General features: G+C 56.4%; 2 protein-coding genes across 2 annotated transcripts; both read right to left on the bottom strand.

The window, feature by feature from the left end:
* Positions 1–1,584: 1,584 nt before the first annotated feature.
* POU2F3 (POU class 2 homeobox 3) lies at positions 1,585–73,448 on the bottom strand. Its single transcript, XM_036258258.1, has 14 exons — positions 73,443–73,448; positions 72,283–72,622; positions 66,322–66,390; positions 39,004–39,074; positions 17,269–17,373; positions 15,838–15,940; positions 13,624–13,706; positions 11,175–11,357; positions 10,628–10,769; positions 9,021–9,157; positions 7,624–7,785; positions 4,324–4,390; positions 2,674–2,809; positions 1,585–1,825 (listed from the first exon to the last, which is right to left on the bottom strand). Exons 1-14 carry the CDS (start codon positions 73,446–73,448, stop codon positions 1,786–1,788), a joined length of 1,644 nt encoding a protein of 547 aa, XP_036114151.1. The 3' UTR covers positions 1,585–1,785.
* Positions 73,449–80,744: 7,296 nt separating this feature from the next.
* On the bottom strand, positions 80,745–101,148 carry OAF (out at first homolog). The gene is made up of 4 exons (XM_036259918.1): positions 100,827–101,148; positions 82,939–83,073; positions 82,388–82,568; positions 80,745–81,416 (listed from the first exon to the last, which is right to left on the bottom strand). The coding sequence occupies exons 1-4, from the start codon at positions 101,067–101,069 to the stop codon at positions 81,154–81,156; spliced, it is 822 nt and encodes a 273-aa protein (XP_036115811.1). The 5' UTR covers positions 101,070–101,148; the 3' UTR covers positions 80,745–81,153.
* Positions 101,149–121,097: the final 19,949 nt, after the last annotated feature.

Raw genomic sequence — 121,097 nt, 5'->3', positions numbered from 1 at the left:
CATGATCCGTTAATCTTGATATAAGCCCCATGCAAACGTCAAGAACAGTGAACTCTAAATCGTGTATGTATAGCTTTTCCACTTGGATATTATTATTTGCAACAAATGTCTAATCCCAATTTCAACTCCCCCCTCCAGCCATTATACTGCTGAAAGGTTCCCTTTCGCACAGGTCAATGTTTACCTCTGGAAAGATACCTGTTTAAACTTTTATTAACCCAAGTGAAGCCACGAGGACAGCTCCCAGCCCCTCATCAAAGCCACAGCACATTCCAAAGCCAAATGTAGATGATCAGTAAATTATCATTCGCCTTCAATATCTACCGCTTTCCACTGTGAATTACGAGCAACTGGCCTTCAGGGTATCTGAGACGTGAGCCGTTGGTCTCGGCTAAGTCTTCCAATGACTGGACCTTAAATGTTTACCATCCTCCCACTTACAAAGTGAGGACACCGCTCTCGAGCCTTCTCTGCCTTCAAGGCCGTTCTGTCGAAAAGGGTAAGAACTCCGAACTCATGAACATGCATCATCTTTAGCATTTGTTTGGGGAGTAATAGGCTTAATGTATTAATTTGAAACATCTTCCCATCCCAGTCATCACCCCACAACAAAAGACGCAGGACAATCATCTAACCCTCTTTTTTATCGGTAGTGGAATAGTTTATATATCATCGCTATACAAATTTACTTAGGAGCAGTGAGATTTCTTTGAATCTCAACATCCCCTTGGATATGCAGGGTTTTTTTTTTTTTTTTTTTAAGTTACTATGTCTAGAATGGCTTCACGTTACATCTCTGCACGCTGGCCCGCACAGGAGACTGGAAATAGTGTTTTCATGACACAAACGAGACTTCCAGCTGTGTGGGAACTGTCGCAGCAGCCAGCACAGTAGTTCACACGTTGGTATTTTTTCTTTTCTTTTTCTTTCTTTTTTTTTTGTAAAAGAAGATAAAATATTACAGAGACATGTTCAAAAATTCACACCGAAGTTAAACATTTTGCTGGGAAATCCCACATAAAGGAGAGAAGAACGTGACGCAAGAACAGGGCAGGGCTATAGGTACAGGTGTTTTGACAGCAGAACCGCTGCGTCTGCCTGTGGCCTTCCTTCTGCGGCCAGGAGAAGGGAGACAGGACGAGATGAGGGGGAGGAGGGACGAGCGCCCTGAATTGGTGGCAGACGTACAGACAGAAGAGCCTCTGTAGGCGCGGAGGGACTCGGCCTCCTGCACAGGGGAGCGGACCTGGAGGACAAAATCATGAGTGGATTTGGTTCTAGAAAAGGGGGCTGAAGAGAGAGTCGGGTGAAAGAAGATTTGGCTACACACTTTGCTGGACGGAGGGCACAGCAAGGCCTGGCGGAGGCACCAGATTCGAATCTCTTCACAGGTTTTAGAAGCAGTTCAGAGTGAAGCCAATGTCCCTGTTGGTGCTTTGCCAGGCGAATGGCTGTCCCCAGAACCAGGTGAGAGTCACGGCAAGAAGTCCTTCCTCCGAAACACCCCTGCCATGGGCACGCTGTCTGAAATATTTACAACCGGAGGCCGGAAGGACATAGGCAAGAAGGTCAACTTCTAGGGTTGGTATATGTTTTCTGGAAACTAGGAGTCAACACACGGTTCGATCACAGTTTGAATTTCCGAGGCTCTTGCCCCTGAAGGAGGCAAGAGTCTGGGTTAGCGACAGTGGGGTTCTCTTCTGAAAGCAATCTGTCCACAGAGAAGGCACGACTCCCTTCCTTCCGGGGTACGGGGCCAGGTGGCACAGGAGAAATTGTTTGGTCTCAGTGGAGGTAGGTGGGATGATTCCATCGGTACCAAGATCTGAAAGGGAGAAAGAAACAAGTCACGTTCAGAACTGCTAATGGGATAAAGGTACTGATAGGTGGGTTTAGGGTGTCTTTTTCGGGGATGAGAATATTCCGGAGTGAGATAATAGTGATAGTTGCGTGGCCTTGTGAATATACTAAAACCCACTGCATCATATACTTTACAATTATAAATGTTATGGTGTATGAATATCTCAAAACAGTTTTTTAAATGTACAGAATGTGGTTTTCTCTCTTTTTTTGGTGGGGTAGTTGAGGAACTCCAACTTTTGGGGCTGTGAACCCAGGGGCCAAAGAGAGCCGCTGCCTTGGGGAACCACCTGAGTCTGGACAGATGCATCCATCCCTCCGTGGCTTCAGGCCGCACACGGTACCTTCATGTCAGGAAGGTGAATCAGGAAGGCGCTCTCGAGTCGTCCGCCGGGAAACGCTTTTCAGAGTAGATTGTTTGACTCTCCCAGGGTGCCCTCCCTTCCTCTCTCACTGTGCCAGCCGCGCCCCAGCACAGTTCACGTCGGAACACCCCCCGTGGGCTGCTGGCGGGCACTGGAGAACCCCTACGCCCAGCGAAGGGCTTGGCCCTCTCTGACTGCTTGGAAATTTCCACCTTCCCAGTGAGGAAGAAACGCTGGCTCTGTTGACAGGAGCTCCTTGCCAGGAACGCTCACTGGCCAAACTCCCCCTTCAAACCCCCCCAGGGATCACGTCCCCTTGCTCTCCGCTGCCTCCTCCCTGCCTCCTGTCCCCTTCCCAGCCCCAGACAGAGTCCTTTCTCAGAGCTCTGACCCAGATTTTCCATGGCCCCTGCACCCTGCTGGGACGCCGCTGCTCCCCCCACCTTACCCTGAAGAGTTAAAACTGGAGGAGGCGTTCACGGCTGCTTTGGAGTTATTCTGAGAGGCTGTGGGGCTGCTGGCGCGGAGTCCTGAGCTGGGAGAGGAAGGCCTGCTGCTGTTCCCAGGGGAACAGGACGATGTCACTGAGGACAGGGGGAGGCAGAGGTAAGGGGCATGGACCTTCCAAACATGTGTCCCTCAAGGGACGCACCCTCGCCCTCCCCCTGCTCCCTGGCACTAGCACCCAGACCCAGACGGTTCTCATCATCCACGCTCTCCTCCAAGCAGGCCCAGAAGAGTTGCACGGCTGGTTCGGCAAGTCCTAGACTTGTCAGACGCGAGAAGGGCGGCTGCCAAAATCGTCCCACTGTGGGACACACCCTGCTGGGCATGCACAGCCCCAGACCAGGAGGCAGGCCGGGAACAAGAGCAGGAGGCCTCGGAGGGAAGAGACGCACACAGGGCAGGAAGAGGGCCCGAGAGCACCGGGAAGTCTGCCGGCCTCTCGTGCTCGTCTCCAGACAGCGGTGCGAGCTCTCCCAGGAGGGGCACCAGGATGAGGACACCCCGTCTGGGTCCCAGGCTCAGCAGCTCTGCGGCCTGTGATGACCAGCCTCGCGTCCCTGAAACCCGCGTTTGTCCTCTGTGAAGCAGCCTGAGCTCTTGTATTTGAGTTTCCCAAACAGCCCTTGGATGAGGCGACATGTTTCACCACTGAAACCAAGATCTTCTGACCAGAGGAAGGAGCACAGAGGACACGAGGGCCGTCCGGGCGCGTCCAGGCATGCGGTCGTCCTGTTTAGCTTCTTAGCTTTCTATTTACTTAGTTAGTTAATTACTTAATCCTCACCCAAGGATTTTTTTCCCACTGATTTTCAGAGAAAGAGGGAGGAAGGGAGAGAGAGAGAGAGAGAAACATCGATCCGAGAGACACGTTGACTGGTTGCCTCCCACAGGACCCCGACCAGGGCTGGGGATCGAGCCTGCAACCCAGGCACATGCCCTTGACCGGAGTCGAACCCAAGACCCTCCGGTCTGTGGGCTGACGCTCTAACCACTGAACCACGCTGGCCAGTGCCCATTTAGCTTTTTGAAATGCTGTCAGTACTTTTCGAAAAGTAGGGCTCTGCAGGGAATTGGTTTGGAAACCCTGCCTCCCATCAGCTCCTTTAAGAGTCTGCCCTGGCCGGTTTGGCTCAGCGGTTAGAGCGTCGGCCTGCGGTCCAGAGAGACCCGGGTTCGGTTCCCGCTAAGGGCACGTATCTCGGTTGCAGTTTGTCCCCGGCCCTGGTCGGTCGTGTGGGAGGCAGCCACTCGATGTGTCCCTTTCACGTCGATGTTTCTCTCTCTCTCTCTATTCCTCTCTCTCCCTCCCACTCTACCTGAACAAAAAAATGGAAAAATGTCCTCGGGTGAGGATAAAAAAAAAAGAGTCTGTAACAGGGTGGCATTTGAAACAAAACAAAAACAAACGCTTGTTCAAAGTGCTTGCTCAGCATTTCCCACACTTACCGTAGACCCCTTTTCCTCTAGCACAGACTTTACATCCCTTGAAACACATTTGGGGAATGCTGGCCGGTACCTTGTGTTACATAAGCAACAGCCCGTCAGTTAAAGGAACTCTGGCTTCATTCAGAAACCTTGCTTCTGGGCTCACCTGTTCCAGACATCGTGCTGTGGACAGGAGGGATGGCGAGGGGGCCCAGAGACCCGGGGGGAGACACCTGCAAGGCAACAGACGCTTGTAAGTGCCCATGTCCGCCCCTTTCCTACCATGGATGCTCCTCCCAGGGTGCTGGGTCCCAACCCTGCAGAGACCTGGTCTTTGCTTCCTTGGTGATTTCCTGGTCCAAACCTACATTCTGTCCCCTTTCATCGGAAGGCCTCTGGACCACACATCACATCGCACTGCAGCTCCACCCTGCTCCCTGCGGCTGACGCCAGGCCCTGCGCACCCTGCTGTGTCCCTGGCAGGGAGGCTCCTTCAGCAGGGCCGAGTCAGAGCTGCCTCCAGGGCTCTGACCGTGAAGGGAGCCTGCCTGAGACCCTGCTATGGCAAACACGATTCTTCAGTCCCCACTTCTTCTTGGTGAAAGACTCCTGCTCCCGCTCAGGGCTGCAGAGCACCAGCCCTCACAGCACCGTCCTAGGCTCCAGACGCACGACGCTCCGGAGACAACTGGAGGAGCTGAACTTCAGTCTCTGGAGCTGTTAATGTTGCCCTGGAGATCGCACAGCACCTCAGCTTTGGGGCTGGAAGGGACCTCGGATGACCTGGTTTCATTTCCCACACGGTTTGGGAATCTCCCTCTCAGGGTTACTATGCTACGGCCGGAAACAGGATGAACTGGAGAGAATACACCTTGGAACCCACAGATCTGAGATGAGACCACGAACAACCCATGTGACTAGCCCCATGGAGCGTTTGTTTCCTCGTCTGTGAAATTGTAGTAATATTTTCCTTATTGTTCCTTCTAACATTTGATGAGACGATGTTCGTCAAGGTGCCAACTGAACACCTGCAAAGACTACTTCGCTGTTCGTTCCCTTCCTGTGCACCATGGTGTCTAGAAGCTGTTCACCTTTTCACTGAACTGAAGTCTTCAGGGTTTCTCTCCCTTCGTTCTTCTCGTGCCGACAGGGGAGCACTGATGAATGTGAAGAGACATTGAAAGAGAGTTCCGCTTGGAGCTGTGACTTGATATTATTTTGCTCCCTTGTTTGTGACACCCCCTCCCAGCTGGAGGAAGCACCAGCTCACCTCCTGCTGAACCCGCAAGGGCTCTGCTGCTCACGTCCTATTTATTTAATGTCTCCCCTCCCAGCTGGGCTGTGGACTTCCCGAGGGCAGGACGATGCTGGTCACTGTGACACCCTCGGCGCCTCCTGCACTGCCTGGACCTTGGCAGGTCTCAGCGGCATGTGCTGCCTGAGTGACGAGGACAGTGAGGCCTCGCACCGACTTCATTGCAATTTCTTGCCTTTTCTGCTTCTCCTTTACTTTCTTCCCTTCATTCCCTTCCTTTGCTGGTCCCTCAAGTACTGGCGTTCTACAGGGTTGAGACTGGGATGTTCCCTTTTGTTTTCTGGGTACAGACTCCACTGGTGACCTCCCCTTCACCCGGGATTCAACCACCACGTGTATGCTTATGACTCCCTGATCCGTATCTCTATCCTCACCTTCTCTCCTGACCTCCAGAACCACAATTCCGAGGGCCCACGGACACTACCTCCTGGTGTCCCGCAGGCCCCGCTGAGCGTCATCGTAATGGAAAGAACTGAAATGATCGCTTTCTCTTAACTAGCTCTTCCTGTGTCTGTGTGCTCCAGCGACGGCATCGCCGGCTACCGGTCAGCCAGGCTGAGTGCTGGGAACCATCCCCGAGTGTCTCTTCCCGTCACTGCCCTTCAGGTCCTCACCCAGTTCCCAGTGTATTAGCAACACTCAATAGCTCTACCTCCTAATAATCTCCTGAATCTCCCTGTCTTCCTCACTCTTACCACTTGGGGTTGCTTCCGCCCTCGTTTCTCTACTAGAGACAACCCAGCCTCTCAGACCACCTTCATGCCGAAGTTACAACGGTCATTCTAAAAGGAAAATAGGATCATGCCAGTCTTCAGTGACTTCTCCAAGCCCCCGGGTTTCCGGCACCGCCTCCTCGTGCCCTTCTGCCTTTGAGACGTCGCCCCAATATGAACGATCTTGTCGGGGAAGTCTTCCCTAATCTCCTTCCAAGGCTGTGTCAGCTCTGACTACCAAGCTCTAGAGAAAACACCATGTTGTTTATCATTTGTTCACTTGTCTGTTTCCCCGGAGGGGCAAAGGGGTCCTCTGGGGGAGGGGACAGATATTATTTATTTGTGTACATATTGGTGTTTCCGCACACACACCAATATCTAGTAGATCGTCAATAAATGTTTGGTGTTGAAACAGCTATGTCCCGCCCTGGACAAGGCTGAATTTGATGCATCCTGGAGGGCTAAGGACTCGAGGGCATCATCGTTGTCCCCAGCTCCCTTAACCTTCAGCCATCACCATCCCAAGGACAGAGAAGAACCTGCCCCCCTACCCTGTAGGCACCATCTCTCTCCCGGATAAAGATGTCAACTCTCCACACGTCCAGGTCTGCCTGAACTTCAAGTCATCCCTGACCTCTCCTCTGACCACCAGAGTTACAGACACAACTGCCGGCTGACGCTCCTCTTGGCCGTCCAGGAGTCATGTCCAGCTTACCAGGGCCAACTCAAACCCTTCGTTCCCCCAACCTGCTCCTTCCGAGTCTTCGTCATCTCAGAAAAGTGGCAGCATCTCCCAACCAGCTGCCCAGGCCAAACCCTCGAAGTCATCGACACCCTGCTTCTCCTCGCGTGGCTACCGCTGCAGCCCCGGCCTCCGCCCTCTTCGCAAGATCGCGGGGACCCTCCTCGCGGTCTCCTGCCTCCCCGGTCATTCTCTGCACGGCGCCCAGGCCACTCGCTCAGGCTTCTGTGCCTGGAGCTCCCAGGGGCGTATTTGGTTCCAACTAGAAGGCAGGGTCCTTTCAGTGGCCTCCTCTGGGACCTGGGTGTTCTGCTGCCTGTGACTTCTCCCACTCCGCCCCCTGCTCTGGCCCCCTCCTCGCTCTGCTCGGGCTACACCGCACTCTTGCTGTTCCTGGAGCGTGCCGGGGTCCCTCTGCCTGGAGCACTCCATCCCTGAGAAAGTTCCCCGTCCGCATGTTGATTCTGCTCAAATGTCACATTACCAGAGACGTTCTTTCTGACCTCTCTATCCCAAAACCTCCCTCACTTTCCATCTCCTTACCTTTGTCATTCTTCTTTATATTAGATATTGAATATACAGCATCTATTTGCTGTTCTATTTACTTCATGCACGCATGAACCCTCACCCCCCCAAAATAAGGCTTTTTGCCCACCGGGCATCGTCTCCCCCAATGCTCGTGTCCTGGCCGCTCACCAGACGGGACGAATAGATGGGCGATTTGATGGGCGTGGCCACAGGACAGTTGATTCGCTTTTCCTTCTGGCGTCGGTTGCAGAACCAAACCCTCACCACCTCCTTCTCCATGGACAGCTGCTCTGCGATCATGGAGATCTCCTCGGAGCTGGGTTTGGGGTTCTGCAGAGACCAAAGGCATAGAGGATGGTCAGAAGAAAGGAACAGAATCAAGAAAGGGGTGGGGAGGGGCAGAGCCAAGGAAGAAGGATGGAAAATAGATGGACCAAACGCGTCAGAATCAGCCCTAGGGTGGAATACTGGCTTATCACTTACTGTGTGTCCTTAAAATTTTCTCTTAACCTCTCTGAGCCTCAGGCGTATCCATGACATGAGAACAACAATGCCCACCATAAAGGACAGTTGTAAGGCTTAACTGAGAAAATGGGTGTACAACGCTGAACACAGGGTCTGACACCGGCTTTCTTGTCTGACTCCTTCCTTCAGGAGAAGTTCTGAAAGGAAGAGTCCGGTGGTGCGTCTCGAGGGGACAAGAACCCCCAGAACCCACATTCTCCTGTGTTCTGTCCTCGTCATCTTCCTGTCCTGCCTCAGAGTAGGAAGTGATGAAGCTCAGAATGTGGAGCCATCAGGACGGTAGAGACACAGATCACCCTCTGGTTCTGACCCTCCACACCCACCAGCCTGAGATCCCAGCCTCCTATCCTCCCTCCTGCAGCTCCTGTGGTCTTGTTGTTCTGAGAAACCCGGGCAGAAGGGACAGTCAGCTCCTCTCATCCTGCCAGCAGCGTCCAGCCATCAGACCCTTGAGCCAGAAGCCCTGCAGAATCTGCTGGGGCCTGGGGCTGCCCGGCTGGCGCAGGCCACAGGCCCTGCCTTCAGGGACCGGTGCGGCGGAGACGCGGGCTCTGGAGGTGGGTACCTGAGGGACCCTGATCAGGAGCTCCTCTCTCCTCTCCCCACCTCCCAGAGGGGCTCAGACTTGATATGATTAGCTCCACGCACACGTTCAAGAATATGCTTTGGCTACAAGTTAACAAATGTAAGTATATAATATGGCACAGATATTTAAATGTATGTGGAAAAAAGTAGAAGGAAGTACATTTAGATGGCATTTGAGGACGATTTTTTCCCTTTCTACATCCCTGTCTTTTCCTGGTGGGTTACAATAAGCATTTATTACATTTATGATTTGAAACATGCAGAACAATGCGTAGGAAGTGAAGAATGTATAGATAACGCTTGGTCATGCTCCCTTTACTTCAACGGGTGTGGAGCTGCAGCCTCTCCAGGGACCTGGACCCAGGCCTCTGGATCTCCCGTGAGGGGGTGGTGCCAGGGGCCATGCGCGCTGCTCAGCCCCCGTGCGGCGGCCATGCCCCTCCCGGACCACTCACATCCTGGAATCTCTTCTCCAGGGTCAGGCGAATGTTGGTCTCAATGCTGGTGCGCTTCTTCCTCTTCCGGCCGAACACCTCACTGAGGGTGGGGTAGGAGCTGGGGGTGCTCACCGAGGGGTCGGAGGGGGAGGATTCTGTAGGGAGGCAAAGGGTGGAGGAAGCTCACGGAGGGCAGTGGACAGCCAGGCCTGTCCCAATGGACTTGAGGTCCAGCTACTCTTCTGAGTGGGCTCTGCAGAGGCGGCCCAGGACTCGGCCCTGCCCCGCCAGGGAAACTGGGTGGACCGCACATGCTGCTTCCCCCCCTGGCTCCGGACACGGCCAGCTCCTGGACCCACAGCAGCGCCTCCTGCGGCCCGGGCATCGTCAGGGGCACCCAGATGGCCTCGTGGGTGTAGGCGAGAGTGGGCAGCAGGACGCTACCAGGGCACTCCCGAGTCCGACTCCTGCACAGTGAACTGGGGCTCCTACCGCCTGGCACTGGGGGTAGCATGCAGGTGTGGGAGCCCTTTCTGTCCAGTACGAGTGTGGGAGGGGAGGCTCTTAGGTTACTAGGCAGCAGCACCCTCAGGAAGGGTTCAGGTGTCAGATGGAGTCACACTAGAATGACCTATAAGGTCCTTTCCCAAAGATCCTAAGACCCTTGGATCATCTTTCACGTCAATGGTTCGGTAGACGTGGCAGGGTAGTCTGGGGGGGGGGCTTCCTTGCCCCTCATTTCCATGTGGAGGGCAACATCCCCGGCTGCCCACCCACCATGCCCACAGAAACCACAAATCCACACGTATCTGCTGAGCAGACCCAGCCCCGGTACTGGCTCTGGTTCCTTCTCAGCGGGACCCGTGGTTCCCAGTGAGGGTGACTTTGTATCACCATGAGTCCCCCAGGGGACATTTGGCAATATCTGGGGACATTTTGGGGTGGTTGCTCCTGGAATCTAGAGGGTGGAGACCAAGGATGTTGCTGCGTGGGAGCCCCCTCGATACGGTCTGGTCCAAGTATCGATAGTGCTGCGGCTGAGAAACTGTCCCTGATAACACACTCCTGTCCGTGTCCCAAACCTGTGTCCTTTGCTTTGCACCCTGACCCTCTGGCTGCCTCCCTGGCCCACACCTGGCTGAACTGCCCTGAAACTCCACTCCCGCTGTGACGCTCTCAACCAGCCTCGCTGACCGTCACCTCTGCCTCTGAAAACCTGTGTGAGATTAGACCTTCCATTGCGTTACTGCTTCGTCCTCCCAGCGAGACCCCAGAGCACCCCTTCCTGTCCCCCTGGCCTAAACCTAGTCCAGACGGCATCTGGGTGAGTGTGTCTGCGCCACAGACCCAGACTTTGACTCTGGCCAGCTGCCCCAAGGTCCCGGTTACGGAGGGGAACAGGCACATGTCTCCATGGCCACAGAACTCAAGCCATGTCCTCCAAAGAGCTTCCTGAGTAGTAAGCTGACATTTTCATCTCCACGTGCCTGTTTTATTTCTCAGCAGGGTCCAGACTGGGGAGGAGAAGAGGGGGCATCCTATAGGGACTGTCTAAGGCCCCGGCAGAGTTGGGAGCCCCTGCCCTGCGGGGTTTCCAGGCCTGGCCCCCTGCGCCCCAGGCCCACCTGCGTCGCTCAGCCACTTCTCCAGCAGAGGTTTGAGCTTGCACATGTTCTTGAAGCTCAGGTTGAGGGCCTCGAACCGCGAGATGGTGGTCTGGCTGAAGTCGTTGCCGTACAGCTTCCCCATCGCCAGCCCCACGTCCCCCTGCGGGTGGGGGTGCAAAGGGGGTGGCTTGAGAGACAGTCTGCTCCTCTTGGTCTCCATCCCTCGCCATCTCAGCCAGTCATGCACCCAGTGGGCCTGTCAGCGCCCACCAATCGCCTCGGCTCCTTTCTAGGGTGTCCCTCCAAGGCGGAGGGTTGTCTTATTTCTCTGCGTGGACGCGGAGTGGGCCACGCCCCCGTGCGGACCCCCCGTCTGGCTCTCGAGTCTCCCTTCCTCCAGCTGCGCCCTCACTTTCCCACCAACGGAAGCTGCGTGTTCTCAGGGAACCAGGGGCGTGAGGGGTTCGCTCCAAACACGCGGAGCCTCCGCCGGCTCTTCAAACCTGCGCTCGGGAAGCCCCGTGCCCACGCACCCCCCTTCCTCCACCTCCCCCGCGAAACAAACCTGAGTGAAGCCCAGCTTGATGCGCCTCTGCTTGAAGGTCTTGGCGAACTTCTCCAGCTCCTCCAGGTCGCTGGGCTCGTCGGCCCCTCCCGTGCCGGGCTGGTACTTGGGCACCGGGAGGTGCTGGGACACCTCCAGGTGGGGCTCCACGGAGGACCCGGGCAGCCCCGCACGCCCCACTGCCTAGGAGGGAGCACAAGCCAAGCCGAGGCGGTCAACATCCAAAGGGCCTTTTCTGCGGTTGTTACTAAAAGGCTTAGAGGATGCCATAGCCCTGGCTACACCGGGTTCCTGTTTTTTCAGCAGCGCGGTGGAAACGGGGGTTTCTATAAGGGGTAGCACCCCGCGTAGCCCGGAGGAGCCTGCGGGGTTTCGGCCCCGGCGCACTGACCGAGCAGCTACCTTCTCCCTTTCGCGCTCAGCCACAAGCAGCGGGCTGTTCACAGAGCCTCCGGGAGGAGATCTCAGGACAAGCAAAAGGGTGCCTGCTTTGTCTGTTTTCCCCCCACAAAGTTACAGAGGTGACCGCCAGACATTGGCTGAAGACAGCAGAGAGCACCTGAGACTCATCCCTTGGGTATAATGCTTGAAATTCCCAACTCTTGCGATGGCCGTTTCACATTCTAAACCATCATGTTCTTTCATGAAAGTGTTGCTTCTTGCTTTCTCTTTTTTCTTTTCTAAATCAAAGGCATTCCAGTGTTCTCTAAATGCACCGTGACCTCGTGTGTGGTCGTCAGGAGAAATAATGTTTTCAGTTTATTTTCACGGGAAAATAGGCCCTTCACCCTAGAATCCATGTGGTAGCCATTTGGGGTCCGGAGTGAACTGAACTCTGAAGACATCCCTCCTCCCACAAGGAAGGGATGAAACCCCGGCCTAGGGAGCTGGGCAGGTGCCTGGGGCAGGGGCCGTGGCCCGTGTCCACCCTCTGCCCCCAGTTTGCTCTTCTCTGGGACTGGGGTCACCTTTAGGCCTTTGCTCGTCCAAGATATTCAGGTTTACCAGCAAGAGCGGCATGTTATGGAGAGAAAGGTGGAAGGACCTGAGCGAAGTCAAGGGCTCTGCTCCCTAGTGAAGCGTCTTTCCCCACAGAAAGACGGAAACTCTTGCAGGTGTGATCCTGTTTTGCAGGGAGAGGGTGCGGAGACCGGACCCTCAGGACAAAGCCTCCATCTTCTTCAAACTTCCTTTTAACACATTCGTTTGTCTCTCGACAAGCACAAAGTTTTTTCTAGACCTTTGCTCTCCTCCCTTCACATCCAATCAGATGCCAAATTGCTCCCCCCCCCCCCATTCTTATGGCCATAACCCTAACCCCGGCCACTGTCCAGGATGAGCTTAGCGGCGCCCTCTCCTGGCTCTCGTAAGAAGTGGGAGTCTGCTGAGGGGAGCCATCAAGAGGAAGTCCAAGCCCTGGCCAGTTTGGCTCAGCGGTTGGAGCATCGGCCTGCGGTCCAGAGAGACCCGGGTTCGGTTCCCGCTGTGGGCATGTACTTTGGTTGCAGCCACTCGATGTGTCCCTTTCACGTCGATGTTTCTCTCTCTCTGTGTCTTCCTCTCTCTCCCTCCCACTCTACCTGAACAAAAAATGGAAAAATGTCCTCGGGTGAGGATAAAAAAAAAAAAAAGAGGAAGTCCAAGAGCTCGTGACTCCAGTGCCATGTCTGCAGCCACTAGATGGCGCTGTCCTTCCAGAGGCCCTGGGTGGACGAGCCTGGAGGCCAGTGCCTGGTGCCCCCTGGAGCACCTCAGCGCAGAGGGGACCCGAGGCTCTCTGCACCCTCTGCACATCCGTTTCCGCAGAACCGTCTCTCACACCCCACCAGCTCTGCGGCTCATTCACTGCACAGGTGGTGGTGGTGGGGGGGCAACAAAAACACAGCCCTGCAGCTCTGGCCAAACCATACGCGCTGCGGCCAGCCCGAGGAAGAGGCGCTTTCCCCCTAACTGGCCGAGGGGAGCTGTGTAGAGTCGGCGCCCCCAACGCTTCTCTGCAGACCTCCTTCTCCTGCCCTGCACACGCCCCCTGCAGGATGCCACCTGGAATAGGTCTTAAGTGGGGCTCAGGGGTGAGACAGTGGCTTGGTGGTGTTGGGACGCCAGGCCTGTGGGACTCTGGTCTCTCGCTTGTGGCCTGTGAGCACCCAGGCTGGGCTGGCATCACCTCGACATCCCTGGGGAGTTAGCTGACCTCCGGTTTGGAGAGGGCAGAGCGGAACGCCTGCCTGTGGAGCAGACCTCTCGCTCTCATCCTGACACCTGGTGACAGTGAGTCAGTCATCTCCACTGACTGGCTTGAATCGGCCGTGTAGCAACAGGGCTCATCCCCGCCATCCCCTCTGCTCAGAGGGTGGCAGCGCCGTTGAGGGGTTGGGGGAAACCAGGGAGCCCAACCCCACCGAGAGGTGAGGCATTCCCAGAGACGACAGGGAAAGGCGGTGTTTACCTGGGACGCCAGGCCAGGCCCCGTCTGTGGGAGGAGGAGAGAACTCTGTTGCTGTGGAAAAGGGAGAAGATTTGGCTGCAGACCTGGGTGAGAGGGGAGGACAAAGGAACAAAGGAATATGATCCAGGCCATTTGAGAAACATGCATCTTGGGGGCCATGACTGCTCTCCTTGCCCCTGCTGACTAGTCATGTCCCTCAGCCCACCTCAGCCCTGCGGAGAGGCACCCACGGGTGCTGCCAGGCATTGCCGCACGCAGGTAGAGGCAAATTAGACACAGGGATAAACAGGTGTAAACAGCAGTCCCCAAACCAGTCCTCCTGCTTGCGGCGCACCTGGGTGGTGCAGGGTTAGGAGAGCTGAGACAGTCTGCGCTGAGATCTGATAACCAGGCTGGAGAAATCCAAGGGGAAGGGGCTTTGTGACTAGTGAGAATTCAGGCTGAAGCTGAGACTTCCCTTCTGCCTGCAGAAGTTGCTGGGAGGCCCAGGGCAAGTGGGCGGGGCCCCCCAGCTCCAGAGGGCAGTGGGCCCTTGGTCAGAGGCTCTGGGCGGAACACGTTACACCCAGGAGGACAGCCAGAGAGAAGGGAGACCAGAGCCCCTGGGACCTGCCTGGTTGTATGGACGATGCTTGTTCATTGCACTGCCCTTCCTGGGCCCGGGAAGGAACCTGCCTGGTTGGTGGTCATGACAATGGGACGGGTCACCCCAATCCCTCAGCACACAGGGCAACCCTGGGCTCTGTCGTCCCTAAGCTGTTTTAGGTTGCTGAGGTAAGCATCATCTGATGTCGACCTTTATGCTCCTCAGTCCACAGAAAGTCAGGACTTCATTTTTTATTATTAAAACAAGTGGCCAAAGCCCTCGACTGGAAGTCCAGAGGCCTGGTACTAAGTGTAATCTCACACTCAGGTGGTACCCCGAAGGGCACAAACCCTTCACACGAGCGTCACGTCAAATACCTCTCAGCAACCTCGTGGAGGAGGAAATAATTTCTCAGCGAGGATAAGGTAAGTTCCCCAAGGACACACAGTAATTTTGACTGATGAGTTTTTGACTCCAGAGCCTGTTTGCTTGTTGCCCTGGCCGTGTGTGGCCTTGCTGGGTAGGCCCGGGCGGTTTCACACCACCCTCTCCAAAGAGAAGCTGAATGAACAGCCCTCTCCCCTCCCTGTTCCAGGAGCGCAGTATAGATGATTTGGCCAAAACAAATGCTTAAATGGTCACATATGTTCCCGTTCACTGTTACGGTGTTGCTCACGGATGCCGTGGACACTAAGCAGAGGGGCCGGAATCTGGGAAGGCGCTAAGGACGCAAAGTGTGGTTCCCTTTCGTTTGGATTCCAGAGCTTCTGGTCCCTCCATCCCTGCGGACGTTGTTGGTGAGACAGGAGAGGGAGCTAGCGCAGTGGACGGCCAGGGGCATTTTATTTTTAGAGAGAGAGGAAGGGAGAGGGAGAGAGAGATGGATACATAGATGAGAGAACATCGATTGGCCGCCTCCTGCTCGCCCCCCACAGGGGGTTTGGCCCACAACCTGGGTATGTGCCCTGACCGGGAATCAAACCGGCGGCCTCTTGCTGCAGGGTCGACGCTCAACCACTGAGCCACACCGGCTGGGCCAAGAGCATGGGTTTTAGACAGACAGTCCTGGAGCTCTCTAGCAGGTCACCAGAGCTGTGCCACCTTCACCTGCTGCACAGGTGACTTATAGACCAGGGAAGCCGCTCACAGAGCTCCTGGCACCGTAGGCTCGAGGAATGGTGCCTACCGTACAAGTGTCGGGTCCCTTCGCCCTTGGCCGGGTTCTCTGGAAGCGGACTTCCGAGCCAAAGAAAACCCGAAAGCCAGTGGGAGGCACTGCCGCTCTGCCCAGTCCAGTCCCGGCCAGGCTTGCGAAGGGACCCCGGGGACCTGGACCCGTCTGCTCTGCATTCCCAGGGAGCCGCTCCTTCCTCTGCCCGCCCCGGGCCGCCCCGGCCTGCACCCTCCACCTCAACGTCCATGGCATTGACCAAGGTGGGGAAGGGAAGCAGAGAAGGAGGCTCAGCCTGGAGGGGCCACGACAGGGTCCCTTCCCCAGGCCTGATGTGGACAAGCCGGTCTCACTATCAGAGGGCGAAGCCACACCCCGGGCCCCGAATGCGGGCTCCCCCCCCAGGAAGCAGCGCAGCAGCACCTTGCTGTACTTGGTCTCGTGGAAAACCCCTTACCTTGCTGCCCAGGCTGGGTCTGCGACAGCAGGAACTGGGACACAGACTGCAGGTGGCCAGGAACCAGCACGAGCTGCTGCAGGGGGTGCAGGGAAGTCATATCCTGTGGGAGACACGCAGCACAGACTTGTACGCTGGGGGCGCCAGCTCCCTGTGCCGCTGCCCGTCTGCCCCAGGGTCTGCAGCCTCTGAGCGTGCGAGGGTGTGCCCTTGCCCTGCCCCGGTGCAGCCCAGCGTCTGGTCCACAGTAGCTGCCCGTCAACACTGTCCCATCGCCCGGCCAGGTTGCACATGCCCCCCGGGCACAGACTGAGGGCGCCCATCTCTCCGAAGTCTACCCTAGAAATGACAGGCAATCCCAATGATCCGATTTTTTAAAAAAATTCATGGGACCCTGTGGTGGCCCCTTCAGGCTGAGTCTCCTTCTCTGCTCCCCCTTTCCGCATTTTATTGTGCTAAAAGCCACGTTTTGGCCATTTTCTGGGCCCGAATCTTTCCTGGAGGAATGCGGCAAGTTATTCATTCTTAATAGGACCAATTTGATTAGATAGAAAGTCCATGTTCCCTGGGTTCCTCCCACCAGCTCAGAAAATGGAAATACCAGTCCTCATACTTGGGGGTCTGGGATCCTCTGAGCCTCCGACAGCCAGGGGGCGGCGCCCTCACGGACTGAGAGGCCTGGGTGAGCTCTTGCTGAATAAGAGGGGAAGAGGGGCTCACATACTAGCTCAGATGTGATCAGAAAAGGGGCGCCTGCCTCCTCCCGGGCGCTGCAGACCCAGAAGGAGCTCAGCTGTGAGTGCCCTCAGACACTGCCGGCCACTCTTGGGGAGCCCTGTCTTCCCGGCGCCAGCAATCCGTGCTGGTTCCCCTCCGTGTAAGACCTGTGGGCTGCTCTGGTGAGAGCCCGGCCCGCAGGCCAGAGTCCCGGGTTCGATTCCGGTCGCTGGCACGGACCTCGGTTGTGGTTTGGTCCCGGCCCTGGTCAGGGTCCTGGGGGAGGCAGCCAGTCAATGTGTCTCTCACATCGACGTTTCTCTCCCTCCCTCCCTCCCTCCCTCCCTCCCTCCCTCCCTCCCTCCCTCCCTCCCACTGTATCTGAAGATAAATGGAAAAATATCCTCGGATGAGGATTGAAAGGAACCGTGTGGGGAGAGCGGGCGTCAGGGACATGGACACTCGCTGCGCAGGAGCTGCTGTCCCCGGGGTCTCCCGAGTGGGGCTGGCAGACGGCCCCGCAGCCGCGAGGTCTGCTGTTCGGACCAAAGTGTCTCCTTTTTCTCCCAGAGAGGCAGAGACCTCACTTCTCACAGACTCGCGGGGCTCGCTTGAACAGGACGGTGCGGCGACCTCACTCCCGCCCCAGCCAGGGGCTCGACACAGATTCCCGCCCCTGAGGATGTGGGGGCTCCTCCAGGAGCGGGCGCGTACCCCAGACATTTGGCTTCCAGACATCACGGCGGGTCCCTGGCTCAGGTGGCAGGGCCTGTGGGAGAGGGTCTGCTGCAGGGAGTCGCTGAGGTCCTCCGTTTTGATCTGCAAGTGGAGGCGGGAGGGGAGGGTCAGTCTGAGCCTCCTCCGGCCCACGCAGGGGACACAGAGAAGCCCGAGAGGAACGCGTGACAAACCCGGCCGTGGAGAGCCTCCTGGCCACATGCTGACTGACCTACGGCGTGTGCCCTCAGGTCAGGGCTGCTGGTGGGGGCAGAGGGGGCCCTCGGGGTGCCAGGCTAGGCGGGCACACAGCCCACACTTCTCCGCATCGAAATGTAGGGATGTGAACGTTTTGTTTGGAATCTGAGATGACGTTCTTTTTTTTTTATGTTAGAATTTGTTTTGTGAAGTGATGGTGATCCTAAATGATATTTAAAACCTTCCCACCTCACAGTGCAACATTGGCAACCCTTTCTCCATCTCCCTCACGATTCTGGTTTTCATTTTCTGGGTCCACAGAATCCCAGTCTGGGGACCACTGATCTGAAAGACCGGCTCCCCCATCCTCCCTGTCCTCTGCGGCTGGCTCTCCTGGTGACCGTCCGGCCTGTCTCCCTGGAGGCGGGGACTCGTCTCCCTCAGGCACTGTGGCAGGGGCAGCCTGAGGGGGTCTGTGGCGTTTCCGAACTTTCGCAGCCTCTACCACTCTTCAGTGACAGCACCCCCCCCTGAGGACCGGGTCCGAGAACAGGGCACCTGAGCCCACCTCTCTCCACCCGAGACTCACCACCTCCTGCAGTGTTCAGGAGGCCCGTGGGGGGCAGGCCGCTGAGTGACCTTGAAGGTGACCCCACTATATGGCACAGAGAATGGGGTCCGAACCCTAAGAAGGGCGCTGGGGGACCCTCTGATGGACACTCCTGGCCACGGAGACCCTGGCTTCCACCATTCTCTGGGTTACACGGGGACCCTCACTGCTGCCCTGGACTCTCTGTGTCCTGACTACATCAGTTCAACCCGAGTTGGAGGTTCAGACTGACAGCCACACGTAGACAAACGGTGCTTTGGCTCAGCAGGGACCCCCACCCCCGCCCCCGGCTGGAGCGTTGAGGAGGTTCCACGGAGGGACACTGAAGGGGAGTGTGGTCCCCTGCAGACGGGAGGACCCAGTCACGTGAATTGATAAAACATAATCAGAACCCCTCTCCACAATCTCCGGGGGTACAGGGAGGACGGAGTGAAACCTCTCCAGTCCTCACTCCGACTCCAACGTACTAGGTGACCTTGGTCAGTGGCTCAGCCCCGTGGGATTCGGTTCCCCATCTGCCACGTGGTCTCCCCTTTTCAGTCCTAAAGAGACTCGCAAACTGCAGCCCCACAGTGAGGCGCCCGGGCTGGGCCCGACGGCTGCAGTTCTGGACGTAGTCTGAGCGGCAGCAACACGTCCGGCCGCAGAGACAGTGGCGGGGGGACGCTCCTGGCAACAGCTGCCACGGAGCCTTGTGCTCTCCTCCCCCTGAGCAGACCATGTGGGAGCCTCGGAGACAGAGGAGAAGGAAGAGGGACAGGAAGTTGCATGATGGGCGAGGCTCTCTGGGAGCCCAAAGCTTGGTGATGCAGAGTGACCCCCACAGCCCAGCCCCTGCCCCCAGCACCCCTCAGCTCTGCCCACTCACATGTGGCATCACAGCCTAAGCTCTGGTCCCTACTCCTTCCCCCACGACCGGAGCTCTCCCAGTCTGGATCATAGGGAAACATTTTAAAAAGCTAGAAATAAATGATAAACTACTTTAAAATCCACCACCGCCACCCTTAAGGTTTGTTCCGAGAGGAGACTGTACTTGAGCAAAGTCCTGGTGGCCAGCCCCCCGCCCCCTCCCCGTCCATCCCCACCCAGAGGGGCCGCAGGTGAGGCGGTGGGGGAGGGACCAGGGCGAGCAGGGAATGCTGGGCCGAAACCTGCCGTGCAACCCCCGCGGGCGGCCTGGCCACCCTCCAGCTCGGAGCCGAGTGGCGGGGTTCCTTCTCAGACTCATCGCGCTCCCGGAGAGATAAGGAGGTGCAGCTATGACAAAGCTCGAAAACACGCGCTTTGCCTCCAACCTGAGCGCTATCTGTTAGAACCGGCGCCAGGTCTTCCTACCACACTGATCTCGGGAACCAGAGCCAGCGCAGGAGAAAAGCCACCCTTTCATCTGCTCCCTGGAGCTGCTGTCCTTCGAGCTATTTCGGGGACGCTGCCCCCTCCCAGTCCCAAAAAATGAGGTGCCCGATCCCAGAAAGTCTCTTTGGGGTCAGTCTGTGATGCGCTGACCCCCACGTGTGTCATTCTTCGGAGTTTTTTTCTCTGCCAACCTCGGACGCTTTCATTTTTCGAAATTCACTGCCCCAGTGGTGGGAGCTGCTGGCAGCGGTGACAGAGGAGACAATGAGGGGGCTTCTTCTAGGACACGTTCTGAAATCTCCGCTCCGGGCGGTGGGGCTCAGGAGGAGCCGAGCGGGAACAGAGGGGGGCGGACACAGCACCTCTCTCTGCCTCTGTCATGTGTCTCCTCAGTTCTCTGAGGTTCCAGGGGCTCAGGAACTAAGAAAATCAGAAATGAAGTCACCCCCACCCCATCAAAAAATCCCTGCCACAGCTGTCGAATGGAAAAGCTTGGAGCCTTTCCAGGCAACTGGGTGTTGGCTGAGGCTCTGGGAGATGAGATAGACTCCTGTTGGATCCCATTGCCTCTCGTGTGAGAACCAGAGGCAAATTGGATGAGAACCCAGTTACCCCCATACTTGTGAAAGCCCAACCAAACCCACAACCTGCCTAGAACTGGGAAGATCCTCTCCAGGGTCCCTTGGGCGGCCCTTCTCACGCAAGGGGAGCATTTCTCCAGACCCAGCCGGGGATGCGCGAACCCCTGGGAACGTGGGCACCCAGGGAGCTCAGCCCCGATCATCCCGCTTGTCTATTAGATGAGGTTCGCTAGCGGGGATCCTCTCCGCCCACCCCACTGTGCGAAAGGAGTTTGGGCAGTGACCAGGGAGGGAAAAGGTGTCATGAGTGATTATCTGCTTTAATCCAAGTGAACTCCCTGACATCACCTACTTTAGAAAGCAGCTCGCTGGAAGGAAGGAGCCCCTTCTGCGGAGCTGGAGTTCTCAGAACTGGACTTCATCTCCCGGCCAGGAGATGTGGGGACGAGGTTTCTGTTCCCAGATCAGGGAGGCCGGGGAGCTTCACAGATCGGTCTGAAGTTACCTAACCAAACACTGGCAGCACTTTGACAAGGGAATGGTCCTCGGACCCTCCCCTGGTCGTTTTCTGCAAAGCAGTACTGCACGTGTCGGAGAGAGACCAGACCACAGGTGTCAGGAGAGATGGTGTCTGGCCCGGACATACACTGAGCCCTCCTTAATAAGTACCTGTTTTGGGGTCACGCAATGGGGTCTGAGGAGACCGGGGCGCTCATCCTTACTACCACCGTGACATTTTCACAGGGCCCTCTCGGGGGAAAACAGACCAACACTAATGAACACATCGTGGTGGTGAACATGATCAAAGCTGCTGTCTCAGTTGCATAACTCATTTGTGGAAAATGTTTCATAAACATTTCACAAGAAGGAGAATTTCAAAGCATGAACATCTCTCAACCTGCCTTCAATTACAGGTAAGATCTTTTTTTTTTTTTTTTTTTCTTTCTCCCCCCTTCTACATTTCTGCCTAGGAGTGAGGACGCGTTTCTGTTTTGTAACTGATTTATAAAGGGTTGGCAAATGCGTGGCTCATGAAAATGTCCTAAAAATATATTCCAAGTTGTGGAGTGGGGAGCCAGGTAACTCGTCCCAGGTGAATAAGGCTGAACGTCTCCCAAGAGCTGTCGAAGGGATTTGTCTTCGGGGGACTCTCCCCTCTCCATGGCCCTTGGCTATTCCCCATGACCAAGATTTCTGCCTCTGGCAGCACCCGGGGAGTCAGCCGCACCCAGGCCCTGGTCTCCAGTTGGACACCCCTGTGCTCATACCACCGGGATCTCCCTGACAGCACTGAGCTTCTGGACGAAGGCCGGACCTCAGACAGGAGACATGGGCCCTCCAACAAGAGACGGCTCCTTCGGGGGGCTGGGGCCACTTGGAAAGGCTAGCTCCCGAAAAGCAATTTTCCCAAGAGGCACCCTCGTTTTTCCTGCTTGAACCCACTCTGGGAACGCAGAACCTTATCAGTCATGTGACTCAGTGCGCTGGCTTCAGTTCTGAGGACAGAGCACTGCTGGTGCGAGCACACGTGTGAAAAACCCCCGCGTTTTAAGCCCATAAAAGTTCCCTTCTGTCTCTGGCTTGTGAACCCAGTGAATTCCAGTTTACAGGTTCCGGGAAAGGGGCTGGACCCTCCCTGAGAAGGCGCGCTCGCGAAGGTCATGGTGCCAGGGCGCCAACCACTGTGGCGGCCGCGCGGCCTCACAGCCCTCCTGCAGTGGACTGAAGGGAATTCTCCTGTGTGACCTTGACGCCTTGCCTCAGTCTCCTGGTAGCCGGCCTGGGGGACAGGGGCACAGAGCTACTCCTGCGAGGGTGGTGTCCGCGTGGAGCCGCGGATTTGCCCACACAGACGCTGTTCTGCCCCCGTAAGCGAAACGGCAGGAAGCAGGGGATGCATCCAACTCTGACATTGTTCCTGAGCCCTCAGCTGTTCTTGGGACGAGACTGATGTGCCCCCGGGTTCTCCCCCTGCCCCTGGGCTGCCCATCACGGGAGGGCTTTGGTGTCCTTTTCAGAGCAGGAGATGATTCAAAAAAAAAAAAAAAGATGCCCAGAAAACAAGCACAGAGCCATGATCAACCAGGAGACCTGACTTTGGAGTCCATCCCTACTTCTAACCAGCTGCAGGATCTGCTATTAAATGACTTGGCTCGTTTCTGTGCCTTGGCTGCTGCCCCGCATCAGGAAGGGCATGGACTAGACAGAATCGACCCGACACACTCACAACGTAGTAAAGAGTGGGAGCCGACTCGCGAGCGCAGGAGTCTGTTTGCTGCATTTACTAGGCCCACTTCACAGATGAAAAGACCGAGGCTTGGAAATGTGCTTAAAGTCACCCTGCGGATAACTAATGAGACTGAGATTTCCACGCAGGGCTCTCTGCACACAAACCTAACTCTCACTGAGCGTGTGCGGTGGAATCACGGAATCACTGACACTTCGAGGTAGCTGAGCGAGGACAGTGCCAGGTGCGTGCGGACGGCCACAGGGGCTGAGTCCCGTCCTTCCCCATCAGACGGGGAAGGAAATGTAGGTGCCACCTGGTCCGAAAGGTTAATTTTACAGCTGTGACTCCTGAAGACCAGAAGGAAAACAGCCCCTCAGGACCATGCAGGTTGTGCGGCTGCCAACCCAGGGCCAGTTCCGTTGGGTCCCCTAACTGCCCCCAGTGTGCAGTCCGTCCCGTCGCACTGTGGCCCAGCCTGCTTCCTGCCTCTGTCCCTGGAGGTGTCGCCTGCTCGGCTCCTGTGATATCAGGGCAACCCCAACCCCATGGCTCTGAAGAGATTTAATCTCAGTCCACACGAAAGTCCCCAGTCAGCGTCCCCCTCACTGAGCTCGGTGAGGGTTGGAGAGACAGCACGTACGTCGAGCTGCTGTGACGTAACGCCCTTGGCCTGGGAGCCGGCATGGGGTGTCCTTGGCTTTCACACACACCCACTGAGGACGAAGGTGGGGAGGGGAGGGAAGACCGGTCATGCCATGCAACCCCTCTCAGGGTGTATTTTATTAATGAAAATTCCCAAAGGGGATGAATGAGGGGAAAGGCAGACACTGCTCACCGTACACACACACGCACACACCCCGACTCGTGACTGTCAAACACCACAGATTGTTCCACGAGCTCGAGAGAAAGTTGTGTGTTTTTAGCACTTTGGAGATTAAAAAGCACTTTCGAATGCATTTATCCTTCATGATAATACAATAAGGGAAATAATCTTATCAACCTGGTTTACAGCTGGGAAGTAAGACGAGGAGACTGACTAACAGGCCCTCCATCACTCAGCCAGGAGCAGAGCCTGACTTCCTGCTCGGCCCTTGGTCTCCCCCCCCCTGTGCTACTCTGTGAGAGCTGCCCCCAAATTTCCCACCCAGACCTGTGCTGTGTCCCGTGTTTTCACGTGTGCACACTTGGTGACAAGTGCAGCCCGGGATCTGCACAGCTATTGGATGTCAAGCCTGAAACACGTCGGAGGGGAGTCTCTCTGACCCCCGGGCGACTGCTTGTGACCTGGAAGCCCGTCCCTAGGAGTCTCAGCTCTGGCTACACGTACACGCAGATGGTCTCTCTGGTGATTTTCGTCTGGTAGACTGAAGCCCTTCCTCCCGTGACCTGTGGCAACCCCTCGGACGGCACCTCTTAGGGGCCTCTGCCCCCGGGCTGGCGGCATGGGCAGACAGTCTCCCACATGGCCTGCCTGACCCACAGACTTCCTCCCCCATAAGCTCCCCTTCCCAGTTTAGTTTGGTACAAACATTCAGTATGCACTTGCCATATACCAAGAAAAAGTGGGGACAAAAAGATGAACAAGAACCTCCCGCCACCTAAGGGACAACACTCTCAGCGATCAGGAGGTGGGCAGGCGGTGCTGGGACTCGCTCTCAGGGGAAGACTCTCGTCCTCCAAAGGAACAAGGAGGACATGAGAAAAGTGCTACAAGAGAAAATCCCTCTGAGCAGCCCAGGAGAAGCAAAGGAGGGTGTACCCGGAAGTGGGGGCAGCTTGTCCCAAGTCAGGAGGGACAGGAAGGACAAGTGGTCGGCACGGGCCAGAGTCAGGCCACGGCTGAGCCTGTGTGTCATGAGGAGTTCAGACTGGACTTGGGATCAAAGTGTAACCAGAGTCAAGGGGGGACACAGGGAGATGTTTTCTGCTTAGTTCAGTGATGCTAACAGCTGTGGGCAGCATGGATTTGGAGAGAGGACCACTGACCGGTCCAAACACTGGTATTGCAATAGTCTAGGTAAGAGCTGGTGGGGAACGCCCCGAGACCGGAATAACCCCCAGGAGCTGAGCACCGAGGGAGAGGTTTTAGGATAGAAAATGTATTTTCTTGCCTGGCCGGTGTGGCTCAGTGGTTGAGCGTCGACCCTGCCCCAAGAGGTTGCTGATTCGATTCCCAGTCAGGGCCCAGGCCCAGGTTGTGGGCCTGATCCCCAGTGGGGATCAGCCAATCAATGTTCTCTCCCATCAATGTTTCTATCTCTCTCTCCCTCTCCTTCCTCTCTCTCTAAAAATCAATAAAGAAAAAAAGAAAAAAGAAAAGAAAATGTATTTCCACTCCTAAAGGCTATCCTTTATAACAAAAGACTGTTTATTTCAGGAATTCTCTGCTGAATGCCTACAGGACATCTGAAAGACCACAGCCAACCAACTGCTAACGACAGATGGAGTGGATGGCATTGGAGGTTCTAGAAGGTATTCATTCTCTAAATCACATATTTCTGCAACGTTCAATTGTGAAAAGCAAATCATTCATTTTAAATTAGAAAAAAATGAGGTTAATAAACAGTGAGCCCTGAAAATTATACGTATATAGAACTTTACGGTGTGAAAGATGGTGCGGAGTTTTTCTTTGCCTGGTGAGAGAGAGGTCTTGAGACTCAGGGGAATATTTCTAAGTAAACAAGCACCATACGTAGGTATGTATGGTCTGTGCGTATGTGCATGTGTGTGCATGCATGGTCCGTGCATGTGTGGTCTGTGTGTGCATGTATGGTCGGTGTGCGTGTGCATGCATGGCATGTGTGTGCGTGCATACACGTGCATACATGTATGTGTACACGTGTGGTCTGTGCACACATGCATGTATAGTTTGTGTGTGCATGTATGGTCTGTGCGTGTGTGCATGTGCATGTATGTGCATACATGGCCTGTGCATGTGTGCATGGGTGTGTTTTTAAAGCAATGACGGGAATCTGACTCTTCTCTTGGCATCTTGAGTTACTGTCTTTGGGCAGGTAACCCCGGGGGATGTGGCCTGCGGACCTCACTTATATATTTTCATGATGTTCTGCGGTTTGCAGAACACTTTCAAACACACCGTTTTGGTTCTTTTTCAGAATGTAAGTGAAACCGAAACTGAAAAGGCAGATGATGTTATGACTGCTTCACTGTGGAGGAAAACAAGCAGGTGGGAGATGTAGCCAAGGCACACGACTAGCAGGTGAACTGTGATCCAAACTCAAGTCATCTCACTTAAAATTCAACACATCTTGCAAATCCCTGGGATTTTCTGAGGAAGCCTTCCCAAATAAGTGGATTTTCAAAGTCCCTAAAATCTCTCCCTTATAGACCCAAACCCCCTGTTTGAGTTTCGAATATATGTTTCTTGGTTTTATTTTGAAAGGAGAGCTTGCTAAAAGGTGTTATATATGACTCTACTGTCCCTTTAAGAGTGCCTGAAAGGTAATTCAATGACTCAAGTCATAACTATGGACTCCTTTTGTTTATTTTTGGTTAATCCTTACTCGAGGATATATTTTTCCCCATTGATTTTTAAAGAGAGTAGAGGGGAAGAAAGGAGGGGGAGATGAGAGAGACAGAGAGAGAGAGACAGAGAGAGAAACATCGATGTGACACAGACACATGGGTTGCCTTCCCCACACGCTCCAACCACCAGGGATTGAACCAGCAACCCAGGTACGTGCCCTTGACCGAAAAGCAAACCCAGGACCCTTCCTTGTGTGACACTCTAACCATGAGCCCACCGGCCAGGGCTGCAGACTCCTTTTGAAAGCAACTGTGCCCTTGGGGATACAGAAGTGCTTGGCCTCCGTTGGCCACGCACACTGGGAAAATCAGACAAGTCAGCTCCGTACGGCTTTTATACGGCTGTTTCTCAGATGAAACACGAAGGCTCCAGAAAGGGCTTGGGGCCTCCTTTTGCTTCCTTGGGTCCTCAGCTGGGCTCTAACCAGGCTGTTGGCTCTCAGCATGACCAGGACACGGTCAGCTCCATGCCTCTCGGTACCAGTGGGCCTGCCCTCGGGCTGAACCTCCACGGAGCACATATCTGCTCGGGGCTCCAGACAAAATGCTTGGTGGAACCCACACAGCTGACAGTGTGACAGTGTAAGTACGTTTCCTACAGCTGGGGGCAGCTAACACCTTTGTTACCCAAAGCCCGAGTGGACTTGAGCCAAAGCATCCCTACAAGTATATGTCTCCTCATAAAAGGTAACTAACTTCTGACTCTCTCCCAGGTCACAGTGGTTCAGGCTAAATGTCTACAAAGCCTGTACCTCTGAAGGTTTTCCTTTCTGTCACCAAACAATACGAGGCACTAATTCTGCACATTTATCACCTGAGGATCTATGAGAGTCGTTATGCCTGCCAAGCACAGAGCACAGCGCCTGTCATTTAGAAAGTGCTTATTAACTGTACGGAGAAAAATACGTAAATACTTTCAACAATCCTAGACATAGACAAGTGGGTCTCAGAGAAGTCAAGCGGTTTTTCAAAGGACACACAGCTAGGAAGTCGCCAAGCGTGGCTGTGAAGTCGGGTCCGACTAGATCCAGAACCAACTCTCGTGTAGCACACTGACCTAAAAGGTAGACAAACGAGGCTCATCTCCTTTTATACAGATTTCCCAGAGATGGAGACCAGGTGAAGGCTGCCACTATTGTACCATGTTTGTGTGTGTTGTCCCCGGAGGTCCAGATGGGTCGGATGAGCTGAGATGAACAGAGGGTCCCTGTTGCCCACGAAGGACAGTCCCAGTGGTCGGGTGAGGAGGCAGCATGCTTACGTATACACCGTGTGTGAGGACAGAGCTAGCTAGCATCTTGCACAAAGACATCAAGGTTTTTTTTAAAGCTTGAAAATATAAAGGGAATGGAAGAAAGTAGTAAGATAGAATGTAAGAGTAAGTGTGAAACTTCTTTGCTTAGAATGTGAAAATTAACTGTTCAAATGAAGGCAACAGTCTGTATTTAAAAAGACTTCAGAGGTGTCAACTGACTCTGAGAGCATGTAAGTTGACAGTTGATACAATTATCACTAAACGTAGGGTAGACGTTCTAGTGGAAACAGAGTAGCAAGGGAGGTCCCTGAAGACAGGCCTACTGCTCTCTTACCTGTCCCTGCCATGGCTGGTACCAGGGCACAACAAACGGTGCCCAACAATGAAAATGGATTGAGTGAGTAACTGGATGAACAGACGGCTGCACTGTGCCCTGGCCCAGCTGGGCGCCACCTGGGTACTGAATGTTGCACTTGTGAATACTGGAGGGTGATTGGCGGACTGAAACGTGTGTATATAAAAAGACATTAAGGCACAAAAAGGTTTAAGGAGTTCATCATAGGATTGTTAAAAAATATTTGAACCCGGCCTGTGTGGCTCAGTGGTTGAGCATTGACCCTGCACCAAGAGGTCGCTGGTTCGATTCCCAGTCAGGGCACATGCCCAGGTTGTGGGTCCGATCCCCAGTGGGGGGCGTGCAGGAGGTGGCCAATCCATGTTCTCTCTCATCGATGTTTCTATCTCTCTCTCCCTCACCCTTCCTCTCTCTCTAAAATCAATAAAGAAAAAAAAACTAAAATAAAAATATTTGAGGCAACAGAATGTCCATCAATAAATGGAAAAGTAAAATTACATTGAAACAGAATATTATGCGGTCATTAACAAAAATACTATAACTCTACATGTTCTGACATGAAACTATACATTTCATTTGTAAAATTAAAAAGAAAGTTGCGCCCTGGCCGGTTTGGCTCAGCAGTTAGAGAGTCAGCCTGCGGTCCAGAGAGACCCGGGTTCGGTTCCCGCTAAGGGCACGTACCTCGGTTGCAGTTTGTCCCCGGCCCTGGTTGGTCGTGCGGGTGGCAGCCACTCGATGTGTCCCTTCACGTTGATGTTTCTCTCTCTCTCTCTCTTCCTTTCTCTCCCTCCCACTCCATCTGAACAAAAAAATGGAAAAATGTCCTCGGGCGAGGATAAAAAAATGAAAATAAAAATAAAAAATAAATAAATAAAAAGAAAGTTGCTCATAGTACAATTTATACATATACACAGGTATGTACATATATGCATTTAAAAAATTATTTTTCCTTTGCTGATTTGAGAGAGAGAGAAAGTGAGAAAGAGAGAGATAGAAACATCGATGAGAGAGAACATCGATTGGCCACCTCCTGCAGGCCCCCACTCCGCCCAGAGCAGGCTGCGCTCTGCACAGTGGGTCTGCAGAGACTCGGCCAGGGCCCCTGACAGGGCGTCAGTGGAAGAACAGGTGCCAGGATTGGGTTAGAATCACTGGCTCGTGGGGTTTGAGGTTCCTGACAAATAAATCTCTTTTTTATGGGATGTTCAGATGGGTTTTTATTTTGTCAAATAAAGATATTAAAGTAACTAATATCTCCTCAGACTATCATTTAATTATGTACAACTAACATTTTAACACCAAAACATTGCAAAGTCGCAGGTTGACAAAACTGAACCTAAACATTTATAAAAATTTGCTCAATTTTTAAAAATTTATATTTTAATATGTCTTTGTTGGTTTTATTATTCTTACTATATTTATTTTTTTAGAGAGAGAGGAAGGGAGGGGGAGAGACAGACAGAAACGGATGGGCCGCCTCCTGCACTCTCCCTGCTGGGATGGAGCTTGCGACCGGGCCTGTGCCCTGCCCGGGAATCGAACCAGCCACCTCTCCGTGCACCAGCCGGGGTGCTGTATTTTCTTTTAAAATGTCACTGCAGCCAGTGAAAACGTGGCCACACGCTATTATGTTATGAATAAATCAGTGTGCTCATGCACAGGACAGAAGGAAGAAGCAGCCCCTGTCAGATTGAAGGTTGGTGGAGCTCTTCCGGTGCAGAGGACAGATGATCCAAAGGACCCTTTAGCCTCAGGAGTCTGGTGTCTCTGACCAGCCCCAGGGTTAGAGCGCAACCCCAATTTGTCTCCATAGTTTATGAAAAATAAAATCACGGTGCTGTCAGGGGTCACTGGATATCCCAACCACTGTGTCCAGTTAAGCAGGTGCAGGGAGCCACCCGGGCGCCATGTCTCTCCCGGGGCTGTCTCCAGCCTCCATGAGCAGCCCCCCGCTGAACCCCAACCTCCGCGTGTTAGGACACTGTCCACGCAGACACTGCAGCACAGAGGAGGCCCGAGCACCTGTGAGCACCGAGCAAACAGCTGACGCCTCTGCCGGCAGCTCAGGGCCCAGCCAGAAGCGAGGTTGGGAAATATTTACCTGGGCTGACTGGAGGCAGCCCACTGCGCTCTATTTGCATAAACCCAACAGGCTCACCTTCCTGGGAGAAGGGACAGTGTGGGTCGCTGGCTGCGAGAAATCCGACAGGGAGCAGATGGCCCCGCAGAGCAGAGAGGTGGGCACCCAGGAGGGGGGCTGGGCAGCGGGGACGGTTCCTTCCAGCTCCCATCGACCCGCATGTTCAGGAAACACGTACTGACCACCTACTCTGTGCAGGGCACTGCCGCACTGTACGATACAATCAGGTCTTCCGCAGTGTTTCAGTCTGCGGGGGAGGCGGACACACAGCAGAAGCCTGTCAAGGAGAAGAAGGTGGAGGGGGTGGTCCCAGAGGGCCACCTGCAGAACCAGACACTGGAGCTTAGTTTGGAAGATGACGGAGAGCCTGACCGGAAGACGGGCAGAAAGGGAGGGTGGGGCTGGTGCCAGGGCTCCTGGGAACAGGGTCAAGGTGCCTGTCCCTTCCTGTGCGTCTCCTGCCTTCGGACAGCTCCATCGTTCCCCAGAGGAGTCTTGTTGCTTCTTACAAGCAACCGGGTGGTACTTGGGGGTCCTTAGGCCTTGGCGACGTGGGTCTCCTCAGACAGTCCTGTTCCCCGAAACGCCTACCGAGCATGAGTGGGCAGCCCACCCGAAGAGTGCTGGGGCCATGCCCGGTTCCCAGTTCCCAGGAAAGGCCCCATGTCCGGTCCCGCCGCCTTGCTTCACGGCAGAAAGGGCCTGTCCCTCAGGCCCCTGGGCAAGGCCAGGCTCTGGCAAGTGCCCATCAGCCAGGCGCTGCCCCGGTGCTGCTGGGCTGAGGGCAGGGGCACCAGCCCCGCTGAGAGGAAGTGGTTCTGGCTCACAGGAGGGAAGAGAGAACTGGACTCCTGGCCACTGGGCAGCTGCACTGCCCCCCACCCCCGAGACTGTTACCCCTTCTGGCCTGGTGGCTGGACTTTCCTCTTCTCTCCCAGAGCGACGGGGACCTCAGTCCTGCACCGGAATCAGCACTCACCCCAGTGACCAGGCATTTAAACTGCCCAGGCTTAGCCCACCACTACACAAGTGGCCACCTCCAGGCCCTCAGAGGACCCCGCCCGCAGTGCTGGGTACAGGTTAACATGTCCTTGTTGCACTGCACACTGTCTTCGAGAAGATGTTACCGGGGGAGAGGCAGAGTAATACATAACCCACTTTAAGCAAACCCTGGAGATGATGTTTGGCTCTGACTGATCATGGAAGGGTGTTCTCTGTCCTCTGGAGAGAGTCAGTCTAATACTCCTGCAACTAGCAGGCTCCCCGGTAAAGAAAAATAAAATTCAGCTTGCAAAGCTCTGACTTCTCACAATATTTCCAAAACCACTCTCCGAGTGCAGTGAGGCCTGCCCATATTTACCTGGCACGGACCACACCTGGCGTATTTTCCCAACCGCTGCTCTAGTAATGAGCCGAACCGGGTGCAAGGGCACAGGTACCGACGCCCAGAGAAAGGACGGGCGGCTGGAGACTCGGAGCCAAGAGCCACCCGAGAAAGGCCTGCAGGACCTCCCAGGGCAGAGCTGGAAGAGGCGACTGGAGCCAGGCCAGGGGGCCCGGGCAGCGGGAAGACACATTGTTGCAACAGCAACTCACAGACACTTCACAGTCAAGAGCTCACCCCTCCCTTCCTAAGGACACTGGGAGGCTGAGGTTTCTTTCTCCCCATTTCACAGACGCAGAAACGGAGGCCTGAGGAGGGTGAGTGAGGAGGTTACACGGCCCGGTGGGTGGAGCCCGAGCTGGACGTCCGCCCCTGCATCTGCAACCCTAACACCAGGGACACCCCACTGACACCTTGGAGAAAATATTAGAAAACACCAGCCCAGAGAGAAAAGCAACACAGGACGTGAGCCAAGGATCCGGAGGTGCGGGAGCCATGGGGCCGTGAGCGGCTGCACAGGGCAGAGGGCATCTTGGTCAGGACGCAGCAGGGAGGCCGCGCGGGCTCCGGGGTGTGAGCTGGACTTGGACACAACACACCAGCGCGGGCTCCAGGGTCTACCCTCAAGTGGTCACTGAATAAAGATGTTCTGGGATTAGTCCCACCTCTGACACGTGGTTAAAGTCACTTCGCCATCCTGAGCTCGGTCCCTTCGTTTGTCAAGTGGGAATAACAGCTCCCGCGTCACGGTCACTGCGGGCGGAGGAGCCTGCTGGCCCCTCGCAGCCTCTGCAGGTGTCAGAGGACAGAGAGACAGACAGACAGGGAACGAGAAGTGACCCCCAGGGAGCAAAACGAGTCCCTGGAAGCAGCTTCCACGCACTGAGCGTGGCCCGCACAGTCCCCCTTGGGCTGACTCTCCTCGAGGTGGGAGAGGTGACTTCCAGCAGCAGCAGTGATCTGGGAGCAGAAGCTCCTGGTTACCAAGCTGCCCCGCCCTGCCCTGCAGGCGTCCACACAGGAAAACACTCCTCTGCACCCTGCACCCTTCTCACGCACAGGCCAGGGAGGTGCTGCTCATGGGGCCCGGGGAACCCTCTGGGTGGGAGCCCTGCGGCACCCCACCCTTCGCCTGGCAACCTGCCCAAGCCTGCAGATACCATCTCTGCCACCCGCCGGCAAGCCCAGCCAGGAGCGGTCTGCGGAGTGGGTGTGGGCGACGGCTCTGCAGCGCGGACGGCCGTGAAGTGTCAGAGGAGCAGCGCGGGCCCTCGCTCGGCGGGACGGCGCCCTCCTCCCAGAAGCAGCTGGGACAGCGCAGCCAGGCAGGCCCGGCGCACACCCGCGCTCCACTCGGGGCGAGTTACCTAACCTCTCTGAGCTGGTTTCCCAGCTCTCATGGCAGTGATCATGCTTACCTCACCGGGCTGACACAGGGTTAAGTAATGTCAGGTAAGACGCGACTTTACGTAAAGTGTCTGGCACCTGCCGTCGTCCTTGACTGAATCCTGGCTCCGAGCAAGCCCCTTGCCTCTCCCAGCCTCAGTGTGAGTGTGTCTCACACGGCGAGAGAGACCTCAGCTGCGATTAAGGTTAAGGACACCCGGGGTACAGAGCGGAGTCTTTCTCCTCAGACCCTGGTCAGGACGCGGTGCCGGCCGCAGGGCACAGAGGGGGCTCGGAGACGGGCGCCCGTGCACAGCCTGCAGGAGGGAGGCAGCCTCGCCGACACTTTCTCTGCGTCCCCGTGTGGCCCACAGTCCAGAGCTAGAAGTTGACACGTGTGTCTCTGCTCAACGAAAAAAATATAAACCAAAAAATAAAGCAAAGGAACTACGGCTCTGGGTCACTGTCAGGTTCGAATGACAGACAGCTTGGGGCAGCTTCAGCCCCCAGCGCCAGTTGAAGGAAGGTGTTTACTCTCCTCTGATCGTCTGGGGCCAAACACAGGTCCGGCTCAGGGCCCCTGCTCCAGACTTGGGCGCGAGGGTGGACGAGCTGGTTTTGCCTCAGTCTGGCCAGAGCCTGCACTGACCTGAAGAGCTTCTGATGTCTCCAAAGAAAAGCCCCTTCTGGGTTCTGCAGAATCGGGGAGCGGATTCCGACACTCTCCCTCCTACTGTCCCCCACACGGCTCTCCAGCCCACACCTGAGCCCACTCCTGTCTCCTGTCCTCTCTGCTGGCTCACGGTGGCCCGCCGGCCAGGCAAAGGCTGACGCCTGCAGGAACAGGGCGTCTGTGGAGTCTGGGGGTGTCTGATAAACCAGGGTTTACTAGAGAAGGGTCTCTGCGGAGCCCACAGCTGTGCCGGCTCCCACCTCCTCCCCTCTGCCCTTCCCGAGGCTCAGCGCACCAGGACTGCTGCCCGGGCCACAGACAGAAAGCAGTTGATGTCAGCGCCTCAGGCCAAAGGACAAAGAATGGCTGGCAGAGGGGACACCTCGTCGCCTCTCCCAAAGCAAAGATGCTTATCAACCGCTTTCCACCCAAGCTTCTGGGGATGGGAGGGGCTCTGCTGGACAGATCAAGGATCTCAGAGAAATTTACTTTCTAGTAGCATCTGTGACCCACGTAAACCAGTGCGGACCCGGCTCGGCAGACACACGGGGAGAGAAGAGGAAGGAAGAATTATGGGTTCTCATTCATCAGAAAATAATAAGAGCTAGTGTTTATCGCTTGATTACTGTATATCAGAGACGATTCCAAATTACACATCTTAACTATAATTAATCCTTACAACGGGCCGAGGAAGAAGACACAGGCAGAATCCAATAAGTACAATGATTGTTGTATTATCTAACTACAGTGGGGAAATCGCTTTCGAGAAGGGGGGCACTTCGTCTCCCCACTTACCTCCTGTCTGAGAACATCGTTCCGTCTACCCCGCCGCCCGCCCAGCTCGTGCCCTGTGGGGGCACCGCCGGTCCACACACCCGTCCTGACATTTTAGGAGCTTTTCAGACCTGTGTCCTTCTTTGGACGGCAATTAAGTTCTTTGAGGGCAGAGGCTATCTGTGTTATTTCTGGGGTGCCAGTGCCAGGGGAACCCCACTCCTCATTGTCTTGCATTTCTATGTGGAGCAGCTTGTTCTCTGCTCTCTGGACACCAGTGACCTATTTCCCTGGAGGGTCTGGGTCAGTTGTCCTGACTGCACTGACAGCCCAGAACACTTTCCTGAAATCGGGGGGAGGGGGGCGTTTCTAGCTGTCTTAACACTTTGGAAGCGACTTTGCACTGGGCAGTGGGCAGGCATCGTGGACACCCTGCAATGCAGCGGACGTACAAATGAGGGACACTGGCTCCCATCCCCCCATTCCACGGGACTTCCGCATGCATCGCCGGACGTGTGTGCTGGGAATCCCGCAAGCCCAGAACCCAATGCATTTCCATGCTGTGCACAGAGTCTATTTTGTACCCTTTCAACATGCACCCACTTTTTTTCAGGAGTGGCCTTTTCTGTGTGAATGGAGGAAATATTGCATTTTATTTTGTTGGAGGTTTGCAAAGCGTTGTTTAACAGTTTGGGGAATTGCGGCTTTGAACTGGCAATGTAGCATCCCAGCCAGACAAACATGTATGACCCATGTATGTCTGTGTCATACGTGTAGGCGTCCGCATCCCACTGTCTGGTTAAAACTCCAGGAGGATGTGCCTAAGGACTTATTTGCTGAAATAGATGCTATTTCATTTTAAGTTATTTTTCATTCTCTTTTTAGGCAAGCTGGAGCATCTCACTGATGTTTATTTGCTTTCTCTAAATTGCGTTCTAGGGTATTAAAGAGGTTTTGCAGAATTCTTGTTACAAGGGACACTGGGTCAGATAAGGCTGAGAACCACAGGTTTAGAAGGGTCTGGTGCATGTGGCGTGGCCCCTTCTGGGACCTGTCTGTCGGCTAGGAGGGCACAGTGAGGTCTGCTCTCCCCCTGCTCCCCCGTGCCTGCGGACGTATCTCATTCTGGAGTGAGGTCTCAGAAGCCCACGGAGAACTTACATCAGAGCCAGGTCCCCACTGTCCGTCACATCTGGTTTTCAGCTGTGTACTACTCGTATCCACACTCTGAAACCCGGCCCTGCTGCTCAGGGTTGAGGGAAATGTGGTTCACTGGCCCCTCACCCTCTTCTCTCTCTTAGCCTGCCTGTCCCCCCCGTAATCCTGCCTCTACTTGGAAGTATGGGAGCAGAAGCTGCACTGTGCAGCCCCCGAGGACCCACAGTCTCAGTCCCTGACTCGTCCTTCAGGGTCTCTCGCAGGGATGTCGAGAGCCTCTGTCCGGCCTATTAAGCCCCCCGCCCACCTGCCTGGCGTTCTCAGGCTCATGGGCATCATCACCGTCCAGGGCCCTTCCTGCCCCACCGCGGCTGGTGTACGCTCCTCCCGCTGGACGGGTGCTCCTGTGGGTAGGGACCAACCAGATAACTAGATGTGGAACTAGAGGCAAATGCACTTACTTCGTGTCCTCCTTTTCCCTGGTCCTCTCCCGTCAGGGGCTCTCGGGGCTTCTGGAGGGAGGAGGGAGCTGAGCCCAGCACACGGCTCACCCTCCCTTGCAGCCTGGGAGTCTGGCCCGCCTCCCTGGAGAAGCTTCTTCATTTGAATCCTCAGAGATCTTTCCCTGGGCTGAATTCTGTTTATTTTAGAGATGCCCCATTGAGCCAATTAAACACTACAGATCAATACCTACCAGGAGCACCCAGAGGACCACAATAATTCACTTTAGAGAAAAGAACAGGGAAGGAAAATCCCGTCTGATTCACAGCTAAATGCTCCACGGGGTGACTGCTCTGGGCTCGCTGGGCTCCGGTCCGGCGAGAGTCACGCAGGGGAGGTACTGGGGTTTGGGTGCAGGTGAGCTGGGAATGCGGCCACGCCTGGGACAGAAAACCACAGGACACCGATTCTCCCCTTTGGGGCAGGAAGCGTAGGAATAAGGGCACCTGCCCACCTGCTTCAGACTCTCCTGCCGCAGAGAACTTTCTGGCTCTACTAGCAGGGGCTTCGAACAACATAGGTGGGGACATTGTTCCGATCATGGTCCTGGGTGATGGGGGTTCAGAGGGCACCCGGACAGTGCGATGTGAGGCTCCCCAGGTGTGCACCTGTCACTGCAAACTCTCCAAGCCCCTGTAAGCCAAGCCTACCTCCAGTGTCCTTCCGAAGCTAACTGTGGGCCCAAAAAACAAGAAATGGAAGCGGAGAAATTCTGTGACTAGACCTGTGCCCTGGGCTCCTGAACCCAGCCATCGTCTGTCTCCCTTTCAGAGGGGCCCCTCTCCTCTTCTAAGCTGAACCCCCATGGGGCCCCCCTCCATCCATTTCTCCCTTTTCCGCATCTCTGTCTCTCTCCTCAGGTCTGCACCACCGACGTCTCCCTTGTCTCCACGCTGTCTCTGCTTCAGGCCAACAGCGCCCCCACTTCCCGAAAGGGACGTCTCGCGCTCGCCTCCATCTTTTCCTTCACCCCGTTTACCCTCGACGGCCGCCATCAGGCGCCTGCTCTCATGACAGACAGATGGACACCGGGCTAAGGCAACCACTGCTCCCTTCGTGGCCCAACCAGAGCCCGATTCCAGGCCCTGGGCTCCATTATCTTTGCGTGTTCTGATGCCGTTGGCTGTCCCCAGCCTCGTGAAAATCTCTGCTTTGTGAGAGGGGCTGTCCTCCCATCCCTCTGACAGGTCTGATCAGTCCCATCGGGGGTACCCACCCCTCAGCCTGCCCCTTACATGTTCCTTCTCCCCGAGATCTGCGCTTGGTCCTCACTCCGCTCTGCACACCTTTTCTCGGTGACATCGCTTCCTCCCATTGTTCCAGTTACCACGGTTCCTTGGTTGCTCCCAACCCCGCATCCTGGCTTGTCTCCTGGGCTGGAGCCCCAATTTCTCACCATGCCTTAGGCATCTATGGCCCGTCCATGTCCTTCCTCCTCCTCGGTCACTGCACAGACTTTCCCTGCCTCTTGCTCTCCGGCTGCAGAAACGGCCACGCTCAGCACCTCCAGCTGGGGCTTTGGGTCAGGCTGGACCCTCCCCTCACCCTCGCTGCCCTTGACCTTGTACCAGAAACGCCCCCAAACCCGAGTCCCTCCGAGCCTGCCGACACAGTGACCACCGCAGCACATGTCTGTCCAGTGTACAGGGTGGGGCCAAAGGGGGTCTGTAGTTACTCATATGGAAAATAATACAAGAATAAATAACAACACGAGAACAAACTCTGTTTTACACGGCAAGACTGTACACCTACGTTTGCCCCATCCGGTATATAAATGTTCTACACACTTGTGTAAGAGGTGCACACACACTCGCACACACTCACACACACACTCACACACACTCATTTGACCCTCACAACAGTCCTGTGGGACAGGTATCATCATTCTCCCCATTTTTCTGAGGAGGAGAGTGAGGGACACAGAAGCTGAAGACTTGCCCAGGGACACAGTCAGGTGGTGCCCAGGAGGCTGCACCGTGTCCGCGTGACTATAACCTCTCTCCTCCGTGTCGCCCCTTCTCCCCACAAGGACACTCACCAGCCCTCTCTTTGTCCCCCCTTCCCCCCTCCTCACCCCACCTCCTACTCATGGGCTTCCATGAAATGGAACTAGTCACATTTCAAAACGCTCCCTACTGACCACAAGATACAAGTGTTTGCTGGACATTGAAAGTTCTTTGTCATCTGGTCCCACCCCGGCTCCAGCCTCCTCGTCCACCCTCCCACCCCAGGCCGACCTCAGTTCCCGCACCTTGACCCTTGGCAGCACTGAGCCTTCACGGGTACTGTTTCCTGTGCCCGGAATGTCTTTGCGGTCCCTCTCTGCCAGGCAAACCCCCACTTTCCTGCTGTCGCCCACTTGCGATGATGTCTTCAGTGATGTCCTGAAGACCGCTGCGCACCCAGAGCTCAGCACTGTTAACCCTCCAGCTGGGCCCGCTGCAGAGCATCACGGTTGGCCCGACAGACGCCCCTCCGCCCGGAGCTCAGGAGCAGCTGAATCGTCAAAGAACAGACAGGTGCCCCAGATGCAGCCTGCTCGCTTCTTCCCTCTTTGTCCGTAAACAGTAAACGTTTCTTTCCACTGATCGTACAAGAGCACACATGCGGAAAAGATGCCGTATGACGTACTCCCCCTCACTCTCTATACCTTGGGGTAGGGAAACAGGCCCTCTCTTCCTCATTTCTTTTCAAATATTAAAAAAAAGAGAGAGAGAGAGTGGAAGTCAAACTAACCAGCAGAATATGGCACGAGAACAATAATGGGACCGTAACGCACAGACTGCTGGGGCCTGAGAAGTAATTTCACGCCGACGTCGTCACTTTAGTTTTGACGAAACGGCACAGAGAGATCAAGGCAGCGGCCAGCAAGGCCCTGACACCAGGGCCCTGACTGTCCATCCCGGGATCTGCCTTATTCCGTTGCCTCGACGTTGTCTTATGTTTCCCAGAGGTGGAGGGGGCCGGCTTGAGGACCCCTCGAGGACTCCCACACGCGCTCAGGCTGCTTTCTCGGGACAGGGAGGTGACAGTTCAGCACGAAACTGCCTGCTGAGCCGGCTCCTGCTCCTGCGACTTCAGGGCCACAGCTCACCCACCACTTGGCGGCAACTCCTAATCGTACCAACCAGCGCGGGCCTCCAACGGGGCTTCAGCGAGGGCGGGGCCCGCCCTGTGCCCTCCTGTTCTGCTGACACCCCCCTGTGCTCCAGTGGCTGTCCCCGCAGCACCTCTCTTCCCTCCCCTCCCTCCACCGCATTTCCTCCCAGTTAATCACTCTGAGGTCATGCTCAGCCTCTGCTCTCAGGCCTCTCCCTGACGGTGTGCGCCCAGGAAGGGGGCGGCCGAGCGACGGCAGGGGCATGCAGCAAGGCATCATGGGAAACGGGCCCTGGTGTCAAGGATGTGGGTTCTATTCCCGACTCGACCCACTGACCATCCGTGTGACCTTCAGACATTCCTAAATCTCTCAGACCCTTCGCCGAAAAAGGTGGGCTGGCTGGGGAGCGTGTCCTCACCTGTACACGGGGCAGGAGCACTTGGTTTAGAGTGAGAAGCAATGAGATAAAGGACCCCAAGCACCTGCACAGAGCCTGCGGTCAGCAGGGTGCTGGTGTTGTTCATGTGGGGGCCAGAGAAATCCCGGTGCCGACCTGGAGGCCCACAGGGGAGCCCGTGTGAGCGGGAGCCTGTGGGTGTCAGGATCTGATGGCATCTGGGGGTGCAGAGAGGGGGGCGAGGAGGAACCCTAGGGAGGGCGTGGACGTGTGTGGTTACCAACAGAGAAGAGTCTCAGTGTGTCAATAACCGTGGCTGAGTCTCTCTTCCTCCAAAATTCCCCCTCTCTATAAAGAAGATCTGTCGTGTCTGTTCTTGTCAGTAACAAGAAATCCAAAAACCCTTCCCAGGGGAGGGAGGCCTGATCCTGGCAGAAGCCAGGAAACTTTCCTCAACTGGTGGGGAAACCACACCCCAAACGATGTTCAAAGGGTCAGGGACCTCTCTGTGGGTTGCTCCACGCCAGAGGGGCTGCCCCCCAGCCTTGTCCGAAGCATAAGTGTTTCTCAAGCTTTAGGAAGATCACACTGGCAGCCAAACCCACTGGGCCTGTGAAGCCATCTCTGGGCTGGGCTGCTGGGGTCATATCTCGGTGTGGGATGGGCTCCGCCCTGTGCGTCTCGCCCCAGGACCTGGGGCTGGCATCCTCGGTCCCCGGTGCTGGAAGTCGAGGGCACAGGCCCCATGCCAACCTCCTTGGGGCTCTCAGCATCACAGAATTCTCGGGAACTGCCCCATCCTTTTGCCCTTGAGGCAAGCCTGGCCGACGACCCCTTAGATAAGAATCTGCCTTGTGTTTAAAGAGCATGAGAGAGAAGCTGCCTCAGTTCCCCTCCCTCAGTAGCTGTTCCAGGGACCACAGCCAACTCGGAGGGCTCCTGCGTGGACCCCGTCTCTTCCTCCGGTGTCGAATGACCAGGGGGAGCAGGTGGCCTCGGCTTGTCCGCCAACTTCTCCGGTAAACAAAACCGTGGAAGTCGCCGGTGTAGGTCTGGGCTCAGGACGTGTTTGTTCCTCTCAGATTGTGGAGGACGCACCAGACGTAGCCTTTCAGAAACTGTCGGTGGTGGCAGCAAATCACCCCACAGATCGAGGAGAAAGCATTCGCCTGAGTTTCGCCTCCAGTCCACCCCAGACTTCCGCCTGAGCCGGACTCAGATTTTCGGGTGGGAAGGACTCCGTGGTTATCCAACACATGCCACTTCGGATCCTCTGCCCTCCCTCGGGGCTATCTCCCGCCCCAGCCTACTTTTTTCTGCCTGACACACTCCTACTCACCCTGCAGAGCCAGACACAAACATCTCCTCCTCCAGGAAGCCTGCCCTGAGCTCCCAGGAAGAATGAACTGTTCCCATCTCTGTCTGACACCGTGCTTCTCACACGCCTCTAGCCCGCCTGAGTGAGACTGATCACAAATACTCATTCACGCGTCTCTCTCTCCCCTCCTCCTCCCTCTCTCCTCCCCCACGCTTGATACCAGACGGAGCGCTCCTCCAGGGCAGAGACCACGTCTTAATTTCCTTCGCATTCTCACCCCTGACAGAGCACATGCTTCCCCCCAAAGAATAAATTAATTCTTCAACTGAGAAAATTCAGCCCCAAACTGTCACGTGACTTGACCAAGGTCATACAGCTGGTTAGTGGCAGAGAGGACACGCACCCAGGCTTCTGATGGTGTGTCCAGCTCTCCTCTCTGACTCATGCTCGGACCCTCCAGCATTGCTCCCTGCTCGTCTCCCGATCAGACTGCCTCTCGGACACAGCTCACGCCTCGGCGTCTGACTCGCTCCGTCCCAGCCCTCACCCCACGCTCCCCATCGGCCTCTAACCCTACGGAAAAATATTCTCTTTCCGCTGCACCCTTCTTTATACACATCCGCACACATCCGTCCTGCCACCCACCCAGCTCCGTGTCTCCTCGCCGAGGTCCTCCCTGGTTAACTCCAACCCACCCACCGCGACTTCCTTCACGGGCCCACGTTGTCCCTCTGAGCCTGGTCACTGGCCCCTTTCTGAGCTCTTCTTGTTCCGGCTCCTCGTTTTTGGCCCACTATCTACTTCCTGTCAGTCAGGGGTTCCATGAGAAAGGAACCGGGTTCTCCACACGCTGCACCTTCGTAAATTCCTCTACACACAGGCAGACCTGCAAACAGACCCGAGGCACCTCGGGTTGGGCTTCGACAGGAAAACAGCTGTCGCCTCAGGTTCCGGACCACACCTGGCAGGCGCTCAGTCTAAACAGTCATTGCATTTGTCAGGACTCTGCTGAGGGAGCTCGACAGGGACACCCAGATATTGAACTGCGGGCTGGAGGCAAGACGCCCTTCCAAGGCCCCTTCTGGTCCTCAGATGTATAAGTCTGTGAATCAACACCCTCAAATTTTACTTAATCGTGTTTTTCCTCCCACATTTCACATAGTACAAATGACCCCCCAGATTGATTGAATAAAGGTTTTGTTCTGAAAGGCCTTACCTGCCTGTTGAAATCTAGGCTGTTTCGATCATTTCCTGGAAGAGATAAAACAAATATTAGTTGCTAGGACTGGAAGAGGCTGAGGTGAGCGGGAAAATAGGATGTGGAGCGAAGCTTGTCCTTATTTTATAAAAGAACACCCGCGTTTTTCCTATGACCGGCATCCTCCTGCTTATCTTGTTTCCTGAAAAGGTCTTGGAAAATTTCCTCCAGAAAGGTAGAAAACCAGAGAAGAGCAGACTGGCTTGTCCGAGGTCACAGAGCGTCAGCTCGGATTAGAACCTGCCGCACCAGAGTGCGGGTTCGGTGGCCGTCCATCAGACAGAAGCTATTACAGGTGCTCGTGGGTAAGCAGAGTTCCCAGCCACGCATCCGTAAGGCAAGTCCTCCAAGGGTAACGACATCCAAGTCGGGGCAGGGAGCTGGGTGACAGTCCTGTTTCTCCCTACCCTCCAACTTCCATTTCTTGTCTTGTCCTTTGCCATCCTTTTGCAATAAAAGTTTGGTTGAAACATTAAATGTGTGCTTAGTAAAGAAAAGTTTGGGTACAGAAAAAGTACAAAGTAGCAGGAAAATCACTCTGCTGAGGTAACTGTAATGAATATTTTTGTATATTTAAGGTTGTTTTTATGCTTATCTTTCTCATTGATAAACACTAGTTTGTATAAATGATTACCATAATTTTTCTAGTGAGCATCACAAATATTTCTCCTATACTATTAAGGAGCATTAACAATATTTCCCTATGCTTGCAAACATCATTTTTAATGGCTACCTAATATTCCATTCTATGGATATACCATAATTTGCTTAAACATATAACTATTGTTTGGAGAATTGTTTTCAATCTTTGCCATGATAAAGTTTTCTATTCATATAACTTTCTAGGGCAGGAATGGCCAAACAACCTTCCTTTGGGCCCCAAGAATTGTGGGCTTTATAAAGCCGAGGAAAATGACTATGTATTCCTGGATAAGAAAAAGCTAAAGGATTTCGCCACCACCAAATAAGTATTACAAAAATGTTAAAAGAATTTCTTTGAGAAGAAAAATAAAATAAAATTATGTGACTAATATAATGGCAATAAGTAGAGACCTACCAAAACTTACTTTAAATGTAAGTGGAGTAAATGCTCCAATCAAAATACATCAGTGGCTAAACAGATCAGAAAACAAGACCCATATTTAAGCTGCCTACAAGAGACCCACTTCAGATAAAAATATACACACAGATGAAAAATTATTTTTTATAAAAATGGAGAGAAAAGATGGGGTAGCAATACCTGTATCAGACAAAATAGACTTTAAAACAAAGGCTATAACACTAGGCAAAAAAAAAAAAAAAGACATTTTATAATGATAATGGTATCAACCCAACAAGAAGACATAACCCTTGTAAACATTTATGCACCCAAAGTAGGAGCAACTAAATAGGGAAAACAGATATTGATGGACACAGAGAGTCCCCAGTAATACAGTAATGGCAGAGGACTATAACACCCCATTAATGTCCACAGGTGGGTCATCCAGATAGAAAACCAACAAGAAAAGAGCAGCCTTAAATGACACATTAGACCAGGTGGATTTAATTGATATTATTGGAACATTTCATGCTAAAGCGGCAGAATATATATTCTTTTCAAGTGCACATGGACATAAAACATGTCTCAACAAACTTGAGAAGACTGAAATCAGATCAAGCATCTTCTCCAATCACAATGATATGAAACTAAAAAATAAATAACAAAAGAAAACTGAAAAACACACAGACACATTGAGGCCAAATAGCATGCTACTAAACAATGAATATGTTAACAACAAGATCAAGGAAGAAACCAAAAGATACATTGAAACAAATGAAAATAAAAACAAAATAACTATAATTTTATAGAACACAGCCAAAGCAGTTCTAAGAGGGAAATTCACAGCATTACAGGCCTACTTCAAGAAACAAGAAACATCAAACAATCTAACGTTAAACCTAAAGGAATTAGAAAAATAAAAACAAAGCCAAAGTGAGTAGAACAAAAGAAAGAATAAAGAATGGAGTGGAAATAAAGAAAACAGGGTCTAAAAAACAATACAGAAGATCAATAAAACCAAGATCTGGTTCTTTTAACAGATAAATGAGATTAATAATTATTTAATCAGACTCATCAAGGGAAAAAGAAAAACCAAATAAACAAAATTAGAAATGAAAGAGGAGTAGTGACAACTAATACCACAGAAATACAAAAAAGTATAGGAGAATTCTACAAACAATTCTATTCCAACCAATTGGACAATCAAGAAGAAATAGATGAATTTCTAGAAACATACAATCTTCCAACACTGAATAAAACCAAAAATCTGAACAGAACAATAACTAGAATATAACTAGAATACATAAAATTGAATCAGTAATTAAAAAACAAAACAAAACAAAACAAAACTCTCAACAAATAAAAGGCCTAGACCTGATGGCTTCACAGGTGAATTTTACCAAATAATTATAAGAAGAAAAATACCTATTTTTTCCAAACTATTAAAAAAAAACTGAAGAGGGGGAAGGCTCCCAAGCTCATTTTATGAACCCAGCATTACCCTAATTCTAAAGCCAGACAAAGGTACTATAAAAGAAAAGAAAATTATAGGCCAGTATCTCTGATGAACAGAGATTCAAAAATCCTAAAAATACATTTTAGCAAACCAAATTCAGAAATACATTAAAAAGATTATACACCATGATCAAGTAGGATTATTCCTGGGATGCAAGTTTGGATTAATATCTGCAAATCAATTAGCATAATACACCACATACATAACATGAAGGATATAACCATATGATCATATCAATTGTTGCAGTAATAGCATTTGACAAAATCCATCATCCACTTATGATAAAAACTCTCAGCCAAGTAGGAATAGAGGGATCATACCTCAACATAACAAAGGTCATATGTGACCAACCCACAGCCAACATCATACTCAATGATGAAAAGCCAAAAGCATTTTCCTTAAGATTAGGAAAAAGATAGGATTGTCCACTTTCACCACTTTTACTCAACATAGTAGAGGAAGTCTTAGACCCAACAATCAGACAGAAAAAAAACAAATAAAGGGCATTTAAATTGGAAAGAAAAAGGAAAACTCATTATTTGTAGATGACATGCTACTATATAGAGAGAACCCTAAAGATGCTATCAAAAAACTACAAGAACTGAAAAATAAATTCAGTAAATAAGCAGGATAAAAAATTAATATTCATATATTGGTTACATTTGTATACACCAATATTGAATTATCAGAAAAAGAAGTTAGCCCTGGCTGGTTTGGCTCAATGGTTAGGGTGTCGGCCCACAGACTAGAAAGGTTCCCGCTCAGGGCACGTGCCTCGGTTGCTGTCTGTCCCTGGCCCCAGTTGGGGTTGTGTGGGTGGCAGCCACTCGATGTGTCTCTCTCACATCGATGTTTCTCTTTCTCTCTTCCTCCCTCTTTCCCTCCACTTTATCTGAAAATAAATGCAAAAAAATGTCCTCGGGTGAGGATAAAAAAGAAAAAGAAATTACCAAAAAAATCCCCGTTTTTCTCCTTGGCAGCTGAATGATCGGCCTCTGGCATGAACAATACTGAACTAACTGTTCAGACCAAGAGTTCACGACCGACAGACTATTGCCGTGGAAGCAAATGGTTATCAACATCCTTCACCCCGGGAACACAGCAGTGCCTACGACAGAAACGGATGAAAAACCAGCCAAAACGCACAAGACAACACCAAGTGTCATCTTTGGATCTGGATTCAGAAACCACTTCGGTGGTGGCAATACAACTGGCTTTGTCATGATTTATGATCCTTAGGTTATGCAAAGAAAAATGAACCCAAACACAGATGTGCAAGTCACGGCCTGTCTGCAAAGTCGGCTTGGAGAGAACAGTCACAGGAACAGAGTGGCAACAGCCGAGGGGTGGCAAAGTCCAGCGCCGGTGCTGCGGAAAGTCAGCTGGAGATGGGTCGGCAGGAGGAGCAACTCTTCAGTGACTTTATCTGTAGTGACCATGCAGATGTTTCATGAGAAGATCAATAAACTAAAAATTTGTAAGTGAAAAAGAAAAGAAAACAACCCCATTTACAATTGCATCAAAAGACCTGTACTTGGAAAACTGTATGACACTGAAGAAAAAAGTTGAAGAAGATACAAGTAATAGAAGCATATACGGTACTCATGGATAGGAAAAATTAATATTGTTAAAATGTCTATACTACCCAAAGCAATCTACAGATTCAATGCAGTCCTTCTCAAAATATCAATGGCATTCTCCACAGAACTAGAACAAATAATCCTAATATTTACATAGAACCAAAAAAGACCCTGAAGAGCCAAAGAAATCTTGAGGAAAAAAAAAAAAAAGAACAAAGTTGGAAGTATCACACTACCTGATATCAAACTATAGACTTCAAGGCTATAGTAGTCAAAACAGGATGGTACTGTATGAGAACAGACACATAGACCAATCGAACAGAACACAGAGCCCATAAGAAAACCCACAGCAATATGGTCAATTAATTTAGGACAAAGGAGGCAAGAATATGCAATGAGGTAAAGACAGTTTCTTCAATAAATGGTGTTTGGAAAACTGGATAGACACATGCAAAAGAATAAAACTGGATCATTTTCTATACCATACACAAGAATAAACTCAGAGCAAATTACCGACTTAAATGTAAGACCCAAACCGTATAACTCCTAGTAAAAGGCATAGGCAGTAAGCTCTCTGATGTTGCTCTTAGTAATATATTTTTTTGGTATGTAGCCCTGGGCAAGGGAAACAAAAGAACACCTAAACAAATGAGACTCCATGAAACTAAACAGATTTTACACAGCAAAGGAAACCATCAGCGCAACAAAAAGACAACCTACTGAACGAGAGAAGGTCTTTGCCAATGATACATCTGATAAGGAGTTAATATCCAAAACACATAAGAAACTCACACAACTTAGCACCCGAAAGACAAACAATTCCATTAAAAAATGAGCAGACAACCTGCACAGACACTTCTCCAAAGAGGACACACAGGTGGCCAATAGACATATAACCAAATGCTCAACATCACTAACCTACAGAGAAATGCAATTAAAACCACTGTGAGATATCACCTCACACCTGTCAGAAGGGCTATCCTTAATAAATCCACAAACAAGTGTGGTGAGAATATGGAGAAAAGGGACCCCTTGGGCACTGTTGGTGGGAATGCAGACTGGTGCAGCCACTAGTAAAAAAAAACACACAAACAAAACAGTGTGCCAGATGGGAGGGGGGTTGGGGAATGGGTGAAAAAGGTGAAGGGATTAAGAAGTCCACATTGGTTGTTAGACTGACAAACCTCAGAGGAAAGGGTCAGGGGGTGAGGGGGAGATAAACGAAAGAACTGTGCATATGTGCATAACCAGTGGACACTGACAATAGAGTGGGGAGACAGTGGGAGCAGGGAGGAGAGGGTCAGTGGGGGAAAAATGGGGGACATCTGTAATATTTTCAACAATAAAGATAAATTAAAAATAAAAATAATAAAACAGTATGGAGTTTCCTCACAAAATTAAAAATAGAGCCACTGTCTGACCCCCAGATTCCACTTCTGGGTATTTATCTAAAGAAATCCAAAACACTACTTCGAAAAGACATATGCACCCCGATGTTCATCACAGCATTGTTTACAACAGCCAAGATATGGAAGCAGCCTAAGTGTCCACTGATAGATGTCTGGATAAAGAAGATGTGGTCCATATATGAATGGAATATTACTCGGCCATGAAAAAGAACACAATCTTGCCATTTCTGTAGACATGATGGACCTAGATAATATCATACTAAGTGAAATAAGTCAGACAGAAAAAGACAAATACCATGTCATTTCACTTATACGTGGAATCTAAAAAACAAAATGAACAAACAAGACAGAAACACACATAGATACAGAGAACAAATTGATGGTTGCCAAAGGCAAGGGGGTGGGGAACTGGGTGAAAAGGGGGAAGAGATTAATAAGTGCAAGTGGCAGTTATAAAACAGTCACAGGGATGTAAAGTATAACATAGTCAATAATATCATAGTAACCATGCATGGTGCCACATGAATATGAGACTTACCAGGCAATCACTTTGTAAGTTATATAAATGTCTAATCACGATGTTTGTGCACCTGAACCTAATATAGTACTGTATGTGAACTATAACTGAAAATGTTGAAAAGAAAAAAGAAAAGAAAATGACATTCGCTACCGTACACCCAGAGACTAGCACTCTGCTTGGTACATAGCCGGAGCTCAAAATATATTGATTTAATGAAGGAATACATGAACCAATTCAGAACTGGCAATCAGAAAATTCTTCTGCTTTTCATTGGATCATCAACAGCTTGGGAATAAGGTCCAAGTTTCTTATCGTAAGATATAATTAATTTGCCAGATGACCTGGTTTCTGCCTACCTCTGCCACTCACCATCCCTTCCATCCAGGTACCCTTCACTGTGGCCAATAGAAAGCTCACTCCTGTCCGACACCCTGCAGCTCCCACGTGACCACGCCTCCAGGTTCCGGGCTCCACCAGCCACGTGGTACTTACGGGTAACTCCCTACTTGTCTATGTCCCCCTTTGCTCCCTAGTCTGCGAGTTCCTTGAACACGGGGATGATATAGTTCCTAACACAGGGCAGAGGCTCAAGAGATGCCTGCAGGTGGAAACATCTCACCTGTGTGACTGTCTTCTCTGACGTTATATCGTGGTGTCTCCCACTACAGGTCGCATATTCATTACTCGATTAAATTGTCTTGTGTTACACACGCACACACGCACACGAAATGCCTGTAGCTAAATAAATGTCTCTAGAGAGTCCTCTGCAGTTTTAGCGTCAGCCCCTTTGCCTCTGCTCTGTTCCCAACAGTGGCAAAGTGTGGTCTCTCCTGGATGATTGTCAGCCGTCTCCAAGGGCAACGGGGCCAGCGAGAGGAGAGGATGAAGGCCTGTGGGTGCCAAGAAAGGGGAATATGGCAACACACAGTGACCCCCAAACAGCAGCCTGATTTTGAGGTCCACCAAGATGACACGTAAAATCTGCGTGGGGAGCTCCGTATGGGAAGGGCCCACAGACTGAAAAAGTTGTTCTTAAAGTAAAATCGCTTTTACGTTTAAATAAATCTGTTCGTGACATTTTAGAGGTGGTCTAATCGGAGTACGTTTAAAATGGGACAAAGGAACAAATGCGTTCACTCTACAGGTGACTGTGAAGCATCCTCTGGGGCCAGACACTGCTCTTGTCCCGGGAATATCAAGCAGGACAGACGGACATTCCTCCCCTCCTGGGGCTGCTCTCCTAGTTGAAGGGTCATAAAAGGAATAAGAAAAATACACACGTATATAATTCCATTTAGAGGTAATTTGTGGGAGGGAGAACAATCCTGCAGCCAGGGAAAGAACGTGTCAGAGACGACTCGTGAGCAGGGTGGTCTGGGAGGCTCTGAAGGGAGGTGACATGTTCATGGGATGAAGTGAGGACACAACCTGGGAGGGTCTGGGGAAGATCATTCCAGAAGCGGGATTGCACCTGAAACAAGAACACACCTGTGTTCCAGGGAATAGTGACGGAACCAGTGTGGCGGGAGAAGCAGAGTGGGGTGGGCAGGGACGAGAGGCCGGGGTATGGCAGCCGGGTCGGGTCGTGGCGGAGGTGTCAGCCTTCCTGCCAAGGACGACGGGAGGGATGGGGGGCTCTCAGCAGAGCGGAACTCAACCTGCCGACCTGCCGCAGTGGCCAAGCCCGCAGGGGTTCACCGCAGGGCAGGGGTAATAACAAAGTGAGGCTATTTCAGGGCTCAGGCGAGAGAGGGCGGACTGGACGGAAGGTGACGGAGAAGGGCTAGGTTTACGGTACGTTTTGAACTGATCACTGACAGGACCCGCTGGTGGGTGGGAGGCGGGGGCCAGGAAAGGAGAGGGGTCCTGCATGACTCCTGGAGGCTGGGTTTTCTCGACGAGTGAGTGTCGGTGCCATTCCCTGAGACGGGGGTGACGGGCGGAGTAGCTGGTCGTGGGAAATAAAGCTACGTGTTCCTACGAGTTAAGCTTGACATGCCCAGGGGAGGCGGGAAAATGAGTTTGGACTCAGGAGAAGTGTCAGGTCAGAAGCATCAGCTGTAAGTGGTGTCTATGCAGCCAGGTGTCTGTGGAGCCCTAGGACTCAGTGAGTCCAAACGAAGAAGAAAAGGGTTATGTCGGGATGACGACAGGGGTCAGCAAAGGAGATGAGAGAGAGGAGGCGTCCACGTGGGAGGAAGACCAACACATTGGTGTCTGGACGGCAAGGGGACGGGTGTTTCCTGAGGGGCTGACGGCAGGCGGGCCAGGCAGCCTGCCCCGGGGAGCGCGCCGTATCTGTGGGCGATGTAACCAGGTCTCTGGGTTTCTGTGACTGCCACGCCCATGTTGTGTGGGATCCACAAAAGGGGAAAAAAGTGAACAAGCGGAATTCGGAGATGAATTTAGAAACCCACCAGCCAACCGCCAGCCACTTCTCTTGCTAGAGGTTTCTCAAGAGGCCGCTCCTCATGCACCTCCTGTGCTCCAGCCCAGCAATGGAGTCTCCCTTCTCGTCACATCCCTTCCTGCCGGCCGGGCCAGCCAGGGCCTGGGGACACTGACCATGACACCCCAGGGACGAGCGGCACCAGCGCAGCGGCGGGCATTCAGCCGGGCTCAGTGCCACAGAGCGAGGCCTGCTGTCCTCTGGCTCCAGGGCCAAGCAGGCGGGAGTGTCCTCGGCTCTTCTCACGCCTGTGAGAAGGAGCTCGGAGCTCGTGGGGTCTGGGTTGAGACTCCGTGACGGGGTTTCATGGAAGCGCTAGTTAACGTCGGATGACACGCTGATCTCCACTCCAGATCCGGCGGAAAGGGAACCACCTGGGCTCTCGTTGTGCCGCTGAGCTTGTACCTGCTCTTCCCCCACGGCCCTCGGACCCGTCCCACTTGGCATCTCTCCCCGCCCAGGCTGCAGGAAAGGCCCGTGAGGTGGTGCCTGGGAACTCCGTGCCAAGATCTGGTTCTCTGGGTTTCTGCTGCTGTCCTGATGCTTCAGACCGAGCGTGACGTGCAAGTTTTTGTTCCCAGACTCTGTGTTCAGCGGCGCCACGGTGACCCTCTCTCCCAGAGACAGAGAGACGTGTTCACCACAGCATGCGAGATGCTAGTCCGCAGTGACCACACACTTCTCTTCTGCCCCGTACGATGCCCCGTGGAAGAGCGTGGGGTGTATTTGGAAAGAATTCTGGACTTGAGGTCAAAGGACTGGGTTCAAGCCCCGGCACCCCCCCCCCCCCAAACTGCGTGGTCTGGGCAGGAAGTCCCGGGACTGTAGCTTGCTCCGTGGCGAAACGAGGTCATTGTTCCCCAACAAGCCACTTTGCAGGAACACGGCCCAGACGAAGTTGGTGCCCAGCTCTGTAGGCTGGGAAGCTGTCCAGCTTGGAGCTGGGCTGCACACCTCCCGGGCTACTACTCAAACAGGTTGAGTCTGTCCTGGGCTAGGGACTTGGCATATTCTGTTCCCTCTGTCTGGAGTGCCCTTCTGCCCCTAGAAAACACACAGCCACCCTCCGTCACCCAGCGCAAATGTCGTGTCCTCCACGAAGCTCATCCAGGGCACAGGGAAGGAGCCCCTCCGCGTCCCCACATCTGTCATTTACCTCTCTCAGCACAAAGCCCATGTCTTAGAGCAGGTCCATTTTCCTCATGGAGGTATGAGCTCCTGCAGGACTTACTACACCTCAGTGCAGATGGGTTATCACAGCTTCCTTATCTTTGTCCCTCGAGTGCCTGGAAGTGTTCACCACACAGCTGGTGCTGAAGGGTGATGGACATGATCCAAATACTAAGGAGCCGCCACAACGGGGCCTCTTCCGTGGAGAGAAGCTGCAGGCACCACGACCGGTGCTGTTTGCAGAAACCTGAGCACGTTCCGCGCCGAGCCCGGTTCCCTCCGGAAGCTGGGGACAAAGCCGCACACGCAGAGGGGCAGGAACATCACTGAAGCCCCCCTCTGGGGAGAAGCACCTTGCAAGGTCACCCAGCTTCGGAGACCCTGAATCAGGACCCGAGCGTGGATTTCTCAGCTCCTCTGCTCAACCTTCCCCATCAATGAGCTGCTCCAGCGTCCAAGGCAGAGAAAACCGAGTAACATGCTTTCATCAACAGCTTAGGCAGATAAACACGAGCGACGATGACTGAACTTGGGCGCGATTCAAAACAGAGTGAGGTGAATACAGGAAACCGGATCATGGACTCACACTTAGAAACGACTTCGGTAGATTCTAATCAGAGGCCAAAACCAACAAGATACAATGAAACAGGAATTCGTGCAGTTAGGTTTAAAAAAAAAGTCACCTTTATAAATAAAAGATAAGGGAGGGTGAAGTCGTTAAGATGACAAATCTTATGTTTAAGTTTTCTTCTTATTTTTTTTTTTACCCCAATAAAAAATAATAATGAAACAACATGTTTTCCTTTTAATTAGGGAATTCTGTTTTGACAAATACTCTAACCTAGACATCTGCTTCTCTCATGTATGTTGGGTCTACACTGAAGCAGTCAAATGACAATTTGCTAAATATGCTCCAACAGTCCTACTTGTGGGCATAGATGTAAAGAAAAAAGAAGCAGGGTTTGAAGAGGTACCTACAGTCGCAGAGATAGGAACACAACCGGAGTGCCCATCCTCAGACCATGGCTGAGGGGGAAGGGCTGCGATACATTCGCAACAAAGTATCCCACATTGGCAACAAAGTATCTATCCCTCAGCCCAGACAGCAGGAAATCCTCTGTGTGCCTTTTGGGTGCATCCTAGTGAAATAAGCCGCAGAACAGACAACCCTGGGCCTGCACAGCATCCCTTACATGTGGAACCGGAAAGTGACGTCACACTCAGAGGAACAGAGGGCAGGACGGTGACGGCCAGGAGCAGGGGTGGGGAGGTGGGGAGCAGCTGGTGGAAGGTGCTAACTTCCGATCAGGCGAGTACTTTCTGAGGCTCTGCTGTGAAGACAGCAGCTGCATAGCCCTGTACCGTGCAGCGGGGATTGGCTGAGAGAGGAGCACATACACTTTCTTGCACACACGTGGAACGATAGATACGGGAGCGGATGGACGAGATAGCTGACTAGATGGGGGTCCTTTCACGATGCATATCAAACCGCCACACTGTGTATATGTGACGATTTCATTGGTCAATTGCACCTCAATAAAGCTTGGGGAAAAGGACCACCTGCTACAATGTGAAGCCAAATAAAGAGTTTCTTCCCCAATGACCAACCTCAAACTGGAACTAAAAATAGAAATAACCATAGCTATGAGAAAGCTGCGGTGCATGTACACAATGGAGTACTATGCGGCTGTAAAAAAGAAAGATCTCTTACCCTTTGAGACAATGTGGAGGGACCTAGGGAGTATTATGCTGAGTGAAATAAGCCAGTCAGAAAAAGACAAGTACCACAAGATCTCACTTATTTATGGAACATAATGAACAAATAAGCTATTGACCAAATTAGATCCAGAGACATGGAAGTAGGGAACAGATTGACAAACCTCAGAGCGATGGGAGTGGGAGAGGAGGGAAGAGATAAACCAAAGAACTTATATGTATAACCAACCGACAGGGACACTAGGCTGGGGAAGGCAGGAGGGGGGTGGGAGCGGGAAGGAGGGGGTGAGTGGGGAAAAATGGGCAACATCTGTAACACTTCCACAATAAAAAAAAGAAATAACCATAGCTGACACACGTGGTGATTAAAAATTCAAGTGTGTATAGTTTAAGATACTTGACCATCAAAATATCTTCATGAAGTATTTTACATTTTTAAAGTCGGTTTTTACTATTTTTAGAGAGAGAGGAATGGAGAGAGAGATAAAAACATCAACGTGAGAGAGAAGCATCGATCAGCCGCCTCCTGCACGCCCCCCACTGGGGTTGGGCCCACAACCTGGACATGTGTCCTGACCGGGGATCGAACGGGTGACCTCTTGGTGCAGGGTCGACGCTCAACCACTGAGCCCCACCAGCCAGGCCAGGCCACCGCTTTTCAAAAGGGACCCCAATGAGCTGGACAAAGAGCATGAGGACCACAAAGGTAAAGAACCCAAACATGAGGGGCTACTCAGCCTTTAGCTTAAATAAATGTCAGTGGGTTTTTCCTTCCTCCCCATCCTGGCTCAGCCTGCGGCTCGAAGGTGCAGAACAGGGGCCAGTGGCAGAAGCCGCTGGAGAGTAGGTCTCATCTCATTATGAAGAAGAGTGTTTCATTGTTATTATGTTTAATCCACACCCGAGGATATTTTTACATTAATCTTCAGATAGAGCAGGAGGGAGAAAGAGAGAAAGAGACATCGATGTGGGACAGACACACTGACCGGCTGCCTCCCGCACAACCCAACCGGGGCCGAGGACAAACCGCAACCGAGGTCCGTGCCCTTGGCCGGAATCGAACCCGGGACTCTGGTCTGTGGGTGACACCGGCCAGGGCGAGGAAGAGTGTTAACCAGCGGAGTTGTCCCGCCGGGAACCTGCAGTTGGAGGATTGGCTGCGGACTTCAGGGAGGTGCAGGAGAGTTTTACTTGCGGGGACATTGGAGGCCATCAAGACGGGGATCTTGGGCGACCTCTGAAATCCCTGCCATCCCTCAAGTCTTAGGGTTCGATGCAAGTGACTGAAACGTCGCAGGCTTCTGTCCCCTGCTGGAAGCTGGGCCCTGTCTGTACACAGAGAGGCTCGGAGGGCCGAGAAGTCTCCTCACCACGTCCCTGCCCGGCTCGTCCCGCACACGCAAGACAAGGACACAGAGCGGAGAGGAGAGAGGACGCTTCGGACTCCCAGCTGGGGGTCTCAATGGGGCAAACGGGTGAGGTCCGTGCCGGGCTGGAAGGAACACCGGCGGGTCCTTGATGCTCCTGGGCTCCTGGGACTCTCTGGGCTGTGAGCTCCCAGAACGCAAGCAGGGAGAGTGACCCCGTTGAAACCCTGGCTCACGGGGCCAGGCCCGACCTCGACCTCGGAGATGGTCAGGTAAGTTCCCCGCCTTCGAGAAGATGAGGCATTATTATTCATTCCATTTTATAGGGAAGGAAACGGAGTCTCAACAAGATTACGTGATACGTACAAAGTGACAGAGCTTTAAAGGGTGGGTGTGTTTGGGGGATGATCATCGGGAGGAGTGGGGGGGACGAAACGCACGTCCCAACCCCAGTGTGGTCTGTCCCTCCCCTGCAGCATGAATCCACTCTCAGCATCTGAGGACACCCCCCCCCCCCGGCCCAGCTGAGCTACCCCAACCCCAGCATGGCCCCCAGGCCTGTTCATCCAAAGTAAAGAGCTTCTCACAGAGGTGGCCAGGGCCACAGGGAGGGGCCGTTGGTGACACGTGAAGACTGCATCCCCGTCCATGAAGCGATCGAAAGGGAGGAAAGGCACGTGGAAGGGGGGGGGGGGGCCAGGAGTCAGACAGAGTCTTCTCAGGCCAGGGCGGCCGGGCTACCCCGTGTCCCCGGGAGAAAGGCCGGTGGATCTGCGGGAGGTGCTGCGAGGCAGCTTCCACCTCGGCCCGTCCTTCCTGATACCTGCTTGGCAGCAGGTCGGGGACCTGGCCAGGACCCCTTCTGAGAGCCGCAGGAGGAGGCTCCCTGGCACAGCTCTGTCTCCACCGGGGCGCCCGCAGCCTGGCCGGGCTCCATTTGCACGGCTTTGGCAGCGCTGGGGGTGAGTCTGCCCGGGGAGCCGGTCTGGTGCGGGAGGGAAGCACACGCAGGGAGACCTGTCCCAGCAGGGTCTCCACCTCCACCGCCCGGTAAGCAAGGCCATGAGGCTCCTCGGCCGCTTCTCTCCTCCGGCTCCCGGCGCAGCCCCGAGACTCCCAGCGAAACTTCACGAACACGTGGCAACTTCCGGCGCTTCCTCGAGCAGGAATCATTACGGTTGCAAGGACCCTGGACGCGCCGCTGGGCAGCCGGCCACCAGAGCAAACCCAGCGGCCGTGCAAACCGGCCGGAGCGGTCTCTCCAGGACCCCGCTGAGGTTCCGACCGGGCGCGGGGAGCGTGGCCTCGTGGTCCGAGCCCCACACAGACCGCGCAGGGCAGACGGATCCTGAGGGTCACTTCCAGGGCCTGGCGCAAGTGGCTGGACCTGGGCAGCCTTCAGTGTCCCTTGAGCATCCACGTAAAACAGCATCTGTCTGCCGAGGACTGAGGAAGCCGGGGGACCCTGAGGACGACCCCCAAAGCCACGGAAGAGCAGGGCACAGGGCCCCGGACAGACGGGGAAACACGACCCTGGGCTGGGAGTCGGCTCTCCACCAGCTGTGTGTCCTTAGTGGAGTGACCCCTCCCGAGGCTGTGGGAGCCACCGCAGCCCAGGGAAGGCATTACCCATGGGCCCACACCCTCCCCTTCCCCAGCCCCGGTGCCCGGGGAACCCCGAGGGCCCGTCTGGCTCTCCTACCGACACCCATCCACTGCCCAGGGCAGCACGGCCTCTCAGGCTCCCGCCACCTCTGAGAGTCCGTGGGTTTGGGGATTTTCAAGATTTCGAGCAGAATGAACATGATCGACCTCAGGCTTCCTTGAGACATAGCCTCGGGAGCGTCCAGGGACATGTTCCGCGTGTCTGGCTCTGTTCTTCACACAGGACAGAGGGCGTTCCTGACAGCCCCGGCCGGGGACGCCCAGCGTCCTCCCAGCTCCCCCTGCGAGGTGTCCTGTCAGTCCTGGGTAAACGAGAGGCTCCTCAGTGTGCTCTGTTCGTGTTTGGGGGAACAACAGTCCCCATTTCTTCTCAGCCTGAGCCGCAGGTGGACTTGGGCTCCCCTCTGCCCCCGTCTCCCGCACCGAGGCGCGGCCACCACCACCGATCCCCAGACACGTCCAGGGTCAGCTCCTGGGCAGTCAGTTGTGCCAGGTTTCAGAGGAGGTCGGTGCATCCGGCCACTGGCCATGTGGGGGGCGGAGCCGGGTTCCCCACCGAGGTCTGACCCTGGAGAAATAAAACCCACCTGCGGGGAAGTGGGTTGTGAAGCAAACACAGGTTGTGGTTGCACCCAGAACCACACCTTGGCTGCTTCTCTCGGAAGCACAGGGATCCCTGCACCTGCCACTGCAGGTGAGGAGACAGCCCCCCGAGAAGTGAGGAGCTGGAGCTGCGCAGACGACCAGCCCCAGAGGAGGAGTGAACTCAGGGCTCCAGGCCTGGGCCCGAGTCTCCTGGTGACAGCCCACGGGTCCTCTCACGGTCGCCCTCAGACTCACACCCCTCGCCCCACCCAGCCTTGAGAGGGGAGCGGTTCGAGGTCAGTGAGAGACCAGATGCCCCTCCCCTCGCCCTCTCCCCAGGGTGAGGAGGGGTGCGGAGAGCAGGGAGCGTGGGGGCTGTGTTCCGACTGCTCCCATGTCGGCACCCACGTCCTCTGCGGCTCCGAGGGGCGTGTGTGGTGAGGAACTTCCCCGGGAGATGGCATCACACATCCCTAGACCGACTCGCGCTTCCGAAAGCTGCCAAGACACACTCCCCTTCACTCAGTCCCCCCGGCTCCCTTACAGATAGAGAAACTGAGGCTGGGCCACAGCGCCGAGCTGGGGGCAGGAGCTCACCTTACCGCCCTGGCTCCCAGGACAGCGCTCTTGCCAACTGCTGGGTCGCGATGACCCGCACGGGGCTGGTCCCCCTGCCTTAGGGGTGCCTCCCTGTCCTCGCCCCACCTGCGGCTGGGCTGGGACTACAGGGCTCCTGTCTGCCAGGGTCCTGTCCGCCTCTCTCCGGCCCTGGGGCTGGCGGAGCACCTTCCGAGGGACTGGTGGGGGAAGGGGACGCTCCGCCCCACAGAACGAAACAGGGTGAGGACTTGCCTCTGGGTGGGAAAGGCTCCTGAAACCCCCACGGTGACCTTGGGAAAGTCATCCCCCCTCTCTGACCCCAGTCTCCTCCCCCGTAAAGTAGGAGCCGAGGACGAGATCACAGAATTTTAAAACATTTTGGCAGCGAAACACTGTTTTCAAACAATAAGAACTAATGAATAGCTGACATTTATTGAGGATTTACTATGTACCAAGCTCGGCAGTAAACATTTTACACACATGTAATCCATTTACACCATTTAATCCTCACAGCCGCCCGATGAGTCGGTGCTCTTATTAACCCCATTATACAGATGAGCAAACCTGAGCCTCAAAGGGCTGAACCGACGTGCCCAGGGTCACTGATTAGTAAATCGCGGAGTCCCCACCACACCACACACATGCGCCGCGTACAGAGTTGCTGCAGACTCCGGGGAGAAGCACCCTGAGGTCTCCCTGCACAGACGTCCTCTGTCTCCCTGCATCTGCCCCGTCTCAGCACCAGGTCCTGGGAGGGGTGGTCCCTCAGCCCCTGTTCTTTCCGCATTCCCACCTCCTGAGAAGTGCAGAACTGACTCAGGACGGACACCAGGAGCCACACTGGGTCCAGGTGACGGTCACTCTGCCTGGTGGGCTCTGGGGGCGGGACCGAGCTGCGACAGCTCCGGGAGCCCTTCGCGGAAGCGGCTTCCTGCTCCTACACGCCGGTGCGCGGGCCACGCGTGGACACGTTCACAGGAGGGCCGCTCGGGGGCGTCCATGTTCCCCGCCGAGGCTCCTGGACGGCTGCGGGGTCACTGCCCCGTCACGTGGGCACCTCGTCCTTCGGACACGGACCTCGGCCAACAGCAGGCTCTGCGTCAGGCCCTGTTCCAAGGGCTTCACCCACGTCAGCTCCTTTCACCCTCGCGCGGCCGAGGAGCCGGTGCTGTAATCACGCCCAGTTCACAGCCAGGGATCCAGCAGCAGGGCGGGAGCAGCCCAGGACCGTATGGCTCGGAAACAGAGAGGCTGGGGTCTAGATTCAGGCTCGCTGTGAGGTCTGTGGTCGTGATGACGGCCCTGGTGAGCAGGAGAGAGGGGCGCCCTTCGCCACAGGTGAGGGGGACCGAGGGGTGAAGCAGTCCCCTCACCCAGCTGTCCCTCAGATAATAACTGGTCTGTGCAAAGGGCCCGAGCACGCTCGGAGCTCACAGCATCTTCGAGCCAGAAATGATCTCGGAGACCCTCCAGGTCAGACTCCTCAACGCACAACCTCAGGCCAAAGAGGGGGCACCGACGAATCCAAGGGCACGAGTTAGGGAGGGGGACGAATTCAGCATCCACCTGCCCTCACCCCTCCTCAGCCGAACAAGAAAGCACGAATCTCAGTCACCGAAGGAGGTAGGCCTGAGCCCAATGGCCCTAAGGGGCTCAAGCCTCCTCAGGACACTGAGGGGTAAACTGAGTCCAGGGCGGGAGGGGATTAGAGACCTGGCTGGTCCCTCTAAGACCAGGCTGGCTGGACAGCCAGCAGACCCCCAGGGACTTCGCGAGGGTGTGAGGAGTCCGCCCACTGCTCCGTCAGCAAGGTTGAGCCAGGGTGAAGTTTGCCAGCACTGAACCCCTTTGTCCAGGCTTCCCGCCTCGGAAACGTAATCACCTCATTTGAATGTCAAACGACCTCTCCCCTCCCCCTCCCCTTCTCTGCCCCAACAGGCTCTAGGGCAGGGATATGGAAATCATCCTGAGGTATGGAAATCATCTCCCCATGCAAATCAGCTGTCCAGCTCCCTCATCACAGCAAGTCTCCCTGGAAAGGGGGGTGCTCCTGCTGGAGAGGCCTCACCGCAGCCCCAGAAGGCAAGTGGGGTGCCCCTAGCGGAGGAGCCCAGCAGGGCACAGGCCTGCCAGGCCACCTGCCTGCACCTCTCTGAACCAGGCACACCCAAGGAAGGCCAGCTCTGGCCACCCCACGGGGCTCATCCAGGACGGTCCAGGGGCAGGAGAGAGGTCCCGGAGCCCGAGGACACAGGCCCTGACTCTGGGGCAGAAGAGGGAGACCCAGGGGTCTTCCCTGGGGCCAGGGGGTGAGAAGCACACAGGAACCTGCATGTAAATATCATGCAAATCAGCCCCACTGTTCAGTCGCACTGGTGCTTGTTGGGAGATGCCTGCAGCTCAGGTCTCCGTGCTCCGGGCTGGGCCCCGAGGCCTGCCCTCCCTCCCCGAGTCTCCCGGGGCCCTGGTTCCCCAAGGAGTCCCCAGCATTAGGCCAAGGAGGTGCGGGGGTGAGGGTGGGTAGGGGGTCTGTTAAGTGTCTGTGGCTGAAGTCCCCAGAAATGAAACTCAGCCTTTGAGGGTCTCTGACCCTGGCCGGCCCTCCAGGCTCCAGACCCTCAGGCTCCTTGAGGGGGAAGAGCTTCAGCTGGGAATGACCTAGCACAGCTTCCCTTCCGAGGACAGGAGCTGACTCTTTCCCCTCCTCCCAAAACACAGGCTGCGGGGAGCCGGGAGCCACACCCCTCAAGAGCAGCCTGGCCCAGAAGGAGAGAGGGCCAGTGGGTTCTGTCCCCAAGGGTTCCGCGGTGGGGATTTGTGAGTGAGTCTGTCAGTGTGTCTGTCCGTGCTTGCAGGACGGAATGCAATGCCCTTCAGCCACCTGCATTGGGGCCGCGTCGAGGAGGAGGGTGGACCTAACAGACCAGAACCTTCGCTCACAGCTGGGGGGCGGGGGCCACAATTTTGCTGCCTTAGTGAAGGGCTGAGACCCAAAAAGCGGCAGTGACCCAAATCCCCAGATGCTGCTTGATACCCAGCCTCCGCCTGTGTGGGGCTGACATCCCACTCCTGCCAGCAAAGGGTGCCCCAAACCCACCTCTCCGCGGGGTCCCCCCTCTGTGCCCACAATGCCCACAGCGGAAGGAGGAGGAATAAGACCATAAGACTTACCCAGGGCCAGATGCATCCATCGCTCATGAAATGCCAAAGGAAAGGGCTGTTCTTTATTATTATTATTATTATTATTATTTTATTATATTTTATATTTTTTTCCATCACAAAATGTCCTTTCTACGTCTCTCCCAAGCCTCCACCTCTGCTACCACGGCCCTGCGGAGGAAGGGCTGTTCTCATCTGCTCCCAAACCCCCCCATCCCAGGCAGAGTGCCCAGTGCGCTCCGTCTCCAACGTCCGGGGCTGGTCTGGGGACTGCTCGTCCGGGTCCGAGACCAGGTACGTACAAACACGGACAGTAAACTTAGGAATGTGAAGAGCACCCCAAGTACTGACTAGCAGGCTCGCCCTGTGGACACAGGTGTGCACCAGTTTGGGTCTTGTGGATGCGGGTGGGGGTGCCAGCCGGGTACCGGTCCTACACGGTCGGGCCAAGCACTGGTCTGGGACAGAGTGGAGGTAAGACAACCAGCCCGCACCCAGACTGCTTGAGGAAGGACCACTGATGAAACCAAGTGGCGCTCAGGTTGACAAAAGACAGTACATGGGTGCCCCCCGCCAGGTCTCTCAATGTGTCCCTCTTAGGCTGAAGGAAGAGGTCCATGGGCTTCTGGGGACCAGAGAGAGGCAGCAGGGGTGGCAGGAGGGGCACTTCCTCCAACAGGAAGGGGAACCACCCACAGCTCCTCTGAGCTGCATGGCTCTGCCCGGGGGGCTGGTGCCTGGGCCTCTGAGCTGTGAGGTGCGGCACAGGTGTGAGCGGTTGCAGCTGTTTATCTGCGAAGGTCCTCTGAGTGCTGGGGGCAGGTGGGGGTTCCTGGCACACAGGGAGCCCCCGTATGAAGCCTGGGTGGTCAGGGAGCCTTCCAACGTCCCTGCCACAGAAACTGGAAACAAGGTGGATGGAGCCACGTGGTCTGGGAGGGCTACAACCAGAGGGGATGGGCTCTTTGGTGAGAGAACAGAAACCACTTCCGGGCACGGAGGAGTCTATCGTACCAGAATAAAGAGAATAAATACATGCTGATGAAAAAATGGAATTGCAATGAAAACGAATAGGCGGTCAAGAGAAGTTGTGGCGTCAGCGTTTCTTGAGCGCGGGGGAGGGATCAGGAAACACAGCCCCTACGAACGGGAACCTTCTAATTTTCCAGGAAAGGGTTTGAACCGTCTCCAGAGGAAGAAGGAAGCGTGAGCAGGATTCATCTCTGAATCCTCACACCTTAGAAATTCATGTTCCCTGGATGTCAGGAGGGATCCTGGCTCTAGCTCTCTCTCCAGGGGTGACCCCCAGGGACCCCCGAGACGGCCCCTGCATGCCCCCCCCCCGGTCCTGCTCACACCACGCGCAAGACCAGGGCACGGGCAGGGGTGTCCCTCCCCATTCAGTGACAGAGCTCCGTCCTGTCTCCTGGACGTTCCCAATAATTATCAACTGAATGATACATTGTATCTGTGACGTGTGTACCTTTGACCTCCCTCCAGCTCTCCGTCACCCAAGTGTGTCCTAGATTTCTCCTGCCTTCTCTGTCCTTGAAAGAATAGTTTACTGAGTAAGTATTTGGATGGGAAAACCACACTCATCTCTCAAGTCGCCTCCAGGCCGTGATGAGACACCCTTTTTGACTCCAAGCTTTTTTCCTGGGGGAGTCGGTACAGGGGGAGCTAGGGAGACCTGGCGATGCACTGAATAAGGGCCTTCTAGTCCTGGGTCCGATGCTCATTCTTTCTCTGGGATCGTAGGAGAATCCCGGACCTTCTGGGCTCTCACAGAACCATGCCCACCGCTCCAGGGTAGAGTGAGGAGACTCTGCGCAGGTCCCTCCTTACCTTGCCCTGGGGGTCCTTCAGGGGGCAGATGTCAGCCCCTCCGCCCCCAGCCAGGACAATGGAGCCAGAGGAAGGCGGCTGGAAGGGACAACTGGCAAAGCCCAGAACCCTCACCTCGCTCTCCTCTCTTCCTCTGGGTTTTCCTCCCAGTCCTTCCTTCCCAGGTCTCTGAGGAAGAGGTGCCCAGCACTTGCTCCCCTGTCCCCTGGGTCTGCGGCCCCCTCCCCCGTGGAAGGGGTGGCAGGGTGGGCAGGAGCTGGCACCGTGGGGAGGCTGGTGGGGGATAAGAGAGGGGAGTTCTCTCTGAGGCTGGATTTCCACCCTCCACAGAGAGGGCGGGAGGCGACGCAGGCCTTTCTCTCTTCCCCAGAAGGATGTCTGGCCCCCGACAGGGCTCCTCCTCCTGAACTAGACCCACCAGCTTCCGGGGCCTGAGTCCCCTCTACCTCCTCTGGCCGGTGCCACCTGCACCGCCTGTCCCCTCCCTGCTGCTCCCACTCCTGTGCCCCCGACTCTGCTCCGTGTTGCTCCCAGCCCACCACCATCTTTGAGTGAAAGTCACCGGAAGGGCCCAGGCTTCATTCTGTCATTTGTCAGGTCCGGGATCTTGGGAAAGTCAGCTAACATACTTCTCATCCCTGTCCTCCCCTTCCTCGTCTACAGCGTGGGTACAGCGGACGTCAACCCTCACAGAACTGATGTGAAGGCCACACAGTCTGCTTGAGTGGCAGACACGAGTCTGTGCCGTTATCCATACCCCACGGGATCCACGCCCCCACGGAATCCACACTCGCACGGGATCCCCACCCCCACGGAATCCACACCCCCACAGGATCCACACCCCCACGGGATCCACACCCCCACAGGATCCACACCCCCATGGGATCCACGCCCCCACGGGATCCTCACCCCCACGGGATCCACACCACCACAGGATCCACGCCCCCACGGGATCCTCGCCCCCATGGAATCCTCGCCCCCTGGGATCCACACCCTGGGGGAAAGGCTCCTCAAGGATGGAGCTGTTTCTTCATCTTTCAGAGCCCAAGGCCTGAGCCCAGTGTGCTCACAGATGTCGATTCGGGGACCTCCGGCCGGAGAAGAGGACAGGGACAGAGCAGGGAGGCAGCTGGAGGTGTCAGAGAAGAGTGAGCAGGAGGAAGCTGAGAGAAGGGACTGTGAGGGCCGAGGGAGGGGGGAGGAGGGGTTCGGCTCTGAGACGGCCTCACACAGCTCAGGGAGTGGGAACACGGGAGAGGTTCGGAAAAGTGACACCATGTAACATTTATTAAAATTCAGCCCTTAGAGATTATCCATCGAAAACACCTTCTTCACAGAAACACGGCGGGGCGGGGGGGGGGGGACGCTCGCCCCAGGGAGTCCGCAGGGAGTTAGACAGGCCGAGTCTGGGTCCCGGTCAGAAGCTGTGTGACCCTGGGCAGGTCCGTTTCTCGTTCCCAGCCACAGTGTCCTCACAATGGGAAAGGGAATGGAAGAATGAGAAAGGACGCAAAGTTCTGGGTGCGCGGACATGTGCCCGGGGACGGGCAGTCCGTCCCCTCGGAGTGCGAGGCGGTGCTGCCACCAGCGTGGTCAGAAGTCGCAGGTTCAGTGTCCTGGGTGCTCGGGGTTGCCAGCTACATACCTAGGGGCTTCCAAAAATCACGCAAATGAGCACAAAACAATGCTGTCAGCCCTCAAAATGAAGGCAGAGCCAGCACAGGCAGGGGTGGGAGAGGTGAAGGAGAAGGTGAGAGCAGAAACCTAGAAGCAGCAGGTGTGTCCCCTGAAGGCTGCGGAGCCCAGGGCCCCCACGTCCAGACCTGCACTTCCGGAAGGGCGGAAAGAGAGGGGAGAGGACCTGCCCTCCAGGTCTCCAGCAACCAGGTCTGTCTGTCTGCTTTTCCCAGCCCACCCCCTCCCGCCCAAACTTGTGTCTCTTGGGGATTTCACACAATGCAGAAGGTGCTCTCAGGGAGCTGGGACTTTCTAGGTCAGCTTTGTTTATAGTTCCTTTAAACCCAGACACAAACCACCTCTTAATTCATGCACGGCTGGGAAGGGGGATCTGCCTTTTAAAAACCCAAAGAAAGCCATTAAACCCAGTTGGTAACCATGGTGACTCATAATAAGCTCTCCTCTGTAAAAACATGAGTCAGAATGACTTTCCAGGAAGTTTGGTTACTTTAATTAGCTACCTCTTTTTTCTCGCCCTTAAAAACACGCAGTAATTTGATGATCGCCGAAGTATGGATACTACCAGCCACGGTGCCAGCCCCTTCGAGTGAAAGTCTAGGGCCAGGAACTCCAGGTGGCATGGACCTACGGTCTCCTGGGGGGCGAGGAGCCACACAGCCCTTCCGCTGAATGGTGAAGGGAAAAGTCAACCTCTGGGGCTTACCCACTGGGCCTGAATGAAGGGGAGAAGGGCACCCCAGCTCGCTGCGGCCCAAGCCATGCTGTAGCCATGCTCATTCTGTATATTTCAGAACCACGGAACCCTACTGTCCTACGGTCTTTGCACGTAACGTCACGAACTCTCAGCCCACCCTGGACTGTGCCCTACACAGAAGAGACAGGCCAAGTTCCCTTATCAGATCACACAGCCGTGAGCATCAGTGCGGTGAGTTAGAGCCCAGACCTCTTGGATTCCAAACCTGCTCCTCACAGGTCATCTCTTCCTGCCTCCTAAGGAGGCGAAGTGGCTGGTCTCAGGTCACACACCAAGTTGGCAGTCAGAGTCCAGACTTACATCTGGGTCTCCCTCCTTCCACCCAGGCTGTCCGTAGCGCCACAGTCCCAGACAGGAGGCCAGGACTGGCTCAGATTGTCAATGACACCTTATCCTTCCTACTCGCAACCCAGGATTGCAGTCCCTCCCTCTCCCGGTACATCTTTCCGGGTTCAGCGTAGCCCCGCCTCACCCCGCACATGGTTACCCTGACTTGGTCATGGAACTAATAACAGAATGCGTGCCAACCTGCTCAGTGTGGTCTCCTTCCCACACGCGTACTCTCAGCCATGTCCCCATGTACATGGGGCAATACACCTGGGCCAGGTGAGCAGGGTTGGCTCCAGCCAGCCAGGAAATCCTGGCTTCTCGACTGACTTTTCTCTAGGACAGAGTGTCAGAGCCAAGACGGTGCCTATCGGTCTCCAGCTGGACTGATTTTAAAGCCTTGATGGCGTTCTTGAGGTTGGAGAGAAAGTTCTCCTCAACCGGGAGTAACAGGTGCCCCACACCACAGAATCTTCGGAAAACATACTCAGCCAATGAATCCATTAGTCCAGCTGCCCTGTGCATGAGACTGAACATGGAGCCTGCAGGTCTCCCGGTGCAAATAGACACTGTTTCAATATTAAATTGGCGGCAGAAACATTTAGTGGACGCGCTCTGCCGATGCCGTACCCCAAGACCCCCGTTATGGGGCCCCTCATCTCCAGTCTTTTAGCTTCGAGAGTGGAACGGACCTCTACCGGAAGACCTGGAGAAAGATCCTCTTCGCCTTTCTACGTGTCCAATGATCCAGATGAAAGACTGCTTGAGGTCTTATTGGGATGCTATTAAAGTTACTTGGTGGCGTTACAATTTATACTCATCTTTCCTTAAGTTATTTTTAATTATATGGCGCTTTCAACGCAAGGCTAGAACTAGAGAGTGAAAATCAAGCCGGTACAACGCTCTCTTCCCAACCCTCCCACCCTCTTCTTCTTCACATGGCAAAGTGGCAAAGTCACCTCGGGGCACTGGCCTTGCTCTGAGTCTGCCCACCACCCACAGGCACGGAACTCGGAATATTTGCGCGCGGGGGTCTTTGGGGGTGCTTGAGCAGGGGTGCGGAGAACTCTGGGGTCGCAAGGCTCTGGTCCCCATCTGTCCGTCCACAGCAGCGGGAACGCAACCTGCTCCTTTTAGGGGCTAAAGGGACAGTCAAGAGCGGAATCTCCTCCCTAACTTTTCTGTTTCGTGTTTGAGAATCTGGCCCTTTGTAGCAGGGGTCCAACGGTTTGGTTATATGCAGATCAACACGCACTGTTCAAAGGCTTCAGGGTCACACCATGTCTCTAGGGAATTTCTCCGTCCCCTAGGGCCCAGTTTTCGGGGCTCTTTGGCTGAAAGACCCCCTGAGAACAGACACCAGTCGCTGGGAGATTCCCGACAACGTTCTCCCACCAGCCCCCCCCCCCCCCAAGAAGAGCCCCGTACCTGTCTCCACCTGGCTGAGAGCGTTGTGGCCGTCCGTGGAGTCGGCTACATCCCCGCTCATCTTGATATCTGCAGGGATAAGAGCGGATTTTAATCACAGGTCCAACTTTCTCTTGCTACGGCTTTAACGAAACCGCAAAGATGGATGTGTAACGATAACACACCTCAGACGTTCACATTTTTGGCTCCTGAACACACAACCATCGGAATATTGATGCGATCCAGGCACTAGGGCCCCCTCCCAGGCCCCCTCCTCTCCCTGGGTGGCACCCGGGGTCTCTCCCCTGTGGAGTGATTCACGGCCATCTCCTTTTCCACCAGGTCCACTGGCAAACATTTAGCAAGGGGAGGAGACAGTGCCTCCCACTCTCCATCCCCACTCCCTGTGGGGAATTCATTTTACTTTTCAGAGTAGCATAAGGGGTTCTGTCTTTCTTGCTCCCCAGGTAGCAGTCCTGCCCTGGAAGGTGAACGCACCCTTGAGTCACGACTGCGCCTCCCACACCTGCTGGCTCCTCAGACGCAGAAGCCCACTCTGTTCTCCTTGGAGAGCCTGCCTTTGGGGTGCTTACCTCCTCTCCTACACTTCCAGCGGGCTCAGTTAGAAAGGGGGTGGCGGTGGTCTGTGCCCCGCAGAGAAGACTGGGCAGGGCCCTTCTCAGTCCCCTCGGGCGGTGGGTTCGGCCTCTCTGTCCTGCTCCATTTCCATAAACATGTGCCCACAACACACAACCATCACCTAAGAGCCCCAGGTCTCCACCAGTCAGGAGAGAGAAGGAACGAGGACACTTCGAACTCACACCCTTTCTGAATTACTCTCCTCATTCAACCTCCCCAAACTGAAGCCTCGAAGACAGAGAATATTTTATACAAATCATGTTGACCTCCACCCCCAGCCTCTCCTCTGGGCCAGCGCTTAACTCTTTCAACCCAGATAAAGTCTGGGGGGGCCAATTTGCATACCTGGCCGGCCAGCCAATCCCAGGTAAGCAGGCAGGGTTCATTTGCATCCGGGAATCAGGCAGTTGGCCGGCCGGCCACCCAGAGGTCTGGAGACTCAGGACGAAGGGAAAGGGGAGAGACAGCAGGGAGACACCTAATCTTTCTGGCTTTTTTGGTTTTATTTTTTTGAGGGCAATAATGTGTGTGGCTTTGGCGGAGATTTGAATTGTGGTCCCTAGGGGTGTCGTGACTACAGGGTAGGGGGCATGACTTCCTTGCCAACAAGACAGACATGGGCTCAGAGGCTCTCCAGCCCCTAGAACACCCAGAAGCAGGGACCTTGGGAGCTACTGTGGTTTGAGCACTGTTTTTGAGACCTGCCAGAGTGACCACTCCCAGGCAACTACCTGGGACTCCAAACAGCCGTCCTCGGACCTCCATGGGCCCCACACATCGCAGACCTCTGGGGAGACCCTGCAGCCTCACCGCTCCTCCTGCACACTCTTGGGGAGACCCTGCAGCCTCACTACCCCTCCTGTGCCCTCTGGGGAGACCCTGCAGCCTCACCGCCCCTCCTGCACATTCTTGGGGAGACCCTGCAGCCACACCGCCCCTCCTGCACATTCTTGGGGAGACCCTGCAGCCACACTGCCCCTCTGCACATTCTCGGGGAGACCCTGCAGCCACACCGCCCCTCCTGCACACTCTTGGGGAGACCCTGCAGCCACACCGCCCCTCCTGCACACTCTTGGGGAGACCCTGCAGCCTCACTACCCCTCCTGTGCCCTCTGGGGAGACCCTGCAGCCTCACCGCCCCTCCCGGGCCCTCCATTCAGGAAAGCATTTCTTGAGCCCGAGTCCTTTCTGCTGCAGTGAAATATTCGGCACCGTCTCTCACACGTCTACATGCAGCCAACGCGTGTGGGCCAGGTGGAGGCATCTGCACAGGCTTCCGCTCTTCATGCCGATGGAAAACAGCCTTTGCTTCCTCTCACCCCTCAGGACCAGCCTCGGAGCCGGGCAGGGCCGAGCGCAGACCTGCTCAGCTCTCAGGTCCCCACAGGGGCCCTGGCGGTGTTGAGGAGAAGCCAGAGGCTGCTGGGAAGATGTGGGGGGGGAGACTGGGGGGGGGTTCTCCCCTTGGTGATTTTCCCCCTGCAGTTCAGAGCACGGGTCTTGGTAGCAGACCTGGGTTGAATCCAGGGCCATTGCCACCAGCTGGGGGACCCTGGCCACATAGCTGAACCTCCGTTTACTTGGAAAATGGAGACACAGACGCTTCCCAGACAGAGGTGAGTGGACACTGCACCCAGCAAACATGTGACAAACAATGAGCCGGACAGACACTTAGGCTCGGATGTTGGCCCCTTCTCTCCGTCAACGAACGTTCTTCTGCCTCAGGGCTGTCCTGATGTGTCCTGCACCCGGGGACCACTGGCCTTCCCCAAACTCCAACTTCTCCAGAAACACGGGGCGTCCAGGGTTCAGTAAGCCTGGGATGACGACCAGGTTCTCTGAATCGCTTATTTCAAACTCCTCACATCGAAGAGGGGTTTTTACTTTCTAATCTAAATCATACTTTTATGCTTATAATCCACACTCTCCTAATCCCACCCCCATTGCCTTTCAGGGTGACCCAACCACCCCACTCACCCTTTCAATGAGTTTAGAGGGTAGCCCTGGGCATAACCAATGGACACAGACAATGGTTCAGGGAAGGCGGGAGGGGGTGGGCGTGGGGAGGAGGGGTCCATGGGGGACAGAAGGGGGGACACCTGTGATAGTCTCCGTGATATTGTTAAAGGTAGTCCTGAGCTCCTGTGAAACTGCCCCGGGGGGCCCACACTCTGCAGGCATCTGCCCCTCTGGGCTGGCCAAGGCTTGAGCCTGCGTGGAGGCCCGAGGCCCTGGAAAGCTCCCTGAGTCCCACGGGTGTTCCTGTTGGGCGGGAGTCTGAGGCTCATGGGTGGGACGAGCTGCCGGAGCTCAGCCTGAACCTGGGCCAACACCGAAACTCCCCCGGACGCCAGAACCCTCCTGTCGGAGGTGCAGGGGTGAGGGAGGGACGTGGAGGGTGGGACCGGGTTTCGCGGCTGCTCCCCTGTCAGTCCACCTGGGCAGGCTCCTTGCCATCTCTCCCTCCCCGGGGAGGCTCAGCTGCTCTGAGGTCCCAGAGGCAGACACTCAGCTGCCTCCCTGGCACCCCCAGACTAGAGCTGGGGCGATAGCTGGCGGCTGGCCTCGCCCTCCCTGTGCAGACCGGGGGGTTAACGTCTGCGGACCAGGATGTGTGTGGGGGTCTGGGGGGGCCAAGACCAGGGACAGCAGCTCCCGGGCTGCAGGTTGTTCCAACTCCCTCCTGACGTCTCACACACCCGCTGATGGGGGCACTGCCACGGGGGAGCTCCAGGCCCAGCGGGCGTCCTTCCTGCTCCCAGGACCCCCTCTTCCCCGCAGGAGACTTCTCTTCTGCCCGAAATCCGGCCTCCCGCCCAGAGGGCGTTCATGAGCTGTCACTGTGTCCGCCTGTGAGACCCCTTCACCTTCCCAGCCCCAGCGGGAACTGCTCACAGTGGGAGGAGGGCGGAGGACCAGATGCCCGTGGCTGGCCAGGTGCCCCCTCTGGCTGGCAGGTCACTGTTGTCCTCTCCCTTCTCTCCTTCCCCATCTGTCCGCCTGTCTGACCCTTATCTACCCCTCGGCCTGTGTTTGGCCTGGGAGCAGGGAGCACCTCCCTGGCTGGGGGCCCCCTGTCTGGGGACCTTATGCCTGCTCGGGGCTCCTGCCCCCATGTAGGATGCTCTCTGAGTACAGACTGCCAAGGCCCCAGGAGGACCCGATGACGGCTCACGCCCAGCTCATCAAAGCAAAGAGGTGGGCTGACTCGAGGGCCACCGTGCTCGGGGTGTCTGAGGGGCGCACGCTGCACCCTGTCTCCTCTCCCTCCCCCCCACTGCTCAGCCTGTTCCAGTGAATAAACCGAGGTGTCCCCAAGGGCACAGGACTTGGGATTCAGGGGGAACATGCTGTTTATAAAAAGTCAGCAGGATATTGAATGACTGGGAGGGGGGACTAGGACCCAAAAGACCACATTTCCACCAAGAGGACCTGGACAGAGAGACTGCAGGGGGGACCCATCATGGGACACCCACAGGGGAGCCCTTCCTGTCTGCAGAGACACCTGAACTGAGGGCCACTGAGAAGACCCAGCGAGGACGAGCTCCAAGTGGAGACCCCGTTGCAGAGGCTCTGCGGAAAGCCATGAATGGAGGGGGCCCTCCGATGTCACTGAAGGGGGCCAACCACCCCAGGGGGGCCCAGACCGCCCTGAATGAAGACAGACTGCTGCCGTGGCCTGGGGCAGGGCAGAGACAAGTCATGTAACCGCTCAAGGTGTACGGAGACCCTACCCCGTGAGCCACCCCACCTTAGGCGTATCTCAGTCCCCCGCTGTGTGGCCAGAGCCCCAGGGATAAGGGAGGGAGCTGCGCTTCTGACAAGCATCAGCCTGGAGCCCCCTCCAAGGCCCAGACATGGGGGGCTAGGCCCCCTCACCTCAGCTTCAGCCTTGGCCTGCAGACTGCTTCCCTGTCCGCTTCCTCCCACACACAAGGAAGGGAAACCCCGGGAGGTCTCTGGCCTTGGCCCTGAGGACTAGCCACTGGGCCCACCTTTCTGGACTCTTGCTCCCATTCAAACCAAGGCCCTTGGCGGCGGTGAAGGAGGAACTGCTCCAGGTGTGCCCATGCTGTCCCCGCAGGTCTGGAGACGGATTCCCCCAAATACTGAATGATACAGCCTGGAGCCCCACCTAGTCCTTCCCGCAGGTCCTGGCGCCCGGGGATCTCCTCTGTCAGCCCCACTGTGACCCCAGGGCTCCGGGTACAGCCCCTGCTGGATGTGTTCAGGATAGCGGAGCCCCGGGAAGGGTCCAAGCCTCCAGGCTGCTCTGCGCCTTGGGGTGGGCCAGAAAAATGCCCCCCCTTTTCCTCTCTGTGCCTTCAGAAAGGAGAACTGGACACAGTTCCTGCCAACAGCCCTGAAATCCCACGTGAAGGCCTTGGGCGCTGGTCCCTGTGAGAGGCGAGCGGCTGGTCTGAAACGGCCAGAGGAGGGTTAGGTTTCCCTGCCGGGCCCTGTTCTTCCCTCAGGCTCCCCGGCTGCTCCACCAGGGACAGCAGCTCCTGCCCTCGCCCCGCTGTGGCCGGAGCCGCAGGGTGAGTGGGGGCCCTGGTTCACTCCCTGCCCACACACCGTTCGGGGAAGGTGTTTCCATCTGGTAGGCTCCTCCTCCTGAGGACACCAGGGCCTGGTATCTGAATCCATGGGGCACAGAGCACAGAGAAGGTGCCCCTCACCACGGAGAAGCCACCCCCAGCACCCACACCCGCACCCACCCACACACTGAGCCCACGGCACGGCCGAGACTCACAGGAGTGCGGGGGGCACACCTTCACACAGGGCGTCTGCTCACGCGGGGGCAGAGGAACCCCTGGGCACGTGGACACAAGTTTCCAGGAGCCCTGACCACCCTGCTGTCATGTCACCTGCCCAGGTGCTTCTGTGACTGCCCGGCCCCCTGGCTCCGCCTGGCCCACCTCAGCCCACCCCAGACCCGACAGATGCCCACTTTGTCTCCACTGTGCATCCGTGCCGGGGACACCACACACACAGCATGTGGGCACACGTATTTCCCGCACTCCCAGGTCCACACCCCTGCCGGCGGAGTGAGCCAGGCTTCTGCAATCCTGAGCAGGGCGACTTCATGAGACAGCAGCTCAGCTGCCCGAGCCCCCGCACGCCTCTCAGATCGGAGGCTCCAGAAGCCCCCACCCTCAACCCAGTAGCCCCACCTTCATTATTTTTCAAGCCTCCCCCCCCCCCACACGCACATCTACCTCCCACCGCCTCCCCGGGGTGACCAGCTATCCAGGGACCCTCTCCTGGCTGCCTGGAAATGAGACCCCAGAAGGGTGGCCCTCTCCTTTGACCCCGTCGGGGCGCACTCCGCTCCCTCACCTGTGTGCATGAGTTCCAGATTCACCATCCTGCCCCAGGCGGGGCCAAAACCAGCGCCCCCCCAGGCTCCTTGCGCGGGCCCCAGGCGGGCCCCCTGCGAAGCCAGGGTCTCCTCCTGCCGCCCCCAAGCGTAGCGCCGTGGACGCCGCGGAGCCGAGCGCAGCCGTCGCGCGCCCCACTTGTCCCGCGGGTAGCGCTTGGCGGGGCCGCGACTGCCACTTGCCCAGGTGAGCGCACCGCGCGGCGCGGGCGGGGGCCTCGGCCACGCCCCCTGGCAGGGCCCGGGCTCCTGGCCCCCGGCCCAGGCAAAGCAGCGATTTGCATACGAGGAGCCAGGGGCCTGGGGAGGGGCAGGGGGTGCAGCCGGGGCGGGTCCTGACCCTGCGGAACACCTGTGTGCCCGGCGCAGCCCGCGCCCCGGCGCCCAGGCTGCCGCTCTAGCCTCGTTCTTGGGAACCCGGGGAGGATCACCCCGCGGGCCGGAGCTGCGGGGAGCCCAGAGTGTGTGGAGAAGCCACGGGGTGCCCCGAAACACCCCGCTTTGGAATCCTCTCTCAACCCTTTACCAGCTGCCCGACATGAAACGAGGCGCTTCACCTCCCTGAACTCAGTTTTCCCATCTGCAAAGTGGAGCAAGTGCCAACCCTAACTGGCATCTCTCTGGGGTTCGCAGGTGACCAGCCCTGGTGCAGCCTCAGACTTCCTGGGACCGCGATGGGCGCAGCTTCTTGTCACATTTTCCAGGTGATGAAACTGCCCTTTGCCTGCCCCGCCCAGGTCCCAGGTTGCTCTGAGGCTCGGTGACAGGTTGATGGGAAAGTTTTTACCCGCGTGAGGGGCTGTGGGGACAGCTGGCTCCCCCATCAACAGAGCTGAGCCCCGGGTTCCTGGGGGCGCAGAGCCTGGCTGGAATGAGGCCTGTGGACTCCCAGCCCAGTGCTGTCCGCAGCCCCCACCCAGGTCCGAGCTCCGCCCCTGCTCCCCACTCTAGGTTTCAGTAAGTGGTGCCAAGGGCCAGGGATCAGCCGGTTCGGACGCGCAGAAAGCCTGTTGAGGGGGGCACGTCCCTCTTTCCAGACAGGTCTCCCTGTGCACCTGCTGTAGTCCCACAGAACAGGTCCTGGGGTCTCTGGCTCTGCCTTGTTTTCTCCACCTGGTACCTCCATCCCCCCGCCCTCCACCCCCGCGGCCCCTACTTTATTTACAGAAGTTCACAGTGTGCCGGCACCGCACTAACACTTCAGACTCGCAGTGGTTCTCAACCTTCCTGATGCCGCGACCCTTTAATACAGCTCCTCGTGTTGGAGGGACCCCCAGCCATAAAATTGTTTCCGTTGCTACTTCATAACTGTAATTTTGCTCCTGTTCTGTCTTAGGCGATCCCTGGGGAACGGTTGTTCGATCCCCAAAGGGGTCGCATCCCACAGCTTGAGAACCGCGCTTCAGAGCGTCCGTCTTGACTAGTCCTGACGACAACTGGTAAACGGGACTGTTACTGCTTGCGTTTCACAGGGGGGGCAGATGAGCCCCCGCGAGCGGCACCTGCCCGGTGCACACAGCCAGCGCAGGGTTAGGCTCCTGTTGGGAAGCACAGCCCTCGACGCGCAGCGCAGATGCCACCGCTGGTGTCAGGCTGGAAGTGACCTGGGGCTTTAGGAAATCACCGTGACACGTCAGTGTTCTCAGTAGCTCCTGTGCTCGGTTAGGTGGGACTTTCAGCTTGCGACCTGCTGGTTGTGCCCCTGCCGCCCTGAGCCCAGGGCGGGGTACGCACAGCCGTCAGAAAGGGCGCAGTGGGCGCCACAGTGAGGCTGGGGAATGGGAAGGGCTTAGCAAGGGCATCTTCGGACACATTCAAACCAGCCTCTCCAAGTACATTGTCTTCTTGTCCCCCATCCTGGGGAAAGAAAGGGGACTTTTCTCCTGTTTCTTCTGACGGGGGAAGAGATCAATCAAGACTCTTTGGAGACCTCGCGAATCCGGGGAACCCCACTCGGGACACTCCCCTCCTCTGCTCGCTCCTCTCCCTTCCCTTCACTTTAGGGGCGGCCTCTTCCCTGAGGTTCATTTCTTACTGAGAGCGGCACCTCAGATGCCCGCATCCTGGGAAAACGCCCTTCTGGGGGTTGCACTCCTGATGCAGTGACCGGCGTGTCCCCATTCACATGTCGGTCGCGTGGCCGTGTGCGCGGAGGGTCCGGCACTCTGGCGCCGCATCTGGGACCTGCTTCTCTTGTCCGTGTGCAGAGTTACAGGGTCTCTCTGGGCTGCGGTTTTTCCGGAAGCCAGAGGACCACGTACCTGATGATTTCCAAGGGTCCTCCAGCCCCGGCGGCCTAGGAGTCTGGGGTCCCGGAGCTGGGGCTGGGGCGGAGCCCTTGGGTATGGTGCCCATCGGGGCGAGATGGGGCCTTGGAGGTTCTCAGTTGGAGGCATAGCTTTGGGTCTCAGACATGGTGGGGGGCGGGGAGGGGAGTGTAGCCAACATGATCTCATTTGCTCCTTTATTCCTTTATTCATTCCTTCAGGACACCTGACTGCCAGGAAAGGCCTCCACGCCGACAGGTCAGCAGCCAGCACGACTTTAGGAGGAAGACGGTTTTTAGGGTCCTTTCCTGGAGGAAGTGCAGGCTCAGGGAGACCAGTGCAGCCAGCAGAGGGCAGAGTGGGGTGGAGTAGGTCGGCCTGACCCCACAGCCTCTGGTGCCCGAGCCCGGGGTCCCTTCCCTGCTCCCTTCCACCGTCTCTAGCTGGAGGCGCAGGAACCTGGACGTCACCCCCACATGGGCACAAGGCAGAGCAGAGCCCCTCCTTCACGCCCCTGCTGGGGCTCAGACCGTGTGGTGGCTTTGCCGCCGGTGCAGGGCGCAAGGGACAGCGTGGGCCTGGGTAGTCCTTCTCCCGCGGACCTGGGGGACGGTCACTTCAACTAGATGAACTGGAACAGGAACTAAAAGTTCCCCTTCTCCCTCCCTCCGCCCAGATTTCTGTGCTCTGGGCAGATGGGGTGTCAGGGAAGGTGCCGCCCCCTAAGCCTGATGTTCCAAGTCTGTGCTTAGCCTGGGAGAGGAAAAACCGTGGGGGAGAAGGGAGAGCTTGGGGGTTGCCTGAGGGTAGCAGGGAACATCAGAAAGAAAGGTCCAAAGACTCTAGGACCGGAAATTTCAGCGCCTTTGGACTTCGGGAGAGTCATATGCAAATAAAATGCAAACGACCTCCCCGGGGCTCCCCCCTTCCTCCAGCAGGGGGAGTTTTTCAGGGAGTGACTGAAGTCCACCCTGGGACCCTGTGGTCCCCACATGGTGCCCCACCTGGATCCCTCCCCAGGTCCCCCGTCTTCTTGGCTGCACCTCTAGGAGCTCACTAGCTCCCCGGGCCCTATTTCTAGAAATCTCCCGGAATCAAGTTCCCCGTCCAGACACGTTGCTGGGAAGGGTCTCTCGCCCTGGAAAAGGCGCTCAGGGGAGGGTGGGGAGCCCCGGTCTGTCCTGTCAGCTGGATGGAGCTGCAGAGCTGGGGAAGGGTGGGGAGCAGGGGCCCTGGACGGCCACCAAGCAACAAGTCCCTTCTGGCTCCTGCCTGCCAGGCTGTAGGCCCCAGCGGAGCGCGGGGCGCATGGTGGGGTCAGCTCCCTGCCTTGGGGCCGCCGCAGGGAATGAACCCAAGCTCAGGCGTCTGATGGAAACAAGGCAGAGGCAGGAGGAACTCTGAGCTCCCCTCACAGAGCAAAGTCAAGGTGCGCACCACTGCCTGGCGGGGTGCTGCGGAACAGGGGGGCGAGGGGGAGTGAGGGGTGATGAAGTGAGAGGTGCTCTGGGAACCACGACCAAGCGGCTGCTTCGGGGGTTAGAAAGGAGAGGACATGGGAATGCGGACTCAGAGCCTCGGACACCCCTAATGCCGAGCCCCCACCCTGGACAGCCAGCCCGCCCAGTCCCCGACCTTCGCGCACATGTAGGGGCCACACACACACACTCATTGACATTTTGTACCTGACGTTTCCAAGTAACAGGTAACAGTGAGACGTGTTTAGTGTTAAAGCAGCATCCCAGCTCTGTGTGTAAATGAGCCTTCTCGACCTGGGGGCAGCGTGGGCTTGTGTCCGGGGGCTCTAACGTGCCCTCACCACAGCTGTGCCCATCACCCTCCCCGGCCTCCAGGCCCACCTCAGGCCAGGCAACGTCCAGGTTCACCGGCACGTTCAGGACAAGTCTAAGCCCAAGGCACCCTCTTGTGGTGATCGGGGTGTGTGACCCCGACTTGAACCTTTCTCTGGAGAGGGCTCACAAGTGCCCCTCAGGGAGAGCCGATCCACAGCTGGGGGTCACAGGTGAGGGCCCCGGTTCCGAATGCTGTTGGGTCTTCTCGTCCTTGCTCCCCAACAGAGGCCATGGAACCCCAGTTGGAGTCAGCGCAGTGACCTGTCCTCGCTGGGACGTTCCTGTTGCCGACATCTCTGCTGATTAGCTCCTGGGCTGCACGACCACCTGCAGTGGCCACTTGTGCATCCGGAGTGTGCACTGCGTGGCCCCTGGAGCTGGGCGGGAATGCCCTCAGGGCGCTCGCCCTGGGGTGGTGCTTGTAGACCAGTGAACAGGAAGTCCCTGGGAGAGTGACATGAGCCTCACAGGGAAACGAGGTGCTACGGGGCCTGCTGTGGGGTCCGCCTCACTTGAACCTGGCCATGGTAGGGGAAGGACCTAGCAGAGTCCCCAGCAGGGAGGGAGGAGTGGAGGGGGGCACAGGCAGAACGGGGCGGGCAGGGGACCAAGCAGCACAGACGGCAGCCCCCAGAGCACAAGGGGTAGAAAATACCAGCGAGGAGGAAATCGGTACAGGGTGGACCTTCGGTGGAACTAGTTCGCAGTGGCAGAGACAAAGGACTTGTTACTGATCCGAGGTTGGGAGCGGCTGGGGCGGAGGACTCGGGCCGGAAGTGTCTCCGCGAAGGAACAGGGACAAACGGTACCAAGGGAGAGTGGGGCTTGAGGCTGAGGTGTTTTTTGTTTATTTTGTAGATGGGGAAGATTTAAGAACCTCCAGGGCCCAAGGGAAGAAGACAGGAGGGAGCAGAGGAAGGGGCTGGGCTGGGGTTCAGAGCCCCGGTCAGCGGTCAGCGTGGGGAGAAGGGACACCCTCCACCACGGCGGCAGGGGGGCCTTCCGGGAGACAGGGGTGGATGCAGGTTGGATGGAGGTGTTTCTGCTTCCCGTGATGGAGGAGGGGAGGCCCCCACCTGCTCCTCCCATGGGATAGTCCCCTCAGGGCCTGGGGGCACCGCCCCCCCAAAGGCTCCACCAGCCTAGGCTGTGATTCTCCCTCCTTCTCCCGCTGACTGGACGCCCCCTAAGGGGGGGACCTTCCACCTGCCAAGGTCACTGCTCCCCACCGCACTTGGGTCCCCAGTCCACCCTCTGGGTCCCCAGCAGGGACGGCTGTTGTCGTCAAGCAGGGTCAGCGTAGAACACAGAGCCCACTGCACCTGCAGTGACGGTGTTGCTTATTCGCTGAGGGGCCGCAGGGCTAAGGGACCAGAGCGGTGACCCGGACTGCGAGGGCCGCAGGGACAAGAGCAGGGAGGTGTCCAGGCCAGGAGCAGGGTACAGGTCTCACGGCCGCTGTCATCCTGCCTGCAGACCTCGCTTCTTCTCACTGGATGTGGGGGGCCCGGGGGGCCGGTCCAGGGGTCGGAGTCCATGCACAGGCCGAGGAGGGTGGAGAACTGGAGGTCAAGTGGGGGGCCCGTGGCGTAGCTGTCACCTGGTTCTACCCAACAGCAGATGTCTGAGCACAGACCCCAGGACGCTTCATCGTCCGTCACGGCCAACAGCGCTCTGGTGAGGCCGAGCGATGGCTGGTCCGTGGCGCCCAGTTTGTTCGAATACTTATGTTCAGATGCTGCCGTGAGGGTTTTATTTATTTTTAGATCTTCACCTGAAGATGTGTTTATTGATTTCAGAGAGAGAGGAAGGGAGGAGAGAGAGAGACGGGTCTCCTCCCGTACGTACGTCCAGGGGTCGAACCTGCAACCCAGGAATGTGTCTTGACTGGGAATCAAATGCAGGACATTTCAGTGGACAGGACGGGGCCCCAGTCACCTGAGTCTCACCGCTGTGGCGAACACAGGTTTTGACAGAAGGAAATTGCCTGAACACTGGGTCAGAAGCCCCGTCTGCACTGACGGCCTCTGGCCTTCTCGACAGCCTCAGACTCAGGTCTTACCAGCTGCTGCCTGAGCTGCCAGGGTCTGCGGCTCTGGACCCCACGGTCCTCAGAACCTCCGTCCCCACCTCGCTGTCTGAAGGCCTGCGGCTCCGGCCAGTGAGCGCGGGAGTCGGGACAGCCCGCGTGGAGGGCCATTCCGGGCGTCCACCTTCGCCGTCTCTCTGCAGCTTGTCGGAGAGGTCACAGTAAACACTTCGACAGTCGGCAGCCGCACAAGTCATCGGAGGTGGACGCCAGGCCGCGGCCACAGGAGCATCACGTCCGGGAAGACATCGGAGACCCTCGCTCCGCAGGTCGGGGAGCTGGGGGCCGTGAGGCGACCGCCCGGGTCCTGGGGAGCTGGGGCCGCCCCACACCCCTCCCCCGCATCACAGGCACTGCTGGACTCAGGAGTGGTCCTGGCTCTACTTTTTGCCCGACTCTTGGGGCTCCACCGGCATGTGCAGGCCCTGGCAGAGGTGCCCAGCTGTGGGGCCCCACACTCTGCGTGGGCCTCCCCTTGGCTCACCAGCCTCAGGGAGGGGAGTCTGAAGCCCACAGACCGTCCGGGGAGGCCCAGGCCAGGCTGCGGTGGTCCAGCCGGGGTGTGAGCGGCTCCTCTTCTCTCTCCTCCGGCTTGAAGAGGCGCCGGCTGAGTCTGGGCTCTGGGCTCCCGGAAGGAGCGAATCGGGGGCCTGTCCCTTCGAACACTAGTCCCAGGGGAGACTGGGCAGCCCCTCCCCCAAGTCCTCAGTGATTGCCTGGTGGGACCTCACACTGGGTGGTCCCCTTCCTCCCTCTGGTAGGTGCGCTGGGTTCTTGGAGGTTCCCCGGCCAGTCTGATCCCCCTTCGGGTTTGTGGGGCCTGAACCCCAGCTCTGCTGTCTGGCCTGGGGCAGCTCACACTTTCACAGGTGAGCCACACCCACAGAACCTCACCGAATCGCCGCTGCAGGGGGGTCACCTCCCAGGTGTCCCACGGAGGACAGGAAACCCTGTCTCGATGTTTCTCAAACAGCTGACAACCACACTGTTCAACGAGCTCCCGAGGATTCGGATGCGCCCGGAGACCTGCGCTGGGGGGCTGGGGGCGCCTCATGGCCGGGGCTGGGTCAGGACAGTTGCTGGGGTGATGGCTGGTGTGCAGGGTCAGCCCCAGGTCTCAGGGATCTTAGTTCTCATTCCCACGACCTGAGACCAAGGGGCCCAAGGCAGGGGGTGTCCCAAAGCCCCTTACTGCAGGTGCTGGTTACTCCCCAGGAAGATCAGAAAAACACCCCAAGTCCTGGAAACACCACTTTTCACAGAAATGTTGATTTGGGGACCCCCTTCCCAGCAGTAAAGACAGCACATAGGGTAGAAGTTGCCTTCCCCAAGTAATCACCCCTCCCGACTGAGGCCCCGTAGGGGAGGAGGAAAAAGTCTGGGGAGAAATGCTTCCCTCCCCCGACCCTAACCCGCCCCGCAGGGCTGCAGCTGGTCTCTGCAAGCAGGTTCAGAAGGAAGAACCCCACCTGAAAAGGACGTGTCCGCACCGCCCCCCACTTTGACCAAGGCCAACCATGCCTGGCTCCCACCACAACCCTCAGGCTGCACAGGTTCAAGGGGCAGCAGTGGTCTGTTCTGGGGGTGCTGGGAAGCAGAGTAAGGGGGCTGCCCTGGGAGCCCCTGCCTCTCCTGGCCCCCCCTTTCCTGAGGCGTTGAGTGCTCCGTGGGACACCTGGGACTTCTGGCTCCGGAATTCCCCTCTTCTCTCGACTAATTTATCTGCTGCTGTCCACCACTGTCCTGCTTCTCATCGACGTCTGTCTTCTCCTCCTCAGTGCGCAGGCCGGTCTCACCCTCCCCAGGGACACCCCCATCTCTGCCCACCACCCTGGCTGAGAACAGTCACCGACCAGGACAGAGCCCTCCTGCTGACACCAGGGGGCAGCATGGGCCAACAGTCGGTCAAGTAAAAATCGAAACTTTAATTCCTGGTAGAAATGATAAATACTTTGCATTAAAAATCTGGAATTCAAGTTTCCCTCGTACTTCATGCGCCCCCGTCCCGGGCCCACACGTGTATTTCCATCTGGAGGGGAAGGGTGTGCGCTGGGGGTCGGTGGGCGAAGGCACAGGCGGTCTGTCTCAGGGCCGGGAGGGGGAGCCCGAGGCCCCAGACCCAAGGCCTCGCTGTGTCTGGGCTGCGAGGCCCCAGACCCAAGGCCTCGCTGTGTCTGGGCTGCGAGGCCCCAGACCCAAGGCCTCGCTGTGTCTGGGCTGCGAGGCCCCAGACCCAAGGCCTCGCTGTGTCTGGGCTCCAGCATCAGGCCCAGCAGCACCCCCGCGGCAATGAGCCCTCGCCCCTTCCAGGTGGCTGGGGGTTCTGTGTGAGGAGGTGGGTGTAACAGGCAAAGACACTGTTTAGGGTCTACACCTTCAGAGAGTTAAATGGACTCACAGGCCATGACATTTCGGTTGCGTGAACTAGGGGGCTGGTGAAGGGGGGAGGGTGCAGGGGGAGAAGCCCTTCTCCTCGTGTCCGGAAGGAAGACAGTGGGAGCTGCCCTCACGCGCCCCCCGCAGTGCAGCCCCTTCAGTCGGAGCGCAGAGGCTCCGGGAGGGGGAGGGGAGCGGAGGGGAGCAAAGGCTCGGTGGGGGCAGTGGGCTCCCCCACCCCGCCGCCTAGGGGTCCTCGGCCCAGAGACACAGCTGCTGCTGAGGCACGGAGAAGTCGAAGCTGTAGCCCTTCTGGCAGCTGCGGATGCCGCACTTGTAGGGGGCCGGCCGGTCCCGGCTGTAGCAGTACTTGAGCATGCAGGGGTACCAGGCCAGGCTCAGGCTGTAGTGGCAGACACAGGGCGCCGCTCGGTCCCCGCCCTGCCCGCAGCGGGGCAGCGGCGGCTCTGTGTCCTTGGGCAGAGTCCTGAACAGGGAGCTGTCCACCCCTGTGGGAGAGGGCAGAGGTCACAGGAGGGAGAGGGGCTCCCCCAGCAGGGCCGGTGCTCCCTGCAGGCTCCTTAGGCAGCCCCTCCCCTGCGAGCTGAGTCGTCTCACCCTGGCGCAGAGGGAGCAGCGGAGAGTTTGCCTGTCACAGTAAGTAGGGTTGAGACTGGAACCCAGTCTGTCCGGCCTCAAGGCCTCACCTGAGCCAAGCGGCTCTGACGCTTGAAACATCGCTGCTCTGGACTGTGATAGAATCGGGGCGGCGGGGGGGAGGGGGGCACAGTGGGCTGGGGACTCGGGTGCCAAGGTGCTGGGCAGCCAGCAGTGTGTGCAGGAAGGTGCTGGGGGGACACAGGCCCTGGGCCCTGGCTCAGCTCAGACACCACAGAGGATCCACCTCTGGGGACAGTATCAGGCTGGTACCCCAGTTTGGGGTGCAGCCCACTGCAGAGGTGTGTGGGGGGCCTGACAGCTCTACTGGGCACTTCTGCGTCCAGTGCCCCTGGAGAGGTGGACGTCTGGTCTGGCCAGTGTGCAGCCAGCTGAGCAGAGAGGGACCAGGGACCCGAACAGGAATGGTGACCCCTCCCTGTCCGCTCTACGCAGGGCCTGGGGACAAGTGCCAGGAGAGGCCAGCGGTGCGGGCACAGGCCAGGACGCCAACATCCCGGAAGGACGGACAGGGCCTGGGGAGAGATGCCGCCCAGGAGAGAAGTGGATTCTCTGGGCCGAGCTGGGCCTGTGGGAACAGGAGCCGCTGCCCCACGGGGCCCTGGGCCCTCACCAGGTCCCCTGTTCTCGCCAAGGCGGGGCCTGCGTGGTCGCCCTCCACAGGGCCCAGCAGTCCCCACTCTGCGTCCCACCTGGACCCTTTCACAGGCTCCCTGAGCCGCTCCGGCCCGGTGCGAGGCCCATCCCTGAGCCCTCATCCCGCCCCTGCCCCTTCGCCCTGTGCCGGGCAGCGCCCGCTGACCTTGCTCCAGCCAGAACCTGACGTCCTGCTGCCGGGTGTACACGGCGTCCGCGGCCTCGGCGCACACGTTGCGGAGGTGGGGGCTCAGCAGGGCCCCCAGGCTGAAGTTGACGGCCGCGTCCATGTGCAGGTGCTCCAGGCCCCGCACCTCCTCCGCCTGCCGCACGGTGCGCGGGTTTTTCTGTGGGGAGAGGAGCAGCTGTCACCGGGTCCCAGGGCCCCCACACCCCTTCCCCTGGTCACAGAGGGCCAGGCGGGCCGGGCGCTGTCTGCACAGCCCTGGGGGCCTCTGCAGGGCGGCAGTCGGGGGCACCTGCTCCCACACACACTGGACGCCAAGCTGCAGCTTCCTTCATATCAGGGAGGAGCTGGCATCGAGGGCTGGAGGGATGTGGGAGCCGGGGGTTCAGTGCGGATTCAAGATCTGGGGTACGAGGCAGGGTTTCAGGACTACAGGGTGAGCGGGGTGCCAGGTGTGAGGGCTGAGGCTCCAGGAGGAGACCGGGGTTGGGTGGCGCGTGGGCTCGGGCAGCGAGGGGACCGGGGCTCACCTGCCGAAGCTTGGCCATGGCCTGGCTGGGGATGATCTCACTGTGGTGCAGCCTGGTCACAAAGCAGAGGGCCTGGAACTGGCTCTGACCCTTCTCCAGCTCCCCCAGGATCAGGGCCCGGAAGATCTTCACGTACTGCAGGGAGAGGCCGACGGATGGGGACCCGCTGGAGGGGCGGGCCTTCCCTCCTGCCCACCCGGGTGCTGGGACACCCCCCTCTGCGGCTCCAGGAAGTTTCACGTTGCCACTGAACCACTGATGGGAAAGAAAGCATGCACCCCGGGGCCCCACAGCCTGCGGGAAACCCACACAGTAACTGCCCGAAAGGATCTCCAAACGGAACCCTTGAAAAGTCCAGAGCTTCACCGTGAAGGGCGCGGCGCCTTGGGGCACCTGCCTCAGTCACAGCTGATGCTTCCCCGGGGGGCACCCCTGTCCTCCGACCTGGGTGGGTCAGGACGTTGCCACCATGACCAGGGCCGGGGGGGCTTTTATACGTGTGGACTCCAGTGTCTCTTGCCGACGTTCTTACTCAGGTTTGGGAAACGCCTCGATGTTAGTGCTCCTCGCAACCCCCCGCCCTGTGCCTCTGATCAGCCAGGCTCCTGGCCACCCCCAGAAGGACGCAGTAGGGCCAAGGAGGGTTGAGGCAGACACCACACAAGCGGCCGAGGGAGCTTGACGGCTCACCTTCCTCTCCCTCCACCTCCCCCTTCTCCAGGGGCTCCTGCCGGCAGCCAAGGGCTCCTTCCGGGTACTGACTCACCCCCTGGAGGGGGGTCATGGGATGGGGTCCCCGTCCCCACTGACTGCTGGACCCTGTGCTCCGAGCCACGGCCCTGAAGTGTCCCCTGTGCCCGACTGTGCCCAGTGAGAACAGGGCTGGCGCACACTGACTGCGGGTGCGGAGGACACAGAGCACCCGCCCGAGCGAGCCCTTGAGGGGCGGCTCCGGTGCTTCCCGTCTCTGCGGGCGCTCGGGAAGGGTCACGGGGGTCCGAGCAGACGGCTGCTGTCACCCCACAAATCCTCATGCCCTTCGCAAGTCCTGGGCCTGCGAGGACGTTACTCTTCCTTTTATTTCGGTGGTTTCTGGGGTGTACGGGGAGATTCCCATCAATGCTGCAGAAAGGGCTGAGCTGGGAGAAAGTTCCCTGAGGTTGCGTATGATCCCAGGGTGGGGAGGGTGAACCTGAGTTTGGGGTCACCCCGGTTTCCACTCAACAGGAAATCTGCCCCTGGTCCACGTGTCTGGAACCCCCAAGCCCCACCAGCTTGGCATCCAATCTTCCCTTCCCTCGAGCCCGCTGCGGGGAGACTGGGCTGGTGTATGTACTTCCCACAAAGGAAACCACCGTACCCCCTCCACCTGCAGTCCGAGGGCTGCTGGGTCCCACGGGGACGGTGCCGGCCCACCGCTCATGGGGAGCAGTTATTTGAATTCTCAGACCAGACGGGCAATGCAATAAATCTGAGTCTTTCCCTGGCTTCTACATTAAGTAACAATGTTAATAACAACACAATATGCTACCGGAATGGGAACGGAACGAGGGGTGAGGAGACGGAATAAGGGTTTCTCACTGAGGGTGTTTTTTCTGTCTCTCCTGCTCATGGGGGTAGAATAAAGATTTATTGAAGTTCGTAACTGGGAGGGACAAGCCATGGCTGCGATGAGTCAAAAAGGGAATACTGTCCCGGTTAAAATCTTCAGAAAGAAGGAAGTGGGAACTACTGGGTTTGGAATGGGCAGCGTGGCCGAGGGGAGGGGCTGAAGAGGACACGTAGCCGGACCCCGAACGCAGGCAGGCTGACTCCGCAGTGCATGACCGCCTCCCGGATCACATGGGCTGATTTTCTTGATGCCGAGCTAAAGAAAGGGGTGCCCAGGCCCAGAGAGGTGGCCGCCCTTGGCCACTCAGCTGAGGGCAGCAGTCAGGGTAAGTCCCTGTCCCAGACATGCCTGTCCGTCCGGTGGTGGCTGGAGTCCTCCCACCCTGCCCGGGCGGTCACGGTTCTGCGGGACTACTGAACAATAGCATCTTTTAAAAAAGACTGTTTTTAGCCCTGGCCGGTTTGGCTCAGTGGTTAGAGCATCGGCCTGCGGTCCGGAGAGACCCGGGTTCGGTTCCCGCTAAGGGCATGTACCTCGGTTGCAGTTTGTCCCCGGCCCTGGTTGGTCGTGCGGGTGGCAGCCACTCGATGTGTCCCTTTCACGTCAATGTTTCTCTCTCTCTCTCTTCCTCTCCCTCCCACTCTATCTGTACAAAAAATGGAAAAGTGTCCTCAGGTGAGGATAAAAAAAAAAATACTTTTTTAAAATTTATTTTATTTTTAGAGAGAGAGGGAGGGCGAAGGAGAGGGAGAGAGAGATGGAAACATGGATGAGAGAGAACATGGACTGGCCGCCTCCTGCACGCCCTCCACTGGGGATCGGCCCACAACCTGGGCATGTGCCCTGCCCGGGAATTTGACCGGCGACCTCTTGGAGCAGGGTCGATGCTCAGCCACTGAGCCACACCGGCCGGGCTGAACAATAGCATCGAACGCAAACACTGGAGCAAGAAGAGGCAGGACACCCTCTAACCTGCCTGAATTCTCCAGTCTTCTTGGTCCCCTTTCTCCAGAAAACCATATTCCACCTGCGGGTTCCTGGGAGGGCTGGGAGCCCGCGTTTTTGGTCCCCTCGGCTCCAGACCAGAGCCCTTCCTACCTTCTGCGCCCTGCACCTCAGAGTCGCTACCAAGGTGACCCTCCCTCCGGCACGCGGGAAGGGCGAGGGAGGGCCCCCCGCTTCAGAGAACATCTGGCCAGACTCTGAGCCCAGGCCGGATGGAAGCGGGACCTCAGGCTTCCTCCTCCCTGGAGAATGCCCTGGGGAGATTCACTCAGACGTGGCCCAGCGCCCAAGACAGACGGCGAGCTGGGACGGAGCCCACAGCAGGGGCTAGAGGCAGGGTCCTCAGACCCAGGACCAAGGCCACAGCTCCCAAGATGGGAGGTTTCTACATGGCTCCTTCTCCCAGGAGCCCCTGGAGCCTGCAGCTCCCCAGTAGCCCGGGAAGAAAGGTCGCCACATACCGGGGGAGGGGATCTGGCCATGCAGAGGGGTGGCCGGGGTGCCGCGGAGAGACGGCATCTGCTCAGGTCCTGGTTTTGGTAAGAAGCCGAGCGAGGGCCTCAGGGCAGCACCGAATGAAGGCTCTGGAGCCGGGGCTGCCGGTCCGCAGCCCTGCTGACACCAGCCAGGTGACCCTGGGGTTCACCTCATCCCTCCGCACCTCAGTTCCCACATCTGTGAAACGACTCCTCGGGGGCTCATGATGAGGAAACACTGAGTGAGAGGTTTCAGAACACAGTGGGCTGACCTCTGCGTTTATCAGGCTGTCGCAACCCCGGCCTTGTTCCAACCTGATCTGCTCCGGACCTGCCGAGGCAGGAGTCCTGGCTCCTCTCAGAGGTGCACCTGAGACCCGGGGGTCAGGTGGCTGGTCGGGGGTCTGCACGGACTCATTGCCTGAGGCACTCAAGCTGGGGGTGGGGCAGGTGGAGGCCGAGGCCTCTGCAGAGGCTCAGGGGCGGCTGCCCGCCTACAGCCAAAGGCGTGGAGGTGAGGCTGGGGACTCATGCTGAGTGCCAGGTGGCACTGGAGGGGTGTCTGTGTCCCCTTCAGGACGGGGCCTGAATGTGGGGGCTGAGGGAGCCTCCCAGAGTGAGGGCACCTCCGTGGTCCTTGACAATCAGAGGAGGCTGCCCGGCGCGGAGAGGCATTTGCGGAAGACGAGGTCTCAACGCCCAACCCACCCGCCCCTCCGCTCTGCTGTCCTCTGGCCGCCTGACGCCCCTCAAGGGCTCCCCGTCCCCTCCATGCGGTTACCTGGGGCCCCTGGGGCCCTGCAGACAGCTCCTCGAACCCTGGGAACTGACCCGAGTCTCCAGTGCCCCGGCCCTTCCCCCGGCGGGTTCCTCTGCCCGCACCTGCCCGCCCGCTGCCCACACCTGCCCACCCGCGACCCTTCGCACACTTGGTTTCTCGGCCCTTCACTCGCCCTTGCTCCCAAGATCTCTCCGGGGCCCAGGCTCACGCTGTGGCCACTGCGCTCGCCCACCCTCCCCGCGCACACTGCCCCTGAGCACACGCTCCCTCCGCCCCTGCACTGACCGCCCCCCCCCTCCCCCGCACTGACGCCCCCCCCCCACTGACCGCCCCTGGGCCCCTGCACTGACCGCTCCGGGCTCCCCCACTGACCGCCCCTGGGCCCCCGCACTGACCGCCCTGGTCTCCCGCACTGACCGCCCTGGTCTCCCGCACTGACCGCTCCATCTCATACAGGGCCTCGCGGTCCATCTCACATCCTCCCCCACAGGCTAGCGGCCCCATCCTGCTCAGGGCCTCGCTCCAGCTTATCTTTGCTCCACACCTTCACCCCCTCCCTGCTGCCAGCCCCCCACTCTGGGCAGGGGTGGTGTACTCCCCAGTCTCAGATCTTGCTGTCCACCCAGCCTTCCGCCACCCAGGGACAAAGCTGAAGGGCCCGGGGAGGCGGCTGGGCCCCTCCGGTCAGCGCCCCGCCCAGCCCGCAGCTCCGCCCTCAGGAAGCAGCTGCCCCCATCCCCAATTCCTCCTGCTGCTGGGCCCTGGCACGCCCCCGGGGCCCCCTTGGCCTCCTGTCCATCACACACACCAGAGCGTGATGCTGGGGCCCGGGCTGAGCCAAGCTCAACATTCCGTCCCCCTGGCTGGGCGGCTCCAGGGCCAGAGAAGAGGCAGCTTCCCCGGCACAGGGGCAGCCAGGAGTCAGGGCCTCCCTCAGCCACGCTGGCCGCCCAGGGGACACGGGCACCTCACCGCTCAGCCCAGTGTCCCCGAACACGCGCGGACGGAGTCAACCCAGGATGGCCAAGCAGCCCCCAGGCTGGTCCCAGGGACCGGGCCACCCCCACGGGGGGACGCGAGGACCCTCAGGGCCAGGCCGGGGACAGAGGGGTTTTGTCCTTCCACCCAGTCCCCGCCCCAGCCCCTGGTGCCCTGCCAGCCAGATCCCAAAGGTCACCACCGTGCTGGCTGCATGGGGACAATGTCGGCCTTTGTGGATCATTGTGCTCCCATGTCCTGACTCGGGGCTCGTAGGACGGGGCTCACCGCTCCCCCACCCGGACTCCAGCCCCGACAGCGCCCCGCTCCCTGGAGCAGAAGCAGCCCAAACACCCTGCCTACCAGGCGGGAAGGGAGCGGGAGGAGGGTCCGCCCGGACCTGCTGGCCCCCCGATTCCCTTTCCCCGTGTCCACCGCTTCTGCTTTGCAAAGGCCTCGCCCGCGGTTCCCGGTGAGCCTGCGCCCCTCGTAGTACTGACCCTTCTGTCCCTGTCGTGCCCCAGCCCGGGGCTCAGAGAGCCGGCGGCCTGTGACGTCACAGCTGGCGGAGCGCAGAGAGATGCCCGTGGTGCCTGCGACCCTGTGAGCTCGGTGCCCACGCCCTGCCCCTCGCGCTAGATCCGCGGGAAGGAGGAGGAAGGGTCTCAGGCACGAAGATGCTAAGGGGCTGACACCCAAAATTCACCCAGGGTGCACGCTCGCGCCGCACGGACCCAGCCCGGGTGGCACCGAGGACGCTTCTCTGTGGGGTGCTCCCCTGTGGGGTGCTCCCCTGTGGGGTGCTCCTCGGCCTCTTGGCTTTTCTCAGCTCACCTCTTCCCTCCCCTTCCGGCCTTCTGGAAGGAGCCTGCTTAAATTCCACACCACACACTGCCCAGCGGGGTCCAGCAGAGGGGTCCTTGGGCCCTAATCCTGGATTAGTAACTACTGCATCTTGTCGAAGTCACTTCATGGCTCTGAGCCTCAGTTTGCAAGTCTGCGAAATGGGCAGTCTACCCCACGGTGCGGCGGTGAGGACCAAAGGCCAGCTGTGTGGCAGCGCGACAGGCTGTGACGTGAGTGACAGCTGTCGTCTCGAGGCGTCCCCTCTGGCTTCCTGTGGGACAGGCGTCTTTCCTAGACCCCCCTCCTCCACCCCGTCTTTGTAGCTTGAGAAAGCTGGTAGGGACGAGCCCCACTTCTTGTCTCCCTACCTTGGTCCCTCCCCTGTTCTGGGGCAGCTTTTGCGGCCGGATGAGGATCCTTTGCTAAGAGTCCACCTGGACGAGGCGCCCGGGTGCGCCCACAGTCCGGGGCCAGCTCCGAGCTGCTGGTCCTGGCCTGTGGAGGAATTCCTCAGCACGGCACAGGGGCTGCTCTACACCCAAGGGCCCAGGACCCGGGCGGGTCATTGCTCCAGGTGACGTCTCACACGCTCCTGGAGGAAAATGGTCTGGACTCTGAAAAGCTTCGGCCGCTCCAGCCCCGTCCCCTGAGAAAACACCCATGCGTCACATGCTTCTATGCGAACTGGGGGACCTCACAGACAGGGCAGGGTGAGACTGTCCGACGTCGGTGCAAAGTGATGTCCCATCAGAATGAACAGCCGCGGGCAACACCGTGACCCCCTGCCCACGCCACACCCTCCCTGACCACACTCTCAGCCACGCTGCTGCCCACATGGCCACCAGACCAAGGCCCCCGAGGCACAGACTCCGGCCCTTTCTGTACTGTTCCCTCCTCCGGCTCCCACACCCCTGGGTGCCCAGGGCAGCCTCAAGTTCCAGGCTCCTTGGGTCCTTCGGAGGAGCCTTGAGCGGACACACTGCTGAGTGGCCCCTCACGCTGGCTCCAGCCCACAGCCCGAGCAGCTCTCTCCTCCGTACTCCTCGCTCTGGCTCTTTGGGCCCCTCCCATCACGGCCCTGCCCAAAGCCCTGGCCCATGACCCCCCTTCCCACCCTCCCCACCCTCCCCACCCGGTCAGCACCAAACCATGCCTGGAGCATGACTCACCCCTGCCCCCGCTTCTAAACACTCAGACCCAGGGAAAGAGGACCTGGGCAGGGACAGCAGCCTGGAGAAGGGACCGAGAAGGCTGTCACGGAAAAAGCCGGGTTAGAGACCGAGAGGGTGACATGCCCGCTGAGGCGTGCCCAGGGCACGGGTACACATGGGCATCATCACACACACAGGATTTGGATGATAACAGCAGCACTGCTATTGAGTGTGTGCCATGGGTTGGAACTCTGTAGAGGGGACGGATTAGGCCGAAAGTCTATTTGCTGCTCAAACACATTAGGGTCATTTTGGTAGAATGACAGGTTTCATTGGACGGTCTAACCGGGCGGCTCTTCCCAGTCCCCCCTTCCCCGGAGCAGCCATACCAGCAGTTCCCAAACTTCACCGCCGACTGGAATCAGCAGGGCCTCTTTAAAAAATACTACCGCCGCCCCCACCCTCAGACATTCCGACTTAATTGGAATGGGCAGCAGCTCAGGCCCGGAATTTTCCAAAGCCCCCCAGGTGGTTCCAAGGTGCAGTGAGGTTTGGGGGCCACTGGGCTATGGCATATATCTTAGATCCACAGCTCAGTCTACCTGGTGGTCAGCAGCCTTTGGATGAGACCCGCAGTCGCGCACAATGGCCATTCGATAGCTCCAAGATACTGGTGGGGTTTGTCTCCCCCACCCGGTTCGAGGCTGTGGGCCCGACAGCAGGCTGGTGCTGCCCCCAGCTTCGGGTCCGGCCTGGCAGGGTGGGAAAGCCAGACTTGGAACCTTGCTCTTAGCAGAGGCAAACAGGGGGAAGGGACCCTGGAGAGGGCTGGGTGGGGGGAGATCAGCCAGACAGAAGGCTGCAAAGCACCCAGGACAGGGGCTCAGTGCTGCGGCGGGCACACTGGCAGGACACGCTCTGAGTCGAGCAATTTTGGAGTGTGATGATTAATTTTGTGTCCACTTGGCTGGGTTAAGGGATGCCTAGAGAGCTGGTCAAACATTATTTCTGGGTGAGTCTGAGAGACGGTTTCCAGAAGAGGTTAGCATCTGAGTCAGCAGAATGGGTCAGGAGAGCCCTCATCCATGCCAGGGGGCATCCCCCACCCGCCGAGGATGTAAACAACACACATGTGGAGGGGAGGGACTTGGCTCTGTCTGACGGGGCGGTTTTCATCTTCTGCCCTCAGACACTGGCCCCCCTGGGTCTCCAGCCATCCCTCTCGGGCTGGGGCAGCACCACTGGCTGGCCTGGGTCTCCAGCTTGCAGACGGCGGAGCTCGGACTCCGTAACTGTGGGAGCCAATCCCTCATAATAAACCTCTTTCTATTGTGTTGTGAACCTTCCTGACGTCTTCCCCTCATGAGAGATCTGCTAGCCCCCAGCCTCCGGGTTCCTGGTGGCCCCACCCTGCCAAAGTCTGGGCAGAATCTGGGACAGACTGAGTTGTGTGGCTTTGGGGCAGGGGCCACTCCTCCCACCTTCCCCCAAGCCTGACTGGCACCTCCCGTCACTACCCCACCCTGGGGCCCTGCCTGCTGAGACCGGGCTCCTGGCAGCCTCCTGGACAGACTGAGCTGTGTGGTTACGGGATGGGGGCCATTTGTCCTCATAGGTCCCACTGTGCAGAGCCCACCCTTCACACAGCCCAACCTTGGCCTGTCTGGACCTGATAAACTGCTGGCTTCACCCTGCTGACTTCCTAAGACCCCACCCTACCACAAAGCTCTGCGGGCAACGGGTGGGTGGCAGTTAGACTTGATATATCCTGGGGCATTTGCTGAGTGGCATCAGACCCGCACTGGCACTGAGGGTGAATGTGTTTTGATCTGGTGAGCACCGCTTTGCCCCTACCTGGTGAGTCACCGAGAACCTATCTCATGCAGCTCAGGCACCAACACAGGCTCTTTCAGCGACTGAGCCTAACGGGCAGTTGGCAGGCGGAGGCAGGAGGAGGTGGAGCTTGGGGTGCAGTGGGAGTTTTGCCAACCTGTCCCTGGGTTCCATGCTGGTAAAAGCCAGCTTGGTCCTCCCCGTGCGTACCCACAAACTGTGGATGGCTTTGTCGTTTAAAACAGGTTGGCCAGGGACAGTCATAGGCCACATCGGACACTGGCTTGCACCAGAGTCTCCCTAAGAGGCCCCAGAATCAACACACCCAGTAGCAAGCATCAGACAACATTAGAACAGGACCGAAGTAGCTTCACAAGTAGCATATCCAAAAGGAGATCTCAGCAGGCACCAGACCCTGCTGAGGCAAATTATACTTTGTGCAATCGATTGGTCAGCACCCACATCACAACATATACATAGTGGTCAGGGTCCGTCCTTACAGTCGGGCACTATGAAGGCTGATCACACACACACATGGGCCAATAGCAATCAAGACTCAATTACGACAGGAGAGCCCACATAATCCACACCAGGGAAATTTGTGGAGCACCCAGCTCAGGTGATCAAGAAGATTGTGCCACTGGGTCCCAGAGGACACCTACTGCATAAGGCCACCCTACCAAGACTGGGAGTCATAGCAGATCTACCTAATACATAGAAATAAACACAAAGAGGCAGCCAAAAGGGAAACAAAGAAACACGCCTCAAATAAAAGAACAGGAGAAATCCCCAGAAAAAGAACTAAATGAAATGGAGGCAAGCAATTTATCAGCTATAGAGTTTTTTGTTTGTTTGTTTGTTTTAAAAGGCTTTAAGGATACTTAAGGTGAGAACTTAGTGAGAACTTCAGCAAGCGTAGAAAAGGCCATATAAACCATAGAAAGAACCACTCAGAAATAAAGAATACAATATCTCAAATGAAGAATGCACCAGAAGAAACAACCAGTAGGTGAGAAGAAGCAAAGGGTCAAATCAGCAATTTGGAAGACAAGGTAGCAGAAAACACCCAATCAGAGCAGCAAAAAGAAAAAAGAATTTTAAAAATGAGGATAGTTTAAGGGACCTTTGGGACAACATGAAGCACAGAAACATCCACATCATAGGAGTACCAGAAGGAGAAGAGAGTGAGCAAGAGATTGAGAACCAGTTTGAAGAAATAATGACAAAAAAATTTCCTAACCTGGTGAAGGAAAAAGACACACAACTCCAGGAATTGCAGAGAGTCCCAAACAAGATGAACACAAAGAGTCCCACAGCAAGACACATCAAAATTAAAATGGCAAAGGTTAAACACAAAGAGATTCTCTTAAAAGCTGCAAGAGAAAAGCAGTTAGTTACCTACAAGGGAGCACCCATAAGACTGTCAGCTGATTTCTCAACTGAAACATTTCAGGCCAGAAGGGACTGGCATGAAATATTCAAAGTGATGAAAAGCAGGGACTTACAACTTAGACTACGTTAGCCAGAAAGACCATCAAGCAGGGACTTACAACTTAGACTACTTTAGCCAGCAAGACCAATTTTATTTCTTAAATACTTTTTCTTTATTGATTTTAGAGAGAGAAGAAGGGAGAAGGAGAGAGATAGAGACATTAATGAGAGAGAACATCAAATGGTCGCCTCCTGCATGCCTCACACTGGGGATCAGGCCCACAACCTGGGCATGTGCCCTGACTGGGAATCGAACCGGTGACCTCTTGGTGCATTTTTCAATGCTCAAGCACTGAGCCACACCAGCTGGGCAGACTATCATTTTAAATCAAAGAAAGAAAGAGCTTCCCAGACAAGAAAAAGTTTAAGAAGTTTGTTAACACAAAACCACCATTACAAGAAATGTTAAAGGGCAGAGAAGGAGGAGGAGGAGGGAAGGGGAGGGAAAGGGTTTGAGAGGGGGAGAGTATTGAGAGGGGAGAGGGGAGGGTGAGGAGGAGGAGAAGGATCAAAAATAACATAGCTATAAAGAATCAAAATGGCAATAATATGTATCTATCAATAATCCCTTTAAATAGAAATGGCATTAATGCTCCAATCAATAGACATAGGGTAGGTGAATGGATAAAAACAGAAGATTCATACATATGTTGTCTACAAGAGACCCACCTCAGAATGAAAGATGCACACAGACTGAAAGTAAAGAGATGGAAAAAGATATTTCATGCAAATGGAAATTTAAAGGAATGTGGAGTAGCAATACTTAAATAAGACAAAATACACTTCAAAACAAAGGCCACAACAAGAGACAAAGAAGGACATTACATAATGTTAAGGGGAATCAATTGAACAAGAGGATGTAACCCTTGTAAATATGCACCCAACATAGAAGCACCTCACTGTATAAAGCAAATCTTAATAGACATAAAGGAGGAGATCTACACTAACACAGTCATAGTAGGGGATTTTAACACCCCATTCACATCAATGGATAGATCTCGCAGATAGAAAATCAACAAGGAAACAGCAGCCTTAAATGACACACTAGCTCAGATATATTTAACTGATATCTTCAGAGCATTTCACCCCAAAGTAGAATATACATTCTTATCAAGTCACATGGAACATTTTCTAGGCTAGATCCTGTTAGGACACAAAACAAGTCTCAATACATTTAAGAAGGTTGAAATCATATCAAGCATTTTTTCTGACCATAATGGTATGAAACTAGAAATAGATCACAGGAAAAAAAAAAACAAAACCTTAAAAAAACAAACAACAACAAAAAATAAAACACCATGGAGGCTAAATAACACGTTTCTAAACAATAAATGGGTAAACAATAAGATCAAGGAAGAAATCAAAAGATACCTTGAAACAAATGAAAATGAATGCACAACAAACCCAAATCTATGGGAAGCAGAGAAAGCAGTCCAAAGAGGGAAATTCATAGCATTGTAGGCCTACCTCAAGGGGGAAAAAAACCAACTCAACTAAACAATCTAACTTTACACTTATAGGAACTTGTAAAAGAACAACAAACCAAGGTCAAAGTGATTAGAAGGAAGGAAATACTAAAGAGCAAAGCAGAAAGAAACAAAATAGAGACTAAAAAAACAATACAAAAGATCAATGAAACCAAGAGCTGGTTCTTTGAAAAGATAAACACGATTGTTTCTTGATGAATCTGGCTAAGAGTTCATCAAAGAGAGAGGACCCAAATAAAATCAGAAATAAAAGAGGTGAAGTAACAATTGACATCACAGAAATACAAAGGATTGTAAGAAAATATTATGAAAAACCATATGCCAATAGATTGGGCAATGTAGATGCAATGGATAAATTCCTTGAAACATACAATCTCCCAAAACTAAATCAGGAAGAATTAGAAAATCTGAACAGGCCGATTGCAACTAACGAACTTGAAGCAGTAATCCAAAAACTCCCAACAAATAAAAGTCATGGACCAGATAGCTTCACAGGTGAATTTTACCAAACATTCAAAGAAGAATTAACACCTATCTTTCTCAAACCATTCCAAAAAAATTCAAGAGGAGGGAAGACTCCTAAGCTCATTTTATGAGGCCAGCATTATCCTAATTCCAAAACCAGATAAAGACACTACAAAGAGAGAAAATTATAGGCCAATATCCTTGATAAACATAGACGTTAAAACCCTCAAAAAAAAAAAATTGTAAATTGGATCCAGCAGTATATGAAAAAGATCATACATCATGATCAAGTGGGATTTAGAAGGTTAGTACAATATCTGCATATCAACAAATGGGATACACCACATAAATAAAATGAAGGATAAAAACCACATGATCATATCAATAGATGCAGAAAAGTATTTGATAAAATCCAGCACCCATTTATGATAAAAACTCTCAGCAAAGTGGGAATAGAGGGAACATACTTCAACATAATAAAGGTCATATATGACAAACTCACAGCCAACATCATACTCAATGGGAAAAAACTAAAATCATTTCCCTTAAGATCAGGAACAAGACGGGGTGCCAGCTTTCACCACTCTTGTTCAACACAGTACTGGAAATCCTAGCAACAGCAATCAGACAAGAAGAAGAAACAAAAGGCATCCAATTGGAAAGGAAGAAGTAAAACTGTCATTATTTGCATATGACATGATACTTTATGCAGAGAACCCTAAAGATCCCACCACAAAACTACTAGAACTGATAAATGAATTCAGTAAAGTAGCAGGATAAAAAATAAATATCCAGAAATCAGTTACATTTTTATACACCAGCAATGAACTGTCATAAAGGGAAACTAAGAAAACAATCTCATTTACAATTGCACCCCAAAAATAAAATACCTAGGAATAAACTTAAGCTAGAATGTAAAAGGCTTATACTCCGAAAAGTATAAGACACCAAAGAAAGACATTGAAGACACTAATAAGTGGAAGCATATACCATGTTCATGGATTGGAAGAATTAACATCATTACAATGTCCATGCTATCCAAATCAATCTGTAGATTTCAGTGCAATTCCTACTGAAGATACCAATGGTGTATTTCAAAGATCTAGAACAAATATTCCAAAAAGTTTATATGGAACCATGGAAGCCTCTGGATAGCTATAGCGATCTTGAGAAAGAAGAACAAAGTGGGAGGAATCATGCTACCTGATGTCAAACTATACCACAAGGCTATAGTAATCAAAACAGCATGGTACTGGCATTAAAACAGACATATAGATCAATGGATCAGAACAGAGAGCCCAGAAATAAACCCATACCTTTATGGTCAATTAATATTCAACAAAGTTAGGAAAAACAAAAACAAAAAACAGAATAGGGTGAAGATAGTCTATTCAGTAAATGGTGTTGGAAAAAAATGTGCAAAAACAATGAAACTAGACCATCTTCCTACACCACACACAAGAATAAACTCAAAATAGATTATGGGCTTATATATAAGACCTGACACCTTAAAAATCCTAGAAGGAAACATAGGCAGTAAAATCACAGACATCTCTTGTAACAATGTTTTTGCTGATATATCTCTGTGGACAAGGGAAACTAACATAAATGGGACATCGAACTAAAATGTTTTTGTACAGCAAAGGAAACCATCGACAAAATGAGAAGACAACCCACTGAATGGGAGAACACATTTGCCGATACAGTTGATAAAAAGTTAATATCCAAAATTTATAAAGAACTTAAGCAACTTGACACCAAAATGACAAACAATCCAATTAAAAAATGGGCAAAGGACTGAATAGACACTTCTACTGATGGCCAAAAGACCTATGAAAAGATGCTCAATGTCACTCATCATCAGAGAGCTGCAAATGAAAACCACAGTGAGATATCACTTCATACCTGTCAGAAAGGCTATCGTCAATAAATCAATAAGCGTTGGTGAGGATGTGGAGAAAAGGGAACACTTGTGCACTGTTGGTGGGAATGCAGACTGGTGCAGCCACTGTGGAAAGCAGTATGGAGTTACCTCAAAAAATTAAAAATGGAACTGCCTTAATACCCGACAATTCCACTTCTGGGAATATACCCAAAGAAACCCAAAACACCAATTTGAAAGAATGTATACACCCCTATGTTCATCACAGTGTTATTTACAATAGCCAAGATTTGGAAGCAGCCCAAATGTCCATCAGTAAATGAGTGGATAAAAGAGCTGCGGTACATCTACACAATGGAATAGTACTCACCCATAAACATGAAGGAAATCTTACCCTTTGTGACAGCATGGAGGGACCTGGAGAGCATCATGCTAAGTGAACTAAGCCAGTCAGAGAAAGACAAGTACCTTAAGATTTCACTCATATGTGGAATCTAATGAACAAAATAAAGTAACAAATAAAATAGAAACAGACTCATAGCTCTGGCCTGGTGACTCAGTTGGCTGGAGCATCATCCCGTACACCTCAAGGTTATGGGTTTGATTCCCAGTCAGGGCCCATGGGAGAGGCAACTGATCGATGTTTTCCTCTCCGTCTCCCTTTCTCCCTCTCTTCCTCCCTCCCTCCCATTCTCTAAACATATCCTTGAGTGCGGTTTAAGGAAAAACAAACGAAAAGAAACAGACTCACAGATACAGAAAACAGACTGGCAGCTGTTAGAGGGAAGGGGAGTTGGGGGGCCAGGTGAAAAAGGTGAAGGGACTAAGCAAACAAATACTCACAGACAACAGTGTAGTGATGGCCAGAGGGGTGCGGGGGGGTAGAAGAGGGTAAAGGGTGACTAAGTGGTGACTGACTTTGGGTGGTAAACACGCAATACAATATACAGATGATGTATTACAGAATTGTACTCCTGAATCCTATATAATTGTATTACCCCAATAAATTCAATAAAAATTAAAAAAAATAAAATTTGTCATGATATTGAAAAAATCTTTCTGTATATCTAAATATGTGCGTGCACATGTGCGTGCACATGTGTGTGTGTGTGTGTGCGCGTTTCTAGTGTTTTTGTTTCTCTGGAGAACTCTAATACCAAGAGGTCGCTGGTTTAATTCCCGGTCAGGGCACACGCTCAGGTTGTGGGCCCAACCCCAGTGGGGGGCATGCAGGAGGCGGCCAATCAATGTTCTCTCTCCCTCTCCCCTCCGCTCTCTCTAAAATCAATAAAGGAAAAAAGAAAAAAAAGTGTTACTGTGACGAACTCCGGGCTCCTGCAGGCACAGCGCCGACTTGCTACGTGACTTTGGATCCATCAGGCAACCTCCCTGAGCCCAGGCCCAAGCTTAGCAGGGACGGTCCATGCTCAGGTTCTCGGTGAACCACAGTCAGGAAAGTTAATGGCTTCTATTGCCTGAGCACTCAGCACGGCAGCCAACACACTGGAGTATTTCGCGTGCGTTCCTGTTTAGTTCTCACGACACCTGTGGAATTTGAACGTTATGATCCCCATTTGGCAGATGAACAAATAAACCCTTGCGGAGATCAAGGCTTGCCCAGCATGAAATCAGGGCTGTCCCGTTTCTGTCTGACTATCCCCCGAAGGCGAGATGGCAAACATCACTGGTCCCAAGCAGACTACGGACTTTTCCCAAATCACCCCAAATGGATTTGGTACATGAAACAAAAGAAGCACTCACGATGTCCAGACCTTTTTTCCTTTGATAAAAAAAAATCATTACTTCTAGATACAACCTCTTATGGGAATCTACCAAAAGCTATGAGGTATGAGGCCTGAAGCTGGCGGGCAGTACAGTCCGAATTGGGTTGGGAGTGAAGGTGATTTCGCATTGCACCCACCTTGACACCCCAACACCTGGGCATCCCCGAGCTCCGCCCTGCCCCAGAGCAGGAGCTGGAGCGGAGAGCTGGCTCCCTTTCTGAGCCTTTTACCCCCAATTCCTGCCCTTGCTGATGAAATTGGAGAAGACAGAGGAGGGTGTGAAACACCAGCTTCTGGGTCAGAGGCTCACCTGGGTGAAGATCTGAACAGGGGTGGGAATTAAAATGGGACTCCCGCCATCAGCAACAAACAGAGTCTCTCACTGGGCAGCGCGCCCTCCACTGAACCCTCAGCCCCAATCCTCCTCCTCCCCCGCGCTCCACCTGAGGTCCTCCTGCTCTTGCCCTCAGGGTAGAGCAGTAACATGTCCTACTGCAGCTAGAGGCTACAAAGACTGGCCTCTTTCACGGAGGTCCTCCCACAGCCTTGGTTGCTGGAGAAGTCCCGGAGATGAGGGAGTCTCTCTCCAGGGCTCCGACGTGGACAGGAAGGTGAGGGGCTCAGCTTGGCCAGAAGCTCACGCTCAAGGGCAAAGGGCAAAGGGGAAGCAGGGGAAGACAGAACCTCTCCTTCCTGAGAGACCGGGCCACTCTCTGGGCGTTCTAGGACAATATCGCCCTGCAGTTCAGGTGGGTAAGCAGGAGGTGTCCTGGCCCCACCAGCTTCCCTCTGGCCACAGACAAACTCACCTGGCCCTGCCTGAATCCGAGCACCTAGCTGGGGCCTGCTGAGTAGGAAAGGGTCACAGGGCCTTCCCAGTTGTGACCGCTCACCGTCCCCCTGGTCCACCTAAGTCCCCTGCCAATGGAGAATGGACGTGCTGGGGAAGGTAGCACTGGGGACCTTGTCCACTGGGTCTCTGTCTCCCCATGCTATCTAGAGCAGCTCTGCTGGGTCCCTAGCTGCCTCCTCTCAGCCCCCAGAGTCTAAGGGGAGGGGGGACTCAGTCAACAGTCCCATAGCCCTGGCCTTCCCCAGCGGCCCAGCTATCTCAGTGGCCTCGCCAGTCCACAGCCGGAGACACAACAGGGCCTCCTTCTATCAGGAGAGGGGCGGGGGTGGGGGAAGAACAGGAGACTCCCTTTGAGCACCCACACCTCGCCCACCCTCTTGTCCTTCAGGGCGCCTGCTGTTGGGTCATTTCCGTCACTCATCACCCTCCAGGCCTGTGTGCTGACACCCCCAGCATATCCACGCACACCCCCTAACCTAACCTGGGGGCCAGGTTCTCCATCTGTTTCCCTCCACGACACACACGCAAACTCTTCACCCTCCCCCAATCAGGGCCAAAACGTGGGGGTGGGCAGCGCCCCTTCCAGGCGCAGGAAGGGGTGGCATCTCAGAGCCTGTGGCCCTCCTCTGGGGCCTCTCCCCAGGTGATCCTGCTGCAAGCTTCCCAGCTCCCCAGACCGAAAAGGAGAGGGGCAGCTTCTCCTCGGCGTGGGAGAGACCAGGGACAGCCGCTGTGCCCAGCACACTGCCCAGGAAAGGGAGGCAGGAGGCCTGGCTCTCAGAATCCAAGACGTCAGGGCCGCAAGGCCTGGGGCCACTTTATTGCCCTGTGCAGGGTGAGAAGAGGCCCAGATAAGGAAGGGCTTGCCCCAGATCACACTGACCTGGATCTCTAGTTCCTGGGCCCCGACGCTTCCCGGGGGCGCACAGAAACGACTCCAGAGGAAGTCGGGGGCGTTGGCTTGACGCTGGAGAAAGGGTCTGCCCCGCGCGGGGAGAGGACGTGAGGAAGGGGCGGTGGAGAGTCAGCGGGCCTGGGCACCCGGGGCGCGGAGGGGAGGCTGCAGGGGACTCGGAGGAGTTCCTGGGGGGCAGCCGGGCCGCTCTGGCTGCCGGGGAGAGGGGTCCTGCGCGCACTTGGGGGCGTCGCGTCCTCTCGCGCCCCGGTGGTGGGTCTGCAGGCCTGAGCGCGCTGGGGACCGGGCACCCAGACTCCCGGGCACCCGGAGAGGGAGGGCGCCTCACCTTCTTGAAGTCGGCAGTGAAGGAGATGAGGGTGCCGTCGGGCTTGCGCAGCTCCAGGCTGATGCTGTCGCGCTCGCCGTCCGCCTGCAGGCTCTCCTCCGCCACCTGGCCGTCGGGCAGCCGCACGCGCACCCGCAGCTCCGCCGGCGCCCCCAGCGCGCCCAGCAGCGGCCCCAGCAGCGCCAGCAGCGCCAGCAGCGCGCGGGGCGCCGTGGGGACCCCGCGGCCGCCGGCCGGGCGCATCCCCGTGGGCTGCCGCCGCCCCCCGCGGCCCCGGCGCGCAGCGGGCGGGCGGGACGGGCGCTGCCCAACTTCGCGCAAAGTTGGGAGAGTCGGGCGCAGGGCGGCGGGCTCCGCGCGGGCGGCCCCAGGCGCACGGCCCTCCCGGGATCCCGCAGCTCCCCCTCCGGGCTCCGAGGCTCCGTTCGCACTTTTCATTCAATCCCACCCCCCGTCACTTCCTTCGGAAAACAAACCTCCTCGACCTGCCTTAAAGAGACCGCGCACCTTTCAGCCCTTAAAGGGCCCGCGGAGGCCCCCGCGCGCGGCGGGGCCGGGGTCCGCGCAGGGCGGCTGGCGGCCGGGCTTTGTGCGCCGCTGCGTCCCGCGGGCGGGGCGGGTTCGGGGCAAATCCCTTCCTCCGGCAGGGCGGGCCGGCGGCCCTTTCCCCGCCCCACACCCGCTCTTTTTGGCTCCTTCTGGTGCCACGTGGATGAAATCATCGGGCTTGGTGTTTTAGGGGTTTTGTTTGGTCTTCCAGTCTCTTTGGCGAAGCGGATTTGCAGAACCGTGAAATCGGACCGCGCCAAGCTCCCAGGCTCGCACGGACCGGATCTGCAGGCGAGCTGAGCTTGCGACCCGTTCTGACATCCCTCAGGTGTGACATCCTGGGAGACAGGCACCTCTCCGGAGGCTCTCGGCCCCCCTTTCTTCGGTCTTGCCCCCTCTCCAGACCCCCATTCTCTGTAGCAGTCTGAGCAAATCCAGGGACACCTTAGGCCCCAGGCCAATCCACAGGATGGTCAGGGACTCAGGGCACTGGCGCTTGACCATCAGGGGCTCCCCACAAGCCCCAAGAAAACAGGCTGGCCCTGCCATGCACCCCAACAATGAATCTGGCGAAGGCAGCTTCCTCTGCTTGGCTGTGTGATTCACGTGCTTTTAAACATTCTTGGGGCCTAAGTATCACGCTGGGGTCAGATGCTGACATCCGTGGTGTCTTGCTAACCCCCCCCCCCCCCCAGAGGAAGCCCCAGGGGGCTGCCTCCGACCTCCTGTTCCCTGATGTCCATCTACTGTTTCTGTTTCTTCTCTGTGTCGATATTGCACTCAGAGACCTTGATTGTGGTGGCGAATACTCTCCTCCACGCTGCAGCCCGGTCCCTTCCAGATCTCCCCCAGCGCCGGGCTCTTATCTGCACCCCGATGACAACAGGTGCCCAGGCACACGGGTGTCATGTGGGCACCAGTAGCAGAGACAGAGGTCCCCTGAGCTGCAGGGTCAGAGTCAGGCCCAAACCCACCTCTTGCTACCAACTCAGGACTGTTCCTACTACACTTTGCCGCCTAAATAAATTTAGGACTGAAAGGGTGATCTAACTGGATGTTTTCTGAATTTGCCTTACCAAGAGAATCATCCAGATGCTTGTTAAAAAAAACAACCCAAAACCTGATCCCTAAATCTAACCAGTTAGACTCCCTAGTGGGAGGGGGGACGGGGAGGGCCCCTGAAAGTTTGTAACCAGAGGACCAGGTGATGCTTGATATAAAGGTTCCATAGTTGGTACCTGACTGAAGGTTGAAGATACAGAATATAAAACAAGCAGCATCTTTTCTGGAGAACCATCCTGGCCCCCTAAAGAGATTATGTTCCAAACTGTCAGAAAATAATGGATTAGCACTAAACAGTCCTTTGTCTCAGAGGGCCCCTACCCTGAGCTAGCAAGACGGAAGAGGAGAAACGCCTGGGGTCTGAAAACCAGCCCTTCTGCCGACAGGACACCCTGTCGTCCAGTCTTGGAGCTCGGTTTGCCCGTGCGAGTCCCCCCCCTAGTTACTGGGGCCTGTTTCAGGCCCTGTCCCCGCCTTCCATCAGCTCTGCCCCAGCCATATTCCCAGGTCCCTTCCCCCCCACACCAAGGGATCCCAGAAGAAGGAAGCGAAGAGCCCCAGGGTGTCTGGTGTCTTTGTGAGGTCTCTGAGGCTGTCTCTGTCGCTTTAAATTCCGGGTCTGGAGACAAGGCTAGGAGACCTCTCTGTTCACCACCTCCTCCTCCATCATCCACTTTCTCATTTAGTTAAACCACAAATCAAGTCGGTTTCCCTTTTCAGATAGAACATTTGAAGTCTGACTTCACTGTGTGAGCTCTACCTCTGTCCCTGTACCTCTGTCCCTGTACCTCTGTCCTTGCTCCTCTGTCCCTGTTCCTCTGTCCCTGCTCCTCTGTCCCTGCTCCTCTGTCCCTGCTCCTCTGTCCCTGCTCCTCTGTCCCTGTTCCTCTGTCCCTACTCCTCTGTCCCTGCTCCTCTGTCCCTGCTCCTCTGTCCCTGCTCCTCTGTCCCTGCTCCTCTGTCCCTGTACCTCTGTCCCTGTACCTCTGTCCTTGCTCCTCTGTCCCTGCTCCTCTGTCCCTGTACCTCTGTCCTTGCTCCTCTGTCCCTGCTCCTCTGTCCCTGCTCCTCTGTCCCTGTTCCTCTGTCCCTGCTCCTCTGTCCCTGCTCCTCTGTCCCTGCTCCTCTGTCCCTGTTCCTCTGTCCCTGCTCCTCTGTCCCTGCTCCTCTGTCCCTGCTCCTCTGTCCCTGCTCCTCTGTCCCTGCACCTCTGTCCCTGCTCCTCTGTCCCTGCTCCTCTGTCCCTGCTCCTCTGTCCCTGCACCTCTGTCCCTGCTCCTCTGTCCCTGCTCCTCTGTCCCTGTTCCTCTGTCCCTGCTCCTCTGTCCCTGCACCTCTGTCCCTGCTCCTCTGTCCCTGCTCCTCTGTCCCTGCTCCTCTGTCCCTGCTCCTCTGTCCCTGCTCCTTCCTTCTGATTCAGCCTGACCAGCCCTCAGGATTCAGGACAAAGCTCGGGTGTCCCAGGAAGACTTTCTCAGCTCTGCTCCGCGCGGGCTTCTCCTGCCTCTGGTCTCCAGCGACGATGGTAGCCACGACCATTCATTGTGTCCTTAATACGTTCCCGTCCCGTGCCAAGCACTGGACAGGTATTACCCTTTTAAACTTTTTCGCGGCGACCCTCCAAAGTAGATTCTATTCTTAGCGCCTCTTTACTGACTAGGAAACAGGGTTCAGAGAGGTGGAGGAAGAGCATGCCTGAGGCCAGCCATGGAGCAGAGCCGGCGGGGACTCACCACACCAGTCCATGGACCGCAGGGCTCGTGCGGGGACCCCAGGCACGGCTGCCTGTAGCCCTCGCTGCCTTCCAGCCCCCACACATCCTGTGTTATCTTCTGTGATCTAACGGTCTCGTGTGTGGCAATCTCGCACCCTGGTGAGGCTCCCAGGCAGTTCCAACAGGCCAGCCTCACGCTCCCCTAAACTGGCCAGGCGTACCACCTCTAGTCACCGTGACGTGACCCTCGGAGGAAGGGCCCTGCTGCAGCCCAATGGCCCTCACGGTCTACCGACAGGCTCTCTGCCACCCCGTAAACCAGCTTCCTCTCCTCTCCGATCTCTGGCCCTAGGAAGGGGCTGCAGGTAGTCATTCAAACCCCCGGCATCAGGATCTAATCCTGGAGCTTGACCCCTCGTGAGCCTGTCTCCCCATCTGTAAAATGGGCACATAAATGTGCTCACTGGGTTGTGTGGACAATTCAATAAAATACTGAGCACGAGACACTTCACGGCACATAGTAAATGCTCATCGTGAAGGCCCAGTAAGTGGTGTGATTATTACTTAATACTGTTCATTCTGTCTCTGTTTAATCAAGTACGAAGTCCTGTCCCCCTTCTCCCCTGGGAGACGTCCTTGAACGGCACACACACACACACACGCTCATCAGGGACATTTTTCTCTTTATTCTCGGTTAGTCATCCACAACTGGGGGGCGGGCAGCCCTTCGCTTTTCGGTCTCAGTGTGCCTCGAGTTGTCCGAAAGAGAGGTGACGCGTCCTCTCCCAGTCCGTGGCCGAGCGCCCCAGGGGAGTCGGAAGGGAGACCGGACCTGTGAACACCGTGAGGAGGTGGGCAGAAGGCGAGGGAAGCTGTCTTTGCACCGCGGGAAGATGTTTCTGTCTCTTTCTGTGACTGGCATTTGGCGCGGGCTCTGCTGCAGTCCTGTTCCGGAGCCCTCGCAGACAGGGCTGACCACTGGTGCTCTGTGTCCGAGAGGGTGCTGGGAATGGGGTAGGGCTGCCCTCCTCTGCCTCTTGAGGTCAACCGCAAGGCCGCAGCCCCTCTGCCTGAGCAGAAGTGCCCATTTATTTACAGCACCACGAGTCACTGAGTTCCGCCTGCCCAGGTGTGGTGGGCTGGACGGACAGTGTGCCTGGGTGGGAAGTCGAACAAGAAGAGACGCTGGCACACTTGGGAGAAAGCCACCCCCTTCCCCCCGTCAGAACACCAGGCTAAGGGGAGGCTGAGCTGGGGTTGGGCTGAACTCATGACTTTGAGGAAGGAAAAGGAAGCCCGGATGATCAGAACCGCAAGAGAAGATCCGTCGGACCTCATTCGCTCCAGGCCCATGGCTCTTGGAGAGTTTAAAGGTGCCCGTCTCCTTCTCCATCCCAGTCCTTCTAGGGGGCCTTCCCGCTCCCCTGCTGGGCATCCGTCCGTCCGTCATTCGTGGGCTCACTCTGTCAGTCACTGAGCAAGATGCCGCGGCCCCCGCAGTGGAAGGAGGCAGAGGTAACATTCCTTCTCCGAGGGGAGACCTACAGTTGCAAAGGAGCATTAAAAAAAAAAGTGCAAAAGCAAATATTTGTAATAGAGCTGTGATAACTGGCACCGCAGGAGATGCGAGCCCAGCCCAGCGAGCCTTGGAAGGCAGCCATGTCCAGACGCCTGGGGATGGATCAGCGAAGACAGCATTCCGGGCGAGGGAACAGCCTGAGCCTGCGTCTCGCTGACCACCGGGGGCACCACCAGAAGGGGAAGGTCTGGAATGACGCCGGAGAGCCCGGCAGGGCCAAGGAAGGCCGGGCCGGGCAGGAAACATTGGGACGTAGGTTTTGTTTCCTGGGCTGTCGTAAGAGCAAAGGTCAGTTGCTGGGAGCTGTTCCATGAGGGAGTGACATGCTCAGACTGTATTTCAGGAAGGTCCTGGTGGTGGTTGAGAAATCACGGTGGCTCGGCCCCTGGGGCAGCAGGGGTAATAGAGAGAGGGGCTGGGCCTCACTGCATTTTGGAAGTAGAATTTGGAAGTAGGACTTGATACGTCTTTGGACTTGGGGTGAAGCACAGGGAGGGGTCAAGGACGACTTCCTGGATTAGAATTGAGATTGGGAAGCCTGGGGGAGAAGCCCTTATACTTTGGGGAGCTCCTCGGGAACTTTCCACCCCCTGCCTTGGGTTGTAACGACTTCACAGCGTCGTGTGGGAGCCGGAGGAAGGGAGGCCGGCTGCGAGGGGCCTGTCCTCCTGAGACCCCTCACAGAGCTTCTGCTCCCTCGCCGTGGGTGAGGCGGGCAGGTCGGCCCCATCTCTGTACCCACCTCGAGCCCAGCGTGGAGCCTTGTACACAGAGCACACTCAATAGCGAGGCTTTCTTCACCCCTGCAACCTGGCACTGGGTTACAGGTGAGCAACTCTCAGGCCCAGAAGCTGCTCTCAGGAATCCTACTGGCTGTGTGGGTCCTGGAGAGCAGGGCCCTGCAGGGAGCTGGCTGGGCCACCTCTGCAGACGACCTCAGGCCACTTGCTAGTGGCTGCCCATCCCTGGAAACCCACAGACCATGGGGGACAGACATCTGTCCCTGGGAGCATCCTGTCCCCACCATGCCCCAGCAACCCCATCACTGGTCACACACACAGAGACAGGGGCCTACACGCCCAGGACGAGGAGGGGCCGGGCAGGGCTGGGTGCCTGGTGTCCATCCCACCCCGAGGGAGTTTATGACTAAAGAGTCAGTTGGGTTTTTAGCCCAGCTTTTCACTGCTCTTACGAAATGGATGCATGTGCTACGGCCTGGGACAAGAAGCCAGCCTTCTCCGCGGAAGCGGGGCAGGAGCCGTGTTGACCAGACCCCGACTGTTCTGGTCACGGGTGCTGCTGGGGTCCTTCAGCCGCTCCGTTTTCTGGCTCCTACCTGGCAGGTGGTAGCTTAGAAGGGCCTTGAGCCCTGGCCGGTTTGCTCAATGGTTAGAGTGTCGGCTCACAGACCAGAGAGACCCGGGTTCGGTTCCCGCTAAGGGCACGTACCTCGGTGGCAGTTTGCCCCCCGCCCCGATTGGTGTTGTGCTGGTGGCAGCCACTCGATGTGTCTCTCTCTTCCTCCCTCTCTCCCTCCTGCTTTATCTGAAGATGAATGCAAAAATGTTCTCGGGTGAGGATAAAAAACAAGAAGGGCCTTGAGTTGCCCAGAGAGGGAGGCTGGGGTCCCCCTGGGACCAGAACTGGGAGTCACAGGTCTTCCTCGTCTACCAGAAAAGGGACCCCCCCCCCAGCCTGGCCTCAGAGCCTCATCCCTGTCATGCCTTTTTGTCTTCTTTTAGGATTAATTTTTATTTTTTCTGAACAAATGGAAAGACATCCCATGTTTATTGATGGGAAACAATATGATCACACATGTATTTAGTACATTTCCTATTATAATTCCAACAGAGCTTTAAACATTTGTTAATAGATTTTCTTTTTCTTTATGTTCACAGCGAGACTGAATAGAAGGTGTCGTGTTTGCAAAGACCCCTTGCCGCCATACACGCACAGCCGCCCTCGGCTGCCAGCGTCCCCCACCCCCAGACCTGCACGGACACACGGCCCCCAGAACCGACTGCGCAGTTCAGGCTCACTTGGGTGGTGCTCACCGTGAGTTTTGACAAAGGTGTCGTGACGTGTCTGCGTCATCACCCAATCATGCAGGCTGGTGTGGTATGCACCCCGACAGGAATCAAACCCACAACCTGGGTATGTTTCCTGACCAAGAATCGAACCCATGGCCTCTTGGTACCTTGGACGACTCTGCGACCAACCGAGCCACACCGGCCAGGGCAGTTCGTGGCTTTCTCATGGCTGTAGATGGGCCACGGCGTGGGCAGTGAGAGCTCACGCCGATCACTTACTACTTCTCTCTACGTGATCCTGTAGAGAAGAGTTCAAAGGAACGCTCTTTGCGAGGGTGGGGTCTGCCCCTCCCGTGCGCAGCTCCAGTTCCTGCCTCCAGCCAGGGCGTATCTCGCAGCCCCGGAGACGGAGCCTTTCGTCCCTCTGAAGGTCGGCAAAAGCAAAGGTCCCCGCGTGTCCCAGGGGACTTGACGACTCTGCAAGTGCAGGGTCTGAGCCAGCTTTCGCCCAGAGAGTCCTCCCCGAACCAGTTACACGTGCTGGTCTCCTGGGGACGATCAGAGGCTTCTCGTGAATGCGGCTGAACATCGCCGGAGGTGGGCACTAGTGTGGTTTCCGTTGTACAGATGAGAAAAGAAGGTGATTCCATCGATGCTCAGCTTGCAAACATCATTTCTCATTTCATGTTTCCCATTTCGAATTTCAAATGACTTCTGCAAATACCTCACTTATTAAACAGGAAGTGGTGAGAAGCTGGGTGAGTCTTTTTTTTTTTTTTTAACATTTTTTTTTTCCTTTATTGACTTTAGAGAAAGAGGAAGGGAGAGGGAGAGAGAGATAGAAACATGGATAAGAGAGAACATCGACTGGCCGCCTCCTGCACGCCCCCCACTGGAGATGGGCCCATACCCTGGGCATGTGTCCCGACCGGGAATCGAACCAGCGGCCTCTTGGTGCAGGGTCGATGCTCAACCACTGAGCCACACCGGCCGGGCGCTGGGTGAGTCTTTATCAATTGCTTGCTGTGCGTCTCAGAACTTGCAGCTCATTCTCTTCATTCCTTTCTGTGTGGCCCTGTGGTTGCTTCTTACACGAATCTCTATATTTTCAATTAAACATGTTTTTTCACCCTGGCCGGTGGCTCAGTTGGTTAGAGTGTTGCGGGTTCGATTCCCTGTCAGGGAGCGTACGGGAGGCGACCTGTCAAGGTTCCCCTCTCTCCTCCTACCCTCTCCCTTCCTCTCTCTAGAATCAACGAAAACAGCCTTGCGTGAGGATTAAAATTTTCCCCCAACAGTGCAGCAGTAAAGTACTGAATTATCTCGTTAAGGCAGGAAGAGAGCTCTGTGTGCTCATTAGCCCCCAACCTGTTGACCAGACGCAGCTGAGGGAACGCAGGCAAAGTGTGGAGACTCGGGGGCCGGGGCCTAGGAGACCTGGGTGAAGGCTTTGAGTCTGGAAATAAACAGCTGCCTGACCCTGGGTAGGTCAGCAACGCCCCCCCCAAATATAGTTGAGCCCTGGCTGGTTGCTCAGTGGTTAGAACGTCGGCTCACAGACCAAAGAGTCGCAGGTTCGGTTCCCGTCAAGGGCATGTACCTCGGTTGCGGTTTGTCCCCGGCTCTGGTCGGGGTCGTGTGGGAGGCAACCAGTCGACGTGTCTCTCTCACATCGACGTTTCTCTCTCTCCCTCTCTTTCTGAACAAAAATGAAAAAACATCCTCGGGTGACGATTCAAGGAATGTACATATATATAGTTGGTATTTTCTTACTTGATTCTTAGAATATCTCTTATTGTAAATTCTGGAGGCAAGTATTCTTACTCATTTAATAGGTGAACAGCTGGAGCTCAGAGAATGCATGGCCTTGCCCAAGGCCACACCCGAGTGGGCACTAGGCCCGACCGCAAGGTCTTGACTTCTAGCTCTGCCTTCGGTCCCTCCACACAGAGACCAGCTCTTAATTTTTAAGAAACACATTTTGCTTCCGCCTGCAGTTGGGAACCTGGAAGTCCCTTCTCTGTGCTTGTGGTCGTCAGAGGAGGCGAAGCGGTCTTCACATCCAAGACCGTGGATGGGGTGCGGGTGGAGAGGCTGGTCCAGGCGTCGGGGCGAGGGCAGAGGGCAAGGGGTCTGGTCCTCACTGCCCGTTCAGAAACTCATTTCCTGCCAGTCGCAGAAGGGGAGCTGTGCCCGAGCCCCGAGGAGGACGGAGGGCAGAGCTGGGCCTCAGGTCTGCAGGAGCCGAGCCCACCCCAGGCCCACAGATGGGAGGGCACCCGGCCGTGGTGGTGAAACTATGGGTCTGTGACACCCCTGCCCTTACGCAGAGGGTCTCTGCTCCCTCCGGGGAGAGGGGTGTTCATTCTCACTGACGACGCACACTCAGCAAGGTGCCTGCATCAGTGGGGTTTGTTCAAGTCCCCCCCCCCCGTTTCCTTGGCTGCCTCTCTTGTCCTCTGGGCCCCGGAGTGAGTGTGGAGTCTCACTTTGTGACCCTCGGGGTACCCCGACACTTCCTGCCCCGTGCCCGCAGACCCCAGTTCTGACTCTGCTGCCCTTGGTTCTCCCAGAGAACAGAGGTGGTGGCAAACAAACCCAAGCCCCAGACCTTAACTTGGTGCCGGGGGGCAGGACTCTGGCTGCCTTCGGCCCTGACCCTCCTCCTGGTCCTTCCTTTGTCCAGCTCCCTGCTGTGGACAGTGACTCACAGGAAGGGCAGCTCAGCAGGACCCAGCAACGGATGGCTTCAGGGTCAGGACTGGAAATGATAGCAGGGCTTTGCGGGGACTCACACCCCCTGGAGACAGACTCCCGAGGGCCCCCCGCCCTGTCTGAGCAGGTCTGAGGTGCGGGAGGGACTCTGCTGGTCTCTCCTGGCTGCACTAGAACCTCCACAGCAACCGCGGCGGAAGGTCAGGGCCCACGACGCAGGCAGTGAGCGGAGGTGAACCTCTTCCTGGGCAGGGAATTTCTAGCGGAAGGCGGATCTTTTACTCAGACACTCTAGAACCCCGTCGTCTTTCTGTGATGCTCACCCCCTCACTCAGCGTTTACCCCCTCAGCCGGCAGGTACCACCTGCCTGTCTCAGCACGAGCACGGACTACCGGATGTACAGACATCGGACCAGCGTTCTTTAAAATGTGGTTCTGCGACCAGCCCCAGAAAGGCCCCGCGTGCTTCTTAGAAACGTCGGTCCCTGGGCCTCCGCCACCCAGGGCCCTGCTGGGACCATGCGTCTCCGGACACGTTGCCTTAGTCTAGAGCTGTAGCCGGAGGGATGTCTCTCCCAGCCCGGGGCACCGGTCAGCAGGAGGCAACCAGCGAGGGTGAGGGAGGAGGGGAGCTGCATGCCGTTCGCCCTGCGTGAACCCCGAGGTCGGAGATGCTGCTGTGTCCGCTCTGTCCTGACTGGGAAGCGTGTGATAGGACCGGTCAGCCTCAGCTCGGCTCCCTCACCGCCTGGGCCCGTGCTAAGGCTCGACTGCTGATGCCGGTCCAGTGCCCTGGGTTCCGGAGTGAGGTGGGAGGAGAGCGGGGAACCGGAGGGAGCCATCCAGACGAGCAGAAGGAGACTGCGGCGGCATCGGCCGTGCCCGGGAGATGGGACCCGAAGCAATTGCATGAGCTCACCACACAGCAAGTGTAGCCCGGGCGTGGGGCACAGCACCCCACTCAGTACCCAGGAGGTGAAACCCTGCCTCCCCCGCGTTTCAGAAACACAGCGAGGCCCCTGCTCTGTCCAGGTCACACGGCTGGTGGCAGAGCCAGGCCACGCCCAGACCTGCCCTCCAGGTGTGCCCTCCTGGAGGGGGGGCTCCCGCTCACACAGCCGGTCCCACCCAGCGTGGCCTCCTGCCCAGAGACAGGTGTTCACCTGACATTGGTCCCCACAGGGGCGGTGTCTCTCCTGTGGACCTGACCACAGTCCTGTTCTGGGAGGACAAGGCTGCAGGAGGTGGGGCAGGGCAGGGGCAGGTCATTCCCTTCTGCGGGGTCAGCGTCCTCCAGGAGAATGTCCACCCCGTGCCCTCCCGGCCTCTCTCTGCAGCTACAGGAGATGACGCCAGCTCCCAGGAGGACGCGGGGCACTGGTGTGGGCTGGGACACGGTACCCGCAGGGCCCCCGGGAGTCTTTCTGCTGTAGGATGTGGGGCGTCCGTGAGCTCATTCCACTGTCTAGGAACTGGCCGTCGTTGGCCATTTGATAGTGTCCCTCAGCCTCCCCCAAACCCCTGACTTGCTTAAGGAGCAAATGTGCTAAGTGGGCAGCATCACACGGCAGAAGGACAGACGCTGTGTGGCCGGTACAGACAGAACCTGCAGGAACCAGACCCTCAGTTCCCTGTAACTGGATGTGATGATTCCACTCCTGAGGTTGATGGGTCATTAGACGAAGCTCTGTGTTCAGGCTGAGGGCCCATGGATGAGGCTCTGTGTTCGGGCCGAGGGCCCCATGGATGTGGTTCTGTGTTCAGGCCGAGGGCCCATGGATGAGGCTCTGTGTTCAGGCCGAGGGCCCATGGATGTGGTTCTGTGTTCGGGCCGAGGGCCCCATGGATGAGGCTCTGTGTTCGGGCCGAGGGCCCCATGGATGAGGCTCTGTGTTCGGGGCCGAGGCCCCATGGATGAGGCTCTGTGTTCGGGGCTGAGGGCCCATGGATGAGGCTCTGTGTTCAGGCTGAGGGCCCCATGGATGAGGCTCTGGGTTCGGGGCTGAGGGCCCATGGATGAGGCTCTGTGTTCAGGCTGAGGCCCCATGGATGAGGCTCTGTGTTCAGGCTGAGGGCCCCATGGATGAGGCTCTGTGTTCAGGCCGAGGGCCCCATGGATGAGGCTCTGTGTTCAGGCTGAGGGCCCCATGGATGAGGCTCTGTGTTCGGGGCTGAGGGCCCATGGATGAGGCTCTGTGTTCAGGCCGAGGGCCCCATGGATGAGGCTCTGGGTTCGGGGCGAGGGCCCCATGGATGAGGCTCTGTGTTCGGGGCCGAGGCCCCATGTGATGAGTCTCTGTGTTCGTGGCTGAGGGCCATGGATAGGCTCTGTGTTCAGGCCGATGGCCCCATGGATGAGGCATCTGGGTTCGGGGCGAGGGCCCCATGGATGAGTCCTCTGGGTTCGGGGCTGAGGGCCCATGGCATGAGGCTCTGTGTTCAGGCTGAGGGCCCATGGATGAGGCTCTGTGTTCAGGCCGAGGGCCCCATGGATGAGGCTCTGGGTTCGGGGCGAGGGCCCCATGGATGAGGCTCTGGGTTCGGGGCTGAGGGCCCCATGGATGAGGCTCTGTGTTCAGGCTGAGGGCCCATGGATGAGGCTCTGTGTTCAGGCTGAGGGCCCCATGGATGAGGCTCTGTGTTCGGCTGAGGGCCCCATGGATGAGGCTCTGTGTTCGGGCTGAGGGCCCATGGATGAGGCTCTGTGTTCAGGCTGAGGCCCCATGGATGAGGCTCTGTGTTCGGGCTGAGGGCCCATGGATGAGGCTCTGTGTTCGGGCTGAGGGCCCATGGATGAGGCTCTGTGTTCGGGGCTGTGGCCCCCACACACAGTCCTGTCTGGGTCAGGACCGGGTGGTCACCTCCACAGGGAGGCCTCTTGCAGAGATGGGGGTGGAGGGAAATGCTCACATGACCGGAAACCTGGCCGAACAGTCAGAGGCACCTCGTGGAGACGGCAGTAGTTTCCCACGGGTGCTTGAGCCAGTGGCCCCACGTTTGGGATGAGAGACGATGGAGGCCAATGGGAGATGAGTGTCCCAGCCCAGCTGGAGGGCACCAGACCACACAAAGGACCTCAGAGCATCTCAGGCCCTCCTGCTGGGGACCCAGGTCTCCTCCCCCTCAGGCGGGCCTCCCTCCCTCCAACCGACCACATCTGGATCCAACTAGGGAACAGCAGGCTTTCCGTGACCGCCTCCACCCTCCTCCAGTTCAGAACTGGGTCCCCACAGGGCGGAGGGGAGCAGGGCCAGGAGACCTGAGGGTCTCTGCACACACCCTCTGGGTCCCCACACGGCAGAGGGGAGCAGGGCCAGGAGAGCTGAGGGTCTCTGCACACACCCTCTGGGTCCCCACAGGGCGGAGGGGAGCAGGGCCAGGAGAGCTGAGGTCTCTGCACACACCCTCTGGGTCCCCACAGGGCGGAGGGGAGCAGGGCCAGGAGAGCTGAGGGTCTCTGCACACACCCTCTGGGTCCCCACAGGGCGGAAGGGAGCAGGGCCAGGAGAGCTGAGGTCTCTGCACACACCCTCTGGGTCCCCACAGGGCGGAGGGGAGCAGGGCCAGGAGAGCTGAGGGTCTCTGCACACACCCTCTGGGTCCCCACAGGGCGGAGGGGAGCAGGGCCAGGAGAGCTGAGGGTCTCTGCACACACCCTCACCCTGCTCCCATCTCCATTGTGGATGCTCCCAGGGAGCTCAGCTCCTCCCGTTCTCAGACTCCCCTGGGCGTCGGAAGCCCCGGGTCAGAGCTGCAGTTTTCAGCCCTGCACCCCATCCCAGGCCGGGGTGCACAGCCCCCCGCCCTGCCAGAGCAAAGTCCTGCTGGGCTCCGGGAGGCAGGCAGCGGGAAGGCAGCTGCAACTCTCGTTACAGCAACATCAAGCCCACTGCGCAGGGCGCTGTGAATCCAGGGAGGGGCGTTCGTCCAGAGAGAACCACAGAAGACGAGAAACAGCCATAAATGAGGAGACGCGGCGTCTGGAAGGACGTGGCTGAGCTGGAAGGGGGAGGGTGCAGGCCCGGGTGGGGGCGGGCCGTCAGCCTGGTGCGTGAGGGCCCAGAGCCCCTCTCTCCTCTGCCTGTCCACGTGCTGGGAACGGAGCTGGTGTGTCCCCGGGGAAACGGCTGGGGACACATCTGTTCACGGGCTTCCCCAGGGACGGGGAGCTGATCGGCCTTTGGAACTGTGCTCATGGGAAAAATCAGCTGGGGTCAAACTGACTCAGCTCCTCGCGTCCACGCGGTGGCCTTCGGAGCGACGTCACCTCGGGGGCGCCTCTGTCAGAGCAGTGGAAGCGATCACCCCAAACCCGGCACAGGGTCTGGCGCTGTTAGGTGCTGTTTGTCCGGTGGCAGTGAATGAACAAATCCTGGTAACCCCGGAAGCTCAGAATTGTTTTCTATTTTCAGATCAGTTCCCTTGTGCCCGAGTCTGGGTCTAGCGTCTAGTTTTCTGAGAGACTTTAGGCGGTGACTTCACTTTCCAGGGGTTGGGCTTTTTCCTGGGACATGAAGCATTTGTAGGAGTTTGACTCTGGGGTGGATGGTACTTCATGCAATAGAAACACGGTCCATTTGCCTGGGTTTTGGGGAGAAACATGGATCTCTAGGTCCCTATCATCATGGGGTTACATTCCAGCACCTTCTCCTGGGATTAAATTTTTTTTTTAATTTCTTTATTGATTTTAGAGAGAGGAAGGGAGAGGGAGAGAGAGAGAGAAACATCGATGAGAGAGAACATCAACTGGCCGCCTCCTGCACGCCCCCCACTGGGGATTCAGCCCACAACCTGGGCACGTGTCCCGACCGGGAATTGAACCGGTGACCTCTTGGTGCGTGGGTCACGCTCAACCACTGAGCCACCCGGCCGGGCAGCTGATTTGAAAAATGCTCTGGGCACATCTCCCTCCCTCCAAGGAGGCTGACGCTAGATGAAGGGGCAGCTCAGACTTCCCGAGGGTCAGGAGTGGGTGGGGGCGGGAGCAGGCTGGGAGCGCTGCCTGTCACCACCAGGACACGTCTGGACAACGAGGGAGGCTCCGAGGAAGCCCTGCCCTCGTCATCTCCTGCTGGGGCGCCCACAGCTCTTCACCCCGTGGGAGAGCTAGGCCCGAGCTCACCCCTGAAGGACAGCGGGCAGAGGCCCAGCCACCTGCGGCCTGCACACCCAGCTCCTCCGGCCCTGGCCAGAGCGGCGTTCTCGCCAGGCCTCGGAGCAGAGCCTTCCGGTGTCCCCAGCGCGGGCCATGGCCACGGTGACTCATTTCCCTCACCTCGCAGCCAACCGAGGGGGGGGCAGGGGTGAACCTATGGGACACACAGAAATAACTGGGCTTAGAAGCGACTGAGTTTATAGCAGGCGTGGTCACCGTGGAATGATAACGCCACAGGTTTCAGAGCACGTCACGGTTTGCATGAGGGCGTTTTGTGCTCCCACAACCCCCGCCACTCGACCGAGTTAACACCTGGGCTCTGCCTGGCGCGACAGCCTTCTCATTCCCAGCCAGCCGCTCCACCGCAGTCGGCACCTGACCTCCGATGGCTTGACTTATAATATTCTGACTTTACGACGGTGCAAAAGCGCTATGTGCTTCGTGGAAACTGCTTTGACTTGGTCCAGCTGCCCGTCGCCATGCGGTCACCAGGGTAAACAACCCTGCAGTGCTCCGAGCTGCCAGTGGGCTGGGACACGGTGGTTGGTGCGCACCCATCATGGCCATAAACCACACCCCTGTGTCTCCCGTTTCTGGTGAGAAGGGACGGTGATTCCTCTTGAGGTGAAACAAGACCGTTGCCCCACTGTGGGCTGATGTCATTGTCCTGAGCACGTTCAAGGGCTAGGCTAAGCATTAAATGCATTTGCAACTTGTGATCGGTTCAACGTACACTGAGTTTATCAGGCTGTAACCCCATGTGTAGAGTGGGTTTAGCTCACTTTCTGGAGAATGGCCTCAGGCTCGGCCTAGCGGGAGGGGGATGAGCGGCGGTGGTAGTGGGGGTGGGGCGGGGCCCGGACCCCCTTCAGGCTGGAGGTGCTCCCTGCCCAGCTGCCCGGAGGCTGGGAGAGCTCACAGCTCTGTCTCCGAAGAAGAATCGGAAGAAGAATCGTCCCCCGCTGCAGAGAGTGCACTGCCCAGGGCTATGCCCCCCTGAGGTAAGGGGATAACGAGTGTCCAATGACAGGCTCGTGTGGGCAGGAGACCCAGTCCCCTTGCCTCGGCGTGGGACCTCCACGCAGGGCCACTCCGGGTCCGGAACTGCAGCGAAGTCCAACATCTCTCTACACTGTCCTGCTGCCCTCACGGTGGCCTCATCCCCAGAGCACCCCAATAAAGACGCGCAAACCTCTCGGGGTCTGTTTCCACACCCATCCATCGGATGCTTCTGAAAGGACTGTTTAGTGCAGTGCATTTCTGAGATAAATACGGGAGCTAGTCCCGTGCTGGGGAAGGTCGAAGGAGCAGTCAGGACCGAACGTCAGGACCCAGCAGACCTGAGATCCGGTTTAGATCCACGTTGTGGGGATACCGTGGGGATACTCGAGAGAGAGCTCCACCTGCGGCACCGAGTGCTGGGCCACTGGGGGGTCTGCAGTGAAAGGGGCTCACTGGCCAAGGACCCACCCGCTGTGCTCAAGTAGGTACAAGCGCCCAGGAGCGGGGCTCACGGCGTGTGTGCGGATGGGGGTGTGGGGGCCGCAGCGTGGGCCCGTCTCTGGGAGCCCAGGAGCAGCCGGTGGCTCCAGTGCAAGGCCTCCGGCTGACCACAGGCCCAGAGCCACAGCCGCGGACACGCCAGCCCCTGCCAGAGGCAACCACGTTGGCAGACCCTGTACCCGCCGCCAGGCCTGTGTGATGAGAACGCGCCTGTTCACTTCCCTGGACACGAAGAGGGTCACCCTTGCTCGAGCGGATCCAGGCCTGGACTTCTCGGGCGATATAATCGTCCAGCTGGTCCCTGCGCCCCTGAAGACTTGCCCCTGCTGGACTCGGGCTGGTCTGGTTGTGGTGGAAGAGGCAGGGGGATGTGAGCTCACAGCTTGGTATCGCCCCAACACCCCGTCGGACACACGTCCCATCAGGCCCCAGCTCCTCCGAGTTCTGGAAATGACCCCGAAAGAGGGTCCTTCCTGAACGTTGTCTCTAGAGGCCCAGACCCATCCTAGCAGCCCCGCGGGACTCGCCCCTGGAGCTCACGGGGGAAGGCCAGGCAGCACCTTGGTTCTGGGGAGTCCTCTCGGCTCTGTTTCGGCGTCGGCTCGGAGAGGCTGGCTTGGGCCCGTCCTGTCGCTGGGAGATTCTGGACATGTAGGGACAGTTCACAGACACAGGAACAAAAGTCGCTCTTTTATCTTCTCCTGGGGACCAGCTCCTCACACTGTGAGCATGAGGGGTGGACAATAGCCTTCCTCGGGGGGGTGGCCTCTCGGTGAAGAGGCAGGTGTCTGGGAGTCTCACTTGCTGGATGCAGCCTAAGGAAGCCGACACCTGCTGCTCCTGAAAGTGCTCAGCCTGTGTGTGCAGATGCCCGTCCCCTCGTCGCTGACGTGAGAGCTTGGGAGGGTGAGCGGGGCCGGAGCTGGGGTGCTGCCTGACTGGGCTCGCCCAGGGGAAGCCACCGCGGCCTGTTCCCTCCTGTGTCCGGGACCACGCTCAGCCACCCGCGCTGTGTGTGGCTGCTGTCTTTTCCTTCCCGTCCCTCTCTGTCTTCTCTTTATGTCTCTGTGGGGAAAATCCTGTGGTTCTGTTTGTTTTCCCTGAGCTGTTTTGTTGAGGTATTTGCATGCTGAGAAACACGCTTATATTTTCCTCCTTAGAAAAACATTAATGCTCACACCCGGTCACCTTTCTCTTGGGCACTTCCCCTCCGCCACCCCCGACGGGGTCGGGCACCAAGCAGTCCCTGTATTTCCCACCGTGCACACTGACCAGAAGAGCTGTCCCATCGGGCTGGGCACAGGCCTGCCGCCCTGCCCACACTGCCCGCCCTGCGCGGGAACATCTGTTTGTATCGGGCTTGAGCGTCCTCACGCCTGTCTCCACCGTCCAGATGAGCGCCTGGCGTGCAGCGTGTAAATATCCGCTGCAGAAGCAGGTCAATGAATGAAAACATGTTGACCCCACACTCAAGGCGTGGGTGCATGTCGAAGAGTGATTTTCATGACAGTGAAAATGTGGGTTCAGATGAGTTTCTCTACTTGCCCGAAAATGATTGAATTAAAGTAAATATGTTGCCCGGCAGGCTCAGTGGTTGAGCGTCGAGCCTGCATCAAGAGGTCGCCGGTTGATTCCGGGTCAGGGCACATGCCCAGGTTGTGGGCCCATCCCCAGTGGGGGGCGTGCAGGAGGCGGCCAATCGATGTTCTCTCTCATCCATGTTTCTCTCTCTCTCTCCCTCTCCCTTCCTCTCTCAAAAATCAATACAGAAAATATATTTTAAAAAAGAAAAAGGAAAGAAAATGTCTGCAGAACCAACAGCCAGGATTACCAATGTGCCTGCACTCTGGTACCCCCAAACCCCAGGACTTTGCCCACCTACACAAGGGCCCTTGGAGACTCCAGCTGGGTCCTCAGCGGCCTGTCCCTTCTCTGTCCCGTCTGCAGCAGCCCTCCGTGGCCAGCCGGCTGGTCCCCTCACCCGCTGCCCAGTCTTTCTGCAGGGCCCCTGGAGCGGGGGGTACAAGAGAGAGAATTCTGGGTCCTGGGGATGGAGGGCCCCGGGAACACATGCAGAGCTGAGCAGCCCTCAGGACCAGCTCCTCCTCTCCTAGTTTAAAAATAAGGCGACCGAGGTCCAGAGAGCGGAGATGCCTAACGGGAGGTCACTAACGTGGTGGGGCGAGGGCTCAGACTCTGGGCAACATCAGCCTCCTGCTTAATTTGGGGAGCAGGGCCTTTTCAGTCCCTCCTGTGCCCCGGGAGGGGGGGTTGTCGTCTTCGGTGCCCGTCCAGCACAAATTCCTCCCTTCTGCTGTCACCTGGACCCCCAGGGCATCCCCCTGACGCAGGCGGAGGGATGCTGGCGTCTCCGTCGGACAGATGTGGACATTGTGGTGCGGAGAGCAGACTGGCCGGCCCGAGGTCGCACGGCTACCAGCTTCAGAGTTTGGGCTGAAACTGTTCTGAGTCAGGAGGGTGTGCCCCCCACCCCGTCTCTCTGGGTCTGGCCCCTTCCCTCCAGGAACCGGAGGCATCAGCTTGACCTGACGCCACAGACTCCAGGTCTCTGCTGCCGAGGGGCTCGCTGGAGGCAAGACCACAAGAAGGTCCCTCTTTCCTGCCCCGAGCCAGGGCTCTGCCTCTCCCTGCAGCCCTGGGGTCTTTGGGTAACTCCAGCCGGGGTGCCTGGCCTCGGGGGGCTCAGCACACACAGCCCAGCAGGGTGACCTGCTAAGATGCCGTGGGGAGCCCACAGCACCTGCTGGACCTCCTGGTGCTGGTGCTGAGGCAAAGCCTCCCTCCAGCGGGAGGAAGTTAAGGTGGAACCTCCCGGAGCATTCGTCCCGGCCAGTGGGGCAGCGCACACGGGGTCTCCCTTCCCACCACGAGTGACTTGTTCTCTAGCGAGAGGGAGACACCGGGCGCTGCGGACCCCCTACCCTCGCGGGGAGAGGGCTCCAGATAAAGGCTCCGGGGGGCCCTTCTGTGTACCGGGGTTTCCTCCCGGACGAGGCTCCTGTGTCTTGTCTCCGTCTCGGACTGACTCCCGTCGGCTGATCTGGGGACGAGGGAAGGAGAGAAGCCTTATCCGAGTCCATCTACTACCGGATGAGGCCTTTGCCTGCCCTCCCCTACGATGTGGGGGCCCTGCCGTCATCAGGGTTGTGTATGAACCTGCAATGCTGCCGGTTGCATGTTCGAGTCCTGTTACGACACAGAGTTCAGTTGGCTATTGGAGACCCGGTGCCCCACATTCAAAGTCATGTCACCCTCTCCGACTGGCTCATGCTGGCACCTCTCACAAATTGAGGGCCCCCCCCCCCGAGGGTGTTCACAGCCTGCCCTCCTCGGCCGGGCCTTCAGGGCCCACCACCTCCTTCCTCCTGCACACTGACCTGCGCCGCCCCCCACCCCCCGCAGGGCACCAGTCCTATTCCGGGAGCAGCAGACTGGCCCCCACTTAGCTTACGTCTCAGGGGCAGAGGTAGATAGAAACGGATGTGCTGGAGACAGGAGACAGGTGATGGAGAATTCTGGGGTGTGGGGGGGCACGGGTTCTTCTCCCTGCCCCGGCGGCCCCTGGTCAAGTCCACCAGCCAGTCCAGAAAGCCCTCTCAGGCCCCTGGGCTTGATCTCCCTACCTGCAGGGTGTCCCTGGCTCAGCACAGTCCACGCCCAGCCTCCTGCTCGGCGGGGCCGAGGGGCGGGGAAGCCTCTCAGCTCCGTGCCTCAGGCTTCCTGGCCTCAGCAGTGACAGCGCCTCAGCCTGCGCTGGAGGGGTGAGCAGGAGGCCTCCCGCCTGGGACGCACGGAGCAAAGGGGGAGAGAAGCATCACTCTCTCCCCCTCGAGAGGGACAAGGAAGGGGTGTCGCTGAATGGGGGAGGGAGGTTTCAGCCAACCCAGCGCAATTCTTTTTGTGTTAAATATGCTTTTATTGATTTCAGAGAGGGGGGGAGAGA

This window comes from Molossus molossus, unplaced genomic scaffold (genome assembly GCF_014108415.1).
Source record: "Molossus molossus isolate mMolMol1 unplaced genomic scaffold, mMolMol1.p scaffold_m16_p_13, whole genome shotgun sequence".
NCBI lineage: Eukaryota > Metazoa > Chordata > Mammalia > Chiroptera > Molossidae > Molossus > Molossus molossus.
Note: the sequence above shows the minus strand (reverse complement) of the source record. Positions and strands in the feature narration are given on the sequence as shown.

Bases quoted from the DNA above. Each gene is read 5' to 3' on its own strand.
- POU2F3 (XM_036258258.1), bottom strand. The intron at 17,374-39,003 runs GTGCTTGGGGTC...CTCCACTTGCAG, and splicing joins TGACCGCAGGCTCTGTGCAG to ATCAAAACGGAGGACCTCAG. The intron at 11,358-13,623 runs GTAAACACCGCC...GCTCCCTCCTAG, and splicing joins GGCCTGGCCTGGCGTCCCAG to GCAGTGGGGCGTGCGGGGCT.
- OAF (XM_036259918.1), bottom strand. From the start codon at position 101,069: ATGCGCCCGGCCGGCGGCCGCGGGGTCCCCACGGCGCCCCGCGCGCTG. The intron at 83,074-100,826 runs GTGAGGCGCCCT...CTCTCCCTGCAG, and splicing joins TCACTGCCGACTTCAAGAAG to TACGTGAAGATCTTCCGGGC. The intron at 82,569-82,938 runs GTGAGCCCCGGT...CTCTCCCCACAG, and splicing joins CCATGGCCAAGCTTCGGCAG to AAAAACCCGCGCACCGTGCG.